The 121,896-nt window shown below is 38.0% G+C and overlaps 25 protein-coding genes and 1 non-coding gene across 42 annotated transcripts in view; 16 read left to right on the forward strand and 10 right to left on the reverse strand.

Moving 5' to 3' along the window:
* The window catches only part of LOC117626200 (DExH-box ATP-dependent RNA helicase DExH14), a 22,185-nt gene extending 16,068 nt beyond the window's left edge, over positions 1-6,117 (forward strand). The window contains exons 41-50 of one of the 3 annotated variants that reach the window (XM_034357857.1): positions 19-86; positions 191-356; positions 450-512; positions 1,710-1,805; positions 1,902-2,069; positions 2,817-2,987; positions 3,174-3,317; positions 3,383-3,514; positions 4,167-4,292; positions 5,660-6,117. In XM_034357857.1, coding sequence (XP_034213748.1) covers positions 19-86; positions 191-356; positions 450-512; positions 1,710-1,805; positions 1,902-2,069; positions 2,817-2,987; positions 3,174-3,317; positions 3,383-3,514; positions 4,167-4,250 — 1,092 coding nt within the window. In that variant the 3' untranslated portion in view covers positions 4,251-4,292; positions 5,660-6,117. Of the gene's footprint in view, positions 1-18; positions 87-190; positions 357-449; positions 513-1,709; positions 1,806-1,901; positions 2,070-2,816; positions 2,988-3,173; positions 3,318-3,382; positions 3,515-4,166; positions 4,443-5,659 lie in introns of those variants that run through there. The other 2 variants (XM_034357856.1, XM_034357858.1) reach the window with 2 other exon arrangements.
* Positions 6,118-8,533: 2,416 nt separating this feature from the next.
* On the reverse strand, positions 8,534-10,204 carry LOC117626202 (transcription factor MYB102). The gene is made up of 3 exons (XM_034357859.1): positions 9,907-10,204; positions 9,685-9,814; positions 8,534-9,588 (listed from the first exon to the last, which is right to left on the reverse strand). The coding sequence occupies exons 1-3, from the start codon at positions 10,037-10,039 to the stop codon at positions 8,754-8,756; spliced, it is 1,098 nt and encodes a 365-aa protein (XP_034213750.1). The 5' UTR covers positions 10,040-10,204; the 3' UTR covers positions 8,534-8,753.
* A 4,861-nt stretch (positions 10,205-15,065) lies between these two features.
* On the reverse strand, positions 15,066-18,674 carry LOC117624395 (putative PAP-specific phosphatase, mitochondrial). The gene is made up of 7 exons (XM_034355602.1): positions 18,236-18,674; positions 17,949-18,160; positions 17,719-17,778; positions 16,527-16,915; positions 16,050-16,128; positions 15,921-15,971; positions 15,066-15,455 (listed from the first exon to the last, which is right to left on the reverse strand). Exons 1-7 carry the CDS (start codon positions 18,657-18,659, stop codon positions 15,300-15,302), a joined length of 1,371 nt encoding a protein of 456 aa, XP_034211493.1. The 5' UTR covers positions 18,660-18,674; the 3' UTR covers positions 15,066-15,299.
* Positions 18,675-19,482: 808 nt separating this feature from the next.
* On the forward strand, positions 19,483-21,311 carry LOC117624396. The gene is made up of 2 exons (XM_034355603.1): positions 19,483-20,989; positions 21,085-21,311. The coding sequence occupies exons 1-2, from the start codon at positions 20,705-20,707 to the stop codon at positions 21,250-21,252; spliced, it is 453 nt and encodes a 150-aa protein (XP_034211494.1). The 5' UTR covers positions 19,483-20,704; the 3' UTR covers positions 21,253-21,311.
* Positions 21,312-22,685: 1,374 nt separating this feature from the next.
* On the forward strand, positions 22,686-25,808 carry LOC117624918 (vesicle-associated protein 4-2). Of its 2 annotated transcripts, XM_034356442.1 has the most exons (8): positions 22,686-23,180; positions 23,624-23,694; positions 23,806-23,887; positions 24,032-24,150; positions 24,995-25,072; positions 25,233-25,352; positions 25,455-25,534; positions 25,618-25,808. In XM_034356442.1, the coding sequence occupies exons 1-7, from the start codon at positions 22,922-22,924 to the stop codon at positions 25,512-25,514; spliced, it is 789 nt and encodes a 262-aa protein (XP_034212333.1). In that variant the 5' UTR covers positions 22,686-22,921; the 3' UTR covers positions 25,515-25,534; positions 25,618-25,808. The 2 variants fall into 2 exon arrangements, with proteins under 2 accessions (XP_034212333.1, XP_034212335.1); XM_034356444.1 differs by lacking the exons at positions 23,624-23,694; positions 23,806-23,887 and having other exon boundaries at positions 22,697-23,180; positions 25,455-25,808.
* Positions 25,809-31,729: 5,921 nt separating this feature from the next.
* LOC117626799 lies at positions 31,730-33,518 on the forward strand. The gene is made up of 2 exons (XM_034358641.1): positions 31,730-32,487; positions 32,770-33,518. The coding sequence occupies exons 1-2, from the start codon at positions 31,833-31,835 to the stop codon at positions 33,165-33,167; spliced, it is 1,053 nt and encodes a 350-aa protein (XP_034214532.1). The 5' UTR covers positions 31,730-31,832; the 3' UTR covers positions 33,168-33,518.
* A 1,319-nt stretch (positions 33,519-34,837) lies between these two features.
* Positions 34,838-39,842, reverse strand: LOC117624834 (pre-mRNA-splicing factor SYF1). The gene is made up of 5 exons (XM_034356306.1): positions 38,139-39,842; positions 37,351-37,535; positions 37,086-37,256; positions 35,744-36,196; positions 34,838-35,602 (listed from the first exon to the last, which is right to left on the reverse strand). The coding sequence occupies exons 1-5, from the start codon at positions 39,658-39,660 to the stop codon at positions 35,150-35,152; spliced, it is 2,784 nt and encodes a 927-aa protein (XP_034212197.1). The 5' UTR covers positions 39,661-39,842; the 3' UTR covers positions 34,838-35,149.
* Positions 39,843-41,124: 1,282 nt separating this feature from the next.
* Positions 41,125-43,295, forward strand: LOC117625911 (vacuolar protein sorting-associated protein 28 homolog 1). 2 transcript variants are annotated; one of them, XM_034357498.1, is made up of 3 exons: positions 41,125-41,336; positions 42,088-42,133; positions 42,292-43,295. In XM_034357498.1, the coding sequence occupies exon 3, from the start codon at positions 42,413-42,415 to the stop codon at positions 43,040-43,042; it is 630 nt and encodes a 209-aa protein (XP_034213389.1). In that variant the 5' UTR covers positions 41,125-41,336; positions 42,088-42,133; positions 42,292-42,412; the 3' UTR covers positions 43,043-43,295. The 2 variants fall into 2 exon arrangements, with proteins under 2 accessions (XP_034213389.1, XP_034213390.1); XM_034357499.1 differs by lacking the exon at positions 42,088-42,133.
* A 1,092-nt stretch (positions 43,296-44,387) lies between these two features.
* LOC117626710 (syntaxin-124-like) lies at positions 44,388-46,024 on the reverse strand. Its single transcript, XM_034358524.1, has one exon. It carries the CDS (start codon positions 45,694-45,696, stop codon positions 44,785-44,787), a length of 912 nt encoding a protein of 303 aa, XP_034214415.1. The 5' UTR covers positions 45,697-46,024; the 3' UTR covers positions 44,388-44,784.
* Positions 46,025-46,561: 537 nt separating this feature from the next.
* Positions 46,562-54,610, reverse strand: LOC117624388 (B3 domain-containing protein Os07g0563300). Of its 2 annotated transcripts, XM_034355594.1 has the most exons (15): positions 54,499-54,581; positions 54,251-54,404; positions 52,743-52,824; positions 52,503-52,601; positions 52,016-52,355; positions 51,571-51,898; positions 51,310-51,406; positions 50,960-51,134; positions 50,501-50,580; positions 50,150-50,197; positions 49,768-50,031; positions 48,909-48,958; positions 48,209-48,322; positions 48,035-48,105; positions 46,562-47,821 (listed from the first exon to the last, which is right to left on the reverse strand). In XM_034355594.1, exons 2-15 carry the CDS (start codon positions 54,370-54,372, stop codon positions 47,037-47,039), a joined length of 2,655 nt encoding a protein of 884 aa, XP_034211485.1. In that variant the 5' UTR covers positions 54,373-54,404; positions 54,499-54,581; the 3' UTR covers positions 46,562-47,036. The 2 variants fall into 2 exon arrangements, with proteins under 2 accessions (XP_034211485.1, XP_034211486.1); XM_034355595.1 differs by lacking the exons at positions 49,768-50,031; positions 50,150-50,197 and having other exon boundaries at positions 54,251-54,610.
* A 3,074-nt stretch (positions 54,611-57,684) lies between these two features.
* On the reverse strand, positions 57,685-61,878 carry LOC117626597 (sphingosine kinase 1). 4 transcript variants are annotated; one of them, XM_034358347.1, is made up of 10 exons: positions 61,287-61,878; positions 60,844-60,966; positions 60,626-60,726; positions 60,113-60,185; positions 59,830-59,916; positions 59,618-59,695; positions 59,404-59,474; positions 58,572-58,874; positions 58,330-58,452; positions 57,685-58,198 (listed from the first exon to the last, which is right to left on the reverse strand). In XM_034358347.1, the coding sequence occupies exons 1-10, from the start codon at positions 61,609-61,611 to the stop codon at positions 58,007-58,009; spliced, it is 1,476 nt and encodes a 491-aa protein (XP_034214238.1). In that variant the 5' UTR covers positions 61,612-61,878; the 3' UTR covers positions 57,685-58,006. The 4 variants fall into 4 exon arrangements, with proteins under 4 accessions (XP_034214238.1, XP_034214239.1, XP_034214242.1 ...); XM_034358348.1 differs by lacking the exon at positions 60,626-60,726 and having other exon boundaries at positions 61,287-61,540; XM_034358351.1 differs by lacking the exons at positions 60,626-60,726; positions 61,287-61,878 and having other exon boundaries at positions 60,113-60,188; positions 60,844-60,895.
* Positions 61,879-63,577: 1,699 nt separating this feature from the next.
* LOC117626778 (ribosomal RNA-processing protein 17) lies at positions 63,578-66,321 on the forward strand. Its single transcript, XM_034358620.1, has 4 exons — positions 63,578-63,748; positions 63,902-64,007; positions 65,089-65,212; positions 65,832-66,321. Exons 1-4 carry the CDS (start codon positions 63,630-63,632, stop codon positions 66,083-66,085), a joined length of 603 nt encoding a protein of 200 aa, XP_034214511.1. The 5' UTR covers positions 63,578-63,629; the 3' UTR covers positions 66,086-66,321.
* Positions 66,322-67,073: 752 nt separating this feature from the next.
* On the forward strand, positions 67,074-72,031 carry LOC117624290 (calmodulin-binding protein 60 B-like). Of its 4 annotated transcripts, none has more exons than XM_034355444.1 (9): positions 67,074-67,197; positions 67,514-67,663; positions 68,490-68,565; positions 68,730-68,788; positions 68,921-69,417; positions 69,509-69,669; positions 69,748-69,951; positions 70,380-70,614; positions 70,813-72,031. In XM_034355444.1, the coding sequence occupies exons 2-9, from the start codon at positions 67,551-67,553 to the stop codon at positions 71,385-71,387; spliced, it is 1,920 nt and encodes a 639-aa protein (XP_034211335.1). In that variant the 5' UTR covers positions 67,074-67,197; positions 67,514-67,550; the 3' UTR covers positions 71,388-72,031. The 4 variants fall into 4 exon arrangements, with proteins under 4 accessions (XP_034211335.1, XP_034211337.1, XP_034211338.1 ...); XM_034355446.1 differs by having other exon boundaries at positions 68,924-69,417; XM_034355447.1 differs by having other exon boundaries at positions 67,164-67,404; positions 68,924-69,417.
* A 311-nt stretch (positions 72,032-72,342) lies between these two features.
* On the reverse strand, positions 72,343-78,739 carry LOC117626705 (anaphase-promoting complex subunit 4). Of its 2 annotated transcripts, none has more exons than XM_034358519.1 (19): positions 78,604-78,739; positions 78,462-78,538; positions 78,260-78,371; positions 78,055-78,146; positions 77,878-77,961; positions 77,120-77,359; positions 76,893-76,973; positions 76,487-76,638; positions 75,875-76,229; positions 75,692-75,766; positions 75,174-75,353; positions 74,726-74,811; positions 74,549-74,647; positions 74,108-74,212; positions 73,455-73,593; positions 73,081-73,305; positions 72,845-72,997; positions 72,628-72,709; positions 72,343-72,509 (listed from the first exon to the last, which is right to left on the reverse strand). In XM_034358519.1, exons 2-19 carry the CDS (start codon positions 78,528-78,530, stop codon positions 72,415-72,417), a joined length of 2,424 nt encoding a protein of 807 aa, XP_034214410.1. In that variant the 5' UTR covers positions 78,531-78,538; positions 78,604-78,739; the 3' UTR covers positions 72,343-72,414. The 2 variants fall into 2 exon arrangements, with proteins under 2 accessions (XP_034214410.1, XP_034214411.1); XM_034358520.1 differs by having other exon boundaries at positions 75,875-75,975; positions 76,069-76,229; positions 78,462-78,739.
* Positions 78,740-78,876: 137 nt separating this feature from the next.
* TRNAD-GUC lies at positions 78,877-78,948 on the reverse strand. Its single transcript has one exon. It is a non-coding gene; the product is annotated as a tRNA-Asp (tRNA).
* Positions 78,949-79,020: 72 nt separating this feature from the next.
* LOC117624711 (telomerase Cajal body protein 1) lies at positions 79,021-83,282 on the forward strand. 2 transcript variants are annotated; one of them, XM_034356126.1, is made up of 14 exons: positions 79,021-79,391; positions 79,482-79,544; positions 79,799-79,851; positions 80,071-80,151; positions 80,316-80,389; positions 80,600-80,682; positions 81,009-81,115; positions 81,213-81,355; positions 81,432-81,479; positions 81,700-81,752; positions 81,858-81,942; positions 82,055-82,121; positions 82,223-82,333; positions 82,893-83,282. In XM_034356126.1, exons 1-14 carry the CDS (start codon positions 79,201-79,203, stop codon positions 83,003-83,005), a joined length of 1,272 nt encoding a protein of 423 aa, XP_034212017.1. In that variant the 5' UTR covers positions 79,021-79,200; the 3' UTR covers positions 83,006-83,282. The 2 variants fall into 2 exon arrangements, with proteins under 2 accessions (XP_034212017.1, XP_034212016.1); XM_034356125.1 differs by having other exon boundaries at positions 79,054-79,391; positions 80,065-80,151.
* A 905-nt stretch (positions 83,283-84,187) lies between these two features.
* LOC117625915 (putative FBD-associated F-box protein At1g61330) lies at positions 84,188-86,263 on the forward strand. Its single transcript, XM_034357507.1, has 3 exons — positions 84,188-85,468; positions 85,548-85,712; positions 85,792-86,263. Exons 1-3 carry the CDS (start codon positions 84,488-84,490, stop codon positions 86,146-86,148), a joined length of 1,503 nt encoding a protein of 500 aa, XP_034213398.1. The 5' UTR covers positions 84,188-84,487; the 3' UTR covers positions 86,149-86,263.
* A 1,988-nt stretch (positions 86,264-88,251) lies between these two features.
* Positions 88,252-89,708, forward strand: LOC117624692 (F-box protein At1g61340-like). The gene is made up of 4 exons (XM_034356096.1): positions 88,252-88,402; positions 88,531-88,816; positions 88,943-89,017; positions 89,112-89,708. The coding sequence occupies exons 2-4, from the start codon at positions 88,565-88,567 to the stop codon at positions 89,322-89,324; spliced, it is 540 nt and encodes a 179-aa protein (XP_034211987.1). The 5' UTR covers positions 88,252-88,402; positions 88,531-88,564; the 3' UTR covers positions 89,325-89,708.
* A 988-nt stretch (positions 89,709-90,696) lies between these two features.
* LOC117623831 (heterogeneous nuclear ribonucleoprotein U-like protein 1) lies at positions 90,697-93,632 on the forward strand. Of its 2 annotated transcripts, none has more exons than XM_034354828.1 (7): positions 90,697-90,907; positions 91,020-91,783; positions 91,911-92,099; positions 92,182-92,290; positions 92,373-92,431; positions 92,506-93,082; positions 93,163-93,632. In XM_034354828.1, exons 1-7 carry the CDS (start codon positions 90,754-90,756, stop codon positions 93,264-93,266), a joined length of 1,956 nt encoding a protein of 651 aa, XP_034210719.1. In that variant the 5' UTR covers positions 90,697-90,753; the 3' UTR covers positions 93,267-93,632. The 2 variants fall into 2 exon arrangements, with proteins under 2 accessions (XP_034210719.1, XP_034210720.1); XM_034354829.1 differs by having other exon boundaries at positions 90,728-90,907; positions 91,070-91,783; positions 93,163-93,570.
* A 1,768-nt stretch (positions 93,633-95,400) lies between these two features.
* On the forward strand, positions 95,401-97,334 carry LOC117624993. Its single transcript, XM_034356544.1, has 2 exons — positions 95,401-96,535; positions 96,854-97,334. The coding sequence occupies exons 1-2, from the start codon at positions 95,633-95,635 to the stop codon at positions 96,857-96,859; spliced, it is 909 nt and encodes a 302-aa protein (XP_034212435.1). The 5' UTR covers positions 95,401-95,632; the 3' UTR covers positions 96,860-97,334.
* Positions 97,335-99,184: 1,850 nt separating this feature from the next.
* LOC117624967 (external alternative NAD(P)H-ubiquinone oxidoreductase B3, mitochondrial) lies at positions 99,185-103,774 on the forward strand. The gene is made up of 10 exons (XM_034356511.1): positions 99,185-99,468; positions 100,302-100,590; positions 100,672-100,878; positions 101,073-101,323; positions 101,512-101,734; positions 101,864-101,968; positions 102,440-102,709; positions 102,807-102,928; positions 103,039-103,158; positions 103,294-103,774. Exons 1-10 carry the CDS (start codon positions 99,380-99,382, stop codon positions 103,379-103,381), a joined length of 1,764 nt encoding a protein of 587 aa, XP_034212402.1. The 5' UTR covers positions 99,185-99,379; the 3' UTR covers positions 103,382-103,774.
* Positions 103,775-104,175: 401 nt separating this feature from the next.
* LOC117624968 (protein TRANSPORT INHIBITOR RESPONSE 1-like) lies at positions 104,176-107,624 on the forward strand. 2 transcript variants are annotated; one of them, XM_034356513.1, is made up of 4 exons: positions 104,176-105,006; positions 105,182-105,674; positions 105,980-106,783; positions 107,254-107,624. In XM_034356513.1, the coding sequence occupies exons 1-3, from the start codon at positions 104,549-104,551 to the stop codon at positions 106,733-106,735; spliced, it is 1,707 nt and encodes a 568-aa protein (XP_034212404.1). In that variant the 5' UTR covers positions 104,176-104,548; the 3' UTR covers positions 106,736-106,783; positions 107,254-107,624. The 2 variants fall into 2 exon arrangements, with proteins under 2 accessions (XP_034212404.1, XP_034212403.1); XM_034356512.1 differs by having other exon boundaries at positions 104,177-105,006; positions 107,096-107,624.
* Positions 107,625-107,996: 372 nt separating this feature from the next.
* Positions 107,997-109,169, reverse strand: LOC117624183. Its single transcript, XM_034355326.1, has one exon. It carries the CDS (start codon positions 109,167-109,169, stop codon positions 107,997-107,999), a length of 1,173 nt encoding a protein of 390 aa, XP_034211217.1.
* Positions 109,170-110,347: 1,178 nt separating this feature from the next.
* Positions 110,348-114,828, forward strand: LOC117624969 (protein TRANSPORT INHIBITOR RESPONSE 1-like). Of its 2 annotated transcripts, XM_034356516.1 has the most exons (4): positions 110,348-111,137; positions 111,882-112,374; positions 112,598-113,401; positions 113,511-114,828. In XM_034356516.1, exons 1-3 carry the CDS (start codon positions 110,629-110,631, stop codon positions 113,351-113,353), a joined length of 1,758 nt encoding a protein of 585 aa, XP_034212407.1. In that variant the 5' UTR covers positions 110,348-110,628; the 3' UTR covers positions 113,354-113,401; positions 113,511-114,828. The 2 variants fall into 2 exon arrangements, with proteins under 2 accessions (XP_034212407.1, XP_034212405.1); XM_034356514.1 differs by having other exon boundaries at positions 110,349-111,137; positions 112,598-114,828.
* On the reverse strand, positions 113,817-114,281 carry LOC117624970 (dynein light chain 1, cytoplasmic-like). The gene is made up of 2 exons (XM_034356517.1): positions 114,121-114,281; positions 113,817-114,027 (listed from the first exon to the last, which is right to left on the reverse strand). Exons 1-2 carry the CDS (start codon positions 114,256-114,258, stop codon positions 113,836-113,838), a joined length of 330 nt encoding a protein of 109 aa, XP_034212408.1. The 5' UTR covers positions 114,259-114,281; the 3' UTR covers positions 113,817-113,835.
* A 3,580-nt stretch (positions 114,829-118,408) lies between the features above and the next one.
* On the forward strand, positions 118,409-120,798 carry LOC117626115 (vacuolar protein 8). Its single transcript, XM_034357766.1, has one exon. The coding sequence runs from the start codon at positions 118,810-118,812 to the stop codon at positions 120,574-120,576; it is 1,767 nt and encodes a 588-aa protein (XP_034213657.1). The 5' UTR covers positions 118,409-118,809; the 3' UTR covers positions 120,577-120,798.
* Positions 120,799-121,896: the final 1,098 nt, after the last annotated feature.

The following is a 121,896-nucleotide window of genomic DNA, read 5'->3' on the forward strand; positions in this document are numbered from 1 at the left end:
ACATGAGCATATCTGCAGATGTTTAATCCAGCTTACTATGGCTTGGACAATACTGAACCTGAAGTTCTCAGCTCTTATTTGTCTAGGTAATACCATGCTCAATTCTCATGGATTTTTTTATTTTTTATTATCAGGATATGCTTTCTTTTTCGGTGGCATTGCTTTGATTACCTATTGATTATTTTGGCAGGTTAGTGCAAAACACATTTGAGGATCTGGAAGACAGTGGATGCATTAAGATGAATGAAGACAATGTAGAGCCAACGATGCTGGGTTCAATAGCATCCCAGTATTATCTTAGCTACATGACTGTATCAATGTTTGGTTCAAACATAGGATCAGATACATCGCTTGAAGTAAGAAATGGTTCTTGAATATTTTTATTCAGCATTCTAATTTCTCGCTTCTACTTTTTGTGCCGTTTTGCTTAAAAAGGTTCTGTACTTTAGGTCTTCTTGCATATCCTATCTGCTGCTTCGGAATATAACGAACTTCCTGTGCGGCATAACGAGGTAATTAGTCTATGGTTGGCTCTTACTTGGGTACTTGCTTTTTGATTTTTTATTTGGATTCATAATGAGGCACACTTGAGTGACTAGGGGCTCGTTTGGAAGTTCTTTTGGAGCAGCGAAAAGCACTTCTAAATGGGTGAAAGCACTTCTGTCTTTCAAAAAATTTGTTTGGCAAAAATTGCAAAAGCGCTTTGGGTGAGATCCAAAAGCACTTTGGAGTGGTTTTGGAAGAAGCACTTGAGAGGTGCTTCTTCTTAAAAGCGCTGCAGGACAAAAACACGGGAATCACTTGGCTCCCTTTAATGAAACTTTTAAAATGCCGAAAATACCCATATTTAATTTTTTTAAATGCCAAAATACCCTTTCTTTTTTTTCTCTCTCTCTCTCTCTCTCTCTCTCTCTCTCTCTCTCTCTCTCTCTCTCTCTCTCTTTTTCTCCTATTAAAACCAAAACACTACCCCCGAAAAGCCCAACAGACGCCAAAACACCCATGGAAACCCTTAAGCTTCTGTTCCATCTCTCTCATGGCTTCACTCAATATTGAAGAGATTTGCTTTTTATTTTCCGACTTTATTTGTGAAGAAGACTACTGTGGTTTAAAGCTATAGCTGTGAACTCTTTTCTCCAAAGGTAAGGCTTCCTTCTCTTTGTCTAGGTACCTCCTTTTCTATCCCCATTTTTATTTCCTATGTTTATTATAATATTTTGGGATTCTTTAAATTTTTTTAAAGTACTTTTAAAAATTCTTTTTTTGTGTCAGCCAAACACTCAACGAAATATCAAAACTGCTTTTATGTAGTGTAAAAGCACTTTTAAATGTGACATCCAAACGACAAACTGCTTCTTTGTAGAAGCGGTTATGTCATAAGCACTACTGGCATAAGCGCTTCGGGGAAGAAGCACTCCCAAACTTGCCCTAGATCTATTAACCGTGGATTCTGAAAATGGAGACAATTAACACTTGACCTAGAACAACTAGCTTGTGGGCGACGTGGTATCAGTCCTATTTATATCATATATCGCAATCATGTGGAATCATTCTACCTCCATACAAATTTGCTAACAAGAATATGTTTTTCTTTGCATACCACAAAGACAACATAAAGTTCTACATCGGATCGTAGTGAAATTTTAAGTATTAAAAAATTATGATATCTTTTTCCTGATTTCGAACTGTAATATCTTCTTTGATAATAGGAGAATTACAATGAAGCATTGTCTGAGAGAGTTCGATATAAAGTGGATAAGGACCGCTTAGATGATCCACATGTCAAAGCCAATCTGCTATTTCAGGTCAGAGTTGTCTTCAACTATATGTTTTTTATGTCGTTTTCCTTTTTAGTTCTCTCATCATTTTATTCTCTTACCAAGCATGAATTCTGCATTCAGGCACATTTCTCGCAGTTAGAATTACCAATCAGTGATTACATCACAGACTTGAAGTCAGTATTGGATCAAAGTATACGAATCATCCAGGCCATGATAGATATATGTGCTAACAGTGGGTGGATTTCAAGCTCAATTACTTGCATGCATCTTCTGCAAATGGTCATGCAGGTATTCTTCTTAGTAGTTACAATTCTGACTTCTTAGTAGTACTTGCCCAGAATAAAAGACAAGTGCAAGTTGGCATTCTGCCTTGTTAATATTATTACATTCCACTGCCAGCATATGAGTTGATTAGTTAGAGATGTTAATCGGCTATGCTGAGCACCCTTGAATGTTGTTAGTCCATGCCTCTTTCCTGTATTGTTTATCTTGTTTTGTTTCCTTTGTCTTCCAAGAGAAGCTCCTCTTTTGTGTCTTTCTTTTTCACAGTACATTACCCTAAAAAAATATAGATCCATTTCAGTAGGACTCAAACCTTCTACAAAAATCACAAATAAGAAATTCCAGGTGTTAATATCATTGAGGATTTTGTACTCTGAAGAATCAACTGGAAAATTGATGCCTGTCTATAACAATTTAGTATTGTCTTATTTAGGTAGATTTATCTGGCCTAAGGAAGGGTTGGATGTGAGTTAACCAGACCTTCAGAGACTCCTAAAACATGAGAAATTATGACTTACTCATTAAAACGTTGTTAGAAGGGCCACTTTGGAATTTAGCCATATTTTTGTCTGTAAGGACAACGTGCGACACTTGCACTTAAATGGTACACTAATTGATTCTGAAAAAGGTGAAGATTTGATTTATCTATTTATTTATTTTTAACAATTACTCTTTGACTCGGATGATTTGTTCCTCAAGAAAGTACAGTTTTCAGCTCCTAGCCTCTTCTCATATCTTTTGGGTTCTTTTCAGGGTTTATGGTTTGATAAGGATTCTTCCTTATGGATGATGCCGTGCATGAATGTTGAACTTGCTGACTCGCTAAGCAAAAGAGGAATATTCAGCGTACAGCAACTATTGTATCTCCCCAAGGCAACTTTGCAGACCATGATTGGAAATTTTCCTGCTTCAAAATTGTATCAGGTACGGACTTCTAAGATAGTTGACACATGGCTGACTAACCCACAGGTCAAGATTTAACATGACTGGACCACTTTTTGAGTGGGCTGGGTAAGTTATTGAAATACAAGTCAGTTATGGGCTTTCAGGCATGTTAACTGATTTCAGCAGCTTTGGCTGCTTTGCATCTACAATTTTTCGTTGTTCTAGGATCTGCAGCCTTTTCCACGCATCGAAGTGAAATTAAAACTTCAGCAAAAGGACAGCGGAAAGTCTCGCTCTTTAGACATCAGACTGGTGAAGACCAATTTCAGGCAAAACAAATCAAGAGCATTTACCCCGCGTTTCCCTAAGGTAAAAATTTCTTGTTCTAAACTAGTAATGGGAAACCAAACTGAGCTTCAGATTCTCTTTTACAGGTGAAAAACGAAGCATGGTGGTTGGTCCTTGGGAACACCTCAACATGGGAATTATATGCTCTGAAAAGAGTATCTTTCTCTGATCACTTGGTTACTCACATGGAGTTACCATCAGCTCCTAATACTCTCCAGGTACTATGTGGCTTTTTTTGTCAATTTGACTAAGACCATTATAGGAATATACATCGAGTACATTATTCATTTTTATGAACATCTGACTTTCGATATTTTATTAAAATATGGTCACTACAGAGTAATTTTCGAGAGACGTTTACTATGGATGAATGGGGGTTATTGTAAATGGACCTTTATCTATTACTGCCCACCACTTAAAGAAATTTTCCTACATTATAGATTATTCACAGTTTTAGCGGTTCTATTATATTTGTTATTTCTTAGTGATAATAATAGTATTAGTTTGTTTTCAAAGAATTTAGTACAACTACGTCCACCACAACTACTACTTACGTATTATCTTAACACCACTACCACTACCACAATTGAAATTATTATTGTTATTGTTTCAATTCTTAACAATAGTTTTCTTAAAAATTTGTTAAGCAGAGTATTTTTTATTGTTGTAGCTGTTATCAGTGATAGTAGTAGCAGATTATTACTATTAGTATTACTATCTCTACACCTATTACTAAATACCACTAAAGAGTCCATAAATATGTTGTAGGAAGAAGACAAGCTTCAAGTTGTTCCCCCTTGTAAATTCATCTTTATAAGTTGAACTTTTTCTTGCTTTGCTTGCTAACATTTTTTTAACCGTGCTTTTCAGGGGATGAAATTGACTTTAATTTCAGATTGTTATCTGGGCTTCGAGCAAGAGCATTCTATTTCAGAGCTTATTCAACGGCAGTAACCAAAGCAGGATATATTATCAGTAGATGCATTGGACCTTAAGGTGTATTTTTATAGATTTTTATTTTATTTTATTTTTTCTGTCTTTTAAAATAGAAAGCATGTGGACTATAAAATTCAACAGCGAAATTTAAAAACCAAAATAAAACTCAAATATATTTTCATGAATAAAATAACTGCTGTAATTATCTCCCTGAGAAATTAAGGCTTTATGATATGGGCCAACTAAAAACAACCAAACTACATAAAATTGCAAGACCAAGATTAGGAAGAAAATTAACGCAGAGGTCAACTATGGGGTACAAGTAACAGAATGAAAAGTCAATGCTTTCAGAAAAAACCAAAGGTGGAGATCAAAGTCCCCCTATGCGTGTTTGCTTCCAAAATGCGGCCACGTTGCCGGCCGGTATATAAATACTTTTTTGAATTCTTTTTTGGCCCCAAGCAAAAAGAAATGGGCTTTAAAATATTCATTTATTTCACCGGCTTTAAATGGCAAAAACAAAAGCAAAAACAGAAAGTCTACTTTCGCAAAAACAAAAAATCCAAATTGGGCTAACTTGGAAATACAATCCGAAAATAATAAATAATGTCAAAAATTCCCACATCCTGTCTTGGCACCAAACTTGAGCGATAGTGACTTGAAGTTGAATATGAACACCCCTCGCCAGTGTGCTAGATGACCTTCTATTTCTCTCATATGATCCATTGTCCAAAGCCCTTAGCCCAAGCTATCCTATAATCTTTGTCACCAATTTGGAATTTATTTCTGTCATTATAGACGACGTGCCTAGAGTTTTTAATCTAATAAATCTGAATATATGATTTTTGACGACATTGGATCCTCCCATTCTGATCCCCGGACTGTTCACTTTTTCCCTCTTATCTTATGTAACCCTACTCTGTGATGCTAACAAAACTTTGAACAAGTCAATATGTAGAGACAACTATATATGATCACTATCTCTTCCTTGATGCGTTTACATTGATGTACATCAATCCTCCTTTTGTCTAGTTGTAAGTCACCAACCGGCTGAGCCTAAACTTTATACAATTTTGATCGTTGAAAATACATTATTGGGTAACCCTAGAAAGGGTGTGTGCATTTTATTACAATAAGAACGTCCTTAATATAGAAAGAAAAAAAAAAAAAAAAAAAAAAAAAAAAAAAAAAAAAAAAAAAAAAAAAAAAAAGAGAAAAAAAACTCTCTTCCAAACATAATGTCAAAGACTTAAATTCAACCGCAAATGTTTCGATTCCTTGATAAGAATCGTATATGGCTAGGGACATGAATTGACAATTGCTTCTTGCTGACTTTAATGGGTTATTAATGTTTGAAAACATATACAATTTCCCTCCAATTATATCCCAAGCGTCGTTTGACTCAAGTAGTCTTTGAATATATGTAGCATTAATTCGATTATGACAAGGGAAGAGGTGATGTTCCAAAACCCAAATTTTCATCATGCAGCCGAAAGTTTAAGCACAATATTCGAGACATTCCCAATTATTCTTGTTACAAGTCAGAGGATCGAAATAATGCACGGTGAAGAAGAAGAAGAAGAAGAAAACTTTGATATAGATTTTCATCTATTATGAACACTGTAAATTTTAGGGAAAAGTCTAAAATGTATGTTGAACATTAAGATTTTGCAACGTTGCGTTTAGTGATTGACAACTTTTATCAGTGAGAAATGAAAACTCATAACTTTTTAGAGGGATTTGATGGGCACACAAGTTGGCCTAACTTTTGCTTCTGCAAGTGCAACAGAAACTCCATCTGTCTTTCTTGTTCCAAGTATGAGAGGAAGCCTCCAAGAGACCGTTCATTCATTGTCAAAGGAGCCGTCACACCTCAATGAAAAATTGTCACATACAAGACCCCATTTTCCTAAAATTCTCATCATCATTTTCAATTTTTTTGTGCGTTTTCGTCTCAAATATACCGAGAAGGAAACAAACAACACATGCTAGAAAGAAAGTTGAGAACCAATTTGTTCAAAGAAAAACTGAGGCGCTGAAAGACACAAACCCACTTTAGGAGTTTACTTATTCAAAACGTTGAAGGTCTTTTTTCTTTGGGCGGTCGAGAGAGAAAGTGAGAGATATGGAAAAGCCTCTCTCTCTCTCTCTCTGTAGATGTTTGTGGTCGGCTGCTAGTCAAACCCCAGCCGTACTCATTGTATTCCACAAAATTGTCTGCATTTTATGCAGATGTAAACAATTTCATACATTTATAATTGTTTATGAAAATTACAGTTTTTTGTTTTTTCATCCTCCCCTCTCACTCACCCTCTCTCTCAATCTCATCCTCACCCCAATTATCACTCTCATTTTCCTCTATATTCTAGCACAAAAAATAAAAACTAAAAACTAAAATTGAAATGATTATCAAACGGACAATTTCTCATACCAAACACATTGGAGACAGGTGTCTAGTTGGCGCGCGATGCATACATATTAATCAGTTACCTAAGTTTTCCTTGACGCATGAATGATGCAAGGCTTACATGCATGAAAGGGGTTTGACCTTGAACATCAATAATTAATGAATGAGACTTATGAGCTCGATATTTGATATTGGACATTCTAATCGGGCGAGTAGAAGATCATACCTAAATATCTTGCAAATATCTTTTACTCTCACTTTAATTTTTTTCTTAATTAGGATTAACTTGTAAGACGGTCCATGCCGCACACAAGGCATAAAATGTGCACACACAAAATGCTAAAACCATTGGAGAGACAAAGCCAAAAGATCGTCCACACGAGTTCAATGTGCAAGTAAATCTGCAAAAAAGGATGTTTCAGAGAGACGTGTGGAGAACACATTCCACGAACCACCAAGACAGACATTAGTGTGGGCAATATTGCAGACGGACAGTAAGAAAAACAATGTGAAGTGGAGGGAGATCTGCTGAGAAATACACATGGGACCCGCTTGAGATATATACAGCTCTTTGTTTTGCTTTTGATTGATGATCATATTAAGGCCACGACAAGGTTCAAAGTCATATGTGGTCATGATTCACGAGCTGTCCATAGCTGATTTATTTAGGGACAAATATTGTCAATAAAATTTGATGTCTATTTCTGAATTTTGTAGCCAACTTTACAAAGAAAGTCTGAAGTATGAGTTGTATTTAGGTCAAATCCCTCGCTTTAGTTTAGATTTCTTAACATCAACAGCTGAGAGTCACTTATTTATTTTGACAATTACAGTTAATTGGCATTTATGATGAAATATGATAATGTATATAAAAAGAGGGACCCACTCAAGCTAATGAATAATCATCAGCCCAACTATTCCCAATGAACCCAAATTCTTCCCGAAAACATCAGCAATTGTAGAAATTTGCAGTCAAAAGCCTCACCACCACCACCACGTACTCTGTCTTCCCTTTTGCCACAGCCCACAAAGGCCTCAGCAACCTCTAAAGTTGTAAAGTTCCAACTGGATAAGACCACTCTCTATCGTCCAACCGGTCACCCCAAAACTTATGTCCCGGGCCCACATCTGCATTATTGAGTCCACGTGTCCCAAACGCTGACGCAATTAATATTAGGTCCTAGCATCATACAGCAGCAAACTAATAGCATGAAGAAGTAGAAGAAGAAGAAGAAGAAGATAAAAGAGACGAAACCAGCACAAGAAGCACGCCATGATTTTTCAATAAAGCGAGGGCTTGGCTTTCGTGGTCCCCACAACATAATAATACTCACCGCTCATGCAACGACACGTACTTACCCCGTTTCGTCAAACTTGCAATTTCAAGACAACCCCCCCATGCAAATCATTACTTTATTAGTACGTGAAAACGACACTTAGCCATACAGGTGGCGTGAACATGTGTCACTCCCATGTCCCCCCGGGCAGACTTCTCCGGCTCTGTCGCCGGAACATTGGACTCACTGTCGGCATCCAAGAAACCGAATCTTCGAGCTCCTCTTCCTTTCTCTTTGTTAACTTCGTGCAAGCAAAGCTTTTAGCCTTTTCATTTGGATTTTTTCTTTCCTCTTATAGTTATTTCTATATATAAACAATAAAATAAAATAAAAAATAGTTGCTTTACTGTGACACATTCAATTAAAATGACACTCTTCTTGTGAGTCAGCCAAAATAATAATATTATTCTAAATCGATTAATTATGATTATTGTCTGCATCAGGTTTTGTCTGAGCATTTGTCACGAGTTCAATACATGACAAGCTTTTTACTATGAATAAGTAATAAACTTTTTTATAATATGATAGGACATAATCCTAATTAAGGAGACAATTAATAAAAGACACATCAATAATTGTGTCATTAGAAAAAAAAACAAGGGACATGAAGAAGTTGCTTCCGGATACAGTACGATTACGAAAGTTGCAAAGACTAATTATTAGACCATTTCACATGTATCAACAGCAACAAATCCCAATGCCCGGAAAATTGGAAAATCCTAATTATAGGATGATCGTTTGATCCTGACAATAACAATAATAATAATGAATATTTTTTCACATGAATTCATTAACATCCAACATGTCTTGGATGTCAAACTTCAACATGTTGCTACAGTAGCTTTCGCGTTCGTCCTCTGTGCTGCTGTTGAAATTGTGCGTTGTCGAATTTGAATTCAAAGGCGTTGGGCTTGAGGAAGGGGTTGAGAGGACTGAAGTAGTGAAGCTGAAATTCTGGTTGCTGTTGTTGGAGTGAAAATTTGAAGTCTCAGGTGAAGGATCCAAAATAGTTTGGTGGTGATCTGAGCCATACTCATATGCAAAGCTTGGTAATTCAACATACTCATCAGTAAAATTTGAAGGCCCAACGTTGCTCTGCTGCCAATCACTGGGTTGAGACCTAAAATCACTTAGGTTTGATGGGTAGTCTCCATTGGCCGGCTGCATGATGAGTTGTGGAGCTTCATTGGAGAATGAGATTTCTTGAATGGGTTGCTGAAGTTGGTTAGATTGGACTTGTTGAAATGGGATGTGGGGATTGTCGCAAAGTTGGTGGAAGTTGTTTGTTTCTTGAGAGTTTTGAAGAAGAAAACTGTTTGCGTTATGGTTGTTTTCTCTTTGAGATTGGATAAGAGAAGTTGCTAGCCTCAGTAGCTCTGGGTTGAGGCCTATGGGTTGGCCAAGGAGCCTTGAGAAGTTCATTTGGTGCTGGTGAGATGAGTTGTAGAGAGATGAGCTTAGAATGGATGAAAAGTCAAGAAGGTCAAGACGAGGGCTGTGGGTGACTGGATCAATTCCCATCCGGAGGAGCCGCTTTCTAATGTGGGTGTTCCAGTAGTTCTTGATTTCGTTGTCGGTTCTTCCGGGCAAACGAGCCGCAATTGCAGACCACCTATATATGAAATGAACCCATTAGCTGTTGAACTATATATTAAAGAGACAATTTGAGTTTCTACTACTAATTAATTAAAAAGTTTAGCTTAATTACTTGTTGCCCAATATGCTGTGGAGTTGAATAATTGTCTCCTCCTCTTCAAAAGAAAATCGACCTCGTTTGATATCTGGCCGGAGATAGTTGGTCCATCGGAGACGGCAGCTCTTCCCGCACCTTTGTAGCCCTATTGATCATATACAATTCAAAATTATAAGTAAAAAAAGTAAATTTAATGAAAATAAACAAAGCTTCAAGTCTCATAATCTCATAATATACCTGCATTCTTGGGGAGGGTCCTCCAGTTGCCATAACCATGTTTCTGAATATAATCAAGGAGCTTCTCATCTTCTTCTGGAGTCCATGGACCTTTCTTGAGGCCATTTTTGTCGCAACAAGGTGCTCTTCCCATCCCTCTACTTTGAACGGCTGAGATTACGATTAGTGCTCCAACACCCACAGGCTTATAAATATATGTATTTAGCTTAGTTGTACTGTTTGTAGCTCATGTATTAATTGATGAGAAATATGGGTCGAAAATTTGGAGGATTTAGACGGAAGAGGGTAGCTGGTAAGAGATGAATGGATTAGTTTGTAGGGTCCGTATGGAAGACGTAGATGTATATATAGGGCATGACATGGAAGGGTAAGAAAAAAAAGGGACAAGTCAAAATGATTCGGTGCCGTCCTCTGTTTATCAACATGGCTACGTGTCCCTTTTCCTTTGAGAAACCAAAATAGCTATTGTCATCATCAAGATTCAATAAGTTTTCAACTCCAATCTCTCTCTCTCTCTCTCTCTCTCTCTCTCTGTACATATATTTTAGATTTGTATAATTTTGTACCTACCCATCATCCATTATCCATGGCCATGCATTGCATGAATTATTTTTTTAATTAGTTTTCTTTTTAATTGATTGATGCACTATATATACAGAAATCAATGTGACCACTTGTTGTGTTTAATAATAGAGATACTTAGTTATATATTTATTTTTAATATTAATAATATAGATAAATCATACACTGTTTAATTTCTAGAAACAAACTCAGAAAATGACAATTGATCCTATTGAATTTAATTTTGATTATTAAATTATTTTGATGCCATATTGAGTGTTTTAAGTATTTTTATGAGGTTTTGAGATTGAGTTTGTTTTCAGAAATTAATTGCAGTTTTGTAATTTATAAGAAGTTAAAAGCCTCTTTATTATGTTGTAAATGGGTTTTGGGTGTGTTTTTAAAATTAATTTCATATAAATTTTTTTATTTTTTATTTTATAATATAGTGAACCTCCTTTAATAATATATATATATATATATTATATATTTTAAATTAATCCAATTTACATGGAATATAATTCAACTTGAATGAAGGGAGGCAGATTATTAGTATTCTTACTTGGTTTTTACTTCTTAGGTTATCGTTTTCCGGCGGGATTGGGCTGTGTCAGTCCTGGCTTTCTGCATTCATATTAGGGAGGCTTAGCTGTCATCGACATAAGATATTGTAGTATGGGTGCCACGTACCCCCCCCTGTCTTTCCCGTTGTGACTTGTGAGCTGACCAGTATTGTGTCCTTACTGGCACTTCACGTTCACGGCGTCGTTTCTTCTTCCCCTGCACTGCATGGCTCAACTCACGCCAATATCACGAGCCCTCTCCATCTTGCTATAAATAAATAACTCAGAAATAATTGCTTGCCAACTCAATTATTCAGTTTATTCTTTAAAATAAAACAATTTTTTAAAAAGAGAATCTTGACATAACAAGGGAAATTTTAGTGATAAAAAGAAGAATTATAGTGGGGATGTTGTCATTGGCTTAACAAATCAAATAATAAGTTATTCTGAATAAAATCAGAGAACACCTTAAATCAAATAAAATTGTCTATATTATACACACCGACTCGAGGAAGTCGATGTACAACACCATTTATTTACTTATGAGTAAATTGAAAAAAAGAGCCGGAACTCTACAGTTTCGTGGTGGGAGGTCAGATGATTCAACATTTTTGACAAATTAATTTAATTTGATTGTACGGACACTTCCAAAGAGGTAGTCAAAGCTAGCTATGAAAATTTTAGATTACGTGATGAGATTGAGGAGAAGCATTTAATAAAAGATGTGAAGACGGCAATAATGGAGTTCGGTGTTTGCCGAAATATATAGAGGCATTTATTATGCAGATAAAAAAGCTTGTACAAAATTTTAATATTGCAAAGCGGATGTCACATGTTGCAAATTAGTACGTACACTGTACACACACAAATAATTAAGAAATTTACTTTAATTATAATGTAATTAGCATGGTTATCATCTTATAAATATAAAAAATTTCCGTAATTAATCATAATCAAATTCAAATATATAACATCGTTTTAAGCGCTTGTTTTTTTTCTTTTGTTAGTTTGATTTTACCAATTAACAGTATATAAACAAACAAAATCAGTTTGACTTTAACTTTGATTACTAAACTAAACCATGTTCTACTCTCACTCTCAAACCCATTTGGAACTTGCTGTCAATCAAAACGTCAACAACTTCACTTCATTGACTTGAAGCGAAACTGATTGAGCAATTATATATGTATGGTTTTCTTATACAATTTCCGAATAGACTAAGAATAGTAATTACACTAGTTCAACAAATCGACCCAAGATTCCTTCATTCGAATTTCAATCTTAACTTAATTAAACCCATTAATTAATTCTGACTATTCATAAGATTTGCAGGGGTTTGGAATAAGTCTCGATCGATAAATTATTCTACAGTAACCCCATCATCGTTTATGGATCTTAAATCCATCGTTATTACTCTCTAATCACTACAAGAAAGAGGAGCAAAGGCTACGGTTTGTCTAGTCCCATCAAACTAACAGTGGCCATTAGTGGTGTAATTATATTAATATATTAAAAAAGCTCCAATCAGCAGAAATGCACACTATTTTTTTCAAAGCTTGATTATCTATATCGTGGTTGGCAGTTGGCACCTTATCACTTTATGATTATTTTAAGCAATGGTTTTTATAAGTTGACCAATCATAGCCATTAATAGCAAAGAAATAAAATTATTAAACCACAATTATTTTTCGATTTTTTTTTTTTAATAGACTAAGACATGCATGCCACGTACACTGATCACATGCATGATCTATGATTTACCGGCAAATAATGTTGATTAATGACACTTATAACATTCTATTTTACTCGAGGAAAATAAAATTGCATTGCATTGCATGCATGACGATCTCCAATTTACGAAGCTGTTTTGCTTAGCGTAAAATTGTTTGAGACTCTGAGTAATTAATTTGATTGATTAGGTGGAACGCAACCTTACATGTTACGTGTCTGAACGCAAGACGTTAGTTCATCCAAAAGAGGGTTGTAGACCGTTGAAAAAGCAAGCATGCCTGAACCAGAGGCCTAATTTAAAATTAATTAAATATATCGGACCATCATTAGCCTGCCACTTAAGGAAATCTGACGTCTATTATTTAATCCTCCATGTCTTTCCCAACAACAAAATAAACAAGGTCCCTCCCATCATGACGTACGAAAGTCTATGCTGTACTTTATTTGTTTCTCTCTTCTATTTAATTAGTCATAATTATTACCTTAATCAGGGGATTGATCAACCAGTTTATGCGATGAGTTCGAATTTCTTGTGTTAAACTTCCCTAATCGGCCATCTGGTGATCTGGAAGCATTTTGGTCATCCAACCAGGCCAGTAGTTTCTAGTAGTACTACGTTAAGTCAACTTTAAAAACACATTAATTAAAGTAAACTAAAACAAATGTTTAATTTGGACAGGTGTCCCATTAGATGTTTTAGTGTACACTTTTCAGAGGTGCCCATAAATTTAAATATAACATCGTTGTAATAAACGTGATTTCATGTGGACACACTGTTCATGGCGTCATGTCTTATTCACCTTTATATAAGCATACAAAATTACAAATGGTGTACGGTCAAATATTATTTTAATCATCTTCACCTTGAAAAAAGCTTATAATTAATCTCAAAGCCAATCCCACACCTTGCTTGTGTGCCCTTCTCACCCCTTACTTTTATAGTACCTCTGCATTATAAAACCCTCAAGCTAGCCTGATTTTCATTGGTTTGAACGGATACATTAATGTAATTCAAGTGATTAAAAGCAGTTATTTTTACACTCGAAGTCATATGTTCAAGTCATACCTCCCTCAAAATTGTTGGTATCAACAAAAAAGAGTCATTAATTTAGAGAGAGCACAATATGCATGGGAGTTAAAGTAAGAAAAAAAGGAGTTGGGTAGTATATAATTGTATACAAATCGTATAAGAAGAAGAGTATTACTATCTTTGGTATTTCATGATTAATATAAGCAACCGTAGACTAATGTCTCCATGCTTGGTATCAAGGAGACAACGTCCACTTAATTAAGTAACAAAATAGCTTAATTATTATACAGAAAAGTGGATTACTGCTTAAAATACAAAATACTGACGATTACGTCTAATACTAAAAACGGTAATTAGTGGTCCAAATCTTAGGGTTTGCTTGTACATACATGTAGCCAAAACACAAATGCATATACGTGTTAGTGTTGACTGAATCCCAAAATACATATACCTGGCAGATTTTCTAAAAAATGTTGTACACAAACACTGAGATACGAGATCCAAAGAGTTGCACAGTCACTATCACAACTCATAAGCAAATTTATATAATATTTTTCTACGTGTTTTAAAGATATATATAATATTTTGTTTTCCTTATTAGTACGCAGTCCATGTTGAATCCAGAAGCTTCTAAACTATATATTATCCGTGGGATCAAACCCTAAAGATGATGAGATTTCAAGAACTAGATTTGTACTCAACGTAAGCATTCTGGGGACACGTAGGGCATGTTGATGGGGTTTGATGGAAGACTCTGGAAATGGTGATAGGATGAGCACCATTCTCGAGATCACAACGTGTCATAAGAACAGTGGTTTCAAGCTGAAATGCCAATGTTTGCACGATCTTCATTTGTTTGACTTTGCCTATTGAGGGGCCAATCATTTATTGACATATTGATTAACTTAGGGTGGGCTTGAGTTCATTTGAAGGAAAATATTTCTCTAGAAGGGTTTTCATATAAGTTGCTCAAAGCAGAGCCATGAATAACATTACGAACTGTTAATTGCTGTGGAATCTACAATAAGGATACTTACTTACTTGAACGACTGACGCTAACACGCTTCCTATTAAGATGAAGGATAGAACGTGGTTAAGAAAACTCCTATCAATCAGAGCAATTGAGTATAGAAAATTGTAGTTGGTGAAAAAATGCACCACCTGACCCAACCCCTATGGAATAAGTATCAGAAGGGTATCAGATTTTCACAAACCTAAACGATCTTCTGCTTGAGGAACTGAAATCTCAGACCAAAAGGGAACTAACAAAAAAAGGAACTGAAATCTGCTTCTAATAGAAAGTATGGTTATTACATTGACTTGTAAAGAACCTGGTTTCTCTTACACTGGGATCCGGTAGCCGGAAAAGAATTGTGTATGATAATTTTACGGGACAAAAGTGCACATGAAGAATTAATGTCATATGGCATTCCGAAGAGTTTCTTGCCATATTTCAAAAAATACAATCAAATTGAAACAAAAATATAAATACCTATTTGAAATAGTAATCACCGTGAAACAGTGGACGAATTGGAAGATATCATCTCTACAAGCCGGTTATGCAAGTTGCCATTTGTCACAAGGATACCACCAGAAGGGTATATATTCCTCCGTCCAAGTTGATCTGCTGCAAGATTAATTTGATCTCCCTTCCAGTCAGTCACCTGGTTTTACAGGGGATAATTTCTTAAAAGGAGGATATTGTGATTTCTCAATGGAACAAGTATCAATAAACAAAGTACTGGCTGCTCCTGTTGTATATGTAGGTGTTATTTTGTTTAGTTCGCTCTATTTAGTCCATTGAAACAAGAGTTGCCATCCTAGATGATCAGTCTGTTTTACCTAGTATCAGAAAACACTTCTCCAAGGAAGGCTGGAGAAACTTTGTTTTGCAATTGATATAACAAACATAAATAACTTTTTAAAAAAAATATAGATACCAGAAATAGTCAAAGGCCTCAAATTTTAGTTTTCTGTTCTGAATTCCCATTAGTTAACCTCTTTGCAGTTTATACCAATCCTACAGTGGAGCTTAGCAGCAAACTCATATTTTATAATATGTATTATGACTTAAATGCACCAAGTTGGATACATTATGCGATACTTCAAAAAGAGTCATAGAAAAATACCTTTCCCCCTGCTTCATACACGCATATAATACCAGCAGCGTGATCCCAAGCCTACATTGTGATAAGTTGAAGTACGTCATACTGATGTAGTTCCTATAATCCACTTACAACTGGAATGAATTGCAATACCTTGGTAACTTTTTGAACTTTCACATTCTGCATATAAAGAGATACCCTGCCTGAAGCCACCATTATATACTTGGATAAACTGCATGCCAAAAAGAAGAAAGGTACATACAAGTTCCTGTAAGCATTGACCAAGAAGCTGAAAGTAATTTGTTACGGAATTTCAGAAATACGGACCCTTAACTTTATTCTAATTAGACTAATATGTCAAGAGCCAATTGTACAATGGTGAATCAGATTAAACACTATAGAGAAACTTTTGCTCTGTAAACTTGAGAAACACAAGACCATCCTGTTCAAACAGTGGTCAATGAGTCATTGTGCAACACAGGCAATCGGTGATAGGGTATAGATTGTTTCTCTATGTATGCAAGAGTAAACTGATAGAAGAACAAGTTTAACAATCATTTAAAAACTACTTTAAGATATCTGAGCAATCTGACTTTTTAGTAGAAGTAGTCAAGGAGGAAGATAACCAACCTTCCACAACAAGATTTCACAAGAAGAATTTGACCCTCAACAATGCTATCAGCACTAGTTGTTGAGGTGAACAAAGTTGACAGCGGATATGACTCCCATGCATCACTCGCTCTGATAGAATAGCGTGCCTCTTCCACCATGCAACATTCATCAACGAAGCATTGCGTCCAAGAATAAGGCATTTTGGCTGTGAGATTTAGCACAGATGACAGGCGTTTTGTCCATGTGCCACACCCAGTATGAGCAACCATAATAATCCCTGATCCAGGTGGAGTGTTTTTTTCTTCCTGGACTTCAGAGGTGGATTTGTTGGATACGGCATTCTGCCAGTTCGGGCAGCCCATGACACCTAATACAATCTGTCCGTCAATTACAAGAGCCAAACCTACCTGAAAATTGAGGTTGTTTATAGGCAACTCATATAGTAATAAGCAATGTAGTGAAACAGGTACGAATTTCTATACAGAATACAGCTTCAATCATTTATTTTCGCAACATATAAGTGCTATTACTATGTTTGATTTGACACCATTGGCCTTACTTCTTAAATAAGAAAGCAACATAGCAACCATAATCACTTCAAAGCTGTAATCTGCTTGAAGATTTATTTTCAATCTGACCAATAACTAAGACATCCATTTACCTCTGGGTATATAGATTTCTATTTTAATAACTTGGTAAAATTTGTCTGAAATTCCTACTTGAGTTAAGCTTCCCCCCTCTCTCTTTCTCTCTGTCTCTTGCTTGGATACTTCCATTGTGTAGAATAGATTACGTGTTCTTTCGGTTTCTATGTTTATTTTCACAATTCCTACTTGGGTTAAGCTTCCCCTCTTTCTCTTTCTATTTGCCTCTTACTTGGATACTTCCATTGTTTATATTCACAACATAAGTTACTCCATTTTGTATTTATTTCCTGCATCCTAAGTTTTGAATAAAAACATCCGTAGTAATACTATCAGGAAGGTTGGGTTGGAAGCAGAAACTCTTGAATAGTATAATTTCAATAGTCTAAACTTCTAGCAGCATTTGATTAGTTTAGATACAGTAAAATGCATCCTGTAATATCTGCTGTATTCTATAGCAAAGTTAATTACAGGTGCCATAAGATTCAAAAATCACTGTCATGACCAAATATCAGGGAGAGGGGGGCGAAAGAAAGAAACTCCTTGTTGAAGTTAGTAAGACATACCACATACAACGCCTGATTTCCTTTCACAAATCCTTGTGTGCCATCAATTGGGTCCAGTACCTGCATTATGCTTCTCAGTTCATTTTGGAAGGCAACAATGTTTAACTAAAAACTGCAACCATGAAAGAAAGCAACGATTCTTAAGGAGAGAAAAAAGGAACACACACAAAGCTGCAATCTTTGTAATGTTCAATTCAAGCATACGATGCAAATGCAAATCCGAAACAAACCCAATACGTGGCCGGCTGAGCTCCGAAAGTAGAACCATCCTGGCCTCCTCTGTCAATGGCTTCCAATACATGATCAGGCGTCCATGGGTTTTCTCCATGGCTGCTCTTGCTAATAACCGCATCGAAAACTGACCCTACTAGATTATTTGAACGTACAAACGCAGAGTCTTCTTCCGCCACCAAGGGAATGGAAGGGAAGCGTTTACCAAGCTCTGCCACCACCAAACTCCAATCAAAATTTGCTAAATAAATAAATACCAAAAACAAAAGGACTAATTAGCAATTACCCAAACTCAAGAGGGCCTGGACACCAAAATCCGCCACCGTGACCGGAGTCTGGTCGTTTTTTTCAACAACCCGTCGTTTACTCGATAGCAAAGACGATTGGACTTCGACGCAGAGCGCGCAAGCTCTCTCTACGGCGTCGACGGCTGCTTCCAGCTCCCGATGGTACTTGGCCTTCTCAGTGCCGAACGGCAAACTCGACCTCACGCTGAAGCGTAGCCTGCGGACCGCCGGATCGGGCTGACTGAATCGGACGGTCGAGAAATGCCGGGCTGAGTGGACGAGAATCATGGCGGGTAAAACGGTCGGCTGTATAGGTTGAGTTAAACAGTTGTTAAAAGGCGGTTGGTGGAGACTGAAGCCTGCCATAGTGGGCCTGAAATTCCGAGCGAAAAGTTTATACAGCCCAAAATCCAGCTTATCCATTTTATCATTTCAGTCTGGGCCGTTTTTTAAACCCTTCTCTTTAGATTATGACTTCAAACTCGCCCCAAATATTGATTTCTTTTTTTTTTCTTTTTTCTTTTTTTAAATGTAAAATTGTTTGGTTAGAAATATTAATCTTGCTAGTTGAAAAATAATTTCAAACCATTTGTGCTTAGCTAGCTTAGACTCATTTTGTGCTCCTCAGCTTAGACTCACTTTGTGCTCCTCTTTCTTGGACCAATAATCTCGTAACAACCTAATACAATTTATACTTATGTCATAAAGTATAAGATTTTATAGGTCATTCGGTTCATCAAGTACGTTTGTCAACGTCTCGATAAAGAGGCTATTTTGTTGTTAATAGGGTTTAAAAACTTCATGCCATGTATGTGCCTCATCTATTTTTTTTAATACAAACGATATTGTGAGACATGACCTATATAAAAAAATAAAACAATATTAAATAAGGGAAATTCGAACATACGGTCTCGAATGCATAACTAACTACTCTCAAACAATTGAATTACAAATATCTTACGTGCCTTATCTATCGTTTAGATAAAACCATTTTAACGTGTTTACCCCGATCAAGAATAATTCAAAACATCTAAATCAGAAATGATCTTTTATCATGTAAAGGATAATTATTTAAAATCCGGAAGACAGAAACTTCCAGAATCCCACGTAGAAGATCTTGTCCTTATCCTGAAGTTTAGAGCTATCCTAAGACACGTGGCCCTCTCTCACTGGATAAGACCCCACTGCCCCCCAAGTTTTTCATTGCAAAGTCCGTCATGCTCACGCAACCCATCAACATCACTGCCGTCTGTTTCCCATTTTTCAGCCGTCAACAAAGCCATAGATTTCTAAAACCTGGGATTCATCTACTGAATTCACCTTTTCCTCTCTTTACCCTTTCTATATATACAAGCAAGATCAATACAAAAGCAAAACTGATTAAAAAAAAACAATTGCGACCCAAGATTTTTTGTTGCTTTGAAAATTCATCTGTGGGATATTATCACCTGGGCATGAGCTTGAGGGACGTGAGTAGAGTGGTGTACCAGGCAGGGATGAGGGTTACGCAGGGGGTCAAAGAGCAGGCTCCCAAGTGTGGTGGTTCATCATCTTCTTCTTCTTCATCTTCCTCTTCAAAGCAGGCATGGCGTTTCTCTTCATCTGTTGATTCGGGTGCTTTCAAGGCTGCCAACAGTGACAAGGTTAAGCAAGCAGAGGAGTCTCTCAGGACTGTCATGTACTTGAGCTGTTGGGGTCCTAACTGATCAGCGGTGGCGTTTTACTCTTTAATCTAAACCAAAGCAAGCGGCTACAAACGAGATTAATCAAATTTGAGAGGTGTCTTGCTTTTAGCTCTTCAGCTTAGTGCTTTTTGGTGTAAATTTTGATGGGAGAGGTGTAAATTTCTTTTGTGTAGTTTGTATGTATGTATATTATTTACCCTTACCCCTTTCTATCAAATTTCAAGTCAATATCCTATCGGTTTGAAAAATGAGTCCAATTGCAAGGTTGAGTTCAGGTAGTTAGTTAAGGCAATATGTAAGTTTCTTTACGCTAGAATTCGATCTCTCTCTCTTTTTAATCGCTTGAATCTCAATGTATGTGAGCAAAACTACCGTATTTATTACACAAAATGAATGAAAATTGAAAAGTTAAGGACATTGGGAAAACTCAAAATCTATTGGTATGATAAATAATTTAGGGCTATGATGACTTGGATTAAAACGTGGATGAATTCAGTGGTTATAGATCAACTTATGCATAGCAAAATTCCATGGGCTCATTTTAGAGAGGGGGAGTTCAATTATGTTCACTATAGCCCAAGCCAAACCCATTCATGCTGCAAGCCCAATCTAATCTGCTACCAAACCACCTTCTCTGGTCTCCGCCACAAATAAAAAATCTTTCAAAATAAAAGCGATAAGCTTCTCTTCCCCTGTTCTTCTTCTTGCTCTTGTCTTGCCACTACGAACACGCGCATTTACCTCAAGAAACAGAGCAAAACCCTTCACCTAAAATCAGATAACATGTTCTCGCTCAAGCTTTGCAAAAGCCACCATAACTCACCCTTCCTCTCAAACCCTCATCAACTTCAACAAGAAGCAAAAACTCGAAGTGCCCATTTTGCACCATGCAAAATACTTAGCCCCAATAGAAGAAAACTTGGCGTGAGAGCAAGTAGCAGTGGACAAGGAGGAGAAGCAGCTGAGAAGAAAAGCAGCGAAAGACGACCTTTCTTAACCCTAGAAGAAGCTGGTCTAGTGGAAATATCTGGTCTCAGCACTCACGAGAGGTTCCTATGTCGTTTAACGGTAAGTAGAAATTAATATATACACATTTTTATTCTTTAATTTCCTCTCTAAATATTTATTCATTTTAAATTTTGTGTATAAATATGTACACATAGATATCGTCTTTGAATCTGCTGAGAGTGATATCAGAGCAAGAAGGTTGCCCAATTGAGGAGCTAAATGCTGGCAAGGTATGCGACTGGTTTGTGAAGGATAAGCTGAAAAGAGAGCAGAACTTAGACTCTGCTGTCCTTCAATGGGATGATTCTTCCGAGCTTCTCTAACTAAACAAGACTTTGTAAAAACGACATCCAGTTTTGAATAAAACGCTTGCTTGGCTCAATTGTCTTATGTTTACAATTTAGGAGGACGCCTTTCCTGCTTTTGTCACGCTTTTTGGGCATTGGAAGGCAAATGTTCCAAGTATTTTTATTTTCTTGGATTAATTAATTTAATAATAATTCAACCAAAAAATTCTTTAATTTGAATTTGAATAAGGGGTTCCAGGTTGTTTTCATGGCCAAGGCGACTTCAAACGCGTAATTGACGCTCAAATTGAATATTTTTTTTATATTTTAAATTCTTGGTATGGAATCTAAGACCACCTAGTTATCTATCTCCAAGTCTTAATCATGGAGGTCATGTCCAAAGCCAAATTGCTATTTAGATAAGTTTGTGGGAGAATCGTTGTTTTAGGATAAATTACAATTTCTTATATAAAGATAAGAGTTCAACAAACTTAGGGCTCGTTTTGGAGTGATTTTAAATATGCCAGAATCACTTCTAGGGAGAACCACCTCTCATGTGATTCTCCATATAATCACTCTAAGTGATTCTGAGTAGAAACATCTCTCATGTGCTTCTCTATAAAATCACTTAAAACTGCTTAAGGTGATTATTTGGAAAAGTAATTCTCCATAGTAGTGTTTTTTCGTCTATTCAGAATCACTCACAACAAGCCTTTAATTAAACCATGTCATTAACTTATTAGATATGAGATTTGTTTAGCAAGACAAAATTATTTATTATCTTTTGCAAATGAAAAGAAAACATGAATAATTTTTTTCACTCTTTCAAAAATAAAAAGACGAGCTCCAGTTGCATGTCTTAGGTCAGTTGATCAAATCAATGAGCTCGTTCTTTTCACTCAATTTCAAATTCCGCTATATATATATAAGATTAATTTAAGTAATTTATTTGTTGTATTAAAAATAAATTGCCAAACATATCGATAATAAAATTAAAATTTATTGTGGGCTTAGTGGGTGGCAGTCCATTGTATGCTATTTGCTATCCTCCAATTTAGCCTTTGATTGATTGGCAGTCCATTGTGGCAAAAAAGAAAACGAAAAATCAAAGTCTAAAAATGTTGTTGCGTTGGGTCAGCTTGGAGGAAAAACAGTGAAAAGCTTCTGTGATTTGTTGGTCATCACTGGCACCACTCAACTCAAGCATTTCTCGTGTTCGCATTCCACACAGGATTTAATTAATAATTAAACGCGCACTCAAGAATTTGTTAAGCAAGCAAATAAGAAACTAATCCCACCAAAACCCACCGTTAACAAAAAATTACAGTCTGAGACTCTCGGCTCAGGCCTCTGATTTGATTAACACCAAGTCAACTCAGCAGCCTCGCGTCAACGGTTTGTCTTTTGCGACCCAGACTTGAGCTTGGTTCACTTTCACAGAAAAGTGGAAAAAGCATTCTATCCTCAGTACGGCGTCGTTTCCACCATTGTCCAAGTAGTGAAAGTACAAAGCGGGAGGAGAGGACGCTACAAAAGGTGAGCACAAAAGGCCGGGCGTGAACTCAATCGGTCAAATTCAATTAAATCCTTCCCCTCAGTTCCGATTTGCCCCTCTCACTTGTCACCACCAACCAACTCAGACGCAGAGTTACAGACCGTGAAGCGGGTAACCGACGCCGTTTGACTTTGTCTAATGCTCTGAGAGATGACCATAGCTGACCAAAAGTCGTCGTCCGACGGAAAAGTCTGGGGCTTCTTCAAGCGGCCGTTTCGGCCGTCCGGGAACACCACCGTTACGACGTCGTCCACATCGTCGTCGCACAACGCTCCTCAACATGGCAACGGTCCTCAAGGCGACGGATCAAATCCATCAGCTACGAATTCGGTGTCGTCCGTCGCCAGGTCGCTGCTCCCCACTCGCCGTAGACTCAAGCTCGATCCCCACAATAAACTCTATTTTCCTTGTACGTCTTATCTAATCCATTTTATTAATGTATTCTAATTATATATATATACACACACACACACACCATATTTGGTATGTTACAGTTTAATTGCGTTTGCCTAAAATAGTTGTATATTGTGATAAATTGTTGTGGATTTAGATTTGCTTCTAGATTTTAGATTATGTTTTGGATTTTAGTTAGTATGAAATTATTTGTTTTAGCTTGATGATTGTCTAAACATAAGGATTAAAGTTGAGCTAATCGTGTAGCTCATCAGCGATATCAATGATTTTTGTATTGCTAATCAGAATTCTTAGAATGGTTTAATGGCTAAAGAGGCCAATCAAGCAGTTTATTTAGGTATTTGTTTGTGATTAAAGATGTATGCAGGTTTGCTCGCTTTATCGCTGCCTGATGATTCATTTGGTTATTTATATGTATGAACTCTATGTTTCTTGAAGGTGAACCTGGAAAGCAGGTTAGGAGCGCCATTAGAATTAAAAACACAAGCAAGTCATATGTAGCTTTCAAGGTACCGTAACCATCTTATGTTTACAGTCTTCTTTTTGCTAATGTCGATGACATTGTTAAAGCTTCTTATCCTGTAATTTTTCTAATGAGTTGCTTACTTTTCTTACCGTAGTTTCAAACAACTGCACCAAAAAGTTGTTTCATGCGTCCTCCAGGAGCTATTCTTAGTCCTGGCGAAAGCATTATAGCAACTGGTAATGGTTTTTGTATGACTTTTTGCAATTTCATCGAATGCCTTTTATATTATGGAGTTGGAACCATTATTATCTTTCTATTCAAGTGGTTTCTTAATTTTGCTTTTCAAGCAAGTTTTTCTTAATTTTGGTTTGTGATGACAGTATTCAAGTTTGTGGAGGTTCCGGAGAACAATGAAAAATTGGTGGATCAAAAGAGCAGGGTTAAATTTAAAATCATGAGCCTGAAGGTGAAAGGAGCAATGGACTATGTACCCGAGCTGGTGAGTTGCATGCATCATTTAAAAACTATCTTGAGTTTTAGTGTTAATTTGTAAACTAAATTGATAACCATGTTCAGAAATATTTGATTTTGTTCTCTTAGGTGTGCTTATTTATAGGCCTGAACATCTCTATAACTGAGCTATTTAGATTTTTCGTGTATGTTTAATCTTAGTTCTTTTTTAAGATGGTACATTTAGTATATAATACTGATTGCAGGTAGTAAGTGACACTATGAAGTTTTGTATTTGAATAAAAAACCGGGCATTGCTGTAGTTGTCCTGGAGTAGATGTCAAATGAATTATGGCTATACGCAGCAATTTTGTTTTATTGAAGTCATAATCTCCCTGCCGCGGTGATACTTTTCTTGAGGTGACTATTAAAGTGTTCGGACTTAATGGAATATTAACTCTTTTAATTAAAAGCTGATTGAGTGTAGTTAATGGCAGTCTTCGTTCTGACGAAGTTGTAGCCATGTCTTCAGAAACGGTATAAAGCTTCATTTTTTAATACATTTGAATTATCTTAGCTGTTGATTGCATAGTTTCTTCACAATATATAAGTTGATATGAGTTGGCAGTCATGCTGAAAAGTGAAAAGCTTGTGTCTGCTGTTTGCATTTATGGTATGCAATAAAATTCAAATTTGTTTTGAATTTTTTGAATGGTCTAAACTGAGCATGTGTCTGCTGTTATGGTACTCCTGCTGCGGAGGATACATGTTTCAAGAGATTATAACTTTTTTGTTTCTTTAAGGCTATGGAAAAACTGAAGTGCCAGTCATGTGGAACATTCTTTTGAAAAAAATTTCTGGCACTAACCTTAGAAATTCTTTATTGTCAACAGTTTGATGAGCTGAAGGACCAAGTGGCAATAGAGCAGATCCTACGGGTTGTCTTTTTAGATCCAGAGCGTTCTACCCCGGTAAGTGTGGTTGATGTGCCCTTAACTTGATGTCAATATTTGTATTTGTAAAGTGTATATCATGAACCTGCTTAGGCACGTGTTCACTGTTCACATTTATGATAGTGATACTGAAAGGGATACCTGTTTTAAGAGATAAACCGTTTTTTGCTTCTTCAAGGCTATGGAAAAACTGAAGCGTCAATTGGCCGATGCTGATGCTGCGCTTGAGGAACGCAAGAAACCTCCAGAAGATGCTGGTCCGAAGATTATTGGAGAAGGGCTCGTGATAGATGAATGGGTGAGTACTTTGTTCTGTTGTGACGCGAAAGTTGGTTGTGAAATGAATTTCCCCTTATTACATGCTTCATCCATTTTTATCGTTTCTTTCTGTCTTGTTTAGAAGGAGAGGAGGGAAAGATATCTTGCTAGGCAGCAAGTGGAAGGGGTGGACTCGGCATGACCTGGTGCTTCATTTGTTTTGTAAGGTTTTCGCTGATTGAGTGGAAAAATCAATAGTCCACTCTGGTCTATCATTTGTAACCCTCTTTTATCTTTTCCCGCAGATGTTGTATTCAAAAAAATGACGAGGAGAGTCCAATATACTTTGATGTAAAAAAAGAAAACAATTTGAAGTGGAGAGTCTCTTGTAATGTGGGAGTACTCTGAACTTAGCTAGTAGTCACATCTCTCTGTAGATAATGCGATTTTGTGTTGATTTCGTCTCTTTCGAGAATAAATCTGGTGTTTCGAATGATGTGGAAGTGTACAAGTTAAGTTGAGCATCTATTAACATTACCATACTTTTAGGCAAATGTTGTCCAGTTACGATATATGCAGGATCTCTTTGCAAAGTCTTGGATCTTTTAAGTAAGAAATTAGAAATATGGTTCCAAGTACCAAGGCCAAGAATGAAACTCTCAACCATTATTTGACGGACATGCGTGAAGCTCCTAGCAAGCATTAAGAAGTTAAAACTTTGATATATGCTTCTACTTGCCCAAGAACGTGTTTGGCGTGCGTTTTCTTTGTTGTCTTCCCAAGAAAGAAGCCTTTGGATTTGGTCACCGTCAAATTTGTAGAATGAATAAATTAATAACAAGAAGAATAGCAGCCACTGGTAACACCAGAAACCATGGCTTCCCACCAATGGTTTTTGGTTTTGTTTTGGGGTTATCCAAAACCACTAAAACCCCATCCCTCTCGCGCCAACTGATAAATACTCTGCCAGCCAAAGCTCCCTCTCCCTCCTCCTCTATATAATAAACTTACTACTCAGAGATCTCCTTAAGACAAAGGCTTGTCCAATTCAGTTACAAATTACAATACAATCAAGAAGAAGAAGAAGAAGAAGATCAATAAGTTGTGTGAAAAGAAAAGGCAAAATGAGTTATTGGGTAGGTGCAGGCGCAGACACAGGCACTGTGGAAGGCCGTAGAGATGATGATGCTGATGATGCGAGCAGCAGCAAACTCAACAAACAGAGACACTTGTTGTTGTCATGCAGTAGTAATAGTAATAGTAATAAGCCAGCGAATGGAGGGAGAGAAAGTGATAGGAGAAAGCAGCAGGCTATGGCTGAAGAGTCCCTTCACAAAGTCATGTACTTAAATTGTTGGGCACAAAGCTAGGCTTGCTTGGCCCAGAAACAAACAAACAAACAAGCACAAATTTGAAAATTCATTTGTTCCTACCTGTAACTTGGGATATGAAAATGTTTTTAGTCTCTTTATCTCTATCTATGCTTGCAGTCATGGCTATTTTTCCTACAATAATTAGTTTGGGATGGTTAGAAGAAGAAACAAATGGAATTGGAGTTTTCTAGAATACAAATGCTCCACTCAGACTCTCCGAACAACACATTACAAACAAGAAAGTGTAGCTCTATGGAACAATTAAAAAAAGAAACCTGCCTATTATTTTGAACAATAAAAAAAATTAACAAAGCCAAGTACAAAAGATCAAACCGAATGCAATATTGATGGCACTTATAACAAGTCGTGTAAAAGAAATGGGGAAAAAAAAAATTAGAAAAATATGTCTAAAGCGTATAGCCGCGCGGCTATACTGAGGGTTTTACTTTCTTTTTTTTAAACAAATAGTATCGCCCAGGGGCTATACTCTTTAAACATATTTTTTTAATTTTTTTAAATAAATAGTACATCCGCACGGCTGTACTATTAAATATAATATATTTCAAGAGTATAGCCGGGCGGCTATACTGATTAAATATATTACACATAAAAAAGTATATCGACTCGGCTACACTGGGGACCACCTCTTTTTTCCCAAATCAATAGTATAGCCGTGCGGCTATACTTTATATATTTCAAGAGTATAGCCGCACGGTAGTACCCTTTAAAAATATATATTTTTTATTTCTTTCATAAATAGTATAGCCGAGCGGCTATACTGATTAAATATATTATATGTAAAAAAGTATGGCCGCTCGTCGATACTGGGTCTTTTACTTTTTTAAATCAATAGTACAGCCGCGCGGCGATACGTTTAAATATAATATATTTCTATAGTATAGCCAATCGGCTATACGAGTTTTTTACTTTTTTAATAAATAGTATAGCCGTGCGGCTATACTTTTAAATATAATATATTATAGTCCACGCTCTCAGAATTTCATGCGTTTCCTATTGGGGCACAACGACATGTTTTTCGATTATTTTTGGTAGAATAATCTCGACCTTTCATAAGGATTTTTGACACATATCCCGGGGCTGAAATTGCACCTCCCATGAAACTTGATCTCAGCCATCCATTTCTCCGAATTTTCTATGTAAATTAATCCCCGCCCTCAATTTTCTTAACCCACCCCTCCTATTTTCCTTACATTTTTTGCTGGGGCAGCGTTGAGAGTGAGAGCTTCTCTTTCGTTTTCTTTTTTTCTTTTTTGAGTACAAGCGATAGTCTAAACAAAAGGAATTTCTCTTTCTCACACACAATTATGACGCCGTGGGAATTCAAACATGAGACCTTGAGCCTGCAAATTAAAGTCATTTTCCACTGCACAGATTAAGCCTGCCTTGTTGACACCCATGAAGCCAAGCCTTTTGTTTTATGTCCCAAGAATGTATCCAATGATGTGAAAGATACTATGAATATTGAGCTCATAAACTTGGCTTGAGAAACAAAGCCCATGGGCTAAGAATTCAGGCAAAGACCATGTAATAACAGTGTTGGTGAAGAATTCCTGGGATTTTTTGACATAGAATGGTTCAGTTCTTGGGGCACTAGATTGTTGGAGATTGATCAAATGCAAAACCCGACAACGCTTTTAAATGAAAGGCAACCAAATGACATTCGAATCCAACATCCATCCACATTCAGATGATGATATCATGGCATGGAAATGGAAGATGTGAGCTTTGCTGGTGCAGCTGAGAACATAAGGTCCATATTGATCAAGCAGAGAATGGAAATCAAAATATAACATATCTGTAAACGACAACATAAAAGCTGTTCATCCTTCTCAAATTTTATCATCTACAGTTACATAAATGAGAAGTTTATTAGATGATCTACGTGGGCAACTGTGGTTAACGTTAGCCTTTGATCCTTAATGCATAGCAAGTCTGTACGTAGAAATCTACGACCCTACAAACTGCTCTCAGCAAGTCTCAATTGCCACTGTATTTGTCTGGTGGCCTGAGCTTAAAGCATTGGTTCGCCCACCTGGGCTTTTATTTGAGGTTCCACATGGGCTTTGGACTCGTCGGTCTTTCAAAAAAAAAAAAAAAAAAAAAAAGTAAAAGAGTTGGCAGCCACTGAAGAAATGGACGGTGTAACTGTTGAGTAACGACTTTGGACCAAGAATAGTATAACCGTTTTCTTATCCTCGTACGTTACCATATCCTTTCCCTTCCCACACACTCTCGTCTCGTCTCATCTGTTGACTTTTCCCTCTGACCACCACCGCCCAAATAAGGTCTACGTCTAGGCCGAGCTAAAATATTATTATTTATTATTTATTTTCATTTTTATTATTTGGTTCGGACGAAAAACTATTGACAGAAATTTCGCCACAAGAGACAGTTGGCTGGCTGGCTCCTATTACCTATATCATCGTATGGGAATTTCCTGGATGGATCAATGGTCTCATCTGCTAGCTTTGCAAAGGTGCTACCTACCTTATCCCTTTATTATTTATTTATTTGCAATTTGATTTTGACAGTGTGACCACTTTTTTCTACTCAAATAGTTGTGCTAATTGCTAATTAAACACCCCCAACTCTATCCTTTTGTTCACACTCCTCAACTGCGTCAATCCTCTTAACTGGGAGGGGTCCATGCCTTATCCACACCCCCACACATATATAGTTGGGGAGTTGGATCAAGTTTAGGTGGAAAAGAATTAATGCAAAGTACTTTGGACCAGAAAAAAAAAAACAGAGGAAGCTGTCGTAAGATTTGGCCAGAAGAAGTTCACCTGAAATTATAGCACCAACCAATCGACTCATCTCAGGTGTTTCTAGTCTAGCTATGTATGCATGGCTTAGTTGCCAACTTGCCAAGCTAATTAATTCTCAATTAAATAAGTAATTGACTACCCCCCACGTCTTTCAACGGACACTAAATTGCCATTTGCCTATACATGTTTGTCCCATTTGTTTCCATTATCCGTTTCGTTTTTTCATGGGTGGTCGGTTGTCTCTAGAAAAACAGTTTACCCAATCATGCAAGCCTCCCCTTGTAATCTTTTTAGCTGACAGTCAAGTCTATTTTTTAGGGTTTTAATCCTGAATGAAAGATCTCTCTCTAAAATATAATCCTCTATAAGTAATTTTGTCTCAAATATATATCCCAAAACAAGATCCTCAAAATTAAAGTGAGGTGGTCATCTTATTATCTGTTAGAGTACTATTTCTTTTTTTAAAAGTTTATTTGAGTTGACAAGCACCATCTCGCTGTCCCTCTTTCTTTCGCTGATAATTTTATGCTAACTACATATACCTATTTTCTCATCTAATCTAAACGAATTATGTATTAATATATATATAGGTATAAACTATTTGAAATATTTATTTTTTTCAATTTTCAATATTCAAATCATTGAAATACAATGCAACGTAAACCTTAAACAAAGGATGCTTTTCAAATAAGACTATTGTAAGTATATAGCATGCATGCATGCAACAAATATTGTCGCAATATTAATCCCCATGCATGGAGTATAGTAGTATAGTTAGTCAAATCTTTCGTACGTATTGATGATACTGCCCAAATGTTTTGCTCTGAAAAGACCTAGACTGAGAAAACCCTTTTTTTATTTTCTGGCTGCAAATAATTAATTTACAAACGTGTGTCGTGGAAATTGTATACCGAGAAGCTATGATGAGTATTGTTTTGCTGGATGTGAGGAGAACGTACATGTGTTGCCGTAACACATAATTAAGTATGTAATGATATCTCACCATGTGTGACAGACTAAGATGGTTTTGTAGTATTCCATCGACTAAAAACAGTACAAGATTAAGTTTAGTCAACAATATAATTATTATATTTAACAATATAATATCTTGCTAATGTCATCAAATAATATCTTGCTCATGCATAATAATAATTTAGGAAGCTTCAAGAAGAAGAAAATCTGGCCTCCCTCCACTATATTTTAATTATCTTTTGTAAAAAGAAAATAAAGGAAGTAATTAAGCATTTTCCTAACCCAGCTGTACCTGAAAGATCGATATGGTGCGTGGTGGTGGTCGTGGTCGGTTTATAGGTGCCTTAGCGGTGTTGCAAGACACGTGTCACTTGTTAGCCAGCTTAGGGTGATTTCCAGGATGTTACTACACTCTCCTTGAGTAACGGTCTTAAGACCGTTCTTCAGCCCATTTAAATATTCAAATTAGTGCTTTCTATTTTAGATTTAGTTCTAAACTTTTCTGTCACCTAAAGGCTAAAGCCAAACCTCTTTACCTTGATCTCAAAAGAGATTTGTGACCCCCCCATTTACAAAAAAGAGTTTATGAAAGAGTATTGTAATGATTTTAATTCCTACTTTTCTGTAAGAATAATTTAAATTTGTGGCTTCCTCACATTTATTTACTAAACATACATAATAAAATTTAATGTGAGTTCAACATTAAAATAAGTAATTAAATATCTTCAAAATTAATAATGCAATCAACTAAGAAGAGTAGTTCATCAAATTTTAATTCCTGAATTTCCTCATTGCAAAAAATATATATATATATAAATATAAATAATAAAAAAGGGTTTCGTGTGAAATGGAATGATTTTTTTCGTGGTTGAACTACGATTTCTAACCGTTAATTAAATATGAATATCATGTTCATCAACAGTCCGAATTTAGGAGCATAACTGTTGAGATAGAAACTAGACTGTTTCACTGTCACTTGTCAAAAGTTGCCAACTTGACAAATTATCATCATGCCATGCCCACGATTGACGAAGAAAAAATGTCACTGGCATTAAGAGGAGACTCTAGCGTCCAGCTCTTTACTATATCTGATACGTGGGCCCTTCTACGTGGATATTCCTCCGACACTCCACAAGTAGGCCCGCCCCGAACATCTAAGCCGTTCCTTCCTCCTCAGAAAGATCCAACGGTTCAGGTCCCATCAGAAAAACGCGTCCGTTACTCTCCCTCCCTCCCTCTATATACATATGTATATCTCCATGCATTATCACTCAATCCACCAGGACTACCAATTACTTCTCACTACAAACACAACATTTTTCTCAGTCTTAATCCCTCACCATAATTAAGTAAATAATTAAGACTTGATTATAATTATAAATCAAAATGGCGTGGATTGCTTCTTTGAAGATTGTGCTAATTTCGAGTGGCGTGGTGGCGTTGGCGTGGGCTATGAAGCTCTCCGTTCCACTGGTGATGGAATTCGTAGCCTCTCACTTGCCGCTCGTGTGCGCCTCCTTCCGATCCTTGCTCAGGCCTCCGTATATTTACGTTCTCATCAACGGCATCATCATCACCATCGTCGCTTCCTCGAGGTTCCACAACGACCGCTCGCCTCAGCCTAAGCCTCAACCGGAAGAGTCTGAATCGACCGTCTCGGAGACGCCGGCAGTTTACGAGCAGCAGAGATATCTAGAGCCTCTAGTTCATGAGGAGGTGCACGAGGAGGGGCCTGCGGTGATCAATGGCTCTGTAGAAGCAGAGCCTGAGCCGGAGGTTAAAGATGTTCGTGTAGACGAAGACGAGGTTGTGATATCGAGCTCCACGTGGACGCCGCCGAAGAGTGTGATGAAATCCGACGAGATTGCTTCCCCGGAGGTTGAAGATGTTCGTCTAGATGAAGACGAGGTTGTGATCTCGAGCTCCACGTGGACGCCGCCGAAGAGTGTGATGAAATCCGACGAGATTGCTTCGCCGGTGGACAAACCTCTGGTTTCTGTGAGATTCAGCCACCGGAAACCGGCTAGATCCAGTCCTGAAGGTATTTAATTCTCAATTCGTGGTCGTAATTTTCTGTTTAATTAATATAATCTTTATTAGCGTCTAGGTTTAGAGCTTCGTTGGCCGGTAGTGAAGTAACGGTGCTGAAGTTTGAAACAAAATAGAGTTCAAATGTGGCGTGCGTATATGTCTATTTCGTACACCGTGCGATTGAATTGTCTATGATACCCTTTAAATGAACGGTTGAAAAGTAAAAAATGCTCTGGCTCATAAGGGTACAGTGGTCATTTAGCGATTTATTAACCGGGAAACATTTTGACAGGTGGGAAGCCGTTGAGAGTAGCGAAGCCAAAACGGCACGACACATTGGAGAACACGTGGAAAGCGATTACGGAAGGGCGTTCGATGCCGCTGAGCAGGCACATGAAGAAGAGCGAGACGTGGGAGAATCACGGCCGTCAAGTTCAACTCAAGGTTGACTCAGCAGTGGACACGTCAGCGGTGCTGAACTCAGAGACGTTCAAGGACTGGACGAATCAGCAGCAAGTGACAGCATCGGCTGGGTGCGTAGGGAAGCTGAGGAAAGAGCCGTCGCTGAGCCAGGACGAGCTGAACCGCCGAGTTGAAGCGTTCATAAACAAGTTCAATGAGGAAATGAGGTTGCAGAGACAAGAGTCGTTGAATCAATACATGGAGACGGTCAAGCGTGGAAGCCATTAATCACATATATGGTCAAAGTTTATTTTTTTTATTTTTCTCCTAATTTAGTCAAAAGAGATTTTTAAAATTAGATTGAAATTAATTTTAATCAAAAAGAAAAGAAAAAGATGGGAGTTACAAATTCACAATTATTGTTTTTTGGGGGTTGTTTGTGTTTTTCAAAGTTCCATTCGATTCAAAAATTCATGTAACAAAGTTATATCGTCATAGAAAAGGAAGGAAATATATATATGTATAAGTCAGTCAGTCTCTGTCTGTAAAGAAAGAAACCTTTTTTCTTTTGTTCTCTTTTTGGTTGTATTGTAAAGGAAGAAACTTTAATTTATTTAAGTATTTTTGTTGTTGTTGTAACTTGTATGTATCTTCGTCTTGATTGTGTTTTTCAGTTGTCAAATTCTTTTTCTCTTACTTTAGTCTTTGGCAAAACCATAATTTTGAATTTAGTGAATAAAAAACTTAAAATTAGTGAGATAAGAAACTCCGATCCGAGACTTCTGGAAACTCACTAGTCCATAATTCTGATTAGTCAAAATATTTAGTGACTGAGTGACCTAAACATGGCTTTCCATCCGTCTAAATTATATGAACCCTACCCTATAGTTTTGGGTGAAGCTCATTAATTTATAATTGATTTGCTTGGTTGGTTCTTATCCAAACCCACAATGAATGACGCATTATTTTTCTTGTTGATAACTTGAGAATGAGACGAGTAATTTTGCCAGGATTAATTACATCAATGCCCTTGAAATTTAGGTCAAATTTCATTTTATCCACTTTAAACTCAAGATGACCCACATATGGATGTTTTTGTAATTTAGTAAACATGGATTATTATTCACCAATTAAATGGGTGATGTGGCAAGTAGAGCCCACCTCCATATAAATAAAAACATAATTAAATATGCTAATAATTAAAAATTAAATAAAAGCTTAAAAACTACATTTTGAAAAAGATAAAATGCCGAAAACCTAACAATCACAACCAAGCAAGACACAGTCACAACCACCTCTCCGGAACTACTTCTTGAAGAAATTTTTTTTTTTTTCTTTTTCCCCATCAATCTTCAAGAAGTTCATGGGATAAAAAAATATAACAATTGAAAGCTCATCATTGGAAACCTTTAGTTTTGTGGGTGACCATTGGACCAACCATTAATGCATTCTAATTTTCCCACTTTTAGATGGAATTGATAATAAGGGGTAAAGTGGGTCAGCAAACTTCGGTCAAAGTATGAAAGTGGGTCATTTTGAGTTTGAGAAAGCAAAATGAGATTTAACCGAAGTTTCAAAAGGCATTGGTGTAATTAAGCCTTTATCTTAGTGGAGAGGGTTAATTTCAATTTAGTACCCTGAACTCTTACATTTAAAGCACATTTGCCCATGCAATCTCAATTTTAAAGATTACATACCCTAAACTTCTCAATCTTGTGCAATATGGTTCCGGCGTAAAATTCATTGTCAAAATTTTTGTTAATTGCTTGCGTGACAAGTCTGGATCCCACCTATTCACTTATTTCAATGTCAATTCTTTATGGATGAGAAGACACCAATTACCCGAAAATACTCTTCAACCGACATCGAAATAAGTGAATAGATGAGACCCATGCTTACCATGCAAGCAATTAACGGAAATTTTGATGTCAAAGTTAACACCGGAACCAAATTGCAAATAATTGAAAAGCTTACGGAATGTAATCATTAAAATTGAGAGTGCAAGGACAAACATGCCTTAAGGGTAGAAGTTCAGGGTACTAATCGAAATTAACCCTAATGGAAATGTGGTAACTTCATTCCGTTGAACCTCTTTCAAAATCTGCAAACAAGAAGAAGCCCCTTTCAGACTCCGCTACCCAGTAGTAACATTTTGAGTGTGAACAGAAAACTACAGCTACTTTCTTGCATAAGATATACAGGTCCAAGATACAAACCAGAATACAGGGGGCTCAACAGTTAGTCGACATATGCATCAAAATGTTCTTAAATCAACCGCCTCGTTTTAGCCTTTTTATTCTCTCAAGGGCGCCAAGGTGGCTGTCACCGTCCTTGGTCGCAGCAGCACCATCTCCGCCCTCATCTTTTTCAGCCTCCTTTCTCTTGTTAGCCAACTCTCCAAAAACAGCAGATGGGACCTCCTTTTGTGCAATTTCAACCCCTTCATCATCTTCTGAATCACTTGCATCGGGTAGCTCAATGTCTTCATGATTTGCAGCAACTTTAATCCCCCCGTCCGTCTGTGATTCTACTCCAGCACTCACAAAGCCCACTTTTCTGTTACCATCTTTGGTGGTAGTACCGTTAGCCACTGGTGCCAACTGCCTCTCTAAAGCAGCCATTTCATCTTCAGGAACTCCAGCCTGTTTCAACTTGTCTTTTGCCTCGTCCATGTTCAACCTCTGATCCTTTTGCATCATATACTCGGGTAGAATAAAGTGTGTCTATAAGAACAAAAAAACAAAAAGAGAGGGAGAGATTTGAAATGAGCAATTGAGGAATTCTTTTTCTAAGACTTCAAAAGAACCTCTACCTAGGTTGCTGACAAAAATTAAGGGTAACAAATATTTAAGATAAAAACAAACCTGGCTATAACTTGCAGAAACACTTCGCTTAATTCGAAGCATCTCTCGGAAGGTATCTTCATTTCCATGTTGCACCTCAAACTCATGCCATTTGTTCCAGAAATCTACATCAGACCGTGGATCCGAAAACTGTGATGCAAATATATATACTCCCCGAGCACGATCAATTTCTCCTAAGCTCTTCTCAAGCTCAGCATACTTCAAGCACATTGTCTTCACATCTTTGTCTGGAAGACCGGATTCTATTGCTTGCTCATATATCTCCCTTGTTTTGGGGATGCCAAATATCTCTGCAGCACGGGCAATGTAGATTTCATACATGCTCAATTTCTCATGGTTTGGAACAGCCTTAGTTGCTTCATCATAGACCTTCATAGCGCGCTTTGCTAGACCATAATCCTCCTCCAGCTTTGCAAATTGAAGATACAGAGGTTTCTTTGCATCAGCAGGCGCCTGAAATACCATTTTCAGGTTAGTAACACAATAAAATAATGATGTACAAAGGCAACACTCTAGCATGTTGAACTCAAACCTAAAAAAGATTTCCAAGTTGTGAAGAGCGCGCCGACACACACACACACACACACACACACACACACACACTAATACACATGAGTCAGTAGAGTGATTGGCATCTGCAAACCAGAAGGAGAATCTGGACACGCAAAAAAATACAGGATCTAGCAAGTCAGGCCAAAGGTAGGTTAACATGTTGATTAAAATTAAGTAATTTCCTATGTGCTCCAGATGTCCTCAAGTTTCAACATTTATTTTGGTATGTTATGAATCTAAGACCTACCACGTTTTCTCACAATTGAATTCATGGAAATAACACAGAGGAATAACACAGAGGAAGGTCCTTGCACACTTCAAAACAAGCTTGGCTTATAATAATCAGGGTATCCTCCCATTCATCCCAAGACAGAGTAATAGAGTATTTACAATCGTAGTGTGAAGACAACAAGATAATTATTGGACACAACAAACACAGTGACACAAGTAAACAGCGTTGCAGGCCCCATTGATTGTCAATGAAACGTAGACCACAAGCAGACATACAAAAACCAATTGCAATTAGACCTCAATATCTAGTCAAGTTCACTTTAAACAATGGATAGTAGGATGCAAGAATGATACAAGACAGAATCTCAATAATCAACTTGCTAATCAGATAAAAGTATATTCATTAACCAAACCAAGGTGAAAACTAGTCATGTTCAGCTCGGATAAACTGTGTAATCCCTCTACTAATTGTCAAAAAATCAAGAATCCAGTGCTTTAGAAATACCAGAGTAACTCATATTACCAGAATAAAGTCTAAAGGGACTGATAATGTTCTTACCGCTTGAACAGCATCCTCAAATAGCTGTCTTGCACGTTCCAGTTCTTTCTTCCCATATCTCTTTACAAATTTAGAGAGATATGTAACCCATATGTCTTTGACATGTGGGTACTTAAATATTTTGGTACCTTTTTCATACACCTTGAACGCATCTTCAAAGTATTTATGCTCCTGCACAGTCAAATTGTCATCGTATGATAAATTGTCATCATAAGATATTTATAAGTAAAAATTCAAGAAAAGAGCAATGAAAGGAATGACATACCTCCAGAAGCAATGCATAATTGATTATGATTTGTGGCGTGGCTATCTTCAAATCCAGTATCCTCTCATAAACAGCCCGGGTGGACTCCAATTTACCCAGGCTCTCCTCTAAATCCACGTAAAAAGTCCAAATTCTTAAGGACTTATGCAGCTTCATCTGAACCGGTTGGTTCCCATCAGCCGCCACTGCAAAAGCATAAGCCAAAGGTTAGAAGTTTAGTTATAGCTCCACAAATGCCACATAAGTTACAGTTCAACATTCAAAACAAGAAGTGAGAAATAAAATGAGGTGTCTAAACCAAAAATAGAAAAAGAATGGGAAATGAAAAATATATATAACATAAGCTCAGAGTAAAATTTCTTTTGAGCATTTCTAGAACTGAAATTTAGCAATATCAAAATTATAACAACAATGATGAAGGCACTTGGAAGTCCGTGACAATTGTAGATCTCGAAAACATTATTTGGAATAATTATTAGAGATAAGACCAAACAAATCAAAGCAAACACCTTTTAATTTATAAGAAAATATATGGCTTCAAAGTATAAAAACAATAGCATAACAATTATTTGCAGGATTCTAGGTTGAAGATATATCAGGAAGTGTTTCTATGTTTGAGATAACAGAACAATTACAATACTGAATTAGTCAAGCTTCTTCTTCTTCTTCTTTTTTTATTATTTAAAATTCCAACTCTCACACTCTAATAAAATGCAGTAACATACTCGAAAGTAGCAGACCAGGACATTAAAAAAAAAAACACACAGAAAACCAATTAACGATGATACCTCTGCGTTTCACCTCAACGGATGGCTCTGCGGTAGCCCGCCTCATTAGTTCCAGTGCTCCTTTGAAATTCTTATGCCTCAATTCCATTTCTGCCCACTCACACCAAAGACTAGCCAAATTATCCACTGTCTTGTAGTTCACCTGAACTGCTTTATCAAAAATCACTCTTGCATTTGCAATATCTTTGTGATTCTCGTACAACTTAGCAAACGCAACCCACAACGTATGGGGCTTCCCCACCGCTTTCATTGGATCAACTGTCCTCACAGCCTCTGTGTAAGTAAGTATCTGCTTCGTGGGATTGCCCTCAAAGAGCTTCACTCTTCGGTGCCACTGCTCTACATTATGGGGATTTTGTCGTAAAAGAACACTATTAGCCAGTATAGGTCTTCTATCCATAAGATGCTCCAATCGAGCCAACCTCAAATCTACATCCTTATCATCATGTAACCAAAACCCATTTAGCATTTTCTTCTCAAACTCAGCCAAAGACAAGTTAACATCCAATCGAAGATCTTCTTCCTCCTCATTTCCATCCTCTTCTACTCCCTTTTCTTCTTCCTCCTCTTCATCACTCAAATCCACTGTCTCCATCTTATGGACAAGCATACTATCTTCAAACCCAGCATAAGAATCAAAAATTACACTAAAATCTCTTACCGTTACCACAGTAGTCATACCCTCCTCAAATACATCCCTAGCTTTCTCGTGCAAATTCCTCCTAATGTAATAGTCCGCCAGTGAGGTCCATAACCGTCCCACCTCGTCTGTAAATTTCCTAATCCCACCTCTAATAATAGCATCTACATTGAGGCCTGACACCTCCGTAGCATGCTTAGTAAGCAAATCACACAATTCCAGCCACAGCCTATGTTTCGTTTTCCCCTTTATCGAATAAAACTGATCATCATTTAAAACTGAAGCCAGCCTCTCGGCAGCCTCTTGCCAAAGACTAGAACTTATCAAGAACTCAATGAAATCTTCAATATGGGTAGGGTCATATTTCAAATACCTGCGATAAACCCGAAGCGAGGTCTCAATTGGGATACCGGTTTGGCTCACGAACTTCAGGTACGGGTCCCAAATGCGGTCGTGCTGCGTCACCGGAAGAGCACACAGAGCTCTGTCGAAGGTCCGGCGAGTCCGAGTGACCAACTTCTGCTCCGTCAAAGTTTGCAAGTACATAGTCCAAATTTTAGGCATTTTGTGCATAGTAACCAGGGCTCTTTCAAAAGTGTTGTTGAGGGTTTCATACTGGAAGTGAGTGATGGGTAAATTGCGAACCAGCTCGAGGCGTTCGCGAAGGTAAGCGTTCCAAAGCTTGTAGCTCCCAGGAAGGGCCTTGAGTGCTCGCTCGTAGATTATAAAACGCTTCTTGAATGGAGATTCGGATCGAGCGATGAGGTAACGCCACCATAGCTTGAGGCTAAAGGGGTTTCGGAGAAGCTCTTCTTCGTAAAGAAGGTCGTCTTGGGATGGGTATAATTCCTGAGAGATCGACATGGCCGAAGTTGCAGACATAAGAGTTGATAATCCCTGGGAACAGTTTGGGTTTACAATAATCGGGAATTTTGGGTTTGAAAAAAAACCCTAAATATGAGGGTGGATGGGAGGGAACACAAGCTTCGATCTACTGTTAACCGGAATTGGAATTTGTTCCGAAAGATAAATTATTATTTTTGTTATAGCGAAAGATAAATAATTAAGAAAATACTTGTGTACTTTTCTTCTCACTCCATTTATAGAGTTGGATTTTTATTTTTTATTTTTGATACATATATTTTATTTGCCTATGTAGAAATAGGATTACATGGATTTGCCGCAAAAAAAAAATCCTTACTTGACATGGAATACAACTCTATGAATGCCATTTCCTCCGTTTATTAGGGTTTTCATAGAACTTTACTTTTAATGAGTCGGGTATAAAATATAAAAATCGAGTAATGAGACAAATGTGATGAATTTTTCATGTATAGATCCCCTACCTAAACCCTCCTTGTTCAATCTATTTTAATAGTTGGTATCATGATTCTTCATTTAGATTTATACTATTAACGTTGTAGTTTTGGTAGGCACTAATTTGGCTAACAAGTTCATATTTTATATTAGATTGATCTATATATTGGGCTCATAATACTTCTTTCAAGTTCTAAAAAATTTGATATTTTTGTTATGGGGCAAGTCGGAAAACCTAATCCAACGAAAGTGGAGACGAGAATCCACAATTTGAATATTGCGAAGATATAAGCAGGCATAACGAGAAAATACTTGATGAGGATGGGAATATAAATGGCATACTCGCTCCAATTTGCGTCATTATCATCCTTAAATGTAACTATTTTGACCCCAAAAAATAATGCGACTCTAAGGGGGTGTATCCAATTCAAACTTTAATGACTTTTATAGAGTTTAAAAGTTTGGAGGTATTCAATTTAAACTTTTAAAGAGTATTTAAAAGTCTAGTGGTATTCAATTGTGACTTTTAAAAAGTATTTAAAAGTTTGGTGGTATTCAGATATGACTTTTAAAAAGTATTTATAAGTTTGGTGGTATTCAAAAAGTTAATGACTTTTAAAAAGCTTATCCAATGAATGATTTTTCCATACTTTTAAGGCTAATTATTAAGAGCAAAAGTCATGCCAATTTACTAGTGACTTTTATCAATTCTATGAAAGTATTTAAGAATTTGTCATCTCTATGAAAGTCATTCACTTAAAAAAAATCTTAATAAATATGAATTGAATACACCCGCTTAAGTATTACTGTTCTGGACTAAAAGCCCATTAAGATTAGGCCCATTTGGAAGCCAACCAAAACAAAACCATATTCTATGTTCTAAATGGGCCTATGGAGGTCTATGGTGATAATGTTCAGAAAGTGACGTAAACGACGCGGTCTGGGAAACAGAGAAAAGAAAGAAGGCCTTGTCGCTTTCCAACTGCTACACGGAGATGCCGTAAGCAGCAACAATCATGTACGCTAACGCACACGCAACCTCCCTCTCTCTTTCTCCTCTCTCTTCTGTGTCATAATATCAGACGTTCTCCCTCTTCTTCTCCGAGACGGATATACAACGCTCTGTGGCGCGACCCCTCTCTCGAGTTTTTTTCTTTTTTCTTTTTCTTTTTGTAATTTCAGCTACCCACCTCAGGAGCAGCCCCAAGCTCTCTCCTTTTCTCTATCCGAGCTTCTCCTTGGTAATCTCTCAGCTCTCGGATTTATGTTACATTTCTGAGCTCGTTTCACTTTGGGTGCTGATTTATGCTGGCGGTGTTGTTTGGATGTTGTAATTCCTTCTTTTTTCTTTTTAATCTGCGGGCATGGCCTCTTGAGATGAGAAAGCCATGGCGTCCATGTTTTCGCAGTTGAGATTGGGGGCCATGGCTTTCATGTTTACATAGTGAGACTAATTTGCTTTTCGGTGTGTGTTTCTCTTGCCAATTTAAGATACTATTTGGTTTGGTGTGCTGGGTATGCCATGGATGTGTTTTTTCTTTCGTCAATTTTCTGTGAAGACTTAAACATTCATGTATATTTAGGTTCCAGGTGAACTAAGGTCTCTCTTAGATTTCAGAGTTTTTATTGAGCATAATGGAGTCCAAGACATTATACCTATGTTTGTGGTGCTCAAGCTGAAATATTTATATGTAGGGTGAGATTTTGAAAATCAGGGTAGTTTTCTTGGTGTGTGTTTTAGGTTGTGATCTGGAACTTTTCGCTGTTTAACTAGTTCCATTATTCTAGTATGCTTCTTACTTGCTAGGATTATACATTTTGCTTTGGTTTTCCCATGACTTGGATAAAATTAGAGACCTATGTTTGGCATCTTTGTTCTCTGGCCAAAAGGAAAAGAATATAAATCATCATTTTTCTTAAATAAAGAAGTCGATCCATATATAAGCTAAATTTTGCAACACACTTTATTGACTGGAGTTTTCTGTTTTGTAGGCTAGTTAACTGTAATTCTGACCATCAAAGACAACTGTAATTTATGGTATGTTATGAATCTTTGTATTTAACTTTGTTCTGTTAAATTATGTTGATTTTCTGAGATGCTATGATCTTCTTTTCTCTTTCTGGTTGTTGCTTGAGGGATAAATTCTCATACCTTTTTTCTTTCTTTTTTTTCTTTGTATGCAATTCTGTCTTCAGTGAATAAGGTTCTCTCTCCTTTGCGCGTGTCCCGTTCTCTTCTCCAATCCTCCACATACACAAATCTACCTGAGATTCTTATTTTCTAACCCAAAGAAGTATATCCATACACATTAGTAAAATGGAGGTCAAGCTGGCGAATGACAAGCGTGAAAGAGAAATGTATGATAGTTTTGCTGAACTTTACGCCATTATAAAGACCACCGAGAAGCTTGAAAAGGCATATATTCGTGATGTGATCTCTTCGTCAGCGTATGAGACTGAATGCCAAAAGCTCATTGCCCACTTTAAGACTTTGGCTTCCACGCTTAAAGACACCATCCCAAGCATCGAGCGCTTTGCAGAAACATACAAGATGGACTGCCCAGCAGCTATAAACCGCCTTGTGACCTCAGGGGTGCCTGCCACAGTGGAGCATCGGGCTGCTGCAGCTGCCTCCATGACTTCCTCAGCTGCTGCTGTGGCAGAATGCACACAGAATTTCATCACTGCAATGGACTCATTGAAGCTGAACATGGTTGCAGTTGATCAGGTGCACCCGCTGCTCTCGGACCTCTTAACGTCTCTGGGTAAGTTGACCTTTCTGCCACCAGACTTTTTGGGGAAGGTGAAGTTGAAGGAGTGGATTGCAAGATTATCAAAGATGGGAGCGGCCGATGAGTTGACAGAGCAGCAGTCTAGGCAGCTTCACTTTGATCTTGAGTCGTCCTACAACTCATTTATGGCAGCTTTGCCAAACTATGGTACTTGACACAGCTACTTGCAAGAACCTCAGTGATCTCTCAGAAGGGATTTACTAATTTTCTACTGCATATATAATATTTTGGGTATGCCTGAGTTCTGAACTTAGTAATTAGTATTGATATTTTGTGTCAATCATGCCAGATATGATTTTCAAGCTACATTGTAGGAAGTACTTCAATTTGGTTTCATGATTCTTAATGGTATATGATCTCAGTGGATTGATTGAAATGAAATGCTCAATATCAGGCCATTTTGTGAAAGCAAATTTTTTGATGGATGAGTGGCTGTCCTCTGTACAAAAATGAATAGTTTTTCTACCTTTTTTTTTTATTGTGCCATAAGTTAACAACCACAGGCTTCTCGAAATCTGAGTTTGGTTAGGTGCACCAAACTGGGGCCTTATTCTATTAAACTAGCGTTAGAATCTTTTAGATAGGTGCACTAATTTTGGCCTTATTTGTGTTGTTTTAATGCTGTTAGGAATGTTGGTTGTAATATTAAAGGGTCATAGTGAGCGCCTTAGATAAGACCCCATCTTTTAGTCGTTGGATCAAATTGGTTAGTTGTTGGATCAAGTTGGTTAGTTTGATCCAACGGTAAAGAGATAGGACATCATCTAAGGGTCTTAGATGGCCCTCACTATAGAATGACCCTGTAATATTAAAGACCAGAATATATAGCTCAGCCCAACCGTTCTCCCTTAATAGATTCATCAAACTCAAAAGGGTGCACAACTTTAACATTTGAGAGTCTTGGACAAATTGTAAGAAACTGGGAATGGGGGAGGGGGGAGGAGGGGGTAATTCATAAAAGGCTTATTTATGTACATGCCTCCTATACTTTCAAAGTTGTCTCAGATTACCACCTGTTCTTTGAAACGTCTTAAAATACCACCTACACTTTTAATAACAGTCTCACCTTACCTATTCCGCCTCCTATTAAGAGAAGTTCTGTTATGTGATGTGGCCCCCACTTCTTGGGGTATGGGTCTTCTTCTTCTTCTTCTTCTTCTTTCAGACGAACCAATCTCCTTCCGCCCAAAGCCCAATCTACAATTTCCATCTATGCCCTTTTGGTCTTCATCACCCTCCTCTTCACCCTCTCAACCTTTGAACATACAACCAAGCCTCACCCACTTATCACAACAGCCTCCAGAAGATTTCTCTTCCAAAAATCTCAACCCACCACCAACACAGACCCCAAATTACTCAATAAACCCACCACGTAACGGAATGTCTCTTAATACTGACGGAATAGGTAACGTGAGACAATTATTAAAAGTGTATGTGGTATTTTGAGACGTTTCAAAGAACATGTGGTAATCGAAGACAACTTTGAAAGCACATGGGACATGTACATAAATAAGCCTTCATAGAATGAGATAAAAATCAATTACAATAATGTCTACAACCCTCGCATAAGAATTTCATGTATCTACCCCATCTGCAAATTTGGTCCCTTTCATGATTGGTGGCCCGAGAGACTCAAAAGCTTAAAGATGCCCAAATGTGAATGAACGAACCCATTGAACCTCCATATCTAAGTTTGCTTTATTTTTGTGTCACAAATGGAGTTTGTGAGACATTAAAACATCACCCCTCGAGAACCAAAATTTTTTATTTATGTAATTTTTTTTGTATCTGAACTCGTGCAAGATCTAACTATGTTCCTATTGTTAGAATCAGAATAAATGCATGCATTCAGAGTTCCAATTAGAACAAAGTAAAAGTCTCCCCCATTTTCATCTTCCTACAACATATGAGGCAAAACTTGAATCAAAATCGGAATTAGGAGGAGAATGACGAGGATTATTCCAAGAATTATAGCAATGCATGTCCACTTCCTTGATTTCTTCTGCTGTTCTTTGGCCTCTTGAAGATTGTCGGTGCCGCGTCTGACAAACGAGCTGGCATGCATGACATGGCTCTCAATGTCATTGAGTTGGTGACCCTGTGCTTCAACCAGAGCAGCCATGTCCAAGAATATCTGATGGAGCTCAATCAAATTCTTCTCAATCTCCTTCACAGCATCATGTCTTTCTTGCATTTCTGATATGGTGTCCAAAATCTGACCTCTCCCCTGTTCTTGAATAGCCTTCTGCAGAAAGCTCTCACTTTCTCCACTCGATATCAAATTTTCGATAGTTTCTTCACTCGCTTTCTCTCCGGTTATAGTAAAATACCTGCGTTCTATTGTTTCTTTATATTCAGATGTCATTCTACCTCTCAATCCCTGAAAGTCATCCATCATGTCCTTGAGTTTCTTCCCCAAACCACTAACCACTGAGGTCCTGGTTCGATCCGCGGAGGAGCCAGGGCCACAACCAGGAAGGTTTCTGTGAGTTGCGTTGGAACGCTCCAAACCTTCAAGCTTTCCCTTTATGATTTTGACCTTCTTGAGGACCTGCTCGACATCCAAGTCCATGCGGGTTCGGAGCTCTTTCATGGTTTTAGCATTGTGCACAGTCTTGCTCTCTTCATTGGCATCTTGTAGCTGCTTGTACAGCTTATCAACCTGTCTCATGTCCTCCTTCACATTCTCGACATCTTCGAAGAACTTGTCAAGATTAACAGTCTCCTTCCCGGCCTCCATATCGTCCAGGTAGGCCTGCTGTTTCAGGTCAGTGTATTTCTTGAACGAGCTCGAAAATAAGTCGTTCATCTTGGCGTGATGATGATATTATGTATCACTCACTCTTGTTGATCTTCTGCAAAATGGGTTTTCCTTCCTTTTCTTTTATGTCTGTGAAAAAATTGAGTGGACAACAAACAAAAAGTGCATTAAAAACCATGCATATAATTAAGCTAAGCTAATCAAATCTCTCCTTCATGTGTTCAAAGCGTTTGTGTCTTTGATGGGGGTTTGAGGCTTCTGCATCCTCCTCTGCATCACATTGATGAGGAGGAAGACAAAGGAGGTGACAAAAGCAGAAGCTGTCCCCAAGATATGGACGAAAGTAGAAGTTTCCTTATTTTCGGTGAGGGTGGATGCATTTGCGGCTTTGGATTAATTGCATATGAGGACCACCCAAATTAAGTTAATTAAAACCTATAAGGCCGTTTAAGGATGGGTGTACAGTGGCTCATGGGTTAGTTAACAGGTAGCTTCCTATTTTTTTTTCATCTGTTATAAAAAGGATATATAGTTTGGTTGACTTGGTCGTACACTTCTCTCCTCCCAATCATAAAAGAGACTGCTAGTCTGGTAAAGATATTTGTGGATCATAGTGTAACCCACTTTTCTGAACCTGCCCTAATTATAAATGGATAGCAACAAGTAGTTATAATGAACCATTTTGTATTTGCAAACTGATCATTAATAAGCCCATAAAGACAAAAACCCAAGGATGGAAATAAAATCAGATCCAAAATAAGCCAAAGTTGCCCATCTAGATTTACGAGTAATTTATCGCTCATCATTAAAAATAAATAAAAAAATAAAAAAGATCTACGAGTAATTATAGTGTAGTACAGTAATACATATCAGAGATAGATTCACTACCATGTAATTTATGAAGAAACCAAAATAAAATAATTCAGCTTGGACCACTTCAAGGGAAGTTTGTTCAAATATATATATATATACACATAAAAATAAACAAAACAAAATGAGGTGAATGCAATTTCTATTTTACTCGGCCGGAAAAGGAGATATTTAGTTACATCCTCAAAGTCATTGCATCAAGGCAGCGAGGTGAGCTTCTAAAATGAAACTAAATAGCTTCAACCTGCCACCCACTTCAGTTGCATTTATCGTTTCCGTATTAAAAATAATAAGGCTTTCATGTCCGCTTAATTTTACTTTAGAGACGACAACATTTGCAGAATCACATTATAGTTTCTCAATCAAGTTGCCCTCTTCCCACCTCTCTTCTTTATGTACAAACCTGAAGATGCGAGATCCCATGTGGATGAATGTACAACAAAACTATCTTCAGTTCGGAGCAACAGCCCCACGTTGCTGATGACTGACATATCATTGTACAGAACAATGCACTAATGTTATCCCGTCGCAGTCATGGATGCTGATGCCTTAATGGATAAAGTTGCAGGACAGTCGTTGCCACCATCATGATTGCTACTTCCGAGGGTTACACCATTGCTGAGGGGTTCCCCACCTCCGGCTTCACCTCCAACTTGCTGTGACCGATTGCCTGATGAATTTTCACTGCCACCAGAACTTGACAGTCTCTGTTGCTTGAGATACCTTTCTGTGGCATCTTGGAGCAACTTCATCATGCTGCCAGAATCGGAGCCAGGTGACAGCTCTTCCTCCCGCTCTGGCTGGATATTCAGGTCAATTTGGCCTTTAAAAGGTGGGGTTGAGGATTTTGTCCTGTTAAGGTCATCATCAGAAAGTTCAAGGACCTCCTTTTTCTGGTTTGGACTACTGCTTCCTGCGTTACAACATATGGGGGTGTCGTCGTCTACTTTATCAATCACTACTAATTGCTGCTGCTGCTGCTTTTTGCGTGTACTTTCCGCTTCTTTTTCTGATTGTTTCTTCTCACGCCGCATCATTAATGTACGGAAACGGCGCTTCACTGTTAAGCATACATTACAGGTGCAGGTTTGCTTGTGTTTTGGACCCTTCCCACTGGGGGGTTGGATGCAGACAATGCATGAGCATCCAGGTCTATGTCGGGGATGCTTTGTGGTGGCTTGGGCTGATGCTGGGAGTGACTCACCCTCTCCCAAGATAGCGAGGTTTGCAAGTGTGTCGAGCCCTTCCAGAGCTTCAATGTTATCTGGGTCCTGTTTAGCAGCCTTCATTTTCTTGGAAGTAACTGCCCAAGCAGAATTAAAAAAAACAAATACAAATTGATAATTTGGAATGATAAGCACATGTATATGATGTAAGAGAAAAAAATTCAAGTATGAAAGGAAAGAACCATTTTAATCATACGCAGGCAAACATAAGAGAACGGGACCCAAAGCCAAGTTATGACACATCACTCAATGAGCTCTGGATTACAATAATTGTCTCAAGCAATTCATACCTGTACTATGGGAAGGTAGAAGATCTTCAAGCTGTTCTGTTGTCAAATCTTGCGCTGCTGAACACGAAGATCTGGTAGATAAATTTTAACACATAAAATGTAGTTTATCCATATGTGCACGTCCTTGGAGTTCATATCAATTTAAGGTGAACTTACAGAAAATGTCCATTTTACCTTTCAGGGTCCCATGAATTATCAGAACAAGTCCATTTTGAGGGTAGAAGTGCATTCATAGGCAGTTTGCGCCATTTGAAACAATCTTCGCATTGAGCCCATTGAATCTTCTCACTGAGAAGAACGGAAAAAATCATTAGATATGGAGATTAACAGATAGAAATTATAATAAAATAAAATAAAAAGCTTCAGGGTAAAGAATACACAGGATGAAAGTAACTCTTCCGATTCATTCTAGGCATTAAAACATGCTCCATATGTGAAGACCAAGACAAGGTCCAGAAAGGAGGAAACCCCAAATACTGTCTTCCATGCATGGTGCAAGTTGGAGACACCATTTAACCAAGATTTTTTTTTTTCTAATTGAAAAAACAGCATTTTCTTACCTTGAAGAGTACAAGGCAAATCAGTGAAAACAAAAAGCATACCATGTATAATCTAACAAGAAGAAAATAACCAGACAAACCTAAAAAAATCCCCATTAGGCTCTTCAAAATATTTCAGAAATCTAAAATAATTATAAAAATTTCACCCAGCAGCAGCACCTAGGCAAAATTTTTTGAACCACTTATCTGACCCACAAACTTATCAATAAATTTTCTCAATAAATATGCAAAAGTTAACTAAAGCATTAAAAAGTAACACAGAAAACTAATATAGAAGTCTTCAGAAACAGATCTTAGCACTAAAGATGATTTACCCTGCACTGCCCGTAGCATAAATTGTTGGCATCCCAAGAATTGGAGCATCCTGTAAGAAATAGCAGATGTCAGAATCCATAATGGAGGGATCCCAACCCTATATTCAACATGATAACATAGTTAGAAGACACAACACATGAAAAACTACAAAGATGCAATGAAAGATGTAACACTGCCATATGAGCACCAAGAGGTATTTCCCGCTTTATGAGAGGAAGCTTTGATTTAACATTTCACATGGGGTTTTTGGGTCCTGACGGTTGGGAAATGGGTGAGGGCAGCCCTCATTATATAACCCGCTCATGTCATTCAGCCAAAAAATGAATAGAGGTATTCACAACTTGTAACAAGGTTGGTAAAGACCCAAACCAAGAGAAGGATTCTTGCATCCAGAAAAGAAGAGAGGGGAATCACTAGCAGACCAGAAAACTCTACAACTATAAGATCACAAGCTTTTATAAAGTAATATTTTCAAAAGCCACTTTGGAATTATTCAAGTAAAAGCTGTCTGAAATAATTAATTAATTATTTAGTTTTGGAAGTCAGTATCGAAATGGCATACAAATAAAGTGTATCAATGTAGTTCCATCATAACAAGATACGATACTAAGAATTCTTCACGGTTCTCATCACAAGATACAAAAGTTATTGTACCTCTCGTTATTTTCTGGGGGCACTTAGCAATTGTGGTCTATTAGAAAACAAATCCATGTAACAGTTGTGGTCAAAGGGAAAGAACACAGACGTCATAGTGAATTGGATTGCACACACACATCAGAGTTATAGAACAAGAAAAATTATGAGCGACATTTGGCAATGTGAATCCTATCCAAAAAGGAATCATAATTAACTATGTACCTCATATTCCTCAAACTCAAAGCCTTCAATCACCACAACAGTAGGTATATGGTTAGCAGGAGCGCGAAGCAGGCCTTGAGCATCTTCCCATGTTAACTTCAGTTCTATCAGGTCTTCATTTTCAATTCTCAGGCGCTTACTCTTAGAACCCAAGGTACTGTTCTTCCTTTTTCTAGAGATCAAAGACTTAGATCCCAGTGCTTCTTTTGCTATGTAACCAGACTTATCAACTTTAGACCATGAGCTAGGATCTGCCAATTCAGCCTGGTTCATTGATGAAAATCTAGGTGATTCTGTACCATTTTTAATACGACATCTGAACCATTTTTTATATGACAAATATTGAAAAGACTTAACCAGAATTAGTTTCTGTTATACTAACATCTGCAAGGGCTGAAACTCCATTGCTTGCCTTGTTTGTCTCGTTTTCCTAACAAGCAAACATAAAGTAAAAGAAAACGAAGCCTTAGTAGTAGACCTTACAACAAACCAAATGCAAAGATCCACATAAAGGAACAAAAATGCATGCAACTAAAATTATCAAGTAATTCAAAGCAGACTCAGAAACAAAATACCATGGTCATCCAACTTAACTGAAGTGCATACTGGAAATATAAAATACTGCCTTTTAATATGGTTACCAGTTGCCATTTATCCACTTAAATCAAGCATATATTGCCAATCACAACTAAAAAAATAGTCACAAGGAAATAGGTGTTGAGAAGCAAAAAACCTGATCAGATGGTGGGGCAGTTGAAGCCTTTCTGAACCCCATAACCAATTTCCCTTCTGGCTCCAATCGACTAAAGGTTACTGATAAAACAGAATAACTCTTCAGTGCCAAAGTGAGGGAACAAAGTAACAAGATGGATTAAATCATAGTAAGCTGACAACACACACAGTAGGGAAATTACTAATACACACAGAGATATATATATATATATATATATATATATATATATATATATATATAGGGGCATGAAAACAAGAAATTACATAAGGAAACATGGAAGACACTCTTCGAGAGCATAATAAGCCAAATAAATGGATAATGCAAGAATCCAGAAAACTAATAAGATTGAACTAAATCCAAAAGAACTCCATAAATAATTGCTGGCAGAGTCCTCGCCAAGTTTAAGCATGAACAAGGTACCATTCAATAGAAATTTCTCCAGTGATATAAGATCATTACCTATGTCGCCTGCCTGCAATTGCATGGACTGTATGCATGGAGTAACCCCCTCCAGAACATACATTCTGCTATTATTGTTGGGCCAGAAACGAAACTGAAATACCCATTCCTTGCCTTTTGAATCCTGAACTTTAAGAGGTAACCCTTCAGGCTGAGAAATTGGAGGAAAGTAGGCCTGTCTCGTAGGGAAATAATGTTAATTGATTATGAAATAATAAACTGTGTCAAGCTAAAACTTACAAGACAGATTCAGAAAATAATCTAATATATAATATAGCTCATGCTAATTCTTTCCATTATGCCTCAAGAAGCCAAGTGCCAGGTCCAACTGAGAAAACATGAAGACACACCTCTGCACATTTTTTTGGCAACACCAGACGTCCAATCCGCCCAGCATCACTCGCACTTAACATTTTCTCGAATAATGGAGTTATTACAGAATTTTTACTTAAACATGGTTAAGGTTTACAGTATGTAAGATTCAAGGCACAACAAATTTTAAGAAGAGCCATGACCACTATACAAACAGCCTTAACAATTATAATATTAAAACATATACAACATTGTCTTTTTAGAGAAAGGAAATAAAAAGATATTGAATCAAAGGATACTCTCCAGATATTTGCTGTAGCTCTTGATCAGTAAATCTAGGCCAGTACCGTGGAAGTAACTGATTTCTTCCCCGGGCATCCGCTCGAGGCCTTGCATTGCGGATCTGAGTATCAGCAGATGATTCAACTCCATTCTGTAAATTACCATTAAACTGCTTTGCTAAAGGAAGGGTTGGCCGCAAATTAGTTCCAGTAACCCCCACTTGAGCATTTGTTTCACTCACAGATCCATATGGACCAAATTGTGGAGTAGAAGGGTCCTCCTTCAAAGAGGCAGACTGCTGAGATATATTTAAACATGAACTACTTTGCTCCTCGCGGTTATTTCCTACAACAAAATGTTGACAACACTTTAACAGCCATCTACCTACAGCTTGGAAACAGAAATGTGGCAAGTTGGCATATATATTTCACACTAGCTTATATGCCATGAAAGAGTCCATACCTGGCTTCCCGTTTTCAAGACTTTCTTGTGTGCCCATAGTGAGGTTAACTTTCATTAGTCTTTCAGAAAAATCCTCTACTTTCTTCTTTTCCATGGAGGATACAAATATTCTTTCACTGGCATTAAGTTTGTTAATCCCAGTTGAAACATCAACTTCATATGGCACCCTCGTATGCAACTCAGATGAAGGAATTGAAGAATTGAATAAACTGGGTGCTTGCCTCCATGGTACAGGACCAGATCCAGCCAAATGAGTCCAATTTTTGACAGACAGGTCCTTAAGTCTCTCAGATAAAGGTGAATGGAAGAACATAGATGTTGGCCATGCTGGATTTGGTGTCTGTTCAACAACAGAAAATAACACGGTTGTGGTACGTTCAAGGAACATAACATAACTAAGATAAACAAAGGTTGATATGGCAGAATATTGACAATTGAAACATACGATATTGAAGTTTAGTTATTTAAACTTTTAAACAATCCCTACCAAAACAAAATTTTTCCTTGCACATGTCATGCACTCAACTCCTCCAGGATCCAACAATGTAAATGCATGACTTGAAACAATGCATCCACAATGAACCCGCTGCAAAGGAAGACTAACCAAATTAACATTCATACTAGAAATCCAAAACTAAAGTCAGTTAATCTAATACAACATTAATTATAACACTAAACGTTTATGCTATAAAGGATACAAATTAGACAGCATAAACTATCTACTGACCTTCCCACAAGACTCGCAGCATCTCCAACCAGCGGCATTCATATGGAAAGTCTCACAGAATCTTCCTTCCTCATAAGCAAGACTTAGATCACACAAAAAAGGGAAAAGCTATCTGTCAGTGTAATCTACAAAGCGTACAATATTCTAGCTTAGAACTTGAAAGATGAATGAAGATTAAGGTAGATGAATCACCGGATACAGTCAAGTTGTGATCTATATAGCCAGTTGAAATTCTAACATGTTTTAAAATGAATTCAACAGGCAATAGCATTTCCTTGCCATCCTTACTTCCCTAATTAACAATAAGTATCTGAACTGACTCAATAACTGGTAATTAAGCTTGAAAAGTTGGGAAATCTAACAAAATAAAATCGTTCTCCCAAATAAAATCGTTCTCCCAAGTAATTCTGCACCTTGACACCATAGGCGGACCTTCCATATGCCTAGTTGGGGCAACGGCTCCCATGGAACAAAAATTTAATTTTACTTTTTTGTAATAATTTTTCTGACATATAGACGTCTTTTCTGATTGAGAACACAAACTTCCATTACCATTAGATGCCGTGGATATTTGATTAATTTGATTGATTCAAATAGTCAAACTCTCACATGAACCTACCATATTTTGTCAATTAACCCAAAAAAAGAAGAAAAATAATCATTTTGCAGTTTCATTCCTTCTTTTTATGGATTTCATTGCATCTCTCTAAGTTTTTTTAGCCTACAAAGCTCTCAACAAGAGCTCCAACTACCTTAAGCTACTCTACATTTTCACCTTCATGTCCTACGATATCCCAACAAATACAGACAAACAAATCAGAAAGGATTGTAATATTGCACGTTCAAGAGAACTACTTATATTAAGGCAAGCATAGGCATTGCAGGTTGCATTCACAAAAAATAAGTACCAGCAGGTTAGGCTTAATTAAAAAGAATTTCATGAGGAAAACTGTATATGAACATTTGACCAAAGGGAAAAAATATTCCCAAAACCAAGTTAAGCAACAAAATTGTTTCATAAACATCACACTAAAGCATCCGTTGAATTCAATGGAGCAGTTAAAACAAAGAATCTTTTAATCTTTCCCCTAAATTAAATTATAGTTTCTCTCCAAACTCCTACTTCACCAAGCAGTTCAGCTCAGCACTAATCGAAATGACAGCTCCCGCGCATTTACCTAAAGGAGCCAACCTATTCAGCGCCCTCAATCAAATTTGAAAGAATAAGAAGATAACGGAGGTAAAGCCAGTGTTCCCAAACTACCCTTTTTTCAAAAGCCCAATCTCGTTCTCGAAACTAGAGCATAACGCCACGACTTCCTCCAAATTTAGTAAATTCCCCCCCAAAAACCCACTACTAAAACCCTAAACTCGATCTCAAATCGATCAATCCAACTCGAAACGACGTCAAATGAAGCCGTGACTTGAAACAAAAAAAAAAAACACTGAACCAGTTCAAATTAACAGATTTTGAAAAAAAACAAAACAAAACAAAATGCTTGGCTTACTAGCATCGATCGCATAGCTCAGCATACTCTCCCGTACGTAGCCGCCAGCCCTTTCTCGGATGCTCCGATTTCAATTCCTTGCACTCGGAATTGTAGCAGACCTTGGAAGACGACGACGACATCGAAGAAGCTCCACATACAAGAAACTAAAACCCTAGAAATTAAGCAGCGGATGAGTTATAGAGAGAGAAACTAGAGCGAGAGAGAGAGAGAGAGAGAGAGAGAGAGCAGTATAGATATCGAAATACAGTGGTTTGTTTCGGCCTGATCTGTACGTAATCATATAGAGCGAGAGAGAGAGAGAGACAGAGACAGAGGAGTTGGAGAGGGTTTTAGAGAGAGATAGAAAGAAAGAAAGAAAATGTATTTATTTCTGGAAGTGAGAGAAAATAATTAAATAAATAAATGCGTGAAAATTATATTTAAGACTTTTCCTTTTTTTGTTGAAAAATATTTAACACTTAAAAAGAAGCTTTAAAAACACGTCCAGTCGTTTTGACCCCAAAAAAAAAACACGTCCAGTCGTGGCTTATGTTCGGCGTCGTCGTTTCTCTCTAAAACTTTTTTTTTTTTTTTTAAATTTAATTTTTTTTAAAAGTTTCAAATAATATCTAATGTCGTTGTCGTCGCGGCTTTGAATAAAAAATTCCCATTTTATCTGCAAAAGCTACTGACCTGTATGCCCACCTGAGCTAACGAGACAGGGGCGTTTTAGTAATTTGGAGCTAAGTTGGATAGATAGAGCGAGTTTAGAAATTTGTTTACTCGCGAGAGTAGGGAGTTTTGGTCGCTTACAAGGTGTGGGTGATGTGGGGTATAATCAGATGCATGGCCCGCTAAAGGTCATGCAATCACGTAACGCCTACTTCTCTTCCCTTCTTGTTGGTTTGACATGTCTTCCATTCGTTAATGTTTTTACTATTTATGGTACTGTTCGGTTTATGTTGGTTGTTTGTTATAAATGAAAATATAATTTTTTTTAAATAACGTTTACACTGTGTATTTACACATAACGGGAGAAGTCACGAATCATAAAAAAGTTATGAATACGGTAGAAAATAAATGAGTGTGAGATCTTTTAAGTATTAGATATTATGAATTTTAATGTGAAATTCACATTCAACGCATAATAGGTAATTTGCGATACAATTTTGCATATCAATGGTATGATAAAATATTAAATGCTAAAACTTACTTGATACGAGTGATGAATAATGATGAAGCTTAGCAAAAATATAGTCTGTCTCGGCCACATCTATCTAAGCCTAACAATGTTGTGTTGTTTTCCTTCTTGGTTACTTCTTATTTCTTCCTAGGAGGAAGCTAACAAGTTTTGCAATTTAGTGATCAGACGCCGACGGACAGCCAGCCACATACACGTCTCCATATTCAATAACATTTTTGGACACTTATGTGAAAGAGATAAGAGGGATTTTATTTTTGGACTTTTCACATGTAAATCCATAAATAAAGACCAAAATATAAATTTATCTTCTTCTTTTTTTCCCTTTTGGTTATAGATTAATATATATATGCATGTGAAAATGAACATATATATATAGATAATACCAAATAAATTTTGTACTAGTTTGCCTTAGCTGCCATCGATACGATGCCTTAATTAGCTTTTTTTCACTAAGCTGTACCGTTACGTACTTAAGAAACAAAACTAATCATAATAATATATAGGTGATTGATAATTATGATTAAGATATAGGCTGAATAAAAGAGGCCAATTGCTTGGTGGTGGCGTCTCAAGCTAAGCTAGAGTGGCAATGTAGGTCTAGGATTCATCATACGTGATTTGTAACAAAACTACAAAAGGGGAAAACCCACTAAGCAATAATGTCCACATATGCATGTATACCACGTAAGCAAGGTAGATATATATCACAATTTACATGCCAAAAACTAATATTTGGTTTTGGTTGATTTTTGACTTTTGAAATTGAGATGAAGTGTGAATGAAATTTTCAATGTAAAAATGTAGGGAGTATAAAGAGTTTCACGTGTATTAAATTAGTTGGTCAACAATAATATGCCCGTTTCCTTGAATACGAGTTCAAAACATTTCTTAAATTATAACTTTGTCAAGAAAAAAAATTTCTCCTAACTTAACGAGAGTTGTTAAAACTTTTTTACTTTTTTGCCCTTTTTGTGAATAAGAGACCTAAACTGATTGACACATGTATGCATTGCTCGTCAATCCCCACTTATCATTGACCACAATTAATTTTGAAGTTGAAATGATTTGGACCACGTTGTATATTTGAATTTGAGTGAACCCTGTAGCAGGCGTGTTGACGCTGCCATGATGAACCCCGACGTCATATCTAACTTTTATATGCATATATAAATCATACATAAAAACCTATGACTGGTATTATTATGATAACGTGCCCATCATTGTCACATCTTGCATCATAATGAATTATATTCTATAATTGTTATTATTAACTTTTCATCACATAATTGTTATTTTTTTAATCTTTTGTTTATGGAGTGAATGAATTCTTGTTGTGCGAACGCTAATTATTTATGTCACAGCCAGATTTCTCAGTTACCAAAACACACGGACGACTTTTATTACAAAGGTCAATGATTTAAGCTGTCGAAAACAATTATATGTAATTAATTTAATTACTAGAATGTCGGCAGGCATGTTCAACATGCCTTCTATAATTCGTTTCCAGCATATTAACATTATAAATTAATTAGCACTATGCAAATACATTTCGTATTGGTCATCTATATATATTGGATGCATTAAGGATCTTGTTTTATTGAATGGCTTCGTGCAACCTGCAGTCTCCGTTGAGGGGCTAAATTTGCATCTTTCCACACTGCCGGCTAGGAATCTGTGCCATATAACAGTGAGGAGGCATTGCAGAAGGCTGTTTCGATGCAACCGGTCACAGCTGTGGTTGAAGGCGAGGAATGACATTCCGAAATTACTCCAGTGGGGTCTTTTCTGGAGGTTGTGGGATGTCACTTGACCATGGTGTTACAGTCGTTGGCTATGGCAAAAATGAAGACCGCATTATTGGTGGGGTGAGCGTGGCCCATGAGAATTCCCAAAGATGTTGATTTTCCAGAAGGTCCTTGCGGCATTGCCATGTATCATGCTTGCTATCCAGTTGTATTATGTGCACATGACTACATTTTTTTCAATTGGATTACTTTTCACAGAGAATATGCATGGCCGAAAAAGAGACAATTGGCTTGATGATGGAGAGCTGAAATTAAAGAGATTTGTCACATGATATTTGGGCGAGCAAAAGTGACATGAACTTGTTGGCCCTCGTCTCTACAATGATAGGCTTCCACACAAAAAGAAAAAAAAGAAAAAAAAGTGGGGTTCTTTTCTTGTTGATGGAAAAATTACCTGTCTTAGAAAGCAAGTCAGCAATCTGCATTCACATTTGGTCTTAAGGTTTCTATCATTGAAATGCTCATGTATATATGTATTTCAGAAGGTGGAATGAAATATGGTCTCTGGATTTACCAGAGTCGTATGCATTTCTGTACTACAAATCTGTTTCAGAACAAAAGAAAATTGTAAAATCAAAGCAAAAGAGTGAAAGACAAACTGCACATTACTTCGACAGTAATCTTGGTAGCTGTTATAAAATCACTTTTCAGCAAGCAACTTGCCGACAAACGAATCGCTTGTACTCCTTGCAGCTCTGTACGGGTTGGATTCTGCTTGGTATCTCGATGTGTAACCAAAATCAAATACTTGATAAGAAGTATACTTTATACCGGGGAAAACAGAGTAGCTAAACCTTGATCCACAGTTATTTGGAGTTTATCATAGGCCATCAGTGTCTTTTGGTCACATTTGTATGCTCCTTTGCCCCTAGCCAGGACCTCACCATCTGAGTCTATAATCCCTCCCTTTGTGGGGTCCTCAGTGAGAGGACCTGGTTCCAAAATTAATGCTTTCACCTGCAGTATGTCGCGAGATAAAAGAGAATGTAAACAGAAGTGGAACGTTAGTAAAGCTTCTTGTATATACCAAAAGGCAGACACGGAATATTAAAGCTAAACTAAATGCTTGATAATTTGGTTTTTCTGACCTTGAAGTACATGACATATGGTGAATTGACATGACTTCCTGTGCTCAACCCTGACATCAACGAGAGCAAGGATAGTTTTGGGCAAGCTCTCATAATTATCACATCTAGGTAACCATCTGAGAACTGCACACCAACAGGCAAAAATAGCACAAATACATTTATTCGAGTTTTGAAAAAATATCCCTTGACAGTAGTAGCGGAGAAGTATCTGAAGCAGACGCTAATCAATTTTACAGTCCAACCTTGGCATCAGGCGCTGCCTTTGTGTCTTCACTTCCCCAAGGGACATTGTGAAGCCAGACTGAAACGAATGGCCCACTAATAGTTCTCCAGTCCATGTTCTCCAAGTTAATATCAGGTCCCTCATAGCCATGCTGTGGAATGTTAACAGGCTCCTCTTGACTTGGACCACATTTATTGTGATGGTTAGTAGGTTCACTAATGTTGTTGTAACTAGTAGGCTCCCCATAAATTTCAAAGCCAGGTGCAGGCACAAAGGAAATAGATCCATTATATTGCCTCAAATGCACAATTCGTTGAACAGCCTAAAATATAGAAACAATTAGCATACAAGTGAGCCCGTGCAAAAGGTTTGGTTAACATATGCCAGATTCCACCAAGTGTACAAATGGGACTGTCAATTGCATGCATTTTCCACCAAGAAATGCTACAAAGAAGAACCCTATTTAATTTTGACATTTTAAGTTTGAAATCCTTTAGAAAGAATCGGATACTACTAGTTTTCATTATTTTACAACTGTTGGAGACCTAATTGTAATATAAATTTGATTTACCATAAGGAATGATTAAATTTGAACTCACCTGTTGAAGCATTCTATAATAATTCCTATTTGAAGACACTATTAGGTCCTAAAAATTTGTACAGCAACTAATTTAACAAAACAAACAGTGTTATACTTGGAAGTTTTGATTCTAGACTTAAATTCAATGCAGTAGTTAATAATAATACCAGGGCAACAAATCACGTAAAAGGATACACAAGCACACAAATATCTAAACGAGCAACGGCATAAACTAGTAAAGAAGAACACAATAAATGAGAGGTAAACTTACATAGAAATCTAGACGAGCACTTCCCATCCACCTATACTTCTCAGACTCAATGTCAACATCTGCCACTAAACCTGAAAGCATATGAAAAATCATATTACATTTTTTAATTGCTGTGAGAATCAGATATTCTAGTAGGAATTATTCCAGTACAACTAGAAACTTATAGAAATAGCATAGTATATTCCACTATCTAGTGGTGATAGTTTTGACTCACCCCATGCAAGCATCAATACACTGAAGAATTTGGTCTTCCCCTGCCATATGGTAGCTACATCCAGTGAACGCTTATTCCCTGGCCATAAATAAACCACAAAGAAGAAAATATCATTAATCAAAAGAACTAAGTACCAACAGATTAGAGGGAGAGAAAGGGAGCAATGCTATTATTTTGAACACAAATAATGATGCACAGACAGCATATGTAACCTCGAATAATGGCAAGAATAGCATTAGATGCTGTACAAGGTTCACCAACAGAATCCAAAAGAGATTTTGCCATTCCATTTCCTGTACCTAAATGAAGAAACATCTCTTGTCAGAAATTAATCTTGAAAACAACCAACTAATAACTCTGTTTGTTTTGATGCACAAATTATTACAATTCACTGCAGTGGCCTCACCTTCGATAACATGAATGATCTAGAAATTTTCAGAGATTTTTATTTTCTTTCTAAATATAAAGAAAATTGAGAGAGAAAGAGGATTGAACCTGCAGGAACTACTCCAAGAGGCATCTTTATTGCAGCTTCCCAATCCTCTCTCTCAAGGAGTCCATTTACTACCTACTAAAAAGTGCAATGCTTATAAGAAGAAAATGGTAAGCTTAATCTATGCATATGATCCTGAAGAGAAATGTACCGGATTAGCATGATATAAACATAAAACAAAACCAAAAAAAGATTCTTTGTTGTGTTTCAGACTAATAACATTGCCAGTCAGTTGATTTGCCACTTTCAGTTAGAGACCGTCGCAGCTTTAAAAACTTGTTAGAACAAATTAATACTATATGTTTACCAAATTACCAGCAGCTCTGCCCAAAAAATTTATTAAAAAAAATATATATATAACTCATTGGAGGAAAACAAAAGGGCTGGTCATTGTACATAAGTAATTTGAAATTCCTCGAGGAAGTTGTTTGCACAATCACAAGATGGCATTCCTTGTGTTTAATAACTCTGCAACAAAATCACATTCACATAGCTAGTGATCATTCGCAACCAACCTCAACCAAGATTCCATCCCCACTAACACAAACAATGCCATCATACTTTGAAAGATCTAGTGTTTTAGCAACTTCCTTGGCATGTAGTTGATATTGAGTTTCTGAAACATTAATTGAAAAAATAATTACAAAGGGGATACAATAACTTGACCTACAATCCACAAATCCAAAACTTGGCACATCAACTATTAAGCAAGATTTTAAGGAAGATTCCGAACCTTGTAGTGTAAATTGGATATTAGCATCCTGGAAAAGAGGTTTTACGTGTTCAGCATATATTTTTGAAGCGGATTTGCTCCCACCAAATGGATTCACAAAAACGAAGAGCCTCTTTGGCCGCCCTGTTACAAAGAGAATAAGTTACCATCTATGTTATCACAATAAATGCGAGAAGTAATTAAAAAAAACCAAAAACTGAATTTCTTTTCAATAATTAGGCTTTTAAAAAAAAAAAACTTAAGTGGAATTTAGACTAAAAAGAGCTTCAGTAGCTTAAGTGAACAAAATTGAAACAAAAACAACGGAAATTCAAAATCGCGCAACGGTCAAACAACCCAAAGTCAAAACTCAAAACTCAAAACTTCCCAAGCATTCATTTCCGTTCCTGCATTTTCCTATCAACCAAACAGGACAGAAGCCAAATAGAGCATATGATGATTACCCAGAGAATCAATGTGTTCGCGGAGCTTCTGGCACCAGAGCCTATGCGAGTCCTCAGAGAGAGGCTTGAAGACGAATTCTTTCCTCACCATAGCTCCTCTGCTCGCGACGCAGCAGATTCCATCTCCGTCTTCCACTAAGGCTCTGATCCTGATCTTCGGACCTTCCGCTGCGAACCCGAGGACCTCCTTCTCCACGATCAAGCTCCGTTGACCTCTCTCCGACCACCGGAGAACTCCATCGGCGAATAGAGTCACCGGAGTGACGGTGCCGTTTATGAGGAACCGGTCGGAGAGTACGGCTTGAGCGGACTCGGGTCGGTCCATGTTGGATTGTGTTTCAAGTCTTCAAAGAGTCGTTGAGGCTCTTCTTTGGAGTCTGAAGTCTGATGTAGAAATTTATGCGCTCGTTGGCGCAGACACCGGTTCACTTTGGTTGAGGTTGAATGAAGCGAACCGGATGTGAACGATGCCAACGGAAATTGGTTTCATTTACCTAAAAACCTTAAAAAACCGAAATTAGTTGTTGGGTTGATTGTAATTTGTATCATTCGGTTTATTCTATGATGCCCACAAAAGATAAAGAAATGTAGCGTTGGGGCCAAAGCTGCTTCGACATCCATCGAAAAGGAAAGGGAAAAGTGTATATGCGATAAATAAAATTGTGACTTGTCCCTGCCCATTGGGGATGCGAAACAAAAGTGTCAATAGTTTTTGACATCATATTTGGTGACAAAGAAAATGTTTGGATTATTACAATTAAAGTTATACACTACTTGCAAAGGATTCATTTTTAAGTTCGAGTCTTAGTATTCGTATTATGTGTCTGAATTTAGCATACTATCGCCTTTTCAATAAAAAAAATCCTTTAAAAAAAAGGTTATACACTACTATTTGAAACATATATATCACTAGACTAAGATGTAATAGGTAATAATCCGATCTTACATTATACCAAGTTCAATTCAAATCCCGTTTAGTTTTAAAATAGCAAATCAATGTTTCAACGTTGTTAATGTTACATTAATTAGCTCTTATTTTGGTAGTAATTCTTTCTTTCCAATATTAGAAGAAGTCCATAATTTGAAAGAGATTTTCTATTTAAACTCCACATTTCTCTTAGTTCACCCCATGTTCTAAGTTTACCCCAACTTTTAATTTAAATTTTCACAATTTCTAATAAAATCCCAATATCTTCCCAAACTACCCTTAAATACACCCCAAACTGAAAAAATAAGAAATAAAAGAAATTTTATATTTAAACCCCACAAACTACCCTTAGAGGAGGAAGTACGTGGTAAATTTTTTGTGCATAATATGTGATTCTTATTTGATTTCTACCTCCGAATGCCATCCAAAATTTTTAAACATTGAAACACTATGTACTGAAACTTTAGGCACTTACTTTGAGATGAGATAAAAACTGGTACTTGAGGTTGCTACACTTTGCGATAGGAGTAGGCCATTTGATCGGCCATCAATGGAGAATACATTGAAGCTTTTATTAGAGTGGAAAAGCAACAAGAAAAATAACCCAACTATTGAAGCAGCAGTAGCAGGATTATGATTTTAGATGCATACTGGAATTCCAGAAGTGACAATAATATTACTGTTCCCAGCAAAAAAAAAAAACACAAACAAATAGAACCCCAAATCCAAAATTTAATACTTTATAGAGAAAGTGAACAGCTTTACCAAAACATCAGGTAAAAAAGAAAAAAAAAAAAGCAATCAACAAAGGGAAGAGAATAAGATCATTACAGCCAAGCAATCAACAAGTATTACAGCCAAACAATCAACAAGTCTTTTCATTAGCTCCCACACAGATTTTTAAGAGGCATGCTCGTCAATGTTCTACGTCTCTGGCAATACGATGTAGAGGAGTTTGTATTTTTCTAAAACTTAATATGAAGAGTGGTGGGGTGTGTGTATAGATGTATTAGGGTATTAAATTGGATGACTTTTTTGTCTTTTTACACAATAATAAAACTTACAACTTCATAATTAAAGTATTGAGATGAACTAAGAAAAGTGTAGGGTTTAAATAGAAAATCTCATTTGAAATCCCACTGATTGATTAGAATTTAGAAAACCCTTTGTTTTAATGCTGGATTTTACGTCATGCCCGAAAAAGGGTCGTGTAATGGCTTTGGGCATCAATCTGACCTAGGTCCATTCTGGCTGGATATCCAAATCCCAAATTATATGTTCTGGGCCGAGTTGAATGTACTCAAACTATTTGGGCCAAGTCAAATCTGCTCAAACCACTTTCATATACTGAAGAAAAAGGCTTGTGAACCGGCCTCTTAACCACAAGCGCACCAACTCGAAGCAGTGAAGCTGCAATGGTAGGCAAGGTCGAAGTGGAAGCGATTCCGGCGCCAAATCCCCGAGGCCGTCACATAAAGAAGAGGGCTCTTAAAAACAAGGCTCTCGCCGTCACGTTCAACGAGAAAGATCTCAGGTAGTACACCGCCATCATGAGCTTCATCAGTAACGAAAACTAAGCCCTGAATTTTGTTATCTTCGTATTTTGTGAATTGGGTCTTTTTCATATTTGGGGTTTAATGTTTACTTCTTTTGGGTGTTTAACTTTGGGGGGCTTTGGTTTGTGAAGCGATTTTGTGTCTGGGTTTCACAAGAGGAAGAAGAAAAGGAGAAAGGAAGCCGAGAAGAAGCAAGGGGAGGCGCTACGGCGTAAGCGTCTTGAGCTGCGCAAAAAGGTTAGAATTTATGGTCAATTTTTGACCCTTGGATGGCCTCTTTTTTATGGTATTTTTTCGTGCAATGATGTAGCTGTATTTTATTGAACTTTGGATAATAGTCTATTGATGTAATCTCATTGTTGCCAAGTTGCTGTTTTTGTTTGCAGATGACTGAAAAAGCTAAAATATATGTAAAGTTTATTTATTGACCGCAATTTCTTGGAACGTAAGAACTATTAGGATGTGGATCAGGAATAGCACTTCCCATTGACCACTAAGTCTCTGTTTTGTTGGTCTGATTGTCTGATACGAGCCATGAATCCTGAAAATATGAATAGAATTATCAAGCTGTCTACAATAATGCAATTATATTGTCAAGTTTTGGTTAGTTGTGCTTTCATATTATTAATTTCTGAAGAAAATTTGATTATTGATTGTTGTATGTCTGCAAATAAACTTTGTTTCTCTTTTTCCCTATGATGATTTTCACGTGCGTAACGTAAAAAATTATTATAGTACAGAAGATTCAACTTCTGGTAGGATGGTAGTTACTGTGGAGGGATACTTCTGCTAGGGATATTACCAGAGCCTTTTTGTTGGAAAAAGCCAGTAGCACCATTTTTCTATGCCAAAAACTGAAAATTTTGAAAATTTTGGTAACCAATGTCAACAAACTTAGTCTTGTTCCGCAAACATTTTCCACCATAGAAATCAGAAGAGAATGCCATATTGCACATGCATGATAGGGGGTTATTGCTTCTGAGCATGTCCTCTCAGGCAGTCAAAGCCATATTGCAACTGTTCACCTTATGCAAGGGATTTGACCTCAGGTAAACTTTGGCTCCTTAAACCATTTTAACCCAGTAATTCTTGAATTTTGAGGCACAAAGATTTTAATTTTCTGCTGTGGGGTGGGGGTCAGGAATAGGGAGAAAAGGGGCCATCGTTGTTCATTCATTTTTCATCCTTTATGAGATTCTTCTTTTGATTTTGTTTTGTTTTTTTTTTTTACAAGGGCACTGATAAATGTATGTTAACGTACTTGAAAAACAACCCAAGTTTTCATTGTCTTACCTTCCTTTGGTAACGTTTGTTGCAGAGGAGACTAGAAAAGGAACTGGCTCTTAATGGTGACGCTTCCCCAGCCACTGACACAGCAGCTGATGAGAGTGATGAGCATGACGAGGATGATGAAAGTAGTGAGCCAGCTCTACCAGTTTCAGGTATTTTCCAAAACTTTGTTTCACAATGGATACAAACATGTATTTAAGCTACTTTTATGTGTCAGTACCTACTAAGAACTCATAGGTTATGTTGGGTGCTCTAGTGCTGCTAACGCTGCTGTCTCTAACCAACTTCTTAGTGGTTGGTGTTTTGGTTAGCGAGACAGTAACAAAGCTGGAACCAAAGGCACACACTATTGAATTTAGGAAATCTTTGACTTAAGTGGCAATTTAATCACATCACTTGCTACTGATCACAGATTATTCATTATGTATGGCAAGATGGGAGTTATTAATTCTTTATATTTCCCTAATTATAGATTTCTTCACATACTTGTGATATATGAAATGTTTCTATAGAACTAATAGTACCAAAAAGGTTTAAACTGTTGGGCACAAGTCTTTTGATGACTCATTTAAAGCCCTTTGAATGTTCTTGCCTAAACAAATATAAAAGTACAAGTCATAGTAATGGCTTTTTGAATGTCAGATATATGAACTTATCAGTGAATTTGTCCTTGGATTTTATATAAATAGAGGTGGATTGTGGTCTATTATGCTGTAATGCTTCAGTTCATGCTTAATCAGCATTTGAGTTTACCTTTTGTTATTGCTTAAGGTACAACGACTTATGACAATGGTGACATGAAAGTCACTGTGACAACAAGCGAGATCTCTCGAGAAGAGGAAAGTGATTCAGATGAAAAGACGGAGGCAGCAATACCCCAATCAGTTGGAGCTTCTAAAAAGCACAATGTGCCTGTGAGCAAGACAAAACCTTTGAAAAAAGTTGCAAAACGAAAATCACGGCCCAAGCTGCAACGTAAAAGAGATAAAAGGAAGGGACCGGAAAAGACCAAGAAGAGGCGCTAGGTTTTGGTCTTCCCTTTCCCGATTCGTTGAGGTTGTAGGATCAACATGTCTTTCCTATAGAGAAATATGAAGTAGTGAACTCAGCTGCCCAGAACTTCCATTTGGGTCTGGAGTTTTTGGTTGTTTGAATCAAGCTTTTAGTTGTATACTGCCCATTTTTGTATTAGACCTTTGATTGAAATGGGATGTGTTACATTTTTCTGTTCTGCATAATCTCTTTATATTTCTTTTGGATATATTGTATCTTTCATCCTTTACTGCATATGTTGTAGTATCTATGTTAAAGTGAAGCTCTCTTCCCTTTATAGAGGAATTCAATTTGTTGAACAGATTTAATTATTAAAATAGTAATGATGGGCAATGGAAATACTTAGGTGTGACCGTCACACACGTATAAATAATAATAAATACACGTCTTATGACACAAGGGAATTGTAGTATCACGTGGTGGTGTGATAATCACCGGAAGGATTTATCAAGTCAGATGGAAATAAAAGAACTCATTCATTACACATAACCAGAAAGAAATGTCCTAATCATAAAATGAAGTTGCTTAGCAAAGTAAACAAATTGAAATAGTAAATACCAGAAGTTTTGGTGCTTGTTCGTATCAGATTAGTAGGAAGAAAAATTGCAGTTTGATTCCTTAAGCATGCTTGACTTTCTTCATCACTCATTTCTTAATTTTCTTTTAATACTCGTTCATTTTTGGAAAAAATAAAATCTTAAATTAGACGGCTACAATCGCCAAAGCGCACACTTTTTCTGGACCCATACAAACACACGCAAGCACACCCGAAGACTAACGTGGCCAATCATTAAAAAATTCAAAAGATTCCTAAACTTCAATGGATCCAACGGTCCTTATCGGCCGATTGTCTGCTCGCAAAAGATCTCAGCCACCCGACCAAGGAGCAGCGAGAGATTCGTCACTGTTTGGAGCAAAAGAAAAAAAAAAAAGAAAAAAAAAAAAGAGGGCCACTGTAAGCCCAGCACACTGGGACAAAAAGCCTATCTCTCTCTTTTAATTGTTTCAAAGACGTTAGCGAGCGAGAAAATTCGCAGACGCTTCGACGAAACTTCTCAGATTCCTCAAATTCTCTCCCTCTCAGGTTTTTTTTTTTTCACTTTTTCCCGCTCGCTTTTTTTCCCTACTTTTCCCTTTTCCTCTCATCCAATTTGATTCCACACATCACACATGGAATAAAGCAGAGAACGACTCGTGTTTTGGATCAGATTTCGTATTTTGTTTGGCTGCTCAGAAAACGGAAGAAAGAAAATAAATTCGAGTCGTTTTGTTGACTTTTGTTTGTTTATTGGTGTGTGTTTGCGTCTGGGAATGGAAAATTCAAGTCAAACTAAACGTTAGCTCTAAGTGATTTGAAAGTTTTGTGTATTTTGTCTGATTGGTTTCTTCCACTTTCTCAGCAACCAAACAGGAGGTTTAGTTTTGGTAACGGTGAAGATGCAGACAAGGTACATGGAGAGATCGAATAGTATGGCGAGGGAGAAGCGAGGTTTGGATTCGTCTTCAGCTGAAGAAGGCCAGCCAGATAGGAAACGGCCTGCTCTAGCCAGGTCCTTTTTTGTTTGGTTAAAAAAACTTGGATTTCCAGTTAATTTGAAGTAATTTGTTAATTGTTTGGGTGTGTTCTGTAACGTAAAAATGGATATGAAATCTGTTAGAATTTTGTGTTTTGTGTGAGAAATATTGGACCTTGAAGTGTTGAACTGATAAATGTGCTATAGAAACTCAAAACTCATTTATTTGTTGTGAATAATATGTAAAAAGTACAATTAAGAAGTTTTTTGCTCACAGTGCAATTATGATTAAGAAGCTTTTTCCCCCCTCAAAGGTCTTGGTCTCAGTTATATGTAATTAATTCATGCCCACTCTATAACTTATGTGTGTTCATGCCCAACTTCCCATATATCGCAAGTAGGGGCAACTATAATGTTCTGGAGTTAATTTTTTTTATCATAAGGGATGGTGGCTGACATACAAGTCCGCATTTTCTCTACTTGTGGAGGCGAAAAGAGTGTTGGGGCCCCGTAGTGTGGCACGCATTTTCTCTAATTGTGACATACAAGTCGTCTAATGACTCTATCAGTTTCTTTTCAGATGTCTGATGCTTCTCTTATTCTTAAACACAACAATTTCATTGTGTTATCTAATTCTCTTAGGGATTATGTTGGGCACAGTATCTGGAAATTAATCAATTTTGGCTTATATTGTTGTGGATTCATGTTATTCATTTGTTAGAGATGGACTTAAAAAACTACTTTTAGAAAATAAAAATAAAATAAAAGAAAGAAAGAATATAAGCCTGGAATGAATTGAATGTCTTGAGCATGATGAATGCACTCAAAATGTTGTTTATCGATACTATTCAACTTAATGCAGTGTAATTGTTGAAGCTCTCAAGGTGGATAGTCTGCAAAAGCTTTGCTCGTCATTGGAGCCGATTCTACGTAGAGTTGTAAGATATTTTTATTTTCTTGTGGACTTTTGTCTTCTCTGTGAAAGCTTAATATAACTGTCTCTATATGAATGTCTAATGACTAGTTTTCGATCCTTTTATATAAGTATATTGTGTGCGAAGCATTGTTGGATGTTTCTTATTTATTTAACGCTGCTGAACAGGTTAGTGAAGAGGTGGAGCGTGCTTTAGCAAAATTAGGCTCTGCCAAACTTACTGGAAGGTATCAACCCTTTCCCCCATTTCCTCCTTGTTTGTTAATGGGTTCCGATCCTCTGTTGTTTCCATTTTTCTATTTAGGCAGTTCTGATGCCTCCATATAAATAGTTTGTTCTTCTAATGGGTTCAAAAACAGCAGGTCTTCTCCTAAACAAATTGAAGGGCCTGATGGAAGACACTTGCAGCTGCACTTTAGGTCTAGGTTGTCTCTTCCTCTCTTTACTGGTGGAAAAGTAGAAGGGGAGTGGGGTTCTGCAATCCCTATTGTCTTGATTGATGCAAATACAAAGCACGTTGTGACATCAGGCCCAGAGTCTGTGGTGAAACTAGATGTTGTTGTGCTTGAAGGTGATTTTAACAATGAGGATGATGATAACTGGACCCAAGAAGAATTTGAGAGCCATGTGGTGAAAGAGCGTGAAGGAAAGAGGCCACTTCTGACTGGGGATCTGCAAGTGACTCTGAAGGAAGGTGTAGGAACACTAGGGGAGCTAACATTTACTGATAACTCTAGCTGGATTAGGAGCAGAAAATTCAGGCTAGGACTGAAAGTTGCCTCAGGCTATTGCGAGGGCATTCGTATACGGGAAGCAAAAACAGATGCCTTTACTGTTAAGGATCACCGTGGGGAATGTGAGTTCATAATTAGTGTTATTTCATGTTTCCTTTGTTTGTTAGCTGAAAAAAAGTCAGAACGGTCAGTTTTGTTTTGTGTGCTTTACAGTATACAAGAAACACTACCCACCTGCTTTAAATGATGAGGTCTGGAGATTGGAGAAAATCGGAAAAGATGGCTCATTCCACAAGAGACTGAATAAAGCTGGAATTGTTACAGTTGAAGACTTCCTACGACTTGTGGTTAGAGACTCGCAGAGATTGCGGAATGTAAGATTGTGGAATTGTTTGTCATGTTCAGATAATGAAGTTTCAGTTCTTAATTATTTTTCTGTCCATTTGTCATAGATTCTTGGAAGTGGCATGTCGAATAAGATGTGGGATGTCCTTATACAGCATGCAAAAACCTGTCTTCTAGTTGGGAAACTCTATGTCTACTATCCTGATGATGCAAGGAATGTTGGCGTTGTTTTTAACGATATCTACGAGTTGAGCGGCTTAATTACCAATGAACAATTTTACTCTGCCGATTCACTCTCGGACAGTCAGAAGGTATGTGACCCTCTGGTTTCTCTTTTTTCATGTATATTTCATACTGCCTGGATTTGATATATTTTATTGTTTTGTGTTCCTTCTTATAACAACTGATACTACAAGTTCAATGTTGTAAACCACTAAACTGAATTAGGTTGCCTCCGTTTTGTCCAACTGGGCAATTCTTTATCACCGAAGAATCCAGTCCATATGCACTTTCTATTTTATTTACAAACAACCCTCTTTCTCCAGAGGAGATTGACATGGTTAATGTATCTGAAGTGATGCAAAGTAGTAATTAGCTGTGATCCCTCAAAGTTTTATTGGGGCTGTTAAAGCGATACTTTTTATATGTTAGTAGATTTTCCAGAAAAGAATTCTTTAGTTTCTAAACTATGCCAAAAAGGTGAATCTGAGAGAATTGTGAATGGTTTTGTTTCTTTCAGGTCTATGTGGACGGTTTGGTGAAGAAGGCATATGACAACTGGATGCATGTGATGGAGTATGATGGAAAGTCTCTTTTAAACTTTAAGCAGCAGAAGAGTCCAGAGGCTTCTCTACCTGAGGTTCCATTGGCCACACAAGATTATCCAAACTCATTTGATCAATTCACCCTACCTAGCCTTCCAGTTTCAGTTTCTGCAGAACAGCCTACTATGGACTCGGGCCTAAGTGTAGGAGGTATATATATATATAAAATTTTGGCACAAATTGGTCATATTCAATTATTCTTTTAACTAGCCCTGCAAACTTGTGTTTTTTTCAAGTGTAGGTATGTGTTTTAAAATCCCGAGATATGAAAGGAAAAAACTGTTGTTATGAGTGTTTCGGCTAAACTGTGGTTTCTAACGTCTGTGAATGCTCTCTCTCTCTCTCTAGGTTATAATGATGGCATGGCTACCAGATTCTCAACACAGAACGTAAATCTCAGTGCTCCCATTCAGCTTGATGGCTTGGCATTTCCTCTACAGAATCAGTTGCCTAGCACTTCAAACCAGGCTCATTTTCAAAGAAATGAAAACATGCTTGCCTTCGGTCCCCCACAGTCATCCACATCAGGGTTCCAGAATATTGGTACATCCAATCTTACTTCTTATAGGGGAGTTGAGGACCTCTTCCCAGAGGAAGAAATTCGTATGAGGAGCCATGAGATGCTTGAAAATGAAGATATGCAGCATCTACTTCGTATCTTTAACATGGGTGGTCAAGGTCAAGGTCACGGTCACGGTTATGGACATGCCTCCATGAACGTTACTGAAGACAATTATCCTTATTCCACAGCATACATCCCCACTCCACCAGTGAACTACAGTACTGATGATGATCGCAGTCGTTCATCTGGAAAAGCTGTTGTTGGCTGGCTCAAGCTCAAGGCAGCCCTTAGATGGGGCATATTCATCAGAAAGAAGGCTGCTGAGAGACGGGCACAGCTAGTTGAGTTGGATGATTCATAAATATGACTTGTACGAGGCAAAGCTGATCGGATTTTGGTGTCTCTAGGCTTTCGTCTTCCCCGCCCCCCTGATTCCTGTCATGCTGCAGCTTCTAACACAATGGAGGACTATGGTTGTGGGCGGATATCAATGGATAAAACCTTAAGTTCGAGCTGTCCTGCTGTTTCTTGGAATACAAGCCTGACATTCTTGGGACTGCTCTGCTTGTACAGTTCGTGTGCGGTAAGCTTATGTCTTCTATTGACACCTGCTTTTACAGTTGTGTTTTACTGCTGGCAACATAAAACAACATTCTTGCCTGCAAGTTCTGAAACCAACAGGAGTTGAGCTGTTTCAACTGAAGGCCTTTGCTAATCTGAGAATAGCATTTCGGAGTGGAAACTTTCCTGTATAACTAGAGAGTCTGCGAAGGTTTTTTCTTGTTTACATTTGTAAGTGATTATGATAATATGAGGGTAGGCGAGTTCTACACTCATTTGCTAGTATGCTGAACTTTTATCATGCCCTTAGTTTGTGTTGGTGGCGATCTGACACCGCTAATGTGCGTTTTGTGTTGCTTTGTAATTCGATATTAATAATTAAAATTGTTGGATCGTTTCATGTTTTCACATTTCATCAGCAATAAGAAGCTCTATGTTGACTTATTTGTTTTTCAAGAACATATGGCGATAGACATTTCATCTTATTTTTCATGATCATCAAAGCTTCGTTCTTTTTCTTTTTTGGGGTAGAAGGTATTTTGTTAAATTGAGTTTGCAAAGAAATTCAGATGTTACTCGTACCAAAAAGCAACCTCCGATTTTTTTGGTTTTGGTCCACAATAAAAGCCCAATTTTCAGTTCTCTATTTTATATTTACAAAATGTAAATTAATTACGAGAGAAAAATAATTATGACACATGCTCTAGAAACAAAATTTAAAACACATTTGTTTGCGAGAACAAAATTATGATACACGCCGAGGAAGAGAATGTAAAACAAACAAATTTGTCCTAGGAGTGAGTGAGAAATTAATTTATATATACAAGTCATTCTGCATCTGAGACTTCGTCTTCATCTTCCTCCAGAATGTAGACCAAGGCACGTTTTCTTGCAGCAAAAACACAAGCCACGCCTCTTGATGCTGTTACAACAAATTCAGCCAATATTTCAAAAAACAAAAACAAAAACACGCACAATTCCCTTGTTGCAGACACAAGTGATAGAACAAGTTGATTTGAACTCAGAATTAAAGAACTTACAACTGACTGCCAGTGGAGCAATAACAGAGTGAGGTATACTGCGAACCTTCTCATTCTCCATTTGCAAGTGAAAGACAGAGTCCTAAATGTACATGTTTTAGAAAAGTATCATATACCACAGAGCAACATGCGAACAGAGAGAACGGGGGTCACAGGATTTTTTTATATTAAGTAATTTAACACAATGAATGCGTGAGGGAGCAAAGATTAGAATTACCTCTAGTTGATGCAACTTCCAGTAGTTTAGACCAGTGGATCTTGAGATAGATACAAATGGAAGGTCATTTGCTTGCACAATCATCATAGAAGCAGTTCCAGAACTTTCAGAAGTGGCAGTTGTTTCATTCAATAACAGAACAATCTGACTTTCCTGTTATACATTATAAAGCACTTTAAGTGACCTTCCAAAAAACAAAAATTGAGATGACTGCACATGGTAACTTAGGTCTTTACCTTATATAAGGAAAGATCCGCACAGCAATAACCACCAGGTACACACAATAATACAGCTTCTAGTGAAGTATAACCCCTCTTTACACTGATCGAGTCAAGCATAAACCCTCTCACTATGCCTATACAATTCGAAACTCCGGAGAAAGAATCATCTGGTATTTGGAAAGATATGTAATCAAGAAGCATGTGTTGACTCTGATGAGAAGAGACAGATTGGGAGGCATCCTATGGAGTATGAAAGAAAACAAAGAGTTAATGCCATTGATAGTGAATTTGAAGTATTGGAATCCCTTTTTGATTTTTCCGAATAATAGAACAATTGCTGGTTGATCACGCATGTTAAAAACATCCTTAATTGCAAAAACAATAAATACCTTGTAATACGATACTGACATCGGAATGGTGGAAGACAAAGATGCTGACGAAGGTGGAAGAGGGCAAAGCGGCAATAAATCCCCGCACAGTATCTTTCTTGAAATTGTAGTAAAAGGCATCCGAAAAGCCTCCTTAAAACTAAAAGAACAAGGGGTAACTGTAAGTTCAAATAGAAAAAGCACGTACTATTCAAAGAACGTATGTGTACATGCTTATATGTGAGTGTGTGCACGCCCACTTGCTTGTCTTTGTCAATGACTCGGTGTAAAGTTAATCAAGCAGGATCTCATTTTCATTTCAAGTTACTTGGGAAAGTTTTGGAGTAAAGAATAAACAAATTTATACTTTCATGGTGACTGAAGTAATTAAGTTAAGTTTACTGGCTGCAGTAAAAGGAAAAAAAAAAAATTTGATAGCTAGAACCACTAAAAACAGGAATGGTGATTTGAAATCATTAAAGCAATATTTCTCTGATCTCTGTCAGAGAGCTCATAATAGATTAACATTTTCCTTTAACAGTAAATAATGATATGGTTACATTTTGAGGAATGGAAGCACGTCAATTTATGAGACTGCAGGTTCCATGGAAAAATTTATAGATGAGGGCATGGAAATCCCCCAAACTGAACTTATTCGCCAACCATCTACGTACCTAGACTCCACCTGCTGAAATTCCTTGGCTAATGTCCTTTGCAGATATTCAAAATCTGAAAATCCCCCAAACTGAACTAATTCTTTAACTCTCTGCATTGTCTCCCTGAAAACAAGGCAACTTCATACTGTTTAGAGATTTAATATGAGAATCCATATACTTGCAGAATTGCCACACATGCAAGCACACATGTCCATTCTTCATATGCACATGCATGTATACAGATATGCACGAAGTATCTGGTGTTTTTAATTTGGATGTGCTGTGCAGGCAATAAGGATATTAGATATCAAACCATCTGCAGCTATACAAAATAGATGGCTACAGATAAGCCATAACTATGATATGCATAAAAGATACTAAATGATAGAATATACCAATTGAGAAAATGGTTGTACTATACACTAGATTGTCCGTCAGTGTAATTTAAAAACAACTTACAAACCAACTTCAATATGGTCATCAGCTTCTGATGCTTCCAGCAACTGCTTCACAGGATCTTGATCGTATAAAAACTTCAAGAATATAACAACAAGTTCACTGCCAAAGTGTTATGTTGTGAGTTAAAGAATATATGCTGGTAGGCAGATGAAACAAAGAAGAATATGTGGCACAGACCTATTGTACAGTAGAAGATGATGATCACTAGGTTCTGACATAAGTAACTTTATACATTTCAACAGCCAGTTGAAGAAATTTGAAAACTGAAAGAAAATACGTCAGAATTTCAGAAATTAAGAAACTTTTCATTTTGTACAGAACATAATCATCAAACTGCCTGAATTATTATACTTCTTCAGTTATTTCTAATGTTAGTCTTTTTAAAAGTTCAGGTGGCTTTTTGGAGTTAAATAACAATGGTTTCTCTAAATTAACAGAAAATCATCTTAAGATATCCGAGCAACTATCATTTCTGACTACAGCCTATGTAGTAAATATAGTTGGCAACAGTGAAGGAAAAGAAAAGTAGGAAATCTGCTAGATCATGCATATAGTTATACAAGCAATATTTATTCTCCATCTGAGAACATTCTAAAATAAACGAGCTTTTAAGATGCAAACAAACCTGCTGCACCACAGTTGAAAGCACCCTAATAAATCGTTCTACTTGTATAAGTATCATTCCAGCTTTCTCTGTCGCATTATTGATGAGTGCCTCATCCAAACCAATACCCTGATATCTTGCTCGCCATCTTGAAAGGCCTCTTAGTTCGCCCATCCTGAATGCAATAATTTCTGCAGCAGGCTGGAAAAAGGCAGTTATGTTTAGTTTGCACCCAAACCCTTTGATAGAAGGAACACTAGAAAACAGGATCATATATATTAGGCAGCAGGTTTACTACTTCTGTAAACATAAACATGGATCAATTTGTGAACTTTAAAAAAAGGTAAATAATATTTCCTACTTCCGTCAGTTTCATATCCATGTATGAGAAGCATTGTATTTTAATATAGATCCTGATCAGGGAACTATTAAGTGTTGTACCTTTTTGTACAAGATGATACCAACAAAAAGTAGAACAAAAATCAATTGCTCCTAACAGGAAACTATTGCATCAACAGCAAGAGCTATCAATAACGCACCTGGAGATGATTTAGGACAATAAGCTGAAGTTCTTTCCCGGCACCACAAACAGCCTTTGACACGCGCTTCACACCCTATTAGTAAATACACTTGTTGAATCCACCATGCTCTCATGTACACTTTTTTTAGCATATCACTAAATGCTAATGTCAAAAGAGGTTTCTATATAGGACTAAGCATACCACTTCACCAAGAGAGTTAACTAGAAATTGATGAACTGCTGGACTAGTCCTTGCACCACCTAAAAGACTCAAAAACTCTTCTTGGGGACAAGAGTCCAGTCCTATATACAAATGGTAGGAAATGTATGAATGGAAAACTAAAATAAGCAAGAACTGCATCAAGAAAGAGGGATACAGAGTCATTGAGAAGTTACCATTGTCAATAATCAGATTAGAAAGAGAATCAAACTTTTCATGAAAAGTGTGCATAGCATCAGACCATTGCTTATGCATAACTGAAAGTGATGCCCGAATAACCTCAACCAATTCCTCAATGTTAGAAGCTTGTTGAGCCACTTGGTGAAGCTCATTTTTCCTACAATGAGAAAGACAGTCATAAAACATTATAAATGCAGAAGGGAAATCAACAGTTGAGTAGAAAACATAAACGGGGTGCAATACTAAGCATGACTATGTCAACTACGTCTAAACTGATGTCGGAGCCCAAAACTTTACATCTAGAGCAGTTATTGGTAAGCATTGAAACAGTGAACAAAAAGATAAAAAGAAAGAGATGATAGAGATGATAGAGACTAGCAATATGTGGTATCCTGGTTTTTATAAGAAAGCTACCTCTTCCAAAATATAGATGTATCAAGCACTGTGCAGTGTAAGCCACGCACACCATGTTGAGTCATTGGCCTGTTGTCTGATTCTTTCCTATCTTCACTCAATTCTCCTGAACATATGACTATCAAATGACAAAGATCTTTTGACAAAGCAACCTAATGACAACATGTAACAACATCAGCTTGATCTGGTAAAGTATTTTTCTGTTGGCCTGCGAAAAGCTTCAAAAATGAAGCATATGATGTTAAAGTGAAATAAAATAAAATAAAAGGTAAAACTGGAAATTATGATCGCATTAGGAAATGGAAAAATCCTAACAGAAAGAAATCTTCCAAGACCATGACAGTAACTTTGCCATCAACTATTCCCCACATGCAGAAGTACTAAACTGAAATAAGGATGAATGTACCTTGTGAACAGAAGCATTCTGAAGTCTGCACTCAGCTTTTGTATCCATAAGCGGAGTAGGAACACAGAAGTTGTGTATGTTCTGGCACATTGCAAGTGCGTTAAAAATTAAAGATAACAGAGGCAGTTAAGTGATATATCACACATAAACTGAAATAAGTAGTTTAACATAATAAAGCATTATCAACTCCATCATTTTTTAAGAATGCTTCACATGTTACAACTTACAATTTTCCCTATTGGGAAAATCCCAAATATGCTGAAGCAAATGAATCCATCTTTGTCCCCACTACAGAGGATATTAAATCGTTGCTGTGAAGAATTTGACAGCTCTCGAAATGAATCTTCACTATCATCTATAAAACCAGTATCTCCAGATACCAGTCCAGGCATCCGTGGAACTCTTGGAGGAGGTGGGAAGTAATGAGGAGTACGGTCTTCATATGTTGATATGCTGCCCTGCTCATCCTGAAATTAGTTTTCAAGAAATGGATTGAAATGAAACCATACATTGCCGCTAAAAAACAAACTCATCTCCCTCCTTTCCCCCCTTCTTCTCCCAACACACACCACCACCACCCACCACCCACCACACCCCCACCCACCCCCCCCCCCCCCCCCCCCCCCAAAATTTAGAGGAAAAATACTAACAAAGATGATTCCCGAAAGCTTCTATAAAAATTATATCAGAAATAGAGTCAGATTAATATTGTTATGTCATAAATTTGATATATATATTTTCGTAAATTAACTCTAATCTCAAATTTCTAAAGTATAATGAAACATCAGAAGTTCAAAAAAGTTAGCAAGTAAATATGGAAGCAAGAGCATGGTTAAACATCCAGGCAAAAGTTTTGTAAGAAGAGATATATTTCTGGCTGAAATTTAACACACACAAAAAAGTTCAAGTAAATAAAAACAAAGTGATTTTCACCCACTAAACCCAAATTGGTGCATGGCCTACAATTTGATCAATAACGACATACTTTATTCATCTGTCCATCCTCCTCCCAGTTAAGAGAAACAACAGCAACACCATGGGATTTTAAGCTTCTCAGCAACTTTCCGTTCTGCCTTGCATTAAAAATCATAAATGAAGAGGCAAAAAAATAGAAAAGCATAGGTTATAACTTCATATCGTAAAAAATGTTTATGCTACTTACTTCAACATCGTGCAATGAAACTGTTCCATCTTCAAGCCCAACAGCAATTGCTTTACCATCAGGACGCCAACATAATGATGTTATGCTCTTTCCTAGTCAAAATTCAAAAATAGAAAAGAAAAAAAAAAGTACCACTAAGCTCACACTCAAAGCACTCAAGACGAGAATAACATAAAATCAGAGAGAGAGAGAGAGAGAGAGATACCGGGAGAGACTGTCCACAACCTCTGCCAATTAAAACGGTGCAGCAAAATCTTGGAGTCTTCAGTGACCATAGCCAGCAAATCCTTCTCGGGGTTCCATTCTGCAATTTTAATCTGCCATTCAAAATTCAAAGTTACAAAGACCGAATTTGGCACGCTGCCACATATACATTGGGGATTTTATTGAGAAATTGTAAAAGAAACCTGAGAGGCAACTGGCTTATCGAACTGAAGCTGAAAGGGAAGCACTCGTTGAGCCTCATCAATTTCCATGGCAAAATCTGCACACAGAAAAAGTCTGTGAACCGCAGTTTGCTTGCTAAGAGACGCTACAAAATTACAGAACCTTAAATCTTGATAGCACCAGAATGAATGGGAGCAGAAACGGTGCCGTTTAGAGAAGAAGAAGATGATATCTGACTGAGCGGTGAATTCTGATCAGTGAAGACTGAAGAGAGGGGGATGTGAGTTGTGAGTGAGAGAGAGAGAGAGAGATTGAAAATGAGGGCGGGCTTTTTTTATTTTTGGGTTTTAAAGCCCGAGGCCCTAAACCGAAGGCCGTGGAAATCGAAAAATTCACATCAAATGTAAAAAAGCAAAAAATTAATAAAGAAAAACACGCCGTTGCCGGGGATCGAACCCGGGTCACCCGCGTGACAGGCGGGAATACTTACCACTATACTACAACGACTCTATTGATAATAACGGATTGAAAAATATATTTCACCGCTAAGAACTTGTTTAAGAATTTCTTTCGCCTTGTGTTTTGTTTCTTCTACTGAAGCCCAAAAATGATTCTCTGCTAAATTTGAGGCTTGGCACAAGTCACGACCCAGCTTCGAACTGAAGCTGCGGACCCTATTTTTGGCGGCAAGACCAAATACAGCCTAAAGCCAAGTAGCTAACGCAGTTGATCAGTGAGGCTTAAGCTCAAGCTTAAGCAATGGGAGAAGAAGAGCAGCGTCGCCAACCCCATTCGCCCAACCCAGACACAGAAATTGCTGAAAACCCAACGGAGCAAGACTACGCTTGGCCTGCGATTCGGTTCGATGTTCCTCCACAGAGAACCTACCACTTCTGCCACCAGTTCAGAGCTACTCCAAACCCCAACAACTTTCTCAAGGGCGTCAAATGGTACATGTTGCACCAACCCTTGCTTTCTCATTCTTTTGTTTTCTTTCCAAATTTTGGTTTTTTATTTTGTATTTAATTTTTTGGGTTTAGGTCTCCAGATGGGTCGTGCTTTCTTACCAGTTCCGAGGACAATATGCTTCGTGTTTTCGCATTGTAAGTTTTCCATTGATTGCATTGTGTGGATTGTGGAGAGTACAAAAGGGCAATGTAAATTGTATTTGAGTAAAGCAGTGCCATTTGGTTTGGGTAACAATTTTCGGTTTTACTTTCTTGCCTTTATAACTACTCAAAATGCAATTCAAAAAACCAACTTTCTCAAATTGTAAACAATGGTGTCTGCTACTGCTAGCTTTATATTGGACAAAAACAAGTTTTGCTAACTATACTCTTGTTTGCTTCTTAACCAGACCAGATTATGGGAGTGATAATGTTAACGCGTGTTCTGTAGCTGCTGATGAAGGTAAGTTCGCTTTCAGAAGATATTAGTCTAAAATTTTATTATATTATGTACTAATATTAGTTTCTTCCAAATATATTCTCATGAAAAGAATAAAAGTTTTTGCTTGGTATTATTTGTGAATGAAAGTCTTCATTGTCGAGCTAGGTTTGATTAGTTTGTATTTGCTTCTAAGTGAAGTCATCCTTTTTAAGCTTTTATTTTTTTACTCTTAAGCTGCAGATTCCTATGCTGCAAATTGTGTTGTGAATGAGGGAGAGTCCGTATATGACTTCTGTTGGTACCCGTACATGTCTGCTTCAGGTATCTTTGTAACTCTGTCATGGGGAGAACCTGTTAAGTTTATCCTATTATTATTATTATGACAATGAGAATCTCCATTTGATATTTCAAAACATATATTTTATAGCGGCTGATGTAATACTCTAAGCTAAAGCTTGATTTGGAATCTTGGTTGGCATTTGCAGACCCAGTTACCAGTGTTTTTGCAACAACATCTCGTGACCATCCAATTCATCTTTGGGATGCTTCTTCGGGGCAGGTGCTGGCTCATTATTGCAAGTCTTCATTATGCAAATAAAATTAGTATCTTTGTAAAGTTTACCACTTGATATGTCATTGCAACATATACAATTCGGCTATTCCATGTTTAGATCACTGTGTTCCCTTGTATATGAAGTTCTGATATGTATCTGGGGATTCAATATTTGTGTATTTCATTAACACCATTTTCTTTGGCTTAAAATTGCAGCTACGTTGCACGTATCGTGCTTATGATGCTGTGGATGAAATCACAGCTGCCTTTTCAATTGCCTTTAATCCCACTGGAACGAAGTAAGAAAGATCTTCTGCTTTTTTTCTTTCTTTTTTTCTTTTTTCAAAGGTTATACAATTTAATCACATGTTTTGTGCTTTAGTTTTTGTATTATTACTTTCATGTTTGAGAGTAGAAATTTTGTGGAATTTAAATGGACATCAAATCCTGGATTTCAATATTGGACACTACGCATGTAAGTTCTTACAATGAACTGTGATATAACTGTAAGACACCATGTGGAAATGGCTCTATAATTGCCCCTAACTCGTCATATTCACTCCCCTGTGTTTCTCCAAATTTGACAGAAGATTTAAGAGCATCGTATTCTTCAATTGTTTTGTAGGATTTTTGCTGGATACAACAAATCTGTTAGGGTGTTTGATTTACATCGTCCTGGTAGGGATTTTGAACAGTATTCAACTGTTCAAGGAAACAAAGAAGGCCAAACTGGTACGTGTTATCAGTTTAGCTTTATATAGAAGTTCCAATGATAAATTAAAAGAAGTTATGCAAGTGCACAATCCTCAGCTTTTTTTATTGTGGACAGGTATAATGTCTGCAATGGCTTTTTGTCCAACCCATAGTGGAATGCTAGCTATAGGTTCTTACAGCAAGACTGCTGCAATATATAGAGAAGATAATATGGAACTCTTATATGTATTGCATGGTCATGAAGGTGGGATTACTCATGTAAGTCAGCATTCCTTATTATTCATTTCACTTTGATCACAACTTCAACAGATGAGCAAAATCATTTTCCTTTCAGGTCCAGTTTTCAAAGGATGGAAATTATTTATATACTGGAGGCCGGAAGGTAAATAGCTTCATGTGTTTGATGTTTTTTGGTTGGTTGTTTATTTTTATCATTTTTTGGCATTGGCTTGATTATTTGAAATGCAGTAAACAAGTTCTCTATAACAACTGTCAGTTTATGATGTGAGTAAATTTTTTGAAGTGTTTATACATTAGCATATGTGCTCTTGCTTTCCATTCTAAATGTGATTTTCATTTGCTTACATAAATTTTACTTGAAGGATCCTTATATACTATGCTGGGATATGCGCAAAGCTGTTGATGTTGTGTACAAGTAAGATTCTTTTTTATTATTTTCTCTAATTTAGAAAGTTATCAAGTATTCTGTACATTGAAAATCTTTTTTGCTCACGTTATTTTATTTGCACCTTGGAATTAGGTTATACAGGTCATCGGAAGATACCAACCAGCGAATTCTGTTTGATATTGACCCACTTGGCCGACATCTTTGTACAGGTGGCCAGGTAGCGCCTTAGCTTTATGCTTCAATGTCCAGATGTTATGCCACAACCAAATCAAAACCCTATTTTATATTGATTTGTTACTTATCTGCTTATTTGTGCATTTCGGTTTCAGGACGGTATTGTTCATACCTATGATCTTCAAACTGGACAATGGGTATCAGGCTTCCAAGCTGCATTGGGTAATTCATTTTGTATCCTATAAAGATGTGAGAACGCTACTTCAATATGACTTAGTCTCTTCTATTACCTAACAAGTTCTTCTGTTCTCTACACCACGCAGATACCGTTAACGGGTTCTCTTTTCATCCCTTTCTGCCCATGGCTACATCTTCTTCTGGGCAGCGAAGATTTGTTGGTCCTGATGATGGCAATGAGGAATTGCATTTAAGTGGTAGCTCCTATGACCCTAATGCTGAAACCAAATTTCTTCGTTTGGAGATATTTTCAATTAATTACATTGTATATCCTTCTAATTGTAGTCTCCTATGCTAATCGTGTTTTTTTGTGTGTGTTCCCAATCTCAATCATGATTATGGGTGCATGATCTGGTCATTCCTTAGGAGTTAGTTTGTATTATTCGGATCCAAAAGGTAGTAAGAGGCAGATAGGACTGTTCTTTGAGCTTAATTCAGTTTCTTATATGCCTGCTTTGCAAAGACTTTTGGATGAATTTGTGGGTGGAGTGTTGTAATTTATGAAATACTACTGGCGTGCCCTATATTATTATGCTTGTGGTGTTGATAACCACGAATGAAGAATCAGAAAGTGTGTTAGGTTATCCCTCTATCTTACTTCCCTGGCTCTTTAAATAACAAGAAGATACATGATATGGTTCATATGAAACATGAAACCTGTCTGAGTTTTAATCTTAGCTGCCCAACTTTTTAACTTGCATAACATAGCAAAAGGTCATTGTACTAATAGGAGTTTAATTGTCCTGGGTTATGCAGGTGAAGAAAACTGTGCTTCTGTGTGGAGTTTCTCTGTTGCTTCAGTGGTGGAGAATGATGTTAACATTGACGGTGATTATCATAACAGCCATAACCTGCACCAAGATCCCTAGTCATATTACAATAGCTTCTGTCCAACGAAGTGTGCACTCGATAATCCCTATGAGCTTCGGTTACATTTAAAGCTTGGCCTGTGCATCATTTGCCTAATTGTTGTACATTAATTGTATTACAAGGTTGCAAACAAGATCAGTCAAATAGGAAATGTCTTCGTGCAACTATATGTAAAACACAATTGTTTGAGCTCAATTTTGATGGGTGTATCGTACATTTCGACTTCGAAGCTTCTGCTGACTGAACTAATTTTTATGCTAATCGTGTTTTTGTTTTTGTTTTGCCCTTTTCTGAGTGGTCCAAAAATTCAAAAACTACATAAAAGTAAATCTGACCAATCATTTTTTAAGAACACATTTTAAAAGAAAATTAATAGTTGATAATAATATTTTTATGGTAAATTTTCCTTTAAATAGTTACTAATGACTTTTAATCTAATTATTTATCGACTTACAAACTTAACATCTAACTTGCAGTGACTAACAAGATAAAACTATTTATATCAAATTTTCCGATCACGTCTCTCATAAAGTCCGTCTATATTAATAAGTGTCACATATGTACAAGAAGTGGTTGGTTTGGACGCTAAATTGATACACATCTATCATTATTATATTACTAAACTTTTTCACAAGACGATGCAATGACAAGTCGTATTTGTTGCGCATTGACCTTTAAACGAACCCATGATAATGAAATTAATTTGCAATTTAAAGGCCATGACTTCAAGTTGGAAAGGTTAACAATATTTTCATAGGAGATAAAATATTTAGTTAGGGATTAAATTCTTAAAAAAGTATACCAAAATGGGTCAATTCAAAACCATTTAAAAGGTTATTTCCTACTGGGTCCTAAGATGATGTGCTTTTCATAATTAGAAATCTAAACGAATAAATGTTTACATTCTTCTTCAATGACAAAAATAGCATTTTGGCATAAATAAAAATGTCCTGGGTTGATTCCAAAATGAGTAAGACTGCTCTAGCTTGCCATCCATGCTTGAGCACCTAGATTAGTTTTGAGAAAAAGCCATTAAAGCTTATGTATAAAATCCACCTACTCAAAACAAAGGGCAAACAAGACTTTTCATCACTAACAGTGGGACCAACCAACAACAGCCAAAAACCCAATACGTTAACGTATGGTCATAAGCTGGAGGTCCCGCCACGTCAGCAATTTCGCCTGGTCTTTTTTTGCCGTTCTTTGGTTCATTTCATGTCATTGCTCCTGAGAAAGCCAGAAAAGGCAAAACCAGCGGAAGCTGATTTTTCCTCATTCATTTACTTACATACTAAAAAACAATGGAGACACGCTCTCAAGCCTTAGAGCCACCCAAACCCTCTTCCCCTATAATAACTCAGCCTCCACCAGAGATTTCCACACACTGGCTTTCTCTTCCTCCTTCCTCAAAGAAAAATTAATTCCAGTTTTTCTTTCCTTTTCACTCTTCTAGCTGCTAGCTTCTCGCTCACCAAACAATAATGTTCCCAGTAAACAAGACCAGAAGAGACACACGGAAAGTCGTCTACGGGCCGCCGCTGAAACAACTAAGGACGTTCCTCCGTCCTGTCGTTGGATCCAGCTCCAGCAGAGGCCCGTCGCGCAGCCGTTCTGTCCAGCTCACAGACGACCTTATTGAGTACATCTTCACCCTCCTCCCCATAAAAGCCGCCGTCAAAGCCGGCCTTGTGGCCAGAAGATTCAGAGACTCCTGGCGTCTGGCGCGCAGGATCCATTTCGAGAAAGAGCTTGCCGAAGAGTACGACAACGACGAGTTGGAGACAATACTGAACCATGTTTTCGAATCCCATAGGGGTGAAGAGATCAAGAGCTTCCGGCTCCACTTCGATCCCAATGCCCACGAGCTTCACTTGCCCGAATGGGTAAGAAGATGCATCGAGAAACGGGTCCAGGAGCTGGATCTCGACATCTCCCAACCCAAACAGGAGCCTTCTTTCCTTCTCCCTCCGCACTTCCTCGACGTGGAGAGCCTGAAAGTCTTGAAGCTCTCGTACTCGGTCTTTCAGCTCCCACCAGACCTCAAAGGCCTGTCCTTGCTCACAACTCTCGTTCTCCGGAGAGTTGACATAACCCCGAAGATCATCCAAACTATACTTGACCGGTGCGCCCTACTCGAAACCCTTGACATGGGACGGTGTCACGGGTTTCGGCTTCTGAGAATCCACGCTCAGAAGCAAACGAGGTTGAGGGTTTTGAAGGTGGGAAATTGTCGGGCGGAGGTTCGGGTTATTGAGATTGATGCCCCGAGTGTTGGATCTCTTTATTATAGTGGAAGTATTACTAATTTCCACGTAATTTCTCAATCTTTGCTGTTTTTGAAAGAGGCCATGCTCTATTTCAAGCCGCTGAAAGGGATCACAAACCCTTTGCAAGTCGAAAGACTTGCTTCTTCTATCTCGAATAATGTCGAGCTTCTTACCATTACAAGTACATTTCTCGAGGTTAGTCTCCTTGATTGATTAATTTATTACTTTAATTCAGTGTTAATGTGTTCTTATAATCTGTTTTTATGTGAGTTAGGGTTTGTCTCCGAGAATTGTTGACGGGGTTTTGAGAGAAAAGCAGGTGAGCTTTCGCAACTTGAAGGAGCTCCAGTTGATAATGGAGAATCCTAGCTATTGCAATGCTGGCGACATTGCTTCATTTCTCAAAAATTGTCCACGCCTCGAGAAATTATTTATCGATGTGAGTATAAATTATGAACAGATTATCTATATATCTGATCTTTATGAACAAATTATTTGTAATGATGATGTTACTGCAGGCGGATGAGTTTACTTTTGATGGCGGAGCTTTCTATGAACTGCATCAAAGGCCATTACTGGACAAACACTCGGCCTTGTTCAAACACCTAAAGCTCATCAAAATTATGGGTTTTAGGTTCCAACCTTGTCACCTCGATTTGACGAGGTTTCTTTTGGGGAAAGCCATGTCATTGGAATATATGTTTCTTCTTCTCCCCAAAAGTTTCCGTTTCAGTAGGGCTCTGCGTCAGGATATGGACTTTTTCACCGATGCTTTTCTCTCTTGGAAATTATCTCCCGACGCAGAAATATCTATAGGTTTTGCTTGGGAGGACAAAAGCTTTGTTTATCCGAAACAATCGAGGAGTTGGTACTGATTTCTTTAAGATGGTTTTATGTATCAATTTCATTGCAAATTAATTATTAACTTAAGGTTGTCTTTGGAATTCAGTTGAAATCCTCATTTAAATTTTATGTTTCTCATTTCCTCCATATTGTTAAATTCTTAATTCTGTCTAACTTCATACATCATGAACTTCCCATTCGACATGAACACTTCGTGAAATCGATTTCGATCTTCTTCTTTTTTACCCCAAGAAATCGATTTCGATAATTAGTCACTCCATTTTTCAGTCTATATATATATATTCATGTACCACATACAGTACAAAAACAAATATAATGGTTTCCATATACTTGATTAGATGCATAAGAATCTATGATATCCAAAGTCATTCCAATACATATACAGCAATTTGACCCTATTTCTTGTGTCAAAATGTTTTATGCTGTTTATATGTGATCATGTACTATATATGTTTATAAATTTCTTATAAAAAAGACGAACCATATTATTATATAAAATATACTCTGGCTTGGTGTTATTGAGCATATATTATGGGTCATATATATAGTTCGCTCTAACTCATATAGTTTAATTGACTAATGCTTGTAAACAAAATAAATTATTTATAAGTATGTATGGATTGAATAGTCACTCCATAATGCATGTGTTTTGCACGTAAAATATATAGAGTGAGATCGTATATCATGCACATACGTGATATGGTACGTAATAAATTCTTGGCCCTAGATTCTCGACGCTAGTTCATATGAAAATTTTGTAACCTAAATTACTTCTTAGTTCAATTATGAATTACATGGTAAAATAATTAATTCAAAGAATGCCTATGCGCACGTTAATTACTACTTCGAAACTTTGTAGCTTAACTACTTATTATGGAACTAATGCGATCTAGTTATTAATCTTTTTAGAGCAAGATCATATTGCGCATATCACACGTCATGTAATGATGAATTCCATATGCAAAAAGATAGGACCTCATGTAAGGACCTTAGATCTATATAATGACTATACAACACAAGCATCTTGCAAAGAAGGCCCAAGGCACAAAACAAACTAATAGCAAAACAGCCCTAAAGATGGCCCAAAACAGCAAGGTCCTCAGCCATCACCTTTGCCAACTTGGGCTAAGGGAAGATCAAGTACCCAGTAGCCCTTTGTAAAGACAACCCAAAATTCCCCCCAAAAAAGTTCAAAATAAATAATTTTGGCCGCCTCAAATCTTGCTAGTTGCTTCTAACTCAACTACTCTTCACTGCACTATGATTGCAATGCTGTAGTTATTTTAGATAATTACATGATGTTTTAAAATCGATCCATGGCCCAATCAATCAAAATTTTCCCAATTAAGAAAACAAATTGAGGGGATAATCACATTTTTTATAATAAAAAAATTGGGCATGTTTTCTTACAGATAATTATAAAGTTTGATTTTTGAAATTCCAATTTTACCAAATAGAATTTAGCTAAAAAGAAGAAATTAATTTTAAAACAATGTTTCACTCACCGTCGCAGACATGCTTTCTCGAGAGCCCACCCATACAAACGCGTACATGGTTTTGACGTGTTGTTTATATTGGCTGCTGCTAATGCAACAGCCGTCAGCCACCAATCTAGAATCTTTAGTCAAACAAGGCCCACTAGCCGTCATAAAGTGAAACTACATCAAATCCTTACCGTCCAATTCCATCACATCTACACGTGTCGCCATAATAAGGAGTCAATCAAACTCGACTGTGAGCTGACCGGCCCTTTATTAGAACCCGAAGCAGACGTCGTAGGACTCTTAACACGTATGCATCGTGTTGAGTAAGTTACCGACACAGCCGACTCGGACCGACCATACCGCCACGTCGTCCCCCAGCAGCACACGTGCAGCTTCCTACGTGCTATTTCCTCCCGCCACGTGTCCCACTCAAACGGCTAGTTTGCCTCCCTCCTTTTTTTTATTTCGTTTTTTTAACCGCCGAGGGGATAAATTAATGGAAACGCAAAGATTTTTCCATAGAAAATTCGAGGAGATTCCGTAAAGCGCGTAGATTTTACCATTTTCACTATTTTCAAAAAAGAAAGAAACTATCTTTTCGTTCGATATATAAACCCAAGCAAACCCAACTGCTCAGTCGATTCTTTGTTTCCATTTCCACGGTAAAACACAGAGAGAGAGAGAGAGAGAGAGAGAGAGAGAGAGAGAGAGAGAGATACACAAGATTTATAGACCTATATACTCTCAGAGAGGCTCAAATCTAGGGTTAATCCAACGCAAGGTTTCCTACTCTCTTTGGTTTTGGATTCTTCTTTAGATTTCAGAAGTTTCATAATCTGTTACCAATAGATTTTCTTTTCGTGGGTTATTAATTGATTGGATCTTTGCTTGTGATTTTGTTTTGGATAGGGATTGAAGATTTGATAATTGGTGATTGGAGAAGATGGCTTTGGGAAAGAAATGCAAGAGTTGCTTGAAATCGAAGCGCGGGGGTTTGGTGGCAGAGGAGGGGCTGGAGTTAGGGTTTGTCAAGTACACGCGAGCTTTAGGGAGGAAGAGGATTGGGATTTCTAACAATGGCGAGCCTTCGCCTACTGATTCGTATCCCAGCACTCCATTGAAGAAGCAGCGAAGTGGGAAATTGGTTTCGGATTCTGAAACCTCTGCCCTAGAAGCTCTGCCTCAGGAGATTCTGGTTAGTCCCAAATTCTCGAGCTCTGCTTGAAATCGATAAATGCATATGCAGAATTCTGAATCTGTTTTGATTGAATTTGTGATCAATCAGGAATTAAATATGTATGTTCGTTTTTGTCCATTGCAGATTAAGATTGTGTGTGGCGTTCATCATGAGGATTTGAAACAGCTTTTCCACGTATCAAAACCAATTAGAGAAGCGGTGAGTTTAGTTTAATTTACTTAAGTAATTAATTGATTTTATGTTTGTTTAAGCGATTGGCATTGATTTTGATTTGCCCTTTCTGTGATTGCAGACTCTGATCGCTAAGCAGTGGCATTTTGCCTATAGCACACCTTCAAAGACCCCTGCTTTCCGGACCGCCATTGATTTCTCAAGCGACCATATGGATGAGATTGAAGCTCCGAATGCTCCGAAACAGTGGAGGGAGCAGCATAGGCAGTTGCCGAGCCGAAAGAAGCTTGCTGAGATATCAGTGAACTTGTTTGCTTCATGGGACGAGGAGTAGATGAATCTGCAATATGGGTTTTGTAAATACACAAATTCATGGCTGTGATGGTCGTAGTTTTCGGCTGGTTAGCGTAAAAATCTAAAGAGATAGAGATGATATTGGAGTGAACATATAGAGAAAAGTGTTGCAAGCGGTTTCTTCAAAGCTATGATTGAAGATGATATAATTGCTTGTTCGTCTCTTTTTGTACATGTTTTGAAGAGAATGAGAGAGAGAGAGAGAGAGAGAGAGAGAGAGAGAGAGAGAGAGAGAGAGAGAGAGATTTCCACTATTCACAAGTTGTTTGTTAAGGGCTAATCTTGTGCCCTTTGGTTCTGACAATAAAATGAAGAATGTACAAAAGCATTAGATTTTAATGAAATGAATGATGTTTCCATGCAATTTGTTCTGTGTGTTTTCTCTGTTTTTCCATTTTGTTCTATGATTTTCCTTTGATTTGATGAATCATCACTTTAGGGTTATGAAGATGCACAAAGTTTTAGGGTTTTTCTGAACAATTGGGAGATTTTGTGCATTGGATAGAATGAGCAAAATTTGGGAATGGGGACAGAATCAATTAAAGATCTTTATTTGGAGCAATCGGTGGGTTTATGTTTCTTCACTTGCTAACTTAGTTTAAGAGCAGATTGCCTAAATTTTAGCTGTTCAAATTAAAATCCTCCTGCAAATGTCTTTCCTTATATTTAGAAAGCAGGGCTGGTTTGAATGCCTAAACTTTAGCTGCTCAAGTGGTTACATTTGGAATTCCAATCTAATTCCATAACGCTTTGCGTTAAATATCTAGTATTAAATACAGTTTACATTTTCCCTTAGCATGGCAAAAATATAGCAGTATTGATTGTCCGCTTGTCTCCAACTGTTGTCCTCTTTTCTGCATTTTCAAAAGGAAATAGCTTTTTGGTTAATTGAATGAAATTTTTCGTTTAACAAATGGGATTTTTTAGATATGAGAATTCGGTAAAACGATGAGTATGAACAATTAAGTACTTGTTTATTTTCGATTAAAAAGATAAAAAGAGAGTCCATTTCTTTACATTTTTCTATCATAACTGTTGTTTATGAAATTTGAAATAAAAACCCTTGCCCCCAAAAAGATATGAATGAAAATAGATAAGAGAAAGGAAGGAGGGAAGTTTAATATTTAAAATTTGATTTTTGTTGGGTCAAATAAAATTTGATTCTTATGAATGCGAGGCCCAAATACAATATGCAGTCCGGAACACAAACACAGTCCAAATATGAACCAACCCAACTTCAAAAGTCGGTTGAAAATCTAGGCCCCTGAATTTCCATCACCTTATATAATTCCATATAAATACAAATGTCTTTAGCCAATAATCTCATGATCATAAGTTCATAAACACTTGACCATTACATTTCGCGCGTTTTATCTCTCTTTGCATCTGTTTATAGTTTTCTCTTTCTAATGGCGTCAACGAAACGCGTAGCTCCTAGTGAAGACGAACATCAGGAGGCCTCGAAGAAGACCAAGGTCGACGATGACGTGCCGTCTTTCTCGTCTTGTTCAGAATCGAGCCGGAAGCAACGCGTGGCTCTCAATCGTGCCGATTGTGCCCTTGGTATTTGAATTTCCTGGTTCTTATTTCGAATTTAGTGAATGTAGCGTGAAACCTAAACCCTGAAACCAATGTTTTCTGTGATTGATGATGTGAATTGTTTTCTTGCGTTAAGATTTTATAATCGAAGGCGATGAGCTTAAAGGATATGCACTTCACGAGCAGGGCTTTGCTTACTGCTGGTCTGGCGCTCGAGCGAATGTGGGTATAGCTGGAGGGAAGTACTGTTTTGGTTGCAAGGTCGTATCTTTGCAGTCTGTTGATATGGAGGACACTGCTCCTGATCGACAGAATCTATGCCGCCTTGGAATTTCTCGAGGGGACGAAGCAGTTGGAAACCTTGGGGAGACAGCGTACAGCTTTGGGTATGGGGGCACAGGAACATTCTCACATGGTGGCAAGTTTTCAGATTATGGTGAGAAGTTCGGGCTCGGCGATACCATTGTTTGTTCTGTCAATCTTGAAGATAAATCTATGGCTTCCATTGGTTTCTCCAAGAATGGAAAATGGTTGGGTAGAGCAACGTACTTTGATGTTTCTGCTTTGGGTCTTTCAGTGGCGGATTCGCCGGAGAGGAAGATGCCATCGCAATCAGCGGTTTTCCCACATGTTTTGTTGAAAAATGTGGTGGTGGAGTTGCAGTTCAGTGTTGAAGATGGCCTTGTTGCTGAAGAGGGTTTCAAGCCTTGGGTGTCTGCACTGGAGGATGGAAATGCAGTTATTGGACCCCTTTTTTCTGACCCGAGGGACTGTGAGGTGGTTATGATGGTAGGTTTGCCTGGGTCTGGCAAAACAACTTGGGCCGAAAATTGGGTGACAGAGCACCCTGAGAAGCGTTATGTTTTGCTTGGAACAAATTTAGTTCTCGATCAAATGAAGGTGGGTATGGTTGTTTTATGTTCTTTGTTTGGTTCCATTATCACCATTCTAATGTACCTGCTATAGCTTCTAGTGGTGTTTGTTTTATCGATCAGTATTTCATTGCAGAATGTGAAACTGTGTGCAGGTGCCAGGGCTTTTGCGTAGGAACAATTATGGGGAACGGTTTGTTTGTCTGATGAATCGAGCAACTGAAATTTTTAACATCATTTTACCCAGAGCAGCCACCACACCTCGTAATTACATTATTGATCAGACAAATGTGTACAAGAGTGCTCGTAACCGTAAACTTAAATCATTTGCTCTCTTCCGAAAGGTTGCTACCCGTCCATGATAAATTTATATGGCAAGATTTGTATTTAGCTTGTTTAATCTATATGGATAATTTTCTATTTCAGATTGCTGTTGTGGTGTTTCCAAGCCCCGAAGAGCTAAATGTTCGTTCTAAGAAAAGAGCGAAAGAAATGGGAAAGGAAGTACCTGCTGATGCAGTAAATAATATGTTAGGTAATGGTGTGCCTTCACCAATTTTGTTAGTCTAATATTTATGTCTGTGTTTTTACTGAGACCCGTATAATGTTTTTGGCAGCCAATTTTATTTTACCTGTCAGCAAGGATGTGCCTGGTTCAGATGAGTTTTTTGATCAGGTAAACTATTCGCACACAGGACACTGTTATTGCACTTTTTATGTTTGTGGCTAATTCTTGTTTTCTTCTATAAGGTTATGTTTGTAGAATTCAACAGAGAAGAGTCAGAGAGATATTTGGATGAGATGAAGCAGTCACTTGCATGTAAATCTGATTGGAAGAACTCGAATAACTCTTCACTATATTCTGTTGGCCCTGGTTTTTTAATTTCACCAAATTATGGGGAAAGTCCTGTGCAGCCCTCTTCACCGTATTCTGTTAGAAGCTATGTTCCTAACTTTTCACCAAATTATGGGGAAAGTCCTATGCAGCGATTTACTATGCCAACTCTGCTGCCGCGTCGGCCTGTACCTGGGGCTGTTACTCCTTATGGATCTTATTCTGGCTACTTTGGCAGTTGCGGTGGTGTTACAGATCCTTACCAGAGTTATGGGCCAGGTGAACCCCACAGCAGGCAAAATATCGAACGCAATAGTACCACTTTTGTTGCTGCCACTAACCCCTACAGTAGTAGTACGATTGTACCCTCGCTGGCAGGAAGTGCAATGACTTCATTCACAGGCAATAATCTTGGATATCCGAGAGCTGCAGCTCCTCAGGATCCAAGAGCACCCACATTTCTTCCCAGTCCTTCCCCACCTGCATATGGAGGTAGCTTCATTATAAATTATCGTTACATGTATCTTTAGAATATTTATATTATGCTTATTGTTTAATTGGCTACGGTTCAGGCTTACCTTTTGGAACTCCAGCTCCTAGACCTCCATATGGAAATTCTCCTGTTAACACTGCATATCCTGGAGGCTATCCCCAACCTGGTCCGAGGTACTACTGATCTCTGTACAGATTTGACGGTCCTTCTTTTGACGCCATAGGGTACCCCCCAAGTTGGATTATTCATGAAAGGGGAAGAACTGGAAGACAGATCAGGTTTCATGAACTGCTGCCTCTTGTAAGCGTGATCTTCCATCGTTGCGTAGGATGATAGGACCAGCTCTCCTTTCTTTGATCCTTTTTTTGTTTTCGGATATATGAAAGAAATCCTATTAAGATTTGAAGGGAGAGGGAGGGAGTGCGGGACTTGAACTAGTTGTATCTATTCTACTCTGGTTTGTATATGACAGCATTTTGGTTCTTCACCTAGTGCCCTTATTTTCTGACTGAATGATCAATGACACTTATGTTCATTAACAGTTAATCATACAATCATGTTATAACATTGTAGTTACGTTGCATGCTTGCGGTGGGAAATTAGCTAATTGAAGGACTCTGCTTGTTTTGACACTTGTTTTCCTGATAATTTATCCCAGCATGTAAATCTGTGCTCGGATAACGATTTGAGCTTTCCAGTTTTCACATGGTGATGAGTGATGACTTTAGGGTTAAGCAATACAGCACATGCATTGGACAACAGTTTAGGGACCGGCCATAGCTGACGAGGTCGCTTGGTGTGTTGACATTGAAGGGTCCCAAACCATGTGATGAGGCCTTCTGAAAGTTTTTGTGATCCATTTGGCTTTTGAACAATGATTTTTGGGGGGGCGGGGGGGAGGGAGTGTGGTGTGTGGTGGTTAGATTCGTTGTCTGCCACAACTAACAACGCACATCAATTTTGCCTTTATAGCATGGTTTCCTGTCTAGAAGCAGCTCCACTGTCGTTTCATTTTCCGTTTCATACCATACCAGTAGAAGAATAGTTCAAAGCAAGGCCGGAATTAGGAATTTTTTAGTGGGTGGGCTAGCTAAAATTCAAAGCATTGTTTGGAAATAGAATGGAAAATGAATATTGTTTCGTCCTCTTTCTCTCTCTGGATCTCTGAGTCTGGATGATTATAATCGCTCAATGAATTCCTTTATTTCATTTATTTATATCATGTATCTGCATTAACCCATACATGCCTAAATGCAAACAGGGCAGCACTCTTCGGCTTTGGTTGATATTTCTTCTTGTTTCACATCCAGTCCAATCATAACTACTCTGCATTATTTTCTTGAAAGTCAAGCTAAGGATTTAGTGGTAGAGCCCAGAGTCCAGAGAGGCCTGTTTATAATTGACTGATTATATATATAGATAGAGAGAGAGAGAGAGAGAGAGAGAGTTCTATCTATCCTAAAAAGCGAAAAAGAAACCTCCACTTTTTATTTGTAGTTGCCCTCTTCTTTTTTCGGCACTGAAAAGCCATTGTTGGTACGCCATAGCCTTTACTAGCATGTGCATGGTGAGCAAAGTGGAATGCCATTCTCATACCATATGACTTTGATGTCACTCACCCTCTTAACCACAGAAATACTTCCCTAACCCCATTGCGCTTGCCCTTTCTTTATATCTCTTTCCTCCTTTGATAAGTGACAAGAGAATAGAGAAATCGACAATATAGGTTAGTGAGTAGTTAAATTTAGGTTGCTTCTGCTTGCTTCTTGGCAGCTAAGAACGCACCTTAGTTTGAACTCCATGGCCAAGAAACCGACAATACGCATTGTCATATGGCCATAACGCATGCTTGTTGATATGCCCAAATCCAATTACTTGGTTTTGAATATTTAGTTGATTACTTGGTTTTAAATTAAAGTAAATGACAAAAACAATTAAAAGTTAACATGGAAAACCAAAGAACCTCCTAATGAGGGCTGGTTGACGTTTCCGATGATTGGACCTTTTTGGGTCCTGCTTGCTCTCTGAGATGAGATTATTAAGTGAATGTGACAGATTAAATTCATGAATGAACATAATTAAAAAAGCAAACATCTTTTAAGGTTGATATTTACAGTAGATTTCATGGGACAAAGGTCACCTTGGTAAATGCATATCACAGACAGACAGAGCACACAACCATGGCAGATGGCACCCACCCACCACTACCCCTCCCCTCCCCTCCCCTCCTACTCTCAATAATAATATTCCGTGTCGTCATTTTCTCGTTCATTAAATTAATTTAATGTAATTTAAACAGTCGCCTGTATAAAAACTTAAAAAGGGTTGTAAACCCCACAACCCAATCCTTCTTCTAATAACCCGACCTTCTCTTTATCCATCGCTCTCCTCCTGCGCCTTCTTTTACCCCCATATCCAAGCTTGGCTGTTGGCTCTTTTTCCCTCTTTTTCCTCTCCCACTACTTAATGGGATTTGGACCATTCGATCCTCTACTCGTCGCTTTCTCTTGAGAAAGTTTGTATCTTTCGTGGAAGAAGATGCGAGTCTTATGATGTGCCAATTGAATTCCATTTCCGACTTCGTATTCACTGAAACCATGATCAGCTTTTGTGCTTCTGTTACCTCAAGTCCTCTGTTTTCAAGCATTGTCACTCTCTACGCTCTGATCCTCCTCTATTTCCCGTACCATTTCATCAGAATTGTTTTCTCACCAGTGCCGACCATAACAGGAATTCTCTTACTCACAATTCTACGACTTGGCGCTGTTCAAAGATTTGAAGGCGATGAACACAGAGAAAAGGAAGACAATTCTTGCCTGCTCGAAACAGAGTGTACCAAAACCAACGAGAGCAAAGAATGCAATGAGGAAAACAAAGAAAACAGGGGAAGCACGAGCACCTCCATTCAAAGAACCGAAGTCCAAGAGCAAACCCCAACTTCACCAGAAGCTCAAGATCACAGCTTTTTCACCTACCAATCCGAGACGGACTCCGAAAGCAAAATGGGTTTTGATCCGAACCCTTGTTTTGAAGACTTTTTCGTCGAGTGGAACCTGAAGGCGCCATTAGAGGTCATTTATGAAGAGAATGAAGGTGAAGAAGATGAGATGGATCGTAATGGAAATGACCCGAATTCGAAACCAGAGCAAGAAAGCCAAGTTCAGGGTCTTGAAAGGTACCCTTCGTTGTCTATGTATTACCCGGAGTCGGACTCGGATAGCTCATCGGACGGCGGGTATTCGGTGACCGGAGTTTGGGACTCGCCGGAGACCATGTGCTTCAGGTGGGAAGAGGAAGACAGAGAAGGGTTGATAGAGATTGCTTTGGAGGAAAATTCAAAGAGAGGCATGGATTTTCAAGTTGATCACGAGGAAGAGAATTTGATAGAGATTGATATATCTCCGACGAGAAACAACGAATATTGCGGCAAGAAATGGCTGTTTTCTGGCGAGGTTAGGTTCAGCTAATGTTAGGGTTAATAATGGAATTAATATATTAATACAAGATGGATTGTGCTTTTTGGAGATTGTGAAAATTTGATTGTTTTGGGACGTTGGGATTTTGGGGTGTTCAGTCGAGAGATGTTTGCGTAATGGTTTACCGTTGTATTACACCAAGGTTCAAGTACATATTAATCACTAATCCAGAGGTTTAAATGTTTGATTGGTTACTATCGCTTAAATTTTTTTAAATGTTTGATTTGGAATGCCTAATATGCCCCTGTACATTTATTTTCGATTAGACCAATGACTAGTTGTCACCTTGATAAGGTTTGAGAGACACGTGGAGGCTAATGTGGTGATGGTGGTGGAATTTTCAACGTTTGGTCCCAAGTGCACTTTTGATAAGGAGGTGGCGGAGGAGGAGGAGGAGGAGGCAACAAAGTCGTGTACATGAACATTGGCATTTTGGAATTGTTGGAGATTTGATGCATCATGCATGCACAGAAGGAGGGTTGGGGACAATCTCACATCAAGATAGTGATCCCAATTTTAGATGTTTGCGGCCTCGTCAAAGGCTCAAATCAAGAACCAAAGCCCTACTTATTGGTTCTCATCAATGTGAATTATCATGCATTTTCTGGGGAGGAATGTTGGTGTCATAAATTCTAGGCACACCAAAACTCAGCTTAAACAGTTTGCTTCAGCCCGATCCATTTGGGCTCTTTATATAGAAATTGGGCTTAGGACGGCCTTGGTCCAGTTTCTGGATCAATTTACTTCAAAAATTCTATCGTGAGAGTCTTATATATGACACTTAAGTGAGGTTCTATTTATTAACCGTTGGATCAAGTTAATCAATTTGATCCAACGATTAAGAGATACCTAAACCCAAGCCCAATCACCACGAGCCTATGAATTTATTTTTTAATATTAAAAATAGAATAAAGCTACTCTTGCCACATTTGCATACCACATTCTCATACCACCTTATATGGTAAATGAGGTGTACAACCACGTCAATTAAAAAATATCAATAAATCATAAAAGAAAATATTAAATTAATTTTAATTTATATGATTGTACACCTCATCTGCCCCATAAGGTGGTATGAGAATTTGGTATGTAAATATGGCATGAGTATTACTCTTTTAAAAAACCTATGAATTTGGTTTACATTTCCATCAGTTTCAGTCAAGTTTCCAAAGGAAATAGAATGTACGAGGAAGTGATGACATTTGTTGCTAACCGTCAAATAAAATAAAAAAGAACAACTTATATCAAACTTGTTTGGTAACTCGACTTGTACTAATATTTTAGTCGATGTTTAGTGAACTTATAAAATATAAAAAAACCTGAACTTATTAAATTATAGAATAATCCAATATATTATGTCTTGTAAATCTCAAATAGGGAAATAAAATTCATACAAATTGATTTGGATTCAATTCCAATCTAATTCTGGAATACAGCAAATGCGATATGCTTTTTGGGCTAGACATAATTAACTTATTTTGGTTACCTAGGCATTGGAGGAGATGCTGTATTACAATTTACAATGGCACATGTAGTAATTTTAGGGTTGTTGGATGTCCTTTTGGTAAAATTAGGTGGCTTTGGTTTTATATTAATTAAGCAAAATTAATTATCTTTCTTCCAAATTAGTTAAGTTTTTTATGGGTTAAAACTAAAGAGCCCTATTATATATCACATGCAAATTTCATCCCACCAACTGTTGGAGTAATTGAACATGATACGTGGGTTGACCAATGACCAACCAGTAGCAGCAAGCAAAGCAACCAACAAACTTTGAAACTTTATTGTAATTTGACACATTTCTAAACCCATCATTGTAATTTTGTTATACTCTCATCAATCTCTCTCTTTCAATATGACAGCTGCCATGTACTCAACAAAAAGAGTGTCCTAAAAAATACGTATACGTCGTCTAAATAAATGAATACAAAGCTAGTATTTCTTTCTTGCGCCCAGCATTCAGAAAGAAAATAAATAAAAAAGCGTCACAGAATCTAACATATTATGAGGTGTAAAAGTCAAATGCAGACATCTTAGAAAGTGAAAAGCATGTTTCAGAAAATTGGTCAAAATGTCTTTTCGTCTAACCTCGAGATTTAGTCTAATAAAGGCCACAAAACCATAAAATAAGAAAATAATAAAAGTCGAGGTTTAAATTTAATGAGCCTGTATCAAAAATAAAATAAAAGATTTGGTGTATTCCGGTAATTCTGGGGTGCATATGCTCTCAAATACAGCTAAGGTGTACTTTCGCTTGGCGGAAAGCCATGTGGCATGTGATGATGTCAATGTGTCTTTTTCTTTCCTTGACCTAATTCATATATTTCTTTTTATAAAAAATACAAAATAAGAAAGAGGCGTGAATTGCTCTGTGCATCAATTTGATCACGCAGCCTCTTCAGCGTCCAGCCCATCAGTGGTGCCCACCAGGGCGGACGTGTCAAAACCGGTACAAAGAAAGCGATTCGCTTCTCGCCCGCCTCACACGTGCTAAGGTTTTGCCTTGCGCTCCAAGTCGGCGCTCGAGAGCAAATCTGGAAACCTCCCAAACACACACGCATCACGTTCTCCAACCTCTCCGGATTCTTTTGACATCTATATATTTGAAGCTTCTTTTGACACATATATATTTGAAGCTTCTTTTTCACACATTCCTACATTATAGGCAAAGCCGCGTCTCTCTCTCTCTCTCTCTCTCTGTTTTTTCCTCTCTCTGTTTTTTCCTCTCTAACTTCCCTCTTCTTCTTCCCTCTGCTTCTCTCTGTTTTGTGCCTTTTCGGCTGTAGATCTGAGCGCCGAAAAGCTTGAAAGCAGTGAAAAATGAGAGGTTTCGCTTTCTTCGATAGAGTTTCTAGAGCTTTCCATGACTATCCTTCGGTTCCCAAAGTGCTCGTGGTTGTCGCCGTCAGGTATACTCACTTTCTCTGTCTATCATCTCTTTCATCTTCTACGCGTTTGCTTTGGTTCCTATGCGTTTGTTCAGTTCTACATATTTTTCTTGTACAAATTTTTACTTCTAATATTAGTTTTTTTTTTGGGCGATTTCTAATATTAAGTAATGCGGTAGAATATGGACAGAATTTTAAATTTCTTATATGTTTAAATCGTTCAGTTTGGCGTATACTTTTATTAGAAGCTATAGTATTGCTGTATTACTCCATTTGATTGCGTTTCCTTGCTCAAAAATATGTTCTCTGTTTTACACCATGCTGAAAAATATATGCTCTGTTTTATTCCGTAACGAAAAAAATACGTGCTCTGCCTTTTTTTTTTTTTTTTTCTTTCCGATTTTGTTGGCAGTCTCTGGAGTCAATCAGATCTCTTGCACTTATTTCATACATATAGAAAATTGTGTAGGAAAGGCGAAATTTTAGGAAATTGGATTGCATTCACCTAACCTAAGGCATAGAGTTGCTATGAGCAGAATCACCATGCGCAGATTCATATCATTTGCCTATATAATCATGGCGAAACTATGTTAGCATACCAATAAATTATGTTTGTGTAGTGTAAACTATGCCCAAAAGTAGTGAAGAAACAAAGACGTGGCCATTTCCTATTAAGAAAAAGAAAATTTGTACTTTCAATGCTTATTTGTAGATAAACTGTAAGATCAAAAGTAACCAAAAAAAAAAGCTCGTGCTGCTAACTCTTCAGAGGTCGAGAAACTGCATTTTTGTTATTGGTATGCTCGCATGATTATATGATGGTTTTGTCTCATTGCTGTTGCTGCAAAATGCAGTGGTTGCGGCCTTGTGGCTTACGCTGAGGCAAACCCTGAGCGAAAACTGGCCAGCAGCTCGCCTGTCCTAACTTCAGCTGAAGTGGACAATAAGAAAAAGAAGGTTGTGGTACTTGGAACTGGCTGGGCTGGAACAAGTTTCTTAAGGAATCTGAAAAATCCAGATTATGAGGTTCATGTCATATCACCTCGGAATTACTTTGCCTTCACCCCTCTGCTACCAAGTGTTACCTGTGGTACAGTGGAAGCTCGCAGCATTGTTGAACCAATTCGAAACATTGCTAGAAAGGTAATGGTTGGATAATAAATGTATCACTCTCTCTAACTGTTGGCGTTCAATAAATTGACAATGGTTTTTTTTGGGGTACAGAAAACTGTAGATGTTCAATTCAGTGAAGCTGCATGTCTCAAGATTGATGCAGTAAACCAGAAAATCTATTGCCGATCCAATGTAGAAAACAATTTGAATGGACAAGAAGAGTTCGTTGTGGATTATGACTACCTTATAGTAGCTGTGGGAGCCAATGTTAATACATTCAATACTCCTGGTGTCGTTGAGAACTGCCATTTCCTGAAGGTAACTTCTTTGTAAACCTTGTACATTTATGTATCAATATGTTCCTGTAAGTTTTCTCTTGTGAAATCAAGATCCTCAGATCAGCTACTCCCAGTAGGACAAAGAAAGTGAATAAAGCTTTTTGGTTATAGGATTAATTGATGTATGCTTCTTTGTTGTTTTATTCATCGCGTGAAATTTACTTCTTCACGCAGGAAGTAGAAGATGCTCAAAAGATCCGAAGAACTGTTATTGATTGCTTCGAAAGGGCAAGCCTTCCAACTGTTAGCGTTGAGGAGAAGAAGAGAATTCTTCATTTTGCTGTTGTTGGTGGTGGCCCAACTGGTGTGGAGTTTGCTGCAGCACTTCATGATTTCGTCAACGAGGATTTAGTCAAATTGTATCCCGGGGTCAAAAAGCTAGTTAAAATAACACTTCTCGAGGCTGGAGATCATATTCTGAATATGTCAGTAAATAATCTCTCACATATAAACCTTCGTTATATATTTCGAAATAGTATTTTGTTGTTTAATCTAGCATTACCCTATGATAAGCATGCATTGATATACTTCAGCATTTTTATTATAATCTGACTGAAATGCATGTGTGCAGTTATTTCTTTGTGATCAATGACATTTTTTCATGTTTTTGCAGGTTTGATAAAAGAATCACAGCTTTTGCCGAAGAAAAATTTCAAAGAGATGGTATTAATGTGAAAACAGGATCCATGGTTGTGAAAGTAACTGAAAAAGAAATCTTTACCAAAGAATTGAAAAATGGAGGGGAAGTTTCGACCATGCCTTATGGAATGGCACTCTGGTCAACTGGTGTAGGAACGCGTCCCTTCATAAAGGATTTCATGAGTCAAGTTGGTCAGGTGTGTTTGTCCTTCTTATTGATGTTGTGTTGACTTCTCCGTCTTTAGAAATCTTATGAAGCTCAATTATATGTCTTTTACAAGTACATGTCACTCTTATTAAACAACCATCTGTTCCTTAATGCTCAGGCTAATCGACGGGTGTTAGCAACTGATGAATGGCTGCGAGTGGAGGGATGTGACAAAGTGTATGCAATTGGTGATTGTGCCACAATAAATCAGCGCAAAGTCATGGTAAGGGCCCCTGTTATTTCTCCAACGTGTATTTTTGTACCAAAGTTGCCAAAAATTGCAGTTTCCAGTAGACCTTTGTCTCATCGTTCTTTTATTTGGGAAAAGTATGTTCAGCACAACTGTGGGATTTATTTTTCTCGTCATGGAATGGCTATTGTGAGATGACTACAACGTAGTGAACAGCTAAAACTGAAGGGGAATGGGATCATGGGAGTCATGAGAACCAGTTAATTTCTGGTTTCTATATTAGAATTGATAAGTAGACCAGTTCTTTGGTTCTCTATTTGCTCTATGGAAATCTGTGTTCTTCCGTATTTTCTTGTTAATAAGGTAGTGAAGAAGTATAATCAACAAATTCTTTGATTTGCTAATGCTAAATTACCGTTGCGTCGCTACATTATCTATTATGTTGGAACAGTTGTTTGATGTGAACATTCCTCTAATTTGTCTTAATGCCTATTTGTTTTTCAGGAAGATATCGCTGCCATATTCCGAAAGGCGGACAAGGATAATTCAGGAACACTCACAGTTGAGGAATATAAAGCAGTGATTAATGATATTTTTGAAAGGTATCCTCAAGTGCAGCTTTATTTGAAGAGCAAACAGATGAAGAATATGGTTGATCTTTTGAAGGAAACACCGGATGTTTCAAAAGGATCCGCAGAGCTGAATATTGAAGATTTCAAAACAGCTCTTTCCAAAGTGGATTCCCAGATGAAAAATCTTCCAGCTACAGGCCAGGTATCATGCGTTTTTATGCACATTTGAATATATTATTTATTGAAGGCATGTCTCTCCACTTGCATGTCTCATTTCCCTCTCAAATGGCATATTCCAGGTTGCTGCTCAACAAGGTGTCTACCTTGCCAAGTGTTTTAACCGAATGGAAGACTGTGAGAAAAATCCAGAAGGTCCTCTCAGATTCCGTGGGGAAGGCCGCCATCGGTTTCGCCCGTTTAGGTATGAGTTAAATTGAAATCTGTGTGTGTTTTTCTGAAGCCATGCTTTGCGATTGGATGAAACCTAACTGTGAACATTGCCATTGTCTAATCTTACTATTCTTCCTGAAGGTACAAGCATCTTGGACAATTTGCTCCTCTGGGTGGAGAGCAAACAGCAGCCCAGCTTCCTGGGGATTGGGTATCGATCGGCCACAGCTCCCAGTGGCTTTGGTATTCTGTTTATACAAGGTACCGTGTGACTTTTATTTATTTATTTCCTCTCTTGGTTGTTGAGCTGAAATTTCAATTTCAATCCCCTGTTGGTTGTTGGATATAAACAGAGATTGATTTTTCTCTTTTGACTGTTTAATTTTAACAATTCAGCAAACAAGTGAGCTGGCGCAACAGGGCATTGGTGGTATCTGACTGGGTTAGGCGTTTCATCTGGGGGAGGGATTCAAGTCGCATTTGAGGCACATTTCATTTCAATTCAACTGCCAGAAGCTATCTTATCTTAACAAGAGAGTTTTGACAAATAAAGAACAAGTTTTGTTTTCCGGATTCAAGTGGTTGGTTGATTGACGAATGAGTTCAGGTGAAGAAGAAGCAGCAGATCCTTGATGTAGTAGTTGTATCGGATTCCTCGACTCACCTCGCCATTGTTTTTATTTTTTATTTTTTATAATCCTCTTTAAATATACGGATATTATATCCCTAACCCTTTGCTGCTGTTACTGGAATGATTATGTGTGGGATTTGAAGGTCCCAAATTTTGCAGTTATATTCCGTCTTATTTTTGATGGGTGGGTGGTGATGTTTTATTTATTTATTGAAAGGACGCAGATTTACGTTCCCAATTTTGCAAGTTGCCAACTTTGTAAGTGAGCTGTGATATTTTGGTCACTTCTTGAATGTGCGGACGAAAACAGGAGTGTAGGTTTTGAGATGAAACCGATCCGGATTGGATCGCGCAAACCATACTTTCCGGAATTGTTTAATTCAAAAAAGAAATTGATTGATTCCTTCAGGAGAAACTACAAGTTTTATTTGAGACATGACATCCGATCAAATTTCCTTGTTTTCTACTATGAGTCAGAGGAATTGGTTCCAACCGCTTAGAAATGAACTGAACTGAATAATGAAATGAATTGAATGGACTACACGGATGAACAACTGAGATCCGATCAGCAGCTGCCACGTGCAAATCCCCACGTTGCCGAGCCGACAAATAATGGACAAGTTTATGGAATCCACCATTTTATATGGACACTCAGAAAAGAGGACCGTTGGTAGAACATGGGCTTGCTAAGCTTTAGGGGGGACAAAGAGAGATGAATATTACACTCTTACAGTAATTAACTTCGTTGGTGATGTCTAATCACCTCGAGGAAAAAATTTTCGTTCATCCATAGATTACATTCTAGCTGGTTAAACAAATAATAATTTAATTAACTAATCACCATTACTAGATCCCTAAACCATTAATTTTCTCTGCTGCTGCTGCTGCTGCTGCTGCCAACTATTTGCTTCTTTCTCCTCCTTCTCCAGCTCAACCTCCATATTCTGCGCATTTTCAGACACAAAGGACAAAGCCCTCTTCTTCTCTTCTCTTGCTCTGCTCAGACTGAGCTCTGTTTTTATGGATTCAAAAATAAAGAAGGTGCTGGAGCAGCTCCTGGGCCTGGGCCTGGTTAACTTTCGCAAGGACCGGAGCTCGGTCTCGCTGGTGTGCAAGGACTGGTACGAAGCGGAGCGGTTGTCTCGCCGCCACGTCTTCATCGGAAACTGCTACTCGGTGTCGCCTGAGATCGTGACCCGGCGGTTTCCGAACATTCGGAGCGTGACCCTGAAAGGGAGGCCGCGGTTCTCGGACTTTAATCTGGTCCCTCCGAATTGGGGCGGCGATGTTCAGCCTTGGCTTGAGGTGTTCGCCTCCGAATGCCCACTCCTGGAGGAGCTGAGGCTGAAGAGGATGACGGTGACTGATGAGAGCCTTGAGTTTTTGGCTGTTTCGTTTCCCGACTTCAAAGCTTTCTCGCTTCTCAGCTGTGACGGGTTCAGCACTGATGGCCTTGAAGCCATTGCCACTCACTGCAAGTAAGTGTCTTTCTGGATTTGGACCCTTTTCCAGTTTTTGAGTTTTCATTGTTAAGTGTTTTTCGATTGGTTTTTGGGTTCCAGAGATGAGATCTGAGAGACAGAGAGAGTAATGGTTGATGAAAAGAATTCATCCCTGATTTATAACTTTTTGAACAAAATCATTTGGTTACAGGAATTTGATTGAGCTCGACATACAGGAGAATGACATTGATGATAAAAGTGGGGACTGGTTAAGTTGCTTCCCTGAAACCTTCACATCATTGGAAATACTAAACTTTGCCAGCCTCAATAGCAAAGTTGATTTTGATGCTCTTGAGAGACTTGTAAGTAGGTGCAAATCATTCAAGGTGTTAAAGGTTAATAAAAGTGTAACCCTGGAACAACTACAAAGTCTTCTTATCCAAGCTCCTCAACTTTTGGAGCTTGGCACCGGCTCATTTTGGCAAGAGCTCACAGCTTCTCAGCATTCACAACTTGAAAGAGCATTTAGCAACTGCAAGAATTTGCACACCCTCTCTGGCTTATGGGAAGCAACGGCCCTTTATCTCCCAGTTCTGTATCCTTTCTGTACAAATATCACTTTCTTGAATTTGAGTTATGCTACTTTGCAAAGTTGGGACCTTGCTAAGCTTGTTGCTCATTGCCCACTCCTCCGGCGCCTTTGGGTAAGTAAATTTCCCATTTATTTCCTTTTCTACATAATAGCTTCTTCATTTTGAAAATGCTAATCTATCAAGGTAGATGAGAAGGAAACACACTATAATCTTTACAATAATGACATGGTACATAATTGGGGTTTTGAAATCGTTACTGTTTGACCACACTGACGAAATAATAACTTAATCCTCTCTTTGATTGGCTTATTTATTTTTCTAAACACTGCAAGTACATCTACAACTGTTGACTGAGAAGATATGTTGACTATTGAAATCCTCAGGTGCTAACTCTTGATATCAAATTTTTGATACAGGTCCTGGACACAGTGGAAGACAAAGGGTTGGAGGCTGTTGGATCTAACTGTCCTTTGCTTGAGGAACTCCGTGTTTTCCCTTCTGCTCCTGACGGTGATGATATTGTCGATGGGGTGACTGAATCTGGGTTTGTTGCTCTGTCTTATGGCTGCCGAAGACTCTGCTATGTCCTCTACTTTTGTTGGCAGATGACTAATGCTGCTATAGCAACCGTTGCACAAAACTGCCCTGATATCACCCACTTTCGTCTCTGCATAATGAACCCAAGGCAACCAGATTACCTAACAAAAGAGCCTATGGATGAGGCTTTTGGGGCAGTGGTGAAGACGTGCTCTAAACTACAAAGGCTTTCAGTTTCAGGTTTATTGACCGACCTTACATTTGAATACATTGGGAAACATGCCCAAAATTTGGAATACCTTTCAATAGCCTTTGCTGGAGAAAGTGATTGGGGGATGCAGTGTGTGCTGGATGGTTGTCCCAAGCTCAAGAAACTTGAGATACGGGACTGCCCATTCGGGGATGTGGCTTTGCTCTCAGGTTTAGAGAAGTATGAATTTATGAGGTCAGTTTGGATGTCAGCCTGCAATGTGACAATGAACGCGTGTCGCTCATTGGCAAGTGAGAGGCCAAAATTGAATGTTGAGGTAATGAAGGATGATGGGAATGATGAAAATCAAGCTGACAAAGTCTATGTTTACCGTTCTGTTGCTGGGCCAAGAAAGGATGCCCCGCCTTTTGTTCTCACGTTTTGAAGATTGAAGCCTATTGTGCTCACCCCTTTGAAGCTTACAAAATACATGGTAATCTCTCTTCGTCCCTCTTCCTCTCATTTAGTCACACATACCATGTTGCAAGTCTGAGGTTCTTATCACACACAGTTAACATTGAAAGTGTGTGCATGCACTACTAGCAAATATTCATCAAGTTAATTGCTTAAAGTTTAGTGCTTAAAGTTTAGTGCTTCTTAGTTCTGTATTCTATAATGTTAGTTGACTTAAGTAGCAAGAAAATTATCATCTTAGTTACCATTATACTAGAATGATAAGACAAGTTAAACAGTTAGTGATATGTCTTGTTGAGGTGCCAATTTGTGGATGATTTCTTGTTTGAAGATAGGAACATCTTGGACAATTTGGTCCTCTGGGATTGGGATGAGAGCAAACAGCAGCATACAGCTCCCAGTGGCTGGCTGGGTTGAATCGGACATAAACAGATTTTGATTATCAGTTTTACTCGTGTGTTTGAATATTTTGCTTCCTAAACAAATCAGCTAGCGCATCAGGGCATTGTTGATATCAGACTGACTGGGATAGGCGTTTCATTTGGGAGGAAGGAGGAGGGATTCAAGCCGCATTTGAGGCATCTGAAAATTTAACAACCAGAAGCTAGATCTTTGACAAGAAAGAACAAGTGATGTTTTTCGCATTCAAATAGTTGTTGGACTAAGATACATAGTCTCACCATTGATTATGATAAATAACATAGGCATCTTCCTAATCCAAGTGCGACATGAAAGTCGTATGTTGTTTTGGTCAATTACTGTGGAGTGGAGTGGTGGACTAAGATACGAATCTCCCATGCTGAGTGAGCATCATGAAATTATCACTTTATCTATTGTTTGAGTTTCTAATATTAGCCAAATCTCTGTTATTGAATTATTAAAATTGGTTTTCATTGCATCCTCACACACACAACGCATCAGATTGATCTTTTATATTGAATTATAAAAGTATACTATACACGTACTAACATAACATAAATCTAATCAAGATGAGAACACACACACACACACACACACACACATTTACATACAACTTACAAGTGGCAATCAAGTATTAACTAGTAGTAATCCGAATGGACGTATATAATATTGACTGTTACATAATGAAATATAAAGATCAACATCAAATTCAGACCAAATTAGGGAAGGTGCAGCTCTTTTTCTCTTGCCTCATCAGCTAGCTTCGAATCCTTTCGAATTAGTTGCTAGCTGCCTTGCATGCACGGAGTGCGCTAGCTTTGTTTTTCGGTGGAGGATTGAGGACGCACAAGCAAGGCTAGCTTTTCTTTTCTTTTTTGCAACATTCTCTTGATGGCTCGTCTGGTTCTAGTAGTACTAGTAGTATAAGTGGTAACACGGCCCACGTGGGAATTCAAGGAGGAGGAGGAGGAGGCCGCCAGTTTGTGTCGAGTAAGTATTGGTGTCGGCCACCATGGGAACGCCAATGGGAAGACTGGTCTAGCAGAGTGAATCTTAGCACAATAATATGGGATGTCCGTAACCTCCGTTAGCCTTGCCTCGCGAATGTTGCACATGATGATGTGTTGATAAAACTCTAAAAACAAGATATCATCATCATTTGGGTGGAAAGCGAGCACCGTAACCGTCTTAAGCCATTTGCTATAAAATTTCCATGTTATCAACAACTGGGTTTCCGAAAGCATATGTAACAGGGTAACTCTGCCTACCAAACACCATGTGCCATTGTCATTGCATGCAGATGCAGCGTCGTCCGTGTCCATGTCCTTGTCCATCTGGTGGTCATCTTTCAACTCCCAAACACTCACATGACCATCAGTATCACCAACAAACGCGGGGGAGTACTCGCACATTCGCAAACGCCCTTTACTAGACACACCCATGAAATCAAATGTTCTTCCGTACTCCGACTCCGACTCATCTTGAGGTTTATCAATGAAATGGAAACAATATTTAGCAGAGTTGGAGCTGTCGTTGGAGTAGGGATCCAAACCAATAACAAAGCCATCACTAGAGCTCCACCAGTAGAGCATTCCATTGTGAGCAACCCCTGCATTTCTATGCAAGCTATTAAAACAAAAGCTTCTTGGGCAGGATACAACTGACTCTGTCCATCTACCAGTCTCAGAGGAGAACATTTCCATGTTGAACTCGAAGGATTTCTCTGGACACTGAGGAATTATTCGCACAACCTTGTACCTGTACTCAACATTAAGCCGGATTCTACTACATGCATCACTTTCTTCTTCTACTACTTCTTTTCGGTGGTCTTCCTCCTCACATTGCTGCTTCTTACAATTATAGTAGTAGTAGGGTTCGCAGATGAATCCCACTCTTACTTCCTCGTGGCATCGAGGAGCGGGAGGAAGAGCATCCCATTGCCTGATGTATGGATTGCAAATGTAGTAATCCCGTTGAAAACACATGGTTGCGCAGCATAAAACTATGTCGTTATACGCTCCTACCACAATTGGTTCATACTCTGGTGTGTTGATAGGCCCTTGAAAACAAGGGAGGAAATTAAAATTCATGTTGCGTGTTAACGAAAATAGAGGATTAGAGCAGGACGTCACAAAGAATTTCCTTGGTTGCCTTGGATTCGTGAAGATAAGGGTGCGTGGGATGGGCTTTTGGTTATCACTTTGTACACATAGAAAACGACGAACGAAATAAGGATTAGAAGAAACTAGACTGAACCAACGTTTGGACACGCACATGCATTGAGCCGCAGATGCAAGGGGAAGTCGACAAATGATTTCTATCAATACAAGGTCAGGGAGATGATCAAGATTCAACATGCTGGGGTTTAAGTGAGGCTCGGAGTGTGGTTCAAGATCAAGAGATTGGGATATTCTCTTTCTTCTTTTGGCAGCACGAGCATCACTATCCCCAGGTCGCATGGCGAAATTGTTAAGACTCATCATTGATGTGCAGATTGATTGCAATTTGCAGAGATATATACAATAAGACTCGTACCCACAAGCTCTACATATAGTGTTCTATTTGACGGAAGTCAAATAGGAATAGGAAAGATATCCAAATCCAACAAGAAGTAGGAAACGAATATATATGATGCACAGACGGCATATGTAACATCAAATCATGTCCAGAATAGCATTCGACGCTGTACAGGGTTCACCGACAGTTGCCATTCAAGAAGTCCATTTACCACCTAACCTACTAAAAAGTGCAATGCTTGTAAAGTTGCAAGAAGAAAATGGTAAGCTTAATCTATACATAAGATCCTGAAGATAAATGCACTGGATTAGTATGATATAAACATAAAAATAAACCAAACATAAATTCTTTGTGAGACTCTAGTGTGTCTTTCATACTAATAACATTGCCAGTCAAATGATCAACCAGAAGCCTAGCTAGCTGAAGCTTACCCTCGTCGACATTCCATCCACACCCTACGAGCTTGCTTACGTGGCACAACTTCATTGGTGGTGATCCTAACACACCCGGTTCGTTGGGTGAGGACAAAATATGGGCTACGATCTTATTGGGCTGTCTGTGTCAGCTCGAGCTTACCTAGGTCATTAGAGTCCGTTAACAGAGGTTACAGACAATAAACAAATGAATAATTATTAAATCCCACAATTAATTATTTCTCTCTTCTTTGCTGCTTTTGCTACGCAAGGCCTTGGGTTGGGCCTTCTCTCTCCTTCTCTCTCTCCCTCAAGCTGCTCAACCTCCATATCCAGCTATCTCAGACCATGCTCCTTCTCTGTGTCCATGGCAGATCCAGCCTCTAAACATTAAAAGTTTAAATCTGTCCTTCAAAGGTTTCTGCTTCTCTCAAATCTCATATCCGGATCCGTACAGCATTTCTCAGCTCGAGCTCACGCTACTTAAACCAGGCTCCGAGCTCCGTTTTGCTTCATGGGTTCGAAAAGAAGCAAGTCCGATTCACCGGACCCGGACGAGCCGAACCGGGTCGGGTCGGATTTTCCAGACGAGGTTTTGGAGCAGGTCCTCGGCATGGTGAAGTCCCGCAAGGACCGGAGCTCGGTCTCACTGGTGTGCAAGGACTGGTACGACGCGGAGCGGTGGTCCCGCCGCCAAGTGTTCATCGGAAACTGCTACTCGGCGTCGCCGGAGATAGTGACCCGGCGATTTCGGAGCATCCGGAGCGTGACCCTGAAAGGGAAGCCCCGGTTCTCGGACTTCAATCTGGTTCCTCCGAACTGGGGCAGCGATGTTCAGCCTTGGCTGGAGGTGTTTGCCAGCGAATACCCGCTTCTGGAGGAGCTGAGGCTGAAGAGGATGACGGTGACTGATGAGAGCCTTGAGTTCTTGGCTGTTTCGTTTCCTGGGTTCAAAGCTCTCTCGCTTCTCAGCTGTGATGGGTTCAGCACAGATGGCCTCGCAGCCATTGCCACTCACTGCAAGTAAGTGTCTTTCAATTTGGCCCCTTTGGCCCCTTTGGAAGTTTTGATTTTTGTTATTGGGTTTTGGGTTTCCAGAATTGAGATCTGGGTTGCGGTGGTTTGAGTTTCAGAAAGCACAAAACTTGATAATGGGTTTTATTAAAATTTTAATTTTTTGACCCATAAAACTCACAAGTAGGGGTTTTTTTGTTGGTAAATATCCTTTTAAAGCGTACAATAAATTGTGTAATTTTCTGCACTTACACGTGGGCTGCAGAAACTACAACCAAGCACCCAGGAAATAACCCAGAAACTGAAATGATTCTGTTATTCTTTTTCTACCTCTTTCTACCTCTTTCTCTTGAGGCGACGTTTGAACTGTTAATCCAAAGTCTAAAAGAAACAATTCATTTTTCTGGCTAGAATATTTTACTTATATTCTACAATAACCACCGCCCAAATTTGGTTCACATGATAGGTAGGTCAATTGTTCTGGCAAAAAAAGAAAAATAGGTAGGTCAATTAATGAGAAAAAAGAAGTAGTTAATTGCACATAATCAAAGACAGGTATACAGAATTTTGATCTCAATAAAGTATTTTACTTTTCAAATTTGTCAGATTTTGATTCAACTGTTGGTGATCATGAATTTTCAAAGCTGTTTGATAATTAAAATTCCCATATTAAGCTTATAGTTTACTTAAGCTTTATGCTTAACTTCAGTTGTTGAAGAAAATAACTAATATCCCATCCTAATTTGGTTTCAGGAATTTGACTGAGCTGGACATACAGGAGAATGCAATTGATGATAGAAGTGGCGGATGGCTAAGTTGCTTCCCCGAAACTTTCACATCTTTGGAAATACTAAACTTTGCCAGCCTCAATAGCGATGTCAATTTCGATGCTCTTGAGAAACTTGTACGCAGGTGCAAATCATTTAAGGTGTTGAAGGTTAATAAAAATGTAACCTTGGAACAGCTACAGAGGCTTCTTACCCATGCTCCTCAGCTTCTGGAGCTAGGCACTGGCTCATTTATGCAAGAGCTCACCGCCTGTCAGAATTCACAACTTGAAAGAGCATTTAGCAATTGCAATAATTTACACACGCTCTCTGGTTTATGGGAAGCAACGGCCCTTTATCTTCCAGCTCTGTATCCTGCATGTACAAATCTCACTTTCTTGAATTTGAGTTATTCTGCTTTGCAAAGTTGGGAACTTGCTAAGCTTCTTGCTCATTGCCCACGTATACGGCGACTTTGGGTAAATTTCCTTCTGCATAATAATTTCCTCATTTGAGAAAGTTAATCTATTAAGGTAGATGAGAAGAAAAGACACTTCAATCTTTGCCATAATGACATTATAGCTTAAGCTCTGTTTAAATAACTCATCTTTTTTTTTTCTTTTCTGAAACACTGCAAATACTTCATCTATAACTGTTGAAAGAGAAGTCTTGTTGACTCATAGTATCAAATACTTGATACAGGTCCTGGACACAGTGGAAGACAAAGGGTTGGAGGCTGTCGGATCTAACTGTCCTTTGATCGAGGAACTCCGTGTTTTCCCTTCTGATCCTTATGGTGATGATATTATCCATGGGGTGACTGAATCTGGGTTTGTTGCTGTGTCTTATGGCTGCCGAAGACTCCGTTATGTCCTCTACTTTTGTCGGCAGATGACTAATGCAGCTGTAGCAACTGTTGTAAAAAACTGCCCTGATTTCACCCACTTTCGTCTCTGTATAATGAACCCAGGGCAACCAGATCACATATCAAATGAGCCCATGGATGAGGGTTTTGGTGCAGTGGTGAAGACTTGCACTAAACTCCAAAGGCTTGCAGTTTCAGGTTTATTGACCGACCGCACATTTGAATACATTGGAGAATATGCTAAGAATTTGGAAACGCTTTCAGTAGCTTTCGCTGGAAAAAGTGATTGGGGGATGCAGTGTGTGCTGAATGGTTGTCCAAAGCTCAAGAAACTTGAGATAAGAGACTGCCCATTCGGGAATGCGGCTTTGCTCTCAGGTTTTGAGAAGTATGAATCTATGAGATCACTTTGGATGTCAGCCTGCAATGTGACAATGAACGCATGTCGGCTATTGGCAAGTGAGATGCCAAGATTGAATGTTGAGGTAATGAAGGATGATGGGAATGATGATGATCAGGCTGATAAAGTCTATGTTTACCGTTCTGTTGCTGGGTCAAGAAGGGATGCCCCACCTTTTGTTCTCACTTTCTGAAGGTTGAAAACCTATTGTGCTCACCCTTTGAAGCTTACAAAATACATGGTAATCTCTCTCACCCTCACACATTCCGGGGGATCTTACCACAGTCAGCAATTACTCTGTGCACTTTCATCGAGTTAGTTCCGTATCTTATATGTGGTTACACACACAGGTACCTTCCATCATCAGGTTACATGGTCTTTAACATCCTGCTAGGGTATCTTATATGAGCCCTGCCTGTGTGCGCTTGTTCAGGCTGTTCATGTTTTTCTATCATCAATCCACCAGTTCCTATGACCTAAGACCAATATTGTTCATACAACCTCAAGTTTCTGCAGAGGACATTTAAAGACATTGGATTTGATATTTTTACTTTGGTTCAGCTTAATAAATGGAAACGCAGGATGATAAATTACTGAACTTGGAATTTGTTCATTTATTATGATATACAAATTCAAGGAGAACAGGAAGGCAGTAAAGATTTATGAAGCAGAGCTTTATGCCTTCACGGCTTCCAATGGCGGGATCCTATTTGCTTCAGCAGCAAGATTGGCCGTACCCCTGAAAACCAAGAAAGCAAGGCTACCAATCAAGAAATGGATGAAGCAGCCTTGGCTGTGTGTCACAAACGAACCAAAATCTGTTCCTACTATGCACTGCCACCCAGTCCCGTATGACTCATCGAATTCCTGCATGGAAACAAGCACAGAAAAAGACACATGAATTTCAAATGATTTAGTGATGATTCAGTGCTGAGGATAATACTGGAAAGAGGAGCTGACCTTCTTTATGAATTGGGCGATTTCGGTAGGTTCAGTGATATCAAATATATCGAGAGCCTTTGCAGCTAAATGGAGCGCGTCTTGCTGCATTGTTTGAAGCATGTCAGTCTCGTTAACGACGGCTTTGCCTTCTAACATGGCTGCAGAAAACCTGCCTTTGAGTTGCTGATGTTGAGATTGGTGAAAGAATTAAAAGCAGATGAAGCAGTCTAGATTGAAGGCATAGGCAACCGGGCTATATGGAAATGGGAACTTGAGTTTCTACACAAGTCCAGGCTTTGCGATCATTCGCAAAGAATTAATGCAATGGAATAAAGCCTGGTGGTCAGGAAACAGACAAGCTGATTGGTCATGTAAGATGGGGACATGAAAGATGCATTGCTTGTGCACTTGTTCTTGCATCTGGTTTGATCAATGGCTCAGAATCTGCGGTAGCAAAGGGCATTTTTAGTTTGGGGTCCACATTATCTTGGAGATGCAGGACGTATGTGGTTGCATAACGAATACACTTCCCGTTAGTGTCATGGACTATGTTGTGAGGTTGTTAATGAGTTATCTGTTTGCTTGTACTTCTGTTTACTTTTCTTCTCTTTGTTGATGCGAAGACCTTTTAGCTTCTGACAGAGTTAGGTTCATGAGAAAAGAACCAGAAAAAGTGATCAATAAAACAGAAAATTGCTTCTCATTCAGGTCATCTGCCTGCATCAATGAGCCATCTGTGTTTTTTGGGGGATTGAAGGGCATGCATGCACTTTACTGAATAGACAATTAAAATTTTCTAGACAAGTGTCAGGCTCAAAATTCATCAACAAATAGTTTGAGTGGAATGAATCTCAAATGCTTGAATAAGCAACACCATTTGGGTTTGAAGCTAAAGAAAGAGAGACAAATGGCTAAACTGAAATCTGTCATCATATTAAATAAACATATAACAGATGAAGATCCAATCCTAAATATTTCAAATGTGAGATTATTTACCTTAACAACTACAACACCAACTAAAATATCATCAAACGCTTTTATAATTATTCAGTGTTTGATTTGAAAGTTGGGAGAAAATCAGATTCTTTAATAATTAATAGTACCATACTTAGATTTTATATTGATGTCTATTCATCAGAAAAGTTACAAAATAACTTTTAGATGGAATAGTTTGGTAAGAGGTCCATTCTTGAGATCATGTCTTGGAAATTATACTTGCAAAGTTCATGTGGATTGTTGCTTCTGTAAAAAAATAATTTTAAATGTGACATTAGTAATGGTGTGAAGGGTGTGAAGGGTGTAGAGAGACAATCTTATATATGGTTTACGTATCTCTTTTTAATTATAACTCTAGTGTAATTAAGTAAGTTGTGGTAAGCTGTCCAATTCAAATCTTAAGCAAATAATAACCATACAAGTCTTTTAGCAGATGCTGGTCCCATGCACGATTTCTAAGTCGCACGTCATTTTCTTGGAATGTAAGTTGTAAATGACAACGTTGTAGTCTACACGTTTGTTATCATGGCTATTTGTCAAGATCGTGAAAGAGGTGATGAACACCCAACACCTACATGTTTGAAGGCTTGAGCACAGTCCACAAGTCACCAGTCTCTCACATAAACGTACTCGTTGTCGGTGCTCGATTTAATTTTCATTCAAAACCCTGTAATTAAGTAGGAAATTTGGGATGGATGCTTAGAAGCAAAAAAAGACACTGGCTAGAATCTTGGGGTTAAGAAGAGTTGAGCATAATTAAGCAGCTGTTTGATGTTTACCAACAAGTGACAGAACTAAAAAAAAGAAGCAGAGTTTAGACCCTTTCGATTGCCAAATAGTTTGAATTGTGAAACGCATCCAGGGGATTGGCAAACACCAAATTTGTATAACTTTATGAAGCAAGGTCTTTTGCTTTATTTTGATTTTTGATTATGAGTCACCTAGATAGCTAGCTACTTGACCAGCATTGCATTTGCAATTTTGCATTGGAGTAGATCTGATCAACATGGGCAGCAGCAAAATATTGTTATATGTACTTTTCTCTTCAAAGCTAAGGTATATATCATAACTGTGCTACTAGCTGTATCGAATTTCACTTGTTCCGTACTCAAAGTGTCCCAAGCAATCACTTTCGTGCCTGTGCATCCAAGTGCCATTTCTACCTAACACTTCGTGAAGCATTAAACACCCAACATATATAGCACATAACAGTGTTTGGCACTGATTTACTTTTAAGAATATATATAAGAACATGACGTGAAATTACTAAGAAACGTTCAAAAGTGAGTCGCGTATTAAACACGTGATTCTATTTGACAGCAGATATCGTTTAAAATTAGGAGCTTTTATGCAACATCTGTGGCTCTACATGTAAGATATAGGGTCCCAACCCAAACCCTAACACTGGGTTGAGACCATGTGCAGATTCAATTATGCTCAAGGGCCAAAATCTCTGCTATTGATTGTTGCTCATTTATCTGACGGAGTGAGTGGCTGGGGGAGGGAAAGCATGGTGGCCAACGAATTACAAATATTTATAAAAAGTTGAACAGATAATTGACCCAAAAAAGAGCTTAACACAATTAACTAAACCAAATTGTTGCAAATCATACTCACTATCATGACAAAATAACATGAAGATAATCCGTGAACAGCAGAATACCTAACAAGTGTCTTTGTCATGTTATGAGACAGCGATTTAGACATCTAATCACATCATGGGTCATTGATTTTTATTTTGGAATCCCCATTTTGTCATCTTCTAGGGTTTTAATCTGTGCAATGCTTCCAAATCTTATCTTGTAATTTACTATGCAAGCAAAGGATGCTCAATGCCTTTCACGCTTGCTTTTCACATTTTTTTCCTTCAAACAAAAGCAGCTTTTGGCTTTTTTTTAAAGCTCCTCTCTCATTATTCAGAGTTCAAAAAGTGTTATAGAAACAGCTTTGGTTCAACTTTTATAGAGATTAAGTTCCACCTCCACTTCCAATTTGATCTAAAGAAGACTGATGGCTCAAGGCATCCAACAAAGGCCTTCACATGGTGGGGTGGAGGCTGTGTCATCTCCATGCCAAGGTCATTGAAAGCTACCCTTTACTTTTGCCTTTTCACCTAATCCAAATAGTGTCACTATTTTAAGGGCGGTCCATAACTAACCAGTCCAGTTAATTTTCTCACTAGCTATTAATATCAAAGCTTTGTCTCTTGCTTTTGCTAACAGTGGTTATAATTAATAATTTTTTTAGCGGCTCCTATTTAATTAACTAACACTTAAAAAGTTTATATAAAGTTTTTTTATTTTTTATTTTAGGACATTTCCATTGAAAGAAGCGATAGTATACTAAACTCAGAACCCAGAACCTTGCCTGAATGAATAAATACTCTAAACCACTACATTAATGGGTTCTTTGCAAGTTCATATAAAGTTAAAAGATTGAAGTTCTTTTTTATTTTTTTGTGAACTAAAGTTAAGTTAGAAGTTTTTATTTTTTTGTGAACTAAAGTTAAGTTAGAAGTTCATAAAGGTCCAAGCATGGAAATTTCTTAGCAAAAGAAGGAAACCTTCTTTTTCTACTCGTGAACTGAACGCAAACCTTCACTTTCTTCTCCGTATAAAGATGATTTTTGGGTAAAGCTTTGATGCCAAATTATGTCAAAGTCTTGGCCCTTCACATCTTATAGCCATTTACAATGTGGCCTTTTATTCTCCTTTGTCTTTGCATAGGTCATGCTTGCGTCACATATAATACACCTTCAAAATATTATATTAAGAAAAATATTTGCCTCTTTCCTTAGAAGTAATGACTACTTTCCTGTCAATCACAGTTTGAGATGTGCGATTTTTTATTTTTATTTTTTTAATAAATTATTTTTACATATATGTCTGACGGTGTCCTTGTATTAAAGAAAACAAAAATAAAAAAAGAGAGTTTTTTTTTTTTTTTTTCCCTTCATGTTGGCCATAGTAAAGGAAGGGAAATGGCAAAGAAGAATGATGAGAATCATAAACCAATGAGAATAAGTGATCTACCATTGAACTTTGAAGGAAAAAGCAAAAATAAAAATAAAAATAAAACCTTGATAATTGAGTGTTGGGAATTATGATGGTTAATTTGTTACATCTTACAACTATCGAAGTTGAAATGCTTTCACTATAAAGTTTGTAAAATAATAATAAAAGAATGCACACATAATGTAAGCATTGCTTTAAAGTTTTGACCACCAATAGTGAATAAAATTATCTTATTAAAAGCATGTTTAAATTGTACAGCTTATAGCAAAGGAACCATTCACATACAAATTACAATGATTAGATTATAATTTAGAAGAGATAATCAAAGATTAGAAGAGAGATACAAAAAACTTCCACCTCCTCCTATAAATAAGCTCCAACTTCCAACAGATTCAGATCCCCAGTTTAATGACAAAAATACCCCTCTTTAATTCCCTACTCATCCGTCGCTACCACACGCCACCCTAAAAGGCCAGCCCTGTAAATTCACATTAAAATCCAATTCAGTGGATCAGCTGCCAGACCAGAGAGAGATAAGAGATGGAAAGTCAGAGCCTCTCTCTTTGTTCACGATAAGATTGTCGCTTAGATTCCATTCTGTTCCGAATTTCCGATCAAATTGGCCAGAATCTTCGAACCCATCTCGCCGGAATCTAACCCACTTTGCTGTTACAAAATGAGTTGACTCCAAAAACCAATGAGAACCACAAAAATGCGGGAAGAAGAGAAGGGACCCAAAGAAACAGAGCAAAGCCCGGACTTGCCGGAATCTTCCGCCGGAGCATCAAGTCTCCGACGAGCCGTTGAGTCCATATCATCTTTGATCTCACTCTCTTTTTCCATCAAAATCTTCGCAGCGAAATGGAATACAATAAGGACCAAGCTCGAAGATTTGAACTCTGGCCTAGCGGCCGTACAAAACTGCGAAACAGATGAAAATCCAGTTCTTTTAGGCCTAGTGTCGAACATATCGGGCACAGTCAACGAGTGCCACGGTCTTGCTCGGCGCTGCGTCGATCTTTCTTACAGCGGGAAGCTTCTGATGCAGAGCGACTTGGATATGCTCTCTGCAAAACTCGATCTTCATGCAAGAAACCTCTCGGAGATTTACAACGCCGGCGTTTTGACTCAAAGGTTTGCGATCGTCGTTTCGAGGCCTGGAAACGGAGCTTGCAGAGACGACATGAGGTTCTATGTGAGAGACTTGATGACAAGAATGAAGATTGGGGGCGCAGAAATGAAACGACAGGCTCTGGTTAATATGTATGAGGCTGTGGTGGAAGACGACAGGTACGTGAAAGTCGTCGTGGAACAGGGTGACATTGTGAACGTGTTGATCAACCTTCTTGATTCGCATGAGGCTGAAATCCAAGAATGGTCTGCAAAGGTTGTTTCTGTAATTTCTGGGTTTGGTTCATATAAGGTTGTTCTCATCGGAGCTGGGATCATAGCGCCATTGATTCGGGTGTTGGAGTGTGGGAGCGAGGTTGGGAAAGAAGGGGCTGCAAAGAGCTTGCAGAGATTGACTGAGAATTCCGATAACGGGTGGTCGATTTCAGCTCACGGCGGTGTCACAGCTCTGCTTAAATTATGTTCCGGTTGTGAAGGTGGTGGTGTGAGAGCGGAGTTGGTTGGTCCTGCTTGTGGGGCACTCAAAAATCTTGTTGGGATCGAAGAAATAAAGAGATTCATGGTTGAAGAAGGTGTAATTTCAACGTTTATTGGGCTTACACGGTCGAAAGATGAAGTTTTGCAGATAAATTCGATTGAATTTCTGCAAAATATAGCGTCTGGTGATGAAGCAGTTCGTAGCATGGTAATCAAAGAGGGTGGAATTCGAGCGCTGGTTCGTGTCTTGGAATACAGATCAGCTTGTTCTTGTAAAGTGAGGGAGATAGCATTAAGGGCAGTAGAAAATTTGTGTTTCTGTAGCACAAGTTGTGTTAGTGTTTTGATCAGGTATGGCTTTGTGGAGCAACTTATGTCCTTTCTTCGAAATGGAGAGGCTTCAATTCAAGAACTGGCGTTAAAAGTTGCAATTAGAATGTGTGCAAAATCAGAGGAAGCCAAGAAAGCACTGGGGGGTGCAAATTTTATGACAGAGCTGGTTAAGTTTCTTGATTCAAAGTCATTTGAGGTTCGAGAAATGGCGGCTGAGGCACTGTCGAACATGGTCTCCATCCCGAAAAATCGAAAACGATTCGTGCAGGATGATCGTAGCATGGGCCTCCTTTTGCAGCGGTTTGACCCGAAGCAAGGAAACTCAGGTAACAAGAAGTTCTTGTTCTCCATATTAATGTCATTGACAAGTAGCAACAGCGGGAGGAGGAAGATTGTGCATTCGGGTTATTTGAAAAACATTGAGGAACTTGCAGAAGCAGAAGTTTCAGATGCCAAGAGACTTGTGAAGAAGTTGTCAACAAACAGATTCCGCAGTATGTTGAGTGGAATCTGGCATTCTTGAACTAATGTAGCTTCGGTCTGGTCTGTATTGATTTAATTTTTGTTTGCATTTTTGTTTATAAATTGTATATGTGCTCTGCTCAAGTTGGAATTCCATTTCAGTTTTGTTAGATCTTCTTTCACAATGGCAGTCTCACAACAGCTCTCTGTTATTAAGATACTCTGGCATTGCTGCCACTACAAGGAATGAATGATAGGAGAGAATGCAGTTGCATTTATTTAAGTCAGATTATATATATAATATTTTGTTGGTGTATTATTAGGAAGGAGCACATGGGAAAACCATGGATGGGCATGTGAGTAGAGGCAGCCATGGTCTACTTCATCTAACCTTTGTGAAGGGAAAACGAAGTCTCCTTACTGTATTTGCTTGTTTTTTCACATGACAGTCTCTCGTGAAGACCTTCCTTTCAGCATCATGCAGAAACAGAACTGTAAATAACATTTCATGCATCTTTTTTCCTTCTTTTTTTGAAGTGTATTATAAAATCAAGATTTGTAAGCAGTGCCCTCCTGCTAATTTGTAAGCAGTGCCCTCCTGCTAATTTGTAAGCAGTGTCCTCCTACATTAGTTAGACAGAAAGGGGGTTGGCTTCCATGCTCAAGTTGCTCATTAGGAAACAATGTAGGGTACCTGGACTTGGACAAGTAGTAGACCATGAAAGTTTCTTCTGATTCTTGACAGGTTGGGTATTGATTGTGTGTTTATGTTATTGATTGTGTGTTTGAGTTTAGGTACTAAAAAAAGAGAAACCGAGAGCTTGTAGCCTCTATATGGGCCTTAAAATCGGATCATCTTCAATTCTTGCAGGGGTTGAGCTTAATGGGTTTCGATGTCTCAAAACCCAATAATTTTGAAGTAAAAGGAAATATCTGGTTTGGAATTGGTAGATACTAATGAGATATTATTATAAGATAGACCAAATTGCACAAAGGAAAGAATATTGAAGTTTCCTTCTTCATGTTGTTGGAAAATGGAAACCATCGATGTTAACTATCTTATCATGTTCTTCAACTTTAGTCTTGTATGCGTCTTTGCTGCTTGCTAATTAATAATAAGTCTCTGCTACTTGGCGTCCTCCCAGTCAAAAAGGGGAAAGCATCAACTTGGTCTTGGTGGCTTTGGCTTCGGGTGCAACAAAATTTGAATTATTCTAGCGCAGGCTGGCTGAGTCAAGTCAATGGCATGGAGAACCATTTCTGCGGATTAATATTCTGGACTTACCTGCAAAAAGCAAGCTGAATTCATATATAGAAATAGAAATAATGGTCCCAACTAATTAGAGTTGGCCTTAAATTTCGTTGGGTACGTACTAGATTC

The sequence above is a fragment of the Prunus dulcis genome, chromosome 4 (genome assembly GCF_902201215.1).
Source record: "Prunus dulcis chromosome 4, ALMONDv2, whole genome shotgun sequence".
NCBI lineage: Eukaryota > Viridiplantae > Streptophyta > Magnoliopsida > Rosales > Rosaceae > Prunus > Prunus dulcis.

Coding starts and splice junctions, on each gene's coding strand:
- LOC117626202 (XM_034357859.1), bottom strand. CDS start 10,039: ATGGGAAGAGCACCTTGTTGCGACAAAAATGGCCTCAAGAAAGGTCCA. Junction 9,815..9,906: donor GACCCTCCCCAAGAATGCAG/GTATATTATGAG, acceptor TATGATCAATAG/GGCTACAAAGGTGCGGGAAG. Junction 9,589..9,684: donor CACAGCATATTGGGCAACAA/GTAATTAAGCTA, acceptor TTTCATATATAG/GTGGTCTGCAATTGCGGCTC.
- LOC117624395 (XM_034355602.1), bottom strand. CDS start 18,659: ATGGATAAGCTGGATTTTGGGCTGTATAAACTTTTCGCTCGGAATTTC. Junction 15,972..16,049: donor AAGTTCAAAAAGTTACCAAG/GTATTGCAATTC, acceptor ATCACAATGTAG/GCTTGGGATCACGCTGCTGG. Junction 15,456..15,920: donor TGTATGAAGCAGGGGGAAAG/GTATTTTTCTAT, acceptor CTGTAAAACCAG/GTGACTGACTGGAAGGGAGA.
- LOC117624396 (XM_034355603.1), top strand. CDS start 20,705: ATGTTCTCGCTCAAGCTTTGCAAAAGCCACCATAACTCACCCTTCCTC. Junction 20,990..21,084: donor GGTTCCTATGTCGTTTAACG/GTAAGTAGAAAT, acceptor ATGTACACATAG/ATATCGTCTTTGAATCTGCT.
- LOC117624918 (XM_034356442.1), top strand. CDS start 22,922: ATGACCATAGCTGACCAAAAGTCGTCGTCCGACGGAAAAGTCTGGGGC. Junction 23,888..24,031: donor CGAAAGCATTATAGCAACTG/GTAATGGTTTTT, acceptor TTGTGATGACAG/TATTCAAGTTTGTGGAGGTT. Junction 25,073..25,232: donor ATCCAGAGCGTTCTACCCCG/GTAAGTGTGGTT, acceptor TGCTTCTTCAAG/GCTATGGAAAAACTGAAGCG.
- LOC117626799 (XM_034358641.1), top strand. CDS start 31,833: ATGGCGTGGATTGCTTCTTTGAAGATTGTGCTAATTTCGAGTGGCGTG. Junction 32,488..32,769: donor GGCTAGATCCAGTCCTGAAG/GTATTTAATTCT, acceptor ACATTTTGACAG/GTGGGAAGCCGTTGAGAGTA.
- LOC117624834 (XM_034356306.1), bottom strand. CDS start 39,660: ATGTCTGCAACTTCGGCCATGTCGATCTCTCAGGAATTATACCCATCC. Junction 37,257..37,350: donor ATTATGCATTGCTTCTGGAG/GTATGTCATTCC, acceptor TTGACTGTGCAG/GAGCATAAATACTTTGAAGA. Junction 35,603..35,743: donor TTTCTGCAAGTTATAGCCAG/GTTTGTTTTTAT, acceptor TTGTTCTTATAG/ACACACTTTATTCTACCCGA.
- LOC117625911 (XM_034357498.1), top strand. CDS start 42,413: ATGGAGGTCAAGCTGGCGAATGACAAGCGTGAAAGAGAAATGTATGAT.
- LOC117626710 (XM_034358524.1), bottom strand. CDS start 45,696: ATGAACGACTTATTTTCGAGCTCGTTCAAGAAATACACTGACCTGAAA.
- LOC117624388 (XM_034355594.1), bottom strand. CDS start 54,372: ATGTCGTCGTCGTCTTCCAAGGTCTGCTACAATTCCGAGTGCAAGGAA. Junction 52,825..54,250: donor GAGCTATGCGATCGATGCTA/GTAAGCCAAGCA, acceptor GTGTGATCTAAG/TCTTGCTTATGAGGAAGGAA. Junction 51,407..51,570: donor CTACAGCAAATATCTGGAGA/GTATCCTTTGAT, acceptor ACCATGTTTAAG/TAAAAATTCTGTAATAACTC.
- LOC117626597 (XM_034358347.1), bottom strand. CDS start 61,611: ATGGACCGACCCGAGTCCGCTCAAGCCGTACTCTCCGACCGGTTCCTC. Junction 60,186..60,625: donor GGGATGGAATCTTGGTTGAG/GTTGGTTGCGAA, acceptor ACTTTTTAGTAG/GTAGTAAATGGACTCCTTGA. Junction 58,453..58,571: donor AGGCAGCGCCTGATGCCAAG/GTTGGACTGTAA, acceptor GTTGGTGTGCAG/TTCTCAGATGGTTACCTAGA.
- LOC117626778 (XM_034358620.1), top strand. CDS start 63,630: ATGGTAGGCAAGGTCGAAGTGGAAGCGATTCCGGCGCCAAATCCCCGA. Junction 64,008..65,088: donor GTCTTGAGCTGCGCAAAAAG/GTTAGAATTTAT, acceptor CGTTTGTTGCAG/AGGAGACTAGAAAAGGAACT. Junction 65,213..65,831: donor GCCAGCTCTACCAGTTTCAG/GTATTTTCCAAA, acceptor TTATTGCTTAAG/GTACAACGACTTATGACAAT.
- LOC117624290 (XM_034355444.1), top strand. CDS start 67,551: ATGCAGACAAGGTACATGGAGAGATCGAATAGTATGGCGAGGGAGAAG. Junction 68,566..68,729: donor AGCCGATTCTACGTAGAGTT/GTAAGATATTTT, acceptor GCTGCTGAACAG/GTTAGTGAAGAGGTGGAGCG. Junction 69,952..70,379: donor CACTCTCGGACAGTCAGAAG/GTATGTGACCCT, acceptor TGTTTCTTTCAG/GTCTATGTGGACGGTTTGGT.
- LOC117626705 (XM_034358519.1), bottom strand. CDS start 78,530: ATGGAAATTGATGAGGCTCAACGAGTGCTTCCCTTTCAGCTTCAGTTC. Junction 73,306..73,454: donor TGTCAGTATCGTATTACAAG/GTATTTATTGTT, acceptor CATACTCCATAG/GATGCCTCCCAATCTGTCTC. Junction 72,510..72,627: donor TGCTCCACTGGCAGTCAGTT/GTAAGTTCTTTA, acceptor TTGTTGTAACAG/CATCAAGAGGCGTGGCTTGT.
- LOC117624711 (XM_034356125.1), top strand. CDS start 79,201: ATGGGAGAAGAAGAGCAGCGTCGCCAACCCCATTCGCCCAACCCAGAC. Junction 81,356..81,431: donor ATGAAGGTGGGATTACTCAT/GTAAGTCAGCAT, acceptor TTTTCCTTTCAG/GTCCAGTTTTCAAAGGATGG. Junction 82,122..82,222: donor AGGCTTCCAAGCTGCATTGG/GTAATTCATTTT, acceptor TACACCACGCAG/ATACCGTTAACGGGTTCTCT.
- LOC117625915 (XM_034357507.1), top strand. CDS start 84,488: ATGTTCCCAGTAAACAAGACCAGAAGAGACACACGGAAAGTCGTCTAC. Junction 85,469..85,547: donor TTACAAGTACATTTCTCGAG/GTTAGTCTCCTT, acceptor TATGTGAGTTAG/GGTTTGTCTCCGAGAATTGT. Junction 85,713..85,791: donor TCGAGAAATTATTTATCGAT/GTGAGTATAAAT, acceptor ATGTTACTGCAG/GCGGATGAGTTTACTTTTGA.
- LOC117624692 (XM_034356096.1), top strand. CDS start 88,565: ATGGCTTTGGGAAAGAAATGCAAGAGTTGCTTGAAATCGAAGCGCGGG. Junction 88,817..88,942: donor CTCTGCCTCAGGAGATTCTG/GTTAGTCCCAAA, acceptor TGTCCATTGCAG/ATTAAGATTGTGTGTGGCGT. Junction 89,018..89,111: donor CAAAACCAATTAGAGAAGCG/GTGAGTTTAGTT, acceptor CTGTGATTGCAG/ACTCTGATCGCTAAGCAGTG.
- LOC117623831 (XM_034354828.1), top strand. CDS start 90,754: ATGGCGTCAACGAAACGCGTAGCTCCTAGTGAAGACGAACATCAGGAG. Junction 92,291..92,372: donor TGCAGTAAATAATATGTTAG/GTAATGGTGTGC, acceptor TGTTTTTGGCAG/CCAATTTTATTTTACCTGTC. Junction 92,432..92,505: donor CAGATGAGTTTTTTGATCAG/GTAAACTATTCG, acceptor TTCTTCTATAAG/GTTATGTTTGTAGAATTCAA.
- LOC117624993 (XM_034356544.1), top strand. CDS start 95,633: ATGATGTGCCAATTGAATTCCATTTCCGACTTCGTATTCACTGAAACC.
- LOC117624967 (XM_034356511.1), top strand. CDS start 99,380: ATGAGAGGTTTCGCTTTCTTCGATAGAGTTTCTAGAGCTTTCCATGAC. Junction 100,591..100,671: donor TTCGAAACATTGCTAGAAAG/GTAATGGTTGGA, acceptor TTTGGGGTACAG/AAAACTGTAGATGTTCAATT. Junction 102,710..102,806: donor ATCTTCCAGCTACAGGCCAG/GTATCATGCGTT, acceptor GGCATATTCCAG/GTTGCTGCTCAACAAGGTGT.
- LOC117624968 (XM_034356513.1), top strand. CDS start 104,549: ATGGATTCAAAAATAAAGAAGGTGCTGGAGCAGCTCCTGGGCCTGGGC. Junction 105,007..105,181: donor GCCATTGCCACTCACTGCAA/GTAAGTGTCTTT, acceptor ATTTGGTTACAG/GAATTTGATTGAGCTCGACA. Junction 105,675..105,979: donor CACTCCTCCGGCGCCTTTGG/GTAAGTAAATTT, acceptor TTTTTGATACAG/GTCCTGGACACAGTGGAAGA.
- LOC117624183 (XM_034355326.1), bottom strand. CDS start 109,169: ATGTGTTTTCAACGGGATTACTACATTTGCAATCCATACATCAGGCAA.
- LOC117624969 (XM_034356516.1), top strand. CDS start 110,629: ATGGGTTCGAAAAGAAGCAAGTCCGATTCACCGGACCCGGACGAGCCG. Junction 111,138..111,881: donor GCCATTGCCACTCACTGCAA/GTAAGTGTCTTT, acceptor ATTTGGTTTCAG/GAATTTGACTGAGCTGGACA. Junction 112,375..112,597: donor CACGTATACGGCGACTTTGG/GTAAATTTCCTT, acceptor TACTTGATACAG/GTCCTGGACACAGTGGAAGA.
- LOC117624970 (XM_034356517.1), bottom strand. CDS start 114,258: ATGTTAGAAGGCAAAGCCGTCGTTAACGAGACTGACATGCTTCAAACA. Junction 114,028..114,120: donor TCGCCCAATTCATAAAGAAG/GTCAGCTCCTCT, acceptor GTTTCCATGCAG/GAATTCGATGAGTCATACGG.
- LOC117626115 (XM_034357766.1), top strand. CDS start 118,810: ATGAGAACCACAAAAATGCGGGAAGAAGAGAAGGGACCCAAAGAAACA.